Raw genomic sequence first — 142,829 nt, 5'->3', positions numbered from 1 at the left:
TTCCTGGATGAGGACTCCCATGATGATGATATAGCTTACTTTCCCTCGCTGGTAGCAATGATGAGGCACAGAAGTAGAAAGCCAGACGCTCTCTTGTCCTTGGTTGACTCCATGAATTCTCAGCCATGGTTTTGAGGATAGTGAAGGGTATTTTTTCCAGATTTTTTCGGTCTGATGATCCGGTTGGAATCATGGAGTACTGTGGCTCAAGGGCCTAATATGCTGTGCTGTTCTGATGTTCCATGTAACCTGCAATCATCATCTTGGTGTTCCGCGTCTCCACCCGAGCATGTATTAACCATGATGGGTGTGGACGTGTAATCCATTCAAGTTATCCTTTGTGGTAATTCCTCGAGGTTGAATTGATCCCAAGGTCGCAAGCTAAGTTAAGTATGGCTCTCACTAGTACTGCACACACACACACACACACACACACACACACACCGGGTCAAAGAGGACGAAGAGAGCAGAAATGATAGTAGAGGAAGGACCATGGAGACTGGCAAGGTTGTGTTCCACTGAGAGTACGTTAAGGTTGGTTTAGGTGTTATTTTTCGTAGGTAAACTTCAGTGTGTCGTCATATTTCCTGAGATACTGTCGAAGAATGAACGAGCTCTTTATGGAGTAGGTTCATTTTCTTAAGGTTAGATATGTTATGAGGAGCGAGAGGGCGTTGTAGGCGTTCATGTCATTGATCTTTTTTTTTTTCATGTTTTTGAGATCCTTTATCTTGAACCCCTGAATGGCATCGATGGCGCTGGCCCACAAAGAGGGTACAACTAGAAAATGAAGTCTTCAAGATCGAGGATAAGCTTCTGGCTGATTCATAGTGGAGGGTAAGGATCTGACGTCTGCAGGGATTAGACACCCACACGATCCTCCCAGCTCTCCCATACGAGCCAGGCATCCTTGCAGGACACGTTGCGGTGTCCATGAATTGCCACCATCCAGAAACTACAAATCCAGCTCACGTATAACAGAAGAGGGGAAGGGAAGTGAGAAAGTTTTAGGTATCACCTCGCTGAGTCCTTTCGTCTGATTGGATCTTACGATTGCCGAAAAGTAGTGTCGAAGAGGCCTTGTAGAACACAGATGGAGGAATGGAAGGGGAGAGGAAAATGCTGATAGTCGCACCTTCAGGAAGCACCATCTCCCCTTCTTTACGAGGTTATAATCTTCTTAGAGCCACATAGACCGGCTCTGTTTTATCGGCGATTTCATAAGGCATTGGCTGCCTGCCGTCTCGTATCCCAGACGAGTTGCGTCGGTCTCCACAAAGTGACTCCTTTACGGCCGCCGATGATTCTGACAGCTGACTTGGCGACCAGCCGGCGAAGGATATCGCCCGGGGCACTGGGTCTGAAACCAGCACCATTCTTTCTTAATGCACAGAGCAAATCACTGAAGAAAGATGGGCGCTGGAATTTTACCTGCGAGGCGTTGCTTTCCATATTTGGTGAACTCAGTCAGAAAGTTCTTGGCGACCGGCCCGAGAGTGGGGCTAACCAGTTCCTTAATGTGGTAGGTTTTTTTTTCCCCCCCACCTGTGATATCGCTTATCTCGAAGAATAAGAGTGCAGCATACACACTTGGTACTCAGGGTCAGGAGATGATGGGTTGAGGAGACATCTGGAGGGAGATCATTCAGCAATATGGGTGCACGGGAGGGGGTCCTCCTGTAGAGGAGCAAGATGGCTTTGGGTGCAGGAGTGAAGCCAGTGGTTAGTGTTATGGCTGTTGCTGGCTTCTGTTATTGTGGTTCAAGAACAATGTTTGTGTTAGAGTTTGTGAATCATATATATGCACACACACACACACACACACACACACACACACACACACACACACACACACACACACCTTATTTACCCCTTATCTTACCTTCCTGTCCCATACCCACGTATAAACATATGTATATACGTACAAACGCACGTATATACATATATGAAAATAGAGACTCAAAAGATAAGCACACATTACAGTCGTCCATGATAATTAAGACGAACTATTCAAACAGCCAGTTGTTTACACAAGTTGTTTGGGAAACAGGGTTAGATATTATACAAACTACTTATCTTTGGCATAATCTTTTATTCATCTTGGACTAAATTCACTATTTTGATTGCAAATTGAGTAAAGAATGACTAATAAATACTACACCATTTATCCATAACATATAGACACATATTGCAATCAATTTTATTACTAAAAATACTGATATGGATTAAAATTGACACAAACCAGATGGTGACTTCCAGCGACAACAGACCTGCAACTTGGGACCAGATCTTCTCTTGAATATCTAAATAAAAAAAAACAGTTAATGTTTAACTGGTATTTATCATTATTACATTTTTACATAACCTATTTCTTTCTGGTCTATGGATATATCGTAAATTTTGGATAGTATCACAACTTAGAGGTTCGTTATATATATGAATGAACCCACAGCAAATAGAGACGTCAAGTTCTCGTCTGTGTCCCAGTAAATCATCAGGCCAACTGAAGATGTCTTGAGAAACAGACAAAAACTTGGCATCTCTGTTTTTCTGTTTCCTGTGGGTTCATTTGGATCTAAGCAGGAGATGTGAGCGTTCACATTGCTTGCTAATCACGTGTGGTTTACAAAGGAAGGAAGAGTTAGTTTTACTTGTGTCACTTGAATTACCACAGTGGTTATCACATCATTGCAGGTCTGTTGTCTTGTCACGGAATCTGTAAGGTTAGACACGCTTTCCATACAGTATTTAAAAGAACCATATTATCCTCCATGTCTGTCATTGACGTATATTGTAGTGAAGATATTCTGGTGTGTTCTCATTGAGCTGCAGCCAGAGGAATTTATGGTTCGAATAAATACTTATTTACACATCTTGCCCCAGAAATTCGTATTTCTCACAATCCGATTGGGTAACGCAACCTTTTTGTTAGACAATATGAAGATAATAGAATTATGTAATATTCGGGACTAGGTCTATAGAACATGGATACATGCATGTATTATGCAACTGGTTGCTTTTAATAGGTTCACTTAGTTTCCTGCAGCTTTACAGTCTTGCTACAGTATAACTATGGATACTAATAGTTTTGATGATCGTTTCAACTTCTTTTTTTTTTCAGGGTAAATTTTTTTTTTTTTTTTTTTAAATCACTGTTATACATCCACGAACCCCATCAACCTGGGTAGTGCTGGGTAGTGTGGGTGTTTTGGTACCCAGACGATTATGTTGGACACTTACTCACTCGCCCGTTCTTGTGGTCTGCTACTTCCCGCATACTGTACTACAGACAGCACAACTGCTGAGTGTAATGGCCGTTCCAGAACCACGAACTTTAAAAGACGCATCGTTCTTCCCACCACTTTGTCGAGGTGGTCCTTCTCTCGTTTATATCCTCTGCACAGAGTGACACAGGAATACCTTTATTATGTTCGCCACGGCTAAGAACACAGCTGACTCGTGCCACCTCTCCCCTCCCCATCAGCCTCTCATCACCAGCAATTCCTTCACCGCCTGTCTGAGAAGGTCGGCCCGGCCCGCTCGCCTTCACCGCTGTGATCTCCAGTGCAGCACGCACGCTCTGTGGGTCTTCTGTAACTTCGAACTCCCAAGCTCCTCCGCCTCACCGACTGGTACCAGTATTTTTACCGCTCGGTTGCTGAGCCGCGTCGTTTCCCAGGAGCGAAGGCTTGCCGTAGATTTCTGCCTGGACACATTTCCTTCTCTAGGACCGAATTTCTGGAATGACACTTGTAAAGACCGCACGGAATCAGAGAAAATATGTATGTTGCTATCAACCCCATCGTCTCAGACATCAATATTCAACGAATTGAAGAAGAATGTGATCATGCTTTTAACTTGCTGTCATAAGTTGATGGAACTTAAGTCTAGCCAGGTGACATCTGCAGGCCAAGATAACTGATATTTGAAGGATGAGAGGAGTTTACGGGGTGATCGCCGAGGGAGAGGAGTTTATGAGTTAGACATTGTGGAGGGAAGGACGAGTTTATGAGTTACGTTAGACATTGTGGAGGGAAGGACGAGTTTATGAGTTACATCAGGCATTGTGGAGGAGAGAATAAGTTTATGCGTTACATTAGACGTTGTGGAGGGAGGATGAATTTATGAGTTACGTTAAACATTGTGGAGGGGAAGATGAATTCATGAGTTAACGTTGAACTTCGAGGATGAAGAAGAATGTAAGCGTAGCTGGCACTGAACGTTGATGGTGAGGGCATTTCATGAGTAACGGTGAGGAAGAATGTATGAACAACACACATTCAACGTTCGTCAGGATGCGATGCTAAAACATTTACCTTACAGTATGATTAGATCATTATGTACCTGATTTCAGGACGAGATGTTGCCTCGAAAAAGAATACAAACTGCTGTAAGTCTCCAGTGGAAAGAGAGTCGCATTTATCCAAGAATCTGAACCTAGTTATCGCATCTGTAAAATTTGAACTCATTGATATTTTTTTTAATCATTGACGGGCAGAAGGAGTCATTCATTCAGCGAGATTTATGGATGATGTCATTTGTGTGTGTGTGTGTGTGTGTGTGTGTGTGTGTGTGTGTGTGTGTACAATTAAAAGCATCAACCTGAGTGTACCACCTGTTTAATGTGTTGTCACCCCGCGTCCACCACCTGTTTGATGAGTCATCAGCCCGTGTGCACCACCTGCTTGGTGAGTCATCAACCCGTGTGCACCACCTGTTTGATGTGATGTCACCAACCTGTTTAGAGCAGCGTTTGGTGTGACGTCATCCGTCTTTGGCAACCAACGTCTGAGGTGTTATTAACCTGTTACTGAAAATACTTCTGGATGAAGCACATATGTTTCGTGTTCGCTCGTGAACATGGGTATGAGTATAACCGCTAGAGGGCTGCAAATCAAGGGCTACGAGGGGGAAGAGGTGCCGGGGTGCCGGGGGGCCTCCTCAGGAGCCGTCAATGGTCTGCGTACCAGATGAATGAGTTTGGCGGGCCGTTTGAATGAGTTTGGCGGGCTGCAGCCGGCCCGCGGGCCGTATGTTCCGACACCTGTGCTCTAAAGTAAAAAGAGGCTCCATTGTGGGTTGGCCATACCACCATCACCACCACGTAATGTACAGTGATAAGAGAGAGGGAGCACCCAAGGCATACTTCGGGGAAAGCGAGGGAGAGAGTAGGGTGTAACATGTCATCATTGGAGAGAAGTGGAAAAGAAAATAAGGTGTTACGAGGAGGCACTAAATATGTGGCTGAGCCAGCGAATGAATCAGGTGAAAGATTATATACAGTATAATGGATGCAGCAGGATAGAGTAGCTGCCGGAGGAGTGGAAAAAAAAAAAAAAGATTAAGGATGAGAAGAATGGTGTGGTGAAAGGAACTGGTCCAAAAAGGACATAGAAACAACGTTGGTGGTGTTGCATAAGGAAGGGAGTGTTACTGGACATACGTGCATAAAACATAAGTAAAACATACAGATGAATTAAGAAAGTACACGAGAAATGTGAGGAATGGTACAAGGAAAAGCGTGAATATCAGAAGGGATGGTAGAGATAGAAAATTCATACAAATAAGTTGTCACTGCACAAGGATAGACTGCGAATAGGTAGAGTAAGTGACATTGAAGTCCAAGTATAACTGTAGAAAATGGGAGCGTTTTAGTGTTGAAAATGCACGGGATGATATAGCGTCCTCATTGGGTTCGGTAGCAGACGTCCTGGAACATAGGAATGAATGGCTGATGGAGGCTGGGTACAATGGAGAAGGTGAAAGGTAGGTCGTAAGGTAGCAGCAGTTGAGGTAGGAGTGAGATACGGGTCAGGAGGATATGATTGCCAGCGTTTCCACTATCGCCTTCCCCACGAGAAAGGAAGAAGATGCCAAGCAAGGACTGACAAGAGGCGTGGTAATGGAAGGCTAGAGTTAGGAAGCAAGTGGCTGAGGCGTGTGGTGTTGCTTGACTGGAGGAGTGTCTGAGATGGGATGAAGGTGAGGTTTCCCCTGAGTGATTGCTGGTGACAGACGTCCTACTGACTGCTAGGTCTCTCTCCTGGGTGGTGGCAAACGGCCTACAGACAGACTATAGATAGAGTAAAACAGACGACTGTGAAGATATAAACAATCGTGAGACAATGATAATGACATCAAGAAAGCTACCCTTCCCTGAAACTAGGGGCACAGACAGACTTTATCTTGCGGATGGTAGGATGTATTTGCCGGCATTCAAGTGTTAATGTCTGGTAATCGAGGCGTTTGTGCAGATATTTTCCGGGAGGCCAGGCCGTACGCGGGGGCGGTTCTCCAGCATCGCTCAATACTCCCATCCTACTGAACAGAACAGCTTATAATGCTGCATTATTATACATGCACGGTGATGGCCGGGGCTCTCACCTGGCCAGCTACTGTTGTACTCGCTGCCCTTGCCTCGCTTAATTGCATGGCTTCATTCAGATTATACTCCTTCTCGGCCTCGGTGTATGATTAGACGATGCTTATTGTCTCGGGTTGATGAAAAGGTAATGACGGGGAATCTCGGTGCTTGCAAGTGGCAATGGGCGATGACCCTCCGAGACGATGGCATGATTAGCCGAAATTGCCAGCCCTTACTGGCCGGAGTTTGCTTTGTGGTGTTCATAACATAAGGTAAATTGAAGATCCTTCGATACCACAGGACCAGAGGAAAGGTCATCAGAAGTCACAAGAACGAGTAATAACAACAGGGTAAAGGGTTGTTACAGGTGAGTTACGTGGTAGACGAGAGGCACTGGTTACTTCCCCCTGCAGTTACAGTAACATCCACCCAAGGTCACAGTGATCTCGCCCTCTCTACTTGTAACACATTCTACTTCATCTGCTCTCTCTCTCTCTCTCTCTCTCTCTCTCTCTCTCTCTCTCTCTCTCTCTCTCTCTCTCTCTCTCTCTCTCTCTCTCTCTCCCTCACACACACTACCCATCTGTCTGTCTACCCATCTGTCTGTCTATCTGTCCCTCCGTTGGTCGTGTGAGGCTGGGGGGCCACAGTAGCATCATCGCACGGCAGACGACCGTGTTGCTCTCTTGCTGTGGCTGGTGGTGACCTTGCAGTTAGGACACGGTTGCTCGTCTGGTTATTCATTACCATTCGAGACAGTCAGCTCACTCCCCCACCCATTAAGGATGTCTCGCTCTCTCTCTCTCTCTCTCTCTCTCTCTCTCTCTCTCTCTCTCTCTCTCTCTCTCTCTCTCGATGGTGTGTTTTTGTTGTCGTTGTTGTCGTTGTAAACCAAATGAAAGACGACTGCTATATCTCTCCAGGATGATCTTCATTATCCTCTTCGTGTACGACTTGTTTATAGTAACCGACACACTTGGCGAGTGTGATGACGGCGAGCTGGTGCAGCGGAGGAGCTGCCCCCCTGAAGGGCATGGAGGAAGAAAAACAAAAGATCCGTCTCCGTCAGCTCGGCCACCAGCACTTCCGAACCCAGATCAAATATTTCGCTAAAGAATATGATCGGTGACTCGTAATGAGCCGCCCCTGACCGCAGCCACTTATCACCTTGATACTTGCTGGGGTAATTTTCTCGAGGGCTTCCTCACCCTCCCTGACGAGAGCGGGGAAGGTTGCTGCTTCCTCCTCCTCCTCCTCCTCTCCCTCCCTCCCGTACTATGCTATAGCCCCTCATTCCTAGCGAGTACACTGGGTTCTATTGCGCTGTATTTTCTCATTGTCGAGTCCGGTCATGTTCCAAGCTTTCCCCTGTGGTGGTGAAGAAGTCGAGGTGCGCTGCTCGTCTTTCCTGTGGATTGTGGTCATACTGCACCTTCTCTCACACTGCTCTTATCCACTGTGAGGTTGGTACTCTAACACTGCTCGTATCCACTGTAAGGTTACTACTCTCACACTGTTCTTATCCACTGTAAGGTTACTATTCTCACACTGCTCTTATCCACTGTAAGATTACTACTCTCACACTGCTCTTATCCACTGTAAGATTACTACTCTCACACTGCTCTTATCCACTGTAAGATACTCTTACATTACAATCATTCATTGTTGGAAAATGTCACACTGCCCTTATCCACTGTTGGATACTCCCACACTACCCTTATATATATTGTAAAGTTCTCTGTTACTACACATTTCCACAACTGAAAACCTTCACACTCCACATCCACTGCCGAATACTGTCACACCAAGCACTCTCACTGGTGATTACTTTCATTCTGCATACCTCTTATGTTGCGCACTGTCAAACCTCATACTGTCACAGTGGATATCACCTCAGTACACTATCTCAGCGCGTTACCACAAGACATCCTACACATACCCACTACCATTGTAGTGTACACTTTCCCATCATTATGGGGTGGTCATTCTGCACATTCCCACTACCACTGAAGTGTACACTTTCCAGCCATTATGTAGTAGTACGACGACACATCTCCCAAGCATGTAAGTGCTCATCACACCACCTCACATCCACTGCATTCTGCCAGCACGCATCACACCACACTGCTGGGAGACCTGGTGGCCACCGACATACCCTGTTTAAGGAACCGGTATACTTAGCTGTTCTGTTGGCAGCGAGTGATCATCAAGAAACATTCGCGTTTCTAAGTAACATGATACTTCATATTTCCACTGTGGAGAGCTGTGACACTTCATATTCCCACTGTTGAGAGTTGTGACACTTCATATTCCCACTGTTGAGAGCTGTGACACTTCATATTCCCACTGTTGAGAGCTGTGACACTTCATATTTCCACTGTTGAGAGCTGTGACACTTCATATTTCCACTGTTGAGAGCTGTGACACTTCATATTCCCACTGTTGAGAGCTGTGACACTTCATATTTCCACTGTTGAGAGCTGTGACACTTCATATTCCCACTGTTGAGAGAGCTGGCTCTTCATATTCCTACTCTTATCTATAATTTTACATCCCCACTGGTAAATCATATGTCACATTCCCACTGTCATGTGACACTTCCCATCACCTTTGTAATATGACGCCTTAAATCACCACCGTAAAAAAAAGATACCTCATATTCCCAGTGTTAAGTGCTATTACGTAACGATTCATGATACAACTGAAGAGTCGGATTAGCTGGTCGTGATTGCTGCCTCCCTTATGTTTTAGACATGATTGAGAGTGATGTACCATTTTTCGACGGTAACGTTTAGTCATTAAAAAGATCAAGTAAACATTTCAGCTCTGACGCGGCCATTCTTAGGTTGCCCGAACAGTTGTTAGACATCAGGGATTAATAGTTTATGGCTTTTAATGTTTATAGTAGGCTTGGTCAGTATGTTAGTTGATCGCCGGTACACAAGATTGTCAAGTGACAGGAGTGTCTTAAGGAGATATAAGCTTTTCTTTTAACGTACTCTTTTTGTCGTAGTTGCCGATCTCGCTGTTCAGCTGATAAATGCGATTGAGAGGCGAGGAGAACCCTGGTATACATCTACAGGTGGGTGATGAAATCCACGGGGCAGGTATTGCAGCGTTACTACCTAACAACAAGATATATTGTCGCGGACCCTCATGTTGTTATAGTTAGATATAACCACCAGTTTACCACGTTGTAATGATGTATTCGGTTCATGATGATGTTATAAAGATGTAACCAGTTAGTCATGCTGTTATAAAGTTGTAACAAGCTTGTCATGATGTTATAAACATGTAACCAGTTAGTCATGCTGTTATAAAGTTGTAACCAGCTCGTCATGATGTTATATAGCAGTTAGTCATGTTGATATAGCCAGATATAAACAACAGTTACTTCACGTGATGATACAGTCAGTTCGTTATGATGTTATAGCTGAATACAAACGCGAGGTCTTCATAATCAGAAGATTGGAAAGTGATATAAGTAACAAGTACCTTCAACTTATAACAGTGAAAACAAAGCCAAACTTGGACTACTTCCTCATTCAGATCTTGGTATTGCATCGTCTCATTTCATGCGGAGATAACTTCGCTTGCATATCTTCCTGGCAGTGCCAACTCGTGGGATATAGCAAAGACAGTGACCTTTTTTTTTTGATACATGTTTCAGCAACCGTTACCTAATGTGAACACAAGAAATAGTGTCTTTATATAATGTATATAGATGGACTAATGTTCCCTCTGTTACTGGGTCAGTTCATTTGAGTTAAAAGCATGATTACCACTAAACTGTCACCACTCTGAGGGACGTGATGACCAGTGTTGTGTAGTGACTATTTACAGGAACATCCCCTCTTGGCCAAAATGTTCCCACACAGGCGGCATCATCGATTTTCTTTTTTTTTTTTTGGGTTGGCCCCGAAGCATATCACTAGCGAGCCATACTGGAGGCCACGGGCAGAGGTGGAAAGGACACTGTACTGGTCTGGCAGGTGGGTGGGGTCGAGATACCCGCCGCCGGCAGGGAGGGCCTGGCTTCTCGGGGCTGCATAATGCGTCTTTTGATGCAGTACGAAGGCATTGAATACGACACTTGCTTATGTGGTATGAGGCAGCGAGAAGGGCGAGGCGACGATCTTAGACTAGGACATGGTCGGCTGTGGGAGTGGCGACGGGCGCCGGTGCGACGGCCGGAGGGTCGAGGGTCTCCCGCGGTGACCGCGTCTCCGACAGACTGCGGGCGCCGGGCTGTAGCTTCTGGGTGTCGGTCTGATTGGACGAGTCTATGCAGGGTGGTCGCCGGCGGCCACGAGGCCTCCCCCGGGTCTGTCCGCCGGGCTCGGTACCGGCGACACCACCCAGGGTGCCTGTGGTGGGCGGGGCGGTGGAAGGGCCGGGAATCTGAGCCGCGGCTCCTTGGAACATGTCCGTTCGACTCTCCCACACCCCGACACCCGCGTCGGCCACGCCGGGTGACGCGCCGTGGCCCTCCCTGGGAGGGGGCAGAATCCCCAAGGGTAAACACACCCGGTACGGGACGTAGCCCTCCGCACCGTGCGCCGTGCGGACGTATAACCAGTCCCGTGTTTTGAACACAGCGTTAACGATTATTCCTAGAGGCAAGAACGGTCGTACGGGCTGCTGGTTCTGTGGATGCGGTTCAGGCGTGCGACGCATGTTATGGAGGCGCGTGGCCGAGGCCAGGACCATGGGCAGGTTGGCCGGGCGTGAGGGAGACGCCCGGGTGAGGAGGGCCTCTAGGTCACTCACCTGGTAGCCATAGGCCACACCCTCCCCAGGCTCTCGCCCCGACTCCAAGTTATCGTAGCAGCCGGGGAGGCGAGCTAGGACGCCGCCCACTACGCCCATGCCGCCCCCGGGCTGCGAGGAGCCAGCAGAAGGGGAATAAGGCTGCTGTCCACCATGGCCGCCGCCGGCAGGAGGGAGGGAAGTAAGCGGTGGCACTGCGTTGTTGGCCGGCGGGCGGTCCCCCGGGGGAGGGCGCGGGCGGTGCTGGTGGGACCTGGTGGCTGAAGAGCAACGAACCCGGCGGTCGACGCCGTTGCCCGCAGGCCCCCGAGGTTCACTCGACACGCTCCGTACTCGTGCCCCTTCCCCTTCTGCGGGCACGCCAACGCCGCATCCTCCGCCAATGCCTACCCCTACGCCCGGAGACATCGTTGCACCTCCTGACGGGTCCATAGGAGGCTGAGACGGCCACGTGTGTTGTGGATTGTGTCGCCAGCCGCTCGTAGTCCCCCCAGCAGCGCCGCCTCCAGCCACCATGGGCGGGGAAGGGGCGGCTCCCAAGCCCTGGGGGGCAGCACCCAGCCCCTGAGGCGTAACGGGTGGTGGTGGGGGCCTGGCTTCCCGGCGGCGTGCCCGGGCCTCGCCCATGTCGAGGTAATGATGGTCACGGGTGCCTAGCATGGCAGGGTGGTGCGTGGTTGGGGCGTCGGCCAACGTAAGGTCGGCCAGCACGTCCGGCAGTGTCCCCGCCCAGTCACACTTGTCGCCTCCGCCGCCGTGGTTCCTGCCTCCCCCGCTGCTGCTGCTCACCTGCCGGGGACACAACCGATGTCAGACGACATTAGTATTACTGCTGACGGGGGTAGTAAAGTAACTGTTGTCTGTCACACGTGAGAATAACATCCCTAAAAGACTAACAATTACATTCTGTATGAATACAAGCCATGGAATAATCAGAGGAGGAATGCTTACTGGCTAATACACATAATAACAAAATACGACATGCGTAGAGTTGATATTCAGAGTAATAAGAATATATTTCTCAAAGACACCAGTGACACATCAGGAATATTTCTCACCAGCATATCTGAAAAGTACCTACCTTGTGAACTATGTGCACAGTCTTCAAAGTAGTAGCTCATTGTCTAGTTAGAAATCAGAGGAATACAGAGGGCCTAAAAGAGAAGCATCACATTTACGCCAGATGCGCTTACGAGTTGATTGTATTGATGTGTAATTGTAAATATAAAGACGGTTATTACTGAGTAGAAGGTTGATTATTGATGAATAACATCTACGTACACGGCACACGACCACTCAAGAACCTGTATGCAAGGACTGGTGGGAAGTAGAATGAGGTTATGTCATGTATAAGGAAACCAGTTCCATACCTCAAGGTTTTCTTAAGGATTAGAAGTGATTATGTTTTAGATGTAAGTGGAAAAAAAAATACTGTATTCAGTTTTTTGATAAAGAATTTAGCAGGCAATAGCTATCAGACGTTTCTGAACTAGTTGGCAGTGAAGCCAAGAGTCTTGAAGGAATGGTTCAGCATGCTATCAACCATCCTTACATACTGAACACTAATTAGCTCACCCCCGATCCTCCGTGTTCGTCTTTCCGACGTGGGTCAGGCATAATCTGTGAAACTGATCAAGTCTCAAGCGGGTTTATATGTAGGTTTACCGCACCACTGCCATCACTCAACTGCTTACCTCGGTATACCATCGTCTGACAGTACCAACTGAGTATATTTCACGGTGCATATACTTCCATGGGTGTCGTTTGTTTTTTGCATGCATATTTTGTATATGTATATTTTGAGATGGAAGGATGGAGCGAAAAAGATTTCGAGTAATCTGGGGCATGAACATGCAGGAGAGTGAAAGGCATGCTTAGGATAAAGTGAATTGGAACGTGGTGGTATACAAGGGTCGATGTGCTGTCAGTGTACTGAACCAGGGCATGTGAAGCGGCCGGGGCAAACCATGGAAAGGCCAATGGTACCTGGTTTTAGAGAGGGAGCTATGGTGTGGGTGGATTACACATGACAGCTGGAGAATGGATATGAGCGAATGAGACCTTTCTTCGTCTTCGTGGCTTACACGGGAAATGGCAATCAAGTGCGAAGATGAATTCTATTGTCAAAATATAAGAATCTTTGTCACGTTTGACAGTGATATTCATTATCAGAATTTCTAAAGGAAGGAGAATTTGTAGAAGTGTCCTGTGGTTTCTCGCACCGTAATGAATATGATACTGAGTGATAGCATGAGACGAACTGCATTCCTTGGTTTATTTACATTGTGTTGATAGGCAGTTTCTGCCTACACATCTTTCTAAATGTAATTCGTTTCGTTTTTCAGTTTGAGACCACCACTATTCAACCCAGCAAAAGCAAACAAACCTGGAAACCTTATATCAAGGAACGCAAAATCTTCTTCCTGAAAGATGGGTTGATGTATAGAAAATGTAATCATTTGTCTTGTGAGCAACTACTTCGTAAGTACAGGGTTTATACTTGTCCCACTGTGGAGCACTTCACTCATCTCTCAGTCAGCTTAGAATGGAACCAACAGCCTTCCATCCGTCTCATTAATTTCCCAGGTATCACCTCTGTCAACCCATCCCATTCTGTCCGCCGCGATGTCTCAGTTTCTCCCTGTCTTGCAGGTATTATTTTGACTTTCTGTCGCGCGTTGTCTACGTTTGTCCCTACTACTGAAGGCTATGACCCGCTGCAGGCATTTGGCTGTTGCTTCCATTACTTTTTTTGTGTGTGTAGCGACCGTCCAAACGAAGACTGACCGTTAGGACACCACCTCCTTGAGCCGAACAGCAAATCTATTTAGTTCTGTTCCTTCTTTAAGTCTTTCCGTCTTACTTCCATAAAGAGTTAGGTCTATAGACACCTTAAGAAGCCCTGATTAATTTCATTCTTCTGCACGCACCCTATTTTCTTGCCATCTGGGATGACCATGTCAGACACACACACACACACACACACACACCTTGAAAGATTAAAGAATCGATCACAGATGACGTTGTTGTGAGCGCCTCCACTTGCGAATATGACGCCGCCGGGCGCCCACGACACTGTGACCATTATCATCACTATCCCGACGATGATTACCGTCTCCTTCAGGTCACACTGTTGTTATCACCAGCGCTATCTCTCTTACCGATCATAAGTATCAGAATCCACGAGGGCCTTTTTTTTTTTTTTTTTTTTTGGTCGCCAAAACCAACACTGTTGTTCGTTCCATTGTCCGTCACACGACACAGCTTGGAGTAAAAGTATGGTCCATCACCACACCGCCGCCAGTCACCACACCACGCCACACCACACCACTGCCAATCACCATTCCCTGGGCGTCACGATCAGCAGATACAAATACATGGGGAGTGACTGTTGTCTGTGTATTATGTCTTGTGTAATAACGCCTTCACGTAGATCATATTACTGCTGATAGTCATTCTTCTTTTTTATTCTAAGCCGTAAAGGTTGTGTGCAAGGAAGGCTTTAACAAGTCTCGTCCGGGAAGGAAGGCAAAATATGCAGTCATGGTAAAAATAGAAACCAGCAGAAGACTGCGACATCCGTGCGAGTGTAGGTATGTGTCTGTACGTGTGTGTGCGTGCATGTGGCGAGAGTGCGTGCACACGAACAGACACTTGGCCACAGGAAGCTCCAGGCGTTGCCCACGCAGACAAAAAAAAGAGAGAAAAGAAAACATTACACCGTAACTTCGGTGGAAGAAGTAATGGGCCGGCTATTTTTAAGTCTGGAGGGACACAGCAGTTTACGATCCCGGTCTCCGACGACTTGAGACGGACGTAACCATTCATATTGACAGTAGTCCTGGTCGTTAGGACAGTGTCATGCGTTGCGTCACACACCAGCCATCAGGGAACAGTGACGGCTGTATGTGACGTGATATTGATCTCCACACATCCAACTGTGTAATGAAGACGCTCTTGTCTTCATCCAACTCTTGCCTTGTGCGACGCCACACCGTGCCGACGTGCCCCTGGCACTGAGGTAACATCCCTGGGTCTTTTGATTTGATATTGACTCTGATGGTGACGATGCCATGTCCAGTAGACTAACTCACTCCCTCTCATGACCCATTCTTCCTCTCAGTCATCAGTGCCGCTTGGCGTAGTAGCCTCTGTCATGCACATGCGTTTATAACAAGTTGATTCGTAATTGACACTAACTCCATTTTCCAACAAGAAGCAGAAGAGAAATTTGGTTAGTATTGTCGTGCACGACGTCATCACCATCACATATGGTCAGCATTGCCGTGCACGACGTCGTCACCATTACATATTGACCAGGTCAGCATTGTCGTCCACGAGGTTCCCTTGCACTGGGTCAAATCTTAGAACGAACGTTTCGCCTTATGCGAGCAAGCATCGCCCGTGCTAGATGTCTGTGGTGCTCGTCTAGATGGTGATGGATGAGAGAATAAGAACATGTTTCGTCTCTTGTATCACAATGTGATACAGTACAACAGACTGCGAAAACCGGGTATATATATTGGCCTTCGCGTAATGCATACAAATGTATGCATGTTGTGCCCAATGATCAGATGTGTTGGTCTGGATAAATCGACAGATTATTCCTTGCCATATATATATATATATATATATATATATATATATATATATATATATATATATATATATATATATATATATATATGTATATGTATATACGTGCGCCATAAAGCTCAAGTGTACGTTAAATTTATCTTTTACTGATTTCAGAAGTCTTCATATGTATTAGTATAATCCTATATGTCCATTCAGTTTGAGGATGGATATAGAAAGGTAATGGAGTCTTAGAAAATAGAAACTCTAGGTGGGTTATAGATGAAGCAGTGAGGGGGACTGTGAAGAATGAAGGTGCTGCTGGTGTGGCGTGGGTCTGGGAAGTGTGTATGTGAATTCCTGGACAGTAGGTCAGGTGCTTCACAGCTGGACGGAGGTGGTCGTTCTTCTTGTACATACAGGAAAGGAGAGGTAAACTGTTACCTTTCTCCCTCCCTTCATGTTCAGGCCCCTGGTCACACAAAATCTTTTTCACTCCGTCCTATGTCCAAACCATTATCAGCACATCCTCTTCAGCTCTCTCAACCATGTCCTTTTTGTTGCTAAACCTCTCTTTTACGCCTTTATCACACACACACACACACACACACACACACACACACACACACACACACACACACACACGCTACTTACAGAATGATATGTGGAAAATAAGGAAACGAGGCATAAACGCTTAGAATGAACCTTAACTGCCATGCGACTGTGTCTTCATCAAGGACCTTGTTGTTGCCCAGAGATAAGATCGCAGACGCCGTGACCAGTTGGTGAATGTTTAGGAATCGGTGACAGATAGAAAATGGAAGACCATATATAGCATGAGATGAAAATGGCAGATTCTCTCACGATAGCTGTGTGGTCATGGGGGTGGCCAGTTGTGGGAGCGTGTGACGCCATGACAGTAGGCCATGGTTTATCTTTCTTCCTTTGGGTAAAAGACCGCTGTCTTGGTGTGTGTGTGTGTGTGTGTGTGTGTGTGGTGCGCCCCGTGTTGTGGAGAGAAGTGAAGAGTAACGAGACCGTGCAGTTGTTGCCGGGCTGCCGTGTTGATAAACTAGTTTTATAATTAGTGGCAATGATGCGGGGCATGCAAAAAAAAGAAAGGGGGGGTGGTGGGCCGCCGGGAGTCATGACTCTATGCTTAGCGAGAGTTCAAGTGGTTCGTGAGGTGGTCATGCACAGCTGTCAGGCAGCGACAGGAGCAGCTCAGGTGGTCGTAGACGCCTGCACGGGAGCAGGATCTCGATAGAAACACGAGTTAGGAGGAGGTCATGCCGTTCGTGCCCACCTGCACAGCAATAGTAGTAGCGGTAATCTAGCCTGTCTGTTGGAGTGAGATCGCGAGATGGAAGTATCGGGGATGGTTAGATTCTGTGTACGACTAACGCAACTCATGGGTACGTGTGGGCGATAGACGTAACCAAAATTACGACAGAGCACTAAGACTGGAGAGGTTCCAGACGGCGGAGACTAGCAGCAGTAGCGGGATGTTTAAGGACACAGTGGGATTATATCTGAGGAAGGGGTTCGATGCACGCGTAAAATAGAATTATATTGACTGATAATTCAGGGCAGAAGTTCGGAAGAGGTGCCCATCTAGCTGGACTTAGCGGTACCGTGGTATTAGAGTGTAGTTAGTGAGGTGCATATTGTATCTGAATTGAAGAATATTTGAGTGCTGAAGTGGTAATCGGCTTGCCATGAAAGTGTGACTGCAGAACATACGAAAACATTCAAACATATATTCGATAGTGAAGAAAACTCAAGAGATTAGAATACACAAGTGTAGAACTCCGTCTTCGTGCAATATAAATAGATAATTTTACATTGTTCCTGTCCAACACTCAAGGAGATTTAGGAATAAGGACCAGCATATTGAAGTTCCTTTCCATTTATGCAAGTATATGGAATTGTTTGTGTTGTGCGTCAGTGCATGTAAAAAACACTTGCACATCTAAAGATGAATGTGTAGTAAGTGTACCAGAGTGCCGTGAGGAAAGGTTAGTACGGAAATGTTGGATAGGGGAGAGTTACAGCAATGATTCTCACAACAGACACTGGATGGGAACCACTTTCTGATCTTAAAACAGTTAGTAAGAAAGATTCAAATGAAAACAACTTTTGCAACTTACTTTTTTTGCCTTACGAACAGCTGGCTTCCACAGGTCCATCTGCTGGTTCAGTACGCTGAGGATTGGTCGTTGAGTTTACTGGAGTTGTGTAGTTACGTCAAACGATGGTCAGGGGGTTGAAGGGAGTGGTTGTTGTGCAGTTCACCACACTCTCTAGAGTCTGCGGCTCGCTTTACGTAGTCTCCGTTACGTGCGTGTTCAGTAACATCGTCTCGATCACTCTTTAATCAGCCAGTGGGGCGACCTAATGCATCAGCAACCAGTGTGCTACGGACACTGCATAGTTCCAGTGATCAAAGGCGCGGTTAACACCTGCACAGGGCGGGAGGAGTGGACGTAGTCTCAGGTAACAAAGGTACCGTAACACATGTGTACAACAAACACTGGATGAACCTCGGGCAGCACCTTTAGTAACATGGGTATAGTATCGTTCAGCAGCACCGCACGCTACCTAGTACGTCAGGCATCAACCTTGGCCTGTCCGTCATGGCAGTCTGTGAACCACACCAACCTCCTCCTCCTCCTCCTCGTTGTGTGTGTGTGTGTGTTACCACCCAGAAAGGCGTTTTCCAAGAAGACGGTGTGGGAGTGTGGACGGCTCCCGACACACACTGACACCTGTGGCTGCTCCAGGAAGCGCCGCTGCTCCTGGAAGACCCGACTGGAACCGTCCCCCTCCAGCGTCACCAGATGCACCTCACGTCACCAGGCTGGAAAAGAAGGCATCCAGTTAATGTTTCTCACCGCTCTTTTTATTGGACGTCTGCCATCAATCCAACACTGCTTTCAAGAAGAGGACATCAAACAGCACTGATGTGCAGAGATCTGTGGTAATTCACTTGACGTTTGATGCAGCTCACGTTGTTATAAAGAAGTTATCAAATTAGAAAAATTACAGGTATAGGCAACTGGTATTTATTTGTTCTGCATCTTGAGTTAAATATATATTCTACCGCTAGGAAGGGGAATTACTTGCATATTACCAATACAGTCTACAAAGGCTGAAGTATAAAAGCCTGTAAAAAGGTAGTACATCTTAATGAACGTAATACAGATTTGATTTTGAAATTTTAAACGTGCACTGAAGACATGGTTAATGAAGACGACACACAAACATTTAAGAAGATCTATGATAGCAGAGAATGTTCATGAGATGGAACCTCACAAGTGTAAAGCTCTCCGTACAGTACAAATAGTTAATTAACAGATATGTAATTACACGAGTGTGATTGTGGTCACGAACACTAGATGAAAGTGTTTCTCGATACATGAAAATGTATCGATAAACCAAGAAGTCACGTACATTTTCAGAAAAAGGAAAGGAGAACGAGAGAGAGAAACAAGTACAGTCATAATATGATGTGGATGCCAGCCTGACAGTATGGCCTTACCCAACATCACACAGCCTGCTGGATCAACTTTTTCACATCACCCATGTTATTTTTAGATTGGCAGAGTGCAATTTGTAGACCGGTTAACCAAACGCTATTTCTGATACGTAATCCAGTGGAACAGGGGCGATGAGGTTACATGAAGAACTTCAGAGATATCGAACGAGGGACTTACAGGCATCGTCTCAATAATTCGTAAAGGTTCTGCAGAACGTGTGTGCCCCGTCCATAACCATCTCAGCAAGTTCACCGGATGATGTTATACTGCAGGAGGTCCTTGTCCTCACACCTATAACGTGTTGCTCTCAATATCTGGTAAAGATTCAAAGGGATATGTATACTTCAAGTGGTGTTTCTAGGGTTGACTCAATTAAGATTTATGTGATGTGAATTTTGATGTAAGGACAGAGTGTAGTGTAGAATGTATATAATCATCTTGCCAAAGACATATCGTCATCAATGACAGACTTCACCTTCTTGTGTGAATTTACTGTGATCTTTATTGCAAGGTAGATTCTGACACCACACGAGCTACATTCCAGGTGGTAATGAACAACAAAGTATGTAGATATTGTATATATCTATCGTATAGATGTATGTATTTTTCATACGTGTCACCATTTCCCGTCACAGCGAAATGGCTTCAGAAATAGACGATGGACGCCTTCATTCGCTCACATTCATTGTCTAGCGATCACGCATACTACAACGAAACCAGAGCCCCCTATCCAAAGCAAGACCCCACTGACCTTTTCGTGGTTTACCCTGACTACTTCATGTACCTAGGTTCAGACCATTACCAGCACGTCGCTCCCTATATACCACATCGTTCCAGTTTGCTCTATCCCATGCATTCCTCATTCCTTCCTTAAAGTTCAGGCCCCGACGTCTCAAAGCATCTTTCTCTCCATCCTTCCATCTCCTATTGTGTTTTCTCTGATTTCCCTTCTCTCCTCCAGTTCCAACTTATATACCATCTTTGTCATCGTTTCTTCTCTTATCTCCCATATTTCCAGACCGCTTCTGCACATTCTCTTCAGCTCTCATACATACTCATACTACCACACCTTTCTCTTAATCTATCTTTTCGCATTCGATCAACCCTCCTTGCACCGCAAATTGTCCTCAGACATCTCATTTCCAACACATGTACAGACTCCACCTGATTTTTTTATGTAGGGTCCATGCCTCGCATCCACACAACACTGTCAGAATACCATACCATCAAACGTAACCCCATCTTTCCTGTCACTAGAGAGTAACCTCTCTTTCCAAACACTCCCCAGAGCGCCTTAGACCTTTGCCTCGGTACACTTTCCAGTACCAGATATGGACAAGAAAAATGTTCTATACGAACACTGCGTAGGAGACAGGAAGGACTCCCTAGGCACGAGGTGAGCATATATATATATATATATATATATATATATATATATATATATATATATATATATATATATATATATATATATATATATATATATATATATATATGTATGGCAGTTCATTCACACTAGTCATTGATATTTCTGACGTATGTAAATTATTTGCCAGAGGCCTGAATATGTGTGATGAAGTTGTTAAAATTAGGAATGAAGTGCTGAGTAATGTTGGTTGCATTGTGTAAGATGCAGACCAAAACGAAATTCACCGGTGTCGAGACGGATGAAACTTAACCTTGGCAAATGCCCTGAAGAAAGACCTGACTATAGCTGCCATGTAAAGAATCCTTCTACGTAGAGGACTTCGGCGGTAGAAGTGTGGCCGCCAACGCATCGCTGGAAGATCACTTGAGTAGGACCAGGAAAGTAGCAGGCAGTGTTTCCAGTCAATGTGAGAACGAAAGTAATATTGGAGGAGATATAAAGGACGTTTGTTTGACTGAGAGGGAGTATGCTTTCGCATCTTGGTCTACTGACGTAAGGAAACACACAAGACTGTTACAGAAAGTTCGGCGGATTGCAATCTGTTCACAGAAAGATCAGATTACTACTTGTACATTCCATGGGTGCAATATTAACGATGACTTACACTAATTCCTTAGAAACTGAAGTGTCCTCAGTAAGAGGACATAACGGGAAATTGCGGAAAGAAAACTGTCAAAAAAAAAAGGTCATAGGAAAACACGAAACAAATCAAGGAAAGATGCAGCGAAGAGAAATGATGTTGGACGATTCATTAGTCTGTGTTAGAAATGTAAGGGTGAGATGTTCTCTCTCTCTCTCTCTCTCTCTCTCTCTCTCTCTCTCTCTCTCTCTCTCTCTCTCTCTCTCTCTCTCTCTCTCTCTCTCACACACACACACACACACACGGGCTTCTGGGGTTAATGGTTAGTGTCGATGACCATGATTCACGAACGTCCCGCTCAGGTTCGAATCCTGGGCTCGCCAGTCGGCCTTCATCGAACCCCGGAGCCGTTAATCCTCCCTCCATGGGGCGGGTCGATCAATGGGTACCTGGCTTAGGCTGGGGGTTGCTTGAGTGTATATGCATCATCCGTTCACTACGACACGACATACACTGCTTCCACATATCCCAAGACCCGTCATCCCCACGACGCAACTACTGTAAGGAAGACATCGAACACGTGACTACTTGATTGTCGTGCATTTTCTGCACTTTGATGCAGACACATAACAACATTTTACGGCAAGGTTCCGAACTGTGGACGTGGTCAGCTGCCTGAGTGCTGCAGGAAGGGAATGTAGGTACATTATGAATATACCATTGCCTTTATCTTTCTGCCTCAGGAGATCATTCTAGATACGTTGTGGGTTTAGGATTTCGTAATTTTCACAAGCGTTTGCGAGTTTGCGCAGAAGACCATATTTTCGAAACCGTGTTCGAAGCACCTGCGTTTAAACCTGATGTATTATCACATAAGGAGACTGTTGGTTCAGAGCAGTGTCTGAGATAATCTTGTACGGTGTGTAGTTGCAGATTGGAAAGGCACTGGTGTTAGAGGTTGAAGAGCCTTTTTTTTTTTTTTACGTGGAGCTCCTCCAGTGTTGGTGTTGGCCTAAGGGTGTGACTAAGGCCTTGAGAATGTAGATAATCATGGCTCTAGGGCTGTTTCTCAAGCCTTGAGTTTGGAGACAGCCTTGGTCTAGGGTTATCGCAATGGCGTCTGGGAATACAAAATGATGTTTGGGATGTTCCCCTCGTCTGAATTACATATATTCTCTTTTATAATCATGGCATGTGCTTCAAACCACGAGTTGCATGATTACTGGGCTTGGGAGAAAGAAAATGGGAGTCGAGTACCTGGCCGGATGTGCAGAAAACGTGAAAATGTATGTATCTCATTAGCACAGGTGAGAGTAGCACCTGCCGCCCTAAACACCGTCATTACTACGGGGGATAACCGCTGCTCGAAGCTTCGCCTCTGGCCGCCTCAACCCGCCAACACCAAACCTCTCCCTCCGTCACCAGCTATACCACAGCCTCGCCACCCGGCTCGACTAACATTTCCTTTATTCTCAGTCGCACAGATTATCCTCAGCAGACTCTCTGGATCGCTGTCGGTGGCGGGGGGGGGCGAAGTGGTGGATGGGATCATCCATGGCGGGCTGGAGTTGGTGGGTGAGTGCGTCATCCAAGCGGCCGCTGTGCACCCGGGGCCTCACATGGCTACCATCACTTGTTCCTAAGTGATCTCCAGCTCCGATTTATGGTAGACTTGCAGACATACAATGGTGATAGGTTTGTTGCGTCTCCTAAAACTGCGCGAGAACAGTCTTCGGTTATGTTTTTTTTTCTTTTAACTCCTTCATATTGGTTGTCTTCAGACTTCCCACAGAGCCTGCACTGCATCTCTCTCTCTCTCTCTCTCTCTCTCTCTCTCTCTCTCTCTCTCTCTCTCTCTCTCTCTCTCTCTCTCTCGTTAACGATGCACCAGGAGAAAGTTATAATAGACCTCCCTTGTGTTCTCTGTGTATGATGATGTGTGCCTTACTGATATTTAAACCCTTCCGCACCTTCATAATGTTCATAAAATTCATCTCAAGTAATATCAAAAAAAAAAAAGAATTATTGGTGAATATAGAGAATATACTAAAAAAAAAATGTGTATCCTTGCCTGCAAAACATTTTTAGCTTTATTTACAGTTAGTTTCTGATAAACACGATGCGTATGTTTTATTTTCTGTAGATAAATGTCTGAACTTCATCATTTGTTAATAAACTGAGTTGTTCAAGCGAAAGATTCTAAATGATAAATGATGATCAGTTTGCATGACCGGGGAAGGTGAATGATAAACAGATAGTTAGGACAGGTTGAATGACACTGATCATGTACGTCATAACTCATTAATGATGTATTCATTAATTACCAACATTACTTATGATGCAACATGTCAACAACCTGCGAGATAAACTTTGTCTTGTGACTCCACAAGAAGTACCGTGATATTTGCTCATAAGGTGGGTACTTATAATTTTTTCCTATTAAGCTGATCAAGATGGATGGCGTCAGTGTAAAAACCGTTTCTCAAAGAAATAGTTTCCTTACAGTATCTACGCTCGTGTCACACTTAGCGTAACCTAACCTAACCTAACAATATCTATGTTCGTGCTACACTCACCCTAACCTAGCCTGTTGAGTGAGGCCGGTGCTGGAGCACTTCGTGCCGGGCAGTGTGGAAACAGACCCACAAGGTAAAAAGTTGGTGCAATGCTAACATTTCCAAGACTCACGAATGACTAACATTTGCGGTAAGACTGGGTTTTCCACGCTGCTGAAATGGCATTAGGCTGTACGGTGTTCACTCTCGCGGAAAGCGTCTGAAGCTGAAAGTTAGCTCTTTGTTTAAGTGAACATGAATTCAGTATGCCAGGAACGGTGAGACTAGATGTGTTCCTGCTAAATGTGCCTTGCGCTAGTGTCAACAGAACGCATGGTTCATGTTCTCACTATTATACATACGGACTAAGCTACACCGAAAGCTTCTTTTTTTTTTCAACTTATTTCTGGTCATCTTTGTTACATAACAAATTATCATCCAAATATCACTCGTTGTCACCCTTAGTTCTTACACAGTAATCAAGTATTGAACCATTTGTATACATAATCATCTAAGGTTTTGATAAAACTGTAGCACAAAAGGCAGCATTGTCTTTGCCACATTTCCACCATCCAACTCTCGACCTTTTCCTTTTCGTTCTCTCCTTTCCATCTGGTCTCTCTCTTGGCTATTAGATCTATATCATCCTTGTTACCCACTTCTTAACATTCATTCATTCCCGTGCCAATGAAACTTCACACATTGCACTGTCTTCCCTAACAATAAAGACGTCGTTTTCCTTACTGGTGAAAAACAAAATTCATCATAATCTGGCCACTTACTCCTTGCCCATGCCCTCGGGCAATCGTCGTGGAGATGACTCGCCTGAAATCATCACTCACTGACGAGTACAAGACAGGTACAAGTCACTACGGCTTACCGCTGTACTAGGTGAAGTGATTGTGAGTTAGATACACTGCAGACACTCTGGCTGTTTTCAAAATTCTTTCCTCCTCTTGCCTCAGATTTTCGTAATGTCAGGGGTACCATACGGAGGCGGTAAGAAAGGTTCATGACGTCTAATCTGTATTTGTTGTATGCACAGCTATACTTTAGAAATATAGAATAAACTCGCTCACACACACACACACACACACACACACACACACACACACACACACACACACACACACGTGTGTGTGTGTGTGTGTGTATACTACATAAATGTTGCACTGTGTCACGGTTGAGTGAGCAAACTGAAGAAAAGATTGCAGAGGTATTCTAAAATGATGGTCCTGGACGTCCTTGTAGTCGGCACATGTTATGAGAGTTGTGGACATACGTCTGGATAGCCATAGAAGAATGTCCACAGAAAGTAGGTTCTCTGTCGCCGGTCCAGAGTAATGAAGGATGTGAGAAGTGTGGAGGATTGCATCCAACTCACCAGGAGGACCTAGACAGACTCTTAAAGTTGAACTGACGAATGGTCGATGAAATTCGACCCGAGCAAATGTAATGAGGGTGGGACATAAGAAGTCCCCAGCACGATTGTTACCTCGCAGGAAATGAACTTCAGGATTCTGTGTGCAAGAGGAACTTTGGAAGTCGACATCATCCATAACCTGTCACCAGAGTTCGCCAGTAGCAGAAATGATGAGGGAGACAAATTTCCTTTTGGCAAAAATCAGAGTAGCTTTCAAGTATATAGATAAGGAAAAGTTTATCCAGCTGTTTTTATCCTACATAAGGCCGAAGCTGGAATGTGCGCCTCAAGCTTGGTAGCCAGAACTAAAGAAGCACAAAGCGTCAATAGAAAAGTACAGATGGAACTAGGATTAAGAGAGTTAAGTTACTGGGAACGGTTAAAGGATTTAAAGTCGCCCACTTTGGAAGAGAGAAGAGTGAGGGGTGACTTGATCACAGCCTTTTAAGTTCTTAAAACATATAGCTGACGAGGACAATGAACAGAGATCTTCGAGAGGCGTAGGGACAGGGCAAACCCTGGACAGAACATGAAAGTAAGCAAGAAACTTTGTAAAAAAAAAGATGTAGATGAATATTCTTATAGTGTATGTGTGGTGGACGAATGGAATAAAATGACTTAGGACACGGTTACACAAACAGTGTACAGAAGTTTATAACTTTGTGTGATAGTACAGAATGTTTCAGGAATGGGACCCCTCGAGTGTAAAGCTCCCTCCAAGATCTTTAAAAAGAATTAAGTAATTACGTTCTAGGACCCAGGATAAGCACTCTACGGAAAAGTCTCTGAAAAGTACATATTTGAGCTAAGTCTTTCGCCTAAGTTAGTATGTAGATGCCTGTTATTTAGCCAGTTCTACGAACTTGGCTTCGGACGAGAAAATTGAAAACTTGAGAGCAATATTCATTTCTCGGTTTGAGAATGTAATTTAAGGTTTATATTAGGAAATCCAGAGGCCTTCATTATATAAGCGCCCCAGAAGTAAAAACTTCCAGTCATTTCCTGTGTCCAAATTGAACATGACCGATTACATGTTCTGTGAGCTTTGTCGGTTTTGAGTTGACCTCTTAACTGCTCCTTTTTTTATATATATATTTGACGTAACGTTATATATTTAGTCATGCCTGACTAGTACATCAGGAAACGCGAAATATTATTAGATTATCTAAACTGATTCCATGACTGGTGTGTGTCTTGTACTGATGTGTACAATGCAGTTAAAACGATTCTCAGGTTTGACCAAATGGACCACTTCTGTGCATAAAGCCTTTTTTCCCCCGTTTTTCCAACGATTGGAAATATTATTTTGACCTATAACTTAGATTGGACGAGGTAATTCCTCGAGGATGAAACCTGACGGCAATCTTGGTATGAACGTTATATTCAGGTGCATCATGAACAGAGGAAGAAACTGATGGGAAAAAAACGGGCAGTAAGTGACGTCGATGTGTTTACTACTTCCTGTTGATGGCTTCTGAATAGGAACTTTCCCCAGAAAGTGACTTAGTAAGTAGCTTACTAGTGACTCGTAAGAACTGAGGATGATGGGGAAGTGAAGGAAAGATGGGAGTTGCACTCTTTCACTCACCTACTAGTTACGTATATAATGTGTTGAATTATGTGTGATTTATTCCGATGTCCTTACTGACGAGAATGAAAAATCAATACGACGAGAGAGAGACGAATAATCGTATAACATTACATGATGAATGGAAATAATGTGGTTTTCTAAGATAACATGAAGCCCAAGAATTGAATTAATCGTGGTAACCTAATAATTCCGACCCTAAAATCTTTACCAAGATTCGCTGTATTCTCTTCTTCATGTCTCGCAGATTATAAAAAATGATAAATGTTCCACCACGGTCGAGAGGTCTGTCACTGTTTCCTTTGGTCAACACTGAACATTTCCCAAAACATTTATACCCAATATTTCTATCGAAAATGTTTGGTACACTGTTAAGAATACCCAGGACGGTGTCCACTTTACCTGGTGTAATAACGTCAATGTTTAGGGTAAATTTTTGGGCAAATGTTCAATCGACCTGTAGTGAATGCGTTGGCAGTCATGACTTTAGAGAAAGAAAGTTAGATTCTATAACGTTACTGTATTGCTTACAACATGGAGTCTCTCCATGTGAAAATATTATTAAGTTTAAATTACAACAAGGAATCTTTTCATCTGAAAATTTTATCAATTCTAACTGAGAACAAGGAAAGATTTCACCTGAAAATCTTATTAAGTCTTATCTAAAACAAGGAGTCTGATCATCTGAAATACATATTAAGTTGAACTCTGATTTTGAAGGAATTTTTCAAAGTAAAAGACTAAGTTGAATTATAATCCTCCAGCTATGTCGTATTCACTCAAGCCGACACGGGCATTCATACACTTTTGTTTAATACGTATATCAGGTATATTATCATACATGTGCGCTGCAACAAATACAATATATTACAGAAAATATTAACGTTTGGGGAGAAAAAAGCTATCATAATGTTACTATTGGTGGCTTTTTCCCCCCCTTTTTTTTAGTCAGTTCAATCGAACATTTTGACGTTAATCACAAAACTTGAATAACTTTACGACCCCCCTCCCCCTGGATTTCTCTTAATAATATAACAGTTCTACAACGGTGACAGATTTAAGATTTCAAGCTTGTGTTGCTGTTTTAAACGGAGTCTGACTATACAATGGAGTAGAATGAGATGGATGATTGTGTGGCTACTCTTTGTGACAACCTACTTGTGTGTTGCGGGGAGAGAGAGTCTTACACTCGTGTTGCCTCGTCTTTAAACGATTTTTTTTGTCTTCTCTTATGTGTACACACACACACACACACACACACACTCACACACACATACACACACCACTCTTAGCCAAGTCACTTCGTAGTGCATTGATTATCAGAACAGTGTAGCGTAGGTTCGCTTGATGGAACGCTGGTGGTATTGGTGTACAGATTCCTCAAGATGCTGCTGTGTCTTGGGTTAACAGAATTGTCGGCAATTACCAGGGCAAGCATGATGCAATCACACTAACTTGCCATTGGGTAAGTTAATCCCGGTTGCACACTAGATTGCCATAGCTTAAGTTAGTCCCGGTTATACAGCTTCCCAGGGAGACTTGTCCTAGGCTGAGTTAGTCTCCGCAGCTTAACTTCCCATAGTTTGAGTTTGTCTTCGCAGCCTAACTTCCCATGACCTGAGTTAGTCTTCCCAGTCTGACTTCCCATAGTCTGACTTATAGTCTCCGCAGCCTAACTTTCCATAGTCTGCGTTAGGCTGCGGTTGCGTTCACCACATAGGCTAACTTGCCGTAGCGTAAGCTAGCCTCGGTTGCACAATCTCTGCAGCCTAACTTACAATAGCCATCCTCTAACTCTAGTTACAGTCTTTCAGTGGACTGTCCGGTGGATGATGTATGGTTTTGGGAACACTGCTTTCCTTCATCTACGTTTTTAAAATCCGAACAAATTAAGAACTAAAGCGGTGAAAACAAGCGCGTCACCACTCGATTATGTTTGTACTCAGAAAGAAGAAGCGTGATTGGGAAGAGTGGAGTGAGGGGTGAGGAGCCGCGCTCAGGGTTTGAGTGAGAGGTGTGGGTGAGAGGCGCGCCAGGGGTTGAGTGAGAGGTGTGGGTGAGCTGCACCTGGACACACTCTTCATTAGCTCGTCATGATCGCCTGCAGGTAATCCCCCACCCCACGACTCACGTCATCGCTTGTCACCGTCCATTACAGGAGTCTGGCGTTTCCTGTTGTCAGGCATTCCTGCACGAACCACCTTTTAAGCCAGGTTCTCACCGGCCCTCCTCTGACGAGTGGGACGTGACGCGGGAAGAAGGCCGGGGCCCGCACACACACACACGCACACACACACACACACACACACACACACACACACACACATCACCCAGAGAAGTATTATTAGTTAGAGTAATGGCCTTGGGGGGATGGGTTGGTGGGGGGACGTACTTGAGTCACAGAAGTACCGGTATAGAGAATTACCACCTGGGACACAAGTTGCGCCTCAGAGGGGGACCGGTTTGTACAGGTGGGAGGGGGAGGTGGGGAAGGAACGTACAGTCGAGGGACAGCATTACCGGAGTAGCAAGTAAACACTCGGGAGGGGTGAGGGGTGGGGGGGATACCATTGATCCCTGGAGGAGGGGAAGTAAGTACCGCTGCTGAGGGTGGCGACCACGGGATACGCATTTCAACCACTGGTACTGCGCTGGGTCGAGCGAGATATTGCAGGGCGTTCCTGGGACCACTTTATGTACTATACCTGGGGACACATATTTGGGACGCGAAGGTGCCGCTATACAGAGTATCAACTTCAGTGCTTCGGGGATGCTCATGTGGGGCGCGGATGTTCTATTGCATAAAGTAACTGTCGTAGGACACATACGCAAGCCAAAAAAGGCGCTCCCTTGGAGAAAGTAACTCTGAGACACTGATGTATGCTTAAGCTACAGACACAAAGACAGTCATTATTTCACATTATCATAATGAAAATTAAGATAATTAATACTATTAGTAAAGATGGGCAGCGTGGATTAATTTGGTTGCGCATGGAAAACGTTACTAAATGGCTTTAGCAATAAATGTTACCGTGTGAATGTAATGATGTAGCAATAACTAAAGGAGGGAGTGAGTCTACTTCCATACTTCTAGACATTGTTATTTGAGAGACGATGAGATACACTGTCGTTAACTGCACTACCAGACACGCGTAACACTCTAGCCTTGAATCACAGATCAAATAAATTTTCCCTCACTCAGCCACAAATCTCTCTCAGTGGACCTACGTTCGTATTATTCTGCTACACATATGTAGGAGAGCCACTGATCCCTGGCATATATTTCTTCGTAATCTGTTTATAATGAAAAACATGCGCTGAGTCCCTCCTTTCTCGAGCGTCCGTCGGCGAGAGAGGATGAGTTGCATACTTACGATGTGACGCGAAGGATACTCTCTCTCTCTCTCTCTCTCTCTCTCTCTCTCTCTCTCTCTCTCTCTCGTGTATTCCCCTAGACTTCTTCCCCGTTGTTTGGGAGACGATGAAGGCGCGTCCTGAAGCGGGAAGACCCGTAGCATCCTCCCACTTTCCGCGCTCCGTCGCGGTTCCGTGTCGAGAGCGAACCCTCGCACTTGACGCAGACGGCGGAGTTGCAAACGGAGCATCACCAGGGGTAGTAGGTACTGCTCCACCCCGGTCTTAACATGCTGGTGCATGATCTCTTACCATGACTTCTCACAGCCATCGCCTCAATGATTGGTTGAATCAGAAAAAGGTGGCTGACGTGAAGCACCACACAAAAAGCCCTCTCTCTCACACACACACACGCCTTATCGTAATACTGCGTCAGGTGTCATATTTTATCGGTGATATATTTACTCTTTCCGCGTCATTAACATTTATACATTTATGTAAAGCCTGAATATTCAAGGATCTTGTCTCTGTCAGTGCATCATGTTAGTGATCGGAACTCGCATCTCCCTAAGAAGGCTAGTCACAGGATCAGGTAGTGACATTAACAAGAGGGAAATTGGGTAAACCTATCTATCGCTCACTTTATCTTGTCCTGCAACAGTTGTTGTCAGGCTCAGGTTCAGAGAGCTTTGAGGAAGATCCTCGGTGTCCGTTTGATGGACAGAGTCCAAGACTGATTCAGTAAGCCCCCTGGGTGTCCACATGACGGAGAGGGTTCAAGACATGACGCCGTCTAGCCTCAACGTTTGGTAGGATGTGTTGGTACAACATTTCTCGACAGCAACACAATGTGTGCTGGTCAGCTCTTGGTCATAAACGACAGATAGGAACGAAAAATATCGCTAAACATTTATAAATGAGGCGTTGGTTATATGATGTTTATATAGATATAGTAAGAATGGTTTTATCGTGTGTTTTGAGAGGCTCCCTAAATTTTTGTCATGTTTCCGATATTTCTGAATAGATCACAATTCTTGCCATGTTATAAACCAGTTAGCAAGTGTCGTCTTTTACCACAAGACCTCCAGCTTGGCTCACCATTAAACCTGTAAGGTTACAGAAAGTGAAAGTCGGTCTGACGTTCGCAAATTAAATAGTTTCCAAAATTTCTAACTTGGTTGAGAAAGGATGGTGATGATGGCGTGTTTCACCATAGAGACACGAGGGTTTATCATAGGAGATTATATCATGAAGAAGATCATAATACAACTTGTCACACTTTAGGAGAAAAAACAACTTTGCTAGTTTCTCTTAGGATTATATTGTATGAATGTAAATCGGTCACTGTGTAAAAGCCTCAAAGAACGGGTTAACCAGATTATTTAAGAATTTTGCAAGGATCGTCTTGACGGAAATATCGTAATAGAAGGACTTAAGAACACGCATGTACTTAAATGTGACAAATCCAGTCATACAGAACATGGTAAGGTAAGACAATACTTGTGATCTTTACTAACGTCCCCCCAAAATTCTTTCTTCTCAGTATTGTCTGGACTTTACCTCCAGGGTCAAGATCAGCTTCTTCGGCGGTCAGAAATTCAGTCACTCCTCGTGGTAACAAGGCTCAGATTATGTTCCCATCATGAAACTGGTTTCTTGGGGGGAAAAAAGAAAGAAAAGATGAGGTAAAGTCCCTTACCGATGTCTCCCGAGGAACTGAATACGAACGTAAAAACATCTGCCTAGCAATAATGCAGAGCCCAGTCGGTCGCGTGACGTGTACAGCGACTGGAACAACCAGGTGTTGCTGCATTGTATGTCATGGGGAGCGGGAGCGTCAGTTTGAGGACGATGTTGCCAGCAGTTTAACATTGTTAGTGACTGAAATTATCCCCTACCTCTACACATGGTATTACACATCAGTAAGTTAATTTTCAAAAGGTATAACTTAAAGCAGTTGAATTTCCACTCGCTCCCCAGACATGGCGGCCGGTAGCAAGCGACCTGCTCCTCCTCCCGGCTCCACTCCAAGTTACCCTTCACGCTCTACAGGACGAGTTAAGCTAGTCGACTTGTCAACGTTGGTAGGGATGAGAGGTACTTGTTGTGGTATTGGTGGTGGCGATCTCATGACGGGTACTGGTGATGGGAGAGAAGTAGTGATGATATATTAGGACCAAGTAGAGGTGATGTGTACGATGTTGAAGTAGTGGTGTTGACGTTGTGACATCTCGGTTATGTTAACAAGGTTAGTGGTGGTGTTGACAGTGGTAGAAATGATGACGTGGTGGTGGTGGTAATGATAGTGGTAGTGATGATGACGTGGTGGTGGTTGTAATGATAGTGGTAGTGATGATGACGTGGTGTGATGGTAATGATAGTGGTAGTGATGATGACGTGGTGTGGTGGTAATGATAGTGGTAGTGATGATGACGTGGTGTGGTGGTAATGATAGTGGTAGTGATGATGACGTGGTGACCGTGATGATTGCAGTCGCGGCGGCGCTGGGGTGAGGTGCCGTGGCTGTGGTGATGACATAGTAGTGTTGGTGATGACACAGGTGCGGGAGTGGGCAGCAATCGTGCAGGTAGGCGCCACGGCCGTGATGAAAGACCAGCTTGTGCCAGTAGCAGCCAAGGCCGCCCATCAATCTTGTACCGGGAAAAAGTAGCTGTGGATTCCTGTTTTTAAAATGATTTAGCCACTTTCCTCTGGGTGGCGGTGTGAGGGGGCATTATAGCAGACGATTACTGTTATCCTCCTGGCTGGACCTGCCTACCTCCGCCATTACCCTCAACCCTGCACCATCACTACCCTCCAGCCTGCTTCTTACCCTCGCCTCCGCCCGCACCTCCACCCTGTCCCATCAGTACGATCCACAATGCCTCCACACTGTCCTGTTATTACCCTCCACATCCTCCTCCAGATCAGCGTACTCACTGCCTCCCTCTCCGCTCCACACACCTCCACATCTACACTTCACACAGCTTTCCCGCTAGTCTGCCTCTCCACTTTTCCATTACTGTCATCCATCTCACTGTTCACACTTCTCTCTCGTCACCATTTTCACTGCTTTTCAGCCACCTCCCCTTCCATCCTCAGATGCTATCCTTCCAACTGTTCCATCACAACCCTCGATCTTACTCCACCTACCACATGCCTCCACTGTTACCCTGCAATCCACTCTCTGTGTTTACCTGACACGTGAACTTTTATCTGAGCTGGAAGGTTAGCGTATGTTAATGCGCTGTGGTGGTTTGGTGTCGTCTGTCGAGATATTTTTACGAGAAAGTTGATAATGTCTTTGTTTGTGTGGATGATGACCCGGTCTCCGGGATCATTATAGAAGTCGTTGTGACTGATCATTATAAATGGTAGACAATTTGTAGCGTGATGGAAATCAATTGTAATATTGAAAAAAACTTTACAAGTCTTTTGGAACAGCACCACTGAGGAGACACTGGGACCTGCTGGCTACTATGGTAGGCATTACCACCTCACCACTGGAGGCAGAGGACACTGGAGGCATTCATTAATTCCCTACCTCAAGAACATTCATCACCTCACCACTGGAGATCAAAGACATTCACCATGAAAGCTAAAGACTATCACCTCCTCAGCAGTGGAGCCTCAGGACAGAATCACCTCACCAGTGGAGGCTACAGACTTTCATTACATCATTAAAGAGGCTAAGTATATTCATCACCTCACCAGTAGAGGCTAAGTATATTCATCACCTCACCAGTAGAGGCTAAGTATATTCATCACCTCACCCGTAGAGGCTAAGTATATTCATCACCTCACCAGTAAAGGCTAAGTATATTCATCACCTCACCAGTGGAGGCCAAGGACAAACGAATTTAAAGACAATTGGTTAACACCCAAACAATTGGTTGTTTACGACTGGTTGCAGCAGTGGAAAAAGAAAACGGAGGTGCATTAGGCGCCAAGGGGACCCCACAAATTACGTAGAATTACATGAATTTATCACATGATGATCATTTACGTTCACAAGCTAAAGGTAATTTGACAGATGGAGAGGGAGCCTCTCTGTTGTTCTTTACGATATAGAGAGATGCTGTCATACTCCTTCCTTCCTTATTAATGGTGCCCCACGAGACACTGATGATGGCTTGGTGCAGTAGCTTCAGGACTCGATAGTACTTAAGGTTCACACACTCTCCTTCTCGCCAGGAACACAACGGTTTAACCAAACTCGGAAGGTTTGTATTGATCTCTAATGGACAGTCAATCACACCCGACCGAAGTTCAAGCAAGGAGTCGCTACCAACAGTCAGTCTGGAGGAAAACAGAATAGCCTCTCGTTATTCATTTTGCGAGTGACTTTGTCTGTGTCACCTGATGATTAGAGTCTTAGTGTTTGATGACGAGTGTCTGTAGAGGTGACCAGACGGCCACATATGCTGCCACGTTTGCTGTCATGGTAGCTCAGTGTTGTAGTGCATCAACACTTCATTTATTGTCATCACGGAAGGCCAGGGAGAGAAACCCATTGAATCTCTTCCGCGATAGGCCGATGTTCGCCGCAGGTTCACCACAGGTGGTGAATGCCTGGGGTCTCGTGCACCCACAGGTGGTGAATGCCTGGGGGGGGGGGGTGCAGTGTCTCGTGCTCCACAGGTGGCCAGGCCGTCATAACCAAGGGTGTTACCGCCTTGCGACAGACCAGTTCACAGGTGTTGGCAACACGGGCCACGGATCGTGTCGGCTTGCGACTGACGTACTAATGGAGGGAGGGAGGAAAGTGAGGGACGGGCGACAGGAGGGCCAGGAGTCTCCTACTGTGCGACAGGAGGAGGAAAATAAAACGTACGCGAGCTGGGGGTCAGCACCGTCTGCCTCATGCCTCACAATCTCTCAACAGGTTTCCTGCTTGCTTCTCACTAGCGTGACTCACGACCTCATAAACTAACCACACGCCCTCGGAGTACACGCTGGCGCTAGGTATGGACGGGAATACCCGCGCCACACTGGGTACATCCTGTGCAGACAACACATCTACCCTGACCAGAACGAGGCCAGTGCTGTACACCCGGGCACAGCTGCGTCTGCTGCACTTGAGAAATAAAGGAAGAAATTAATGTAAACGAGAAGCGCCGACGTTTACGAGGGAAGGCAAATGTCACTAACTCCTCCTCCTCCTCAGCGACCATGCCGTCCTGAGCTCTCTAATTGATGCATTAAACTTTATCCTTATTACTTGGGGGAATAAACACACTTGACCTTTGACCTTGCGATTGTGATACAGGAGATCAGTTTCAGCCCGAGCGGCCTGCGAACGAGGAAGTAGATCTCAGTCCCCTGGCCCTACCGCTCACAGGTTGATCATAAGGTGCAGCATAATGTAGCCGCTGACAGTAAGACGGATCAGATCTCGCCATTGAGACGATGGTGCGGGAGGCGTGGGAGCGGGAGGGGGAGGATGGTGATCACGGCGGAGGGTTAACAAGAATCGCCTGTGCCATGGTAGCCATTCCCGCAGGGAGAAAGTTAGTACAGAGGCACAGAGTCGCAGTCAGAGGTCGAGAGAGAGAGAGAGAGAGAGAGAGAGAGAGAGAGAGAGAGAGAGAGAGAGAGAGAGAGAGAGAGAGAGAGAGAGAGAGATGGGTATCAATACGGCTCATCACAACATCAGGTAGGGGGGGGGGGTGGAGGTGCAACCCCCACGTCACACTGGGGAGGTACGCCTTATGGACGCGCCTGCGCACCACACCACCAGCACAATTCAGAGGTCATTAAGATAATCCACAGCGCACGCCCTCCGTCCCCACAGCCGGGCATGATGTGTTCATCCGCAGTGGAAGCTCTTAGAGTATATCCGAAGATCATGGTCGAGGGCTTGTGTGATCTTGGGACGAATACGCGCAATCATTAATGCCCCAGTGGGAACCGTCTGATATAATGTGGAGTAAAACGCGTAATGATAGCCCCGGCGGCGCGGTGGGCCCTGCCATGTGCTTAATATCCTGCACAATGATGAGAGATTACCGACCGACCTCGCTAGCCCGCACCGCCGCGCGCTACGCTTGCCCTACACTGTCTCTTTACACGCTCGATTTATGCTTATAATAACTCTCAGTTAGCAGGAGCAAGTGTCGGGTGACGTTATATACAGCTGGGGCAGGTTGCGGGCCGTCCCCTTCGCCGGTGTGTAGCCAGAGAGGAGCAGGAGCAATGAGGGCATCTCGCCGCTCACGAGGTCGTCCTCCACAGGAGCAGCAGCCAGAGTGGTAATGCACAGCCACACACGTACCAGAAGATACAGAAGAAATAGACGCTCTTCACGTATAGGACGGGAGGGAAGGTACAGTGTTCTGATGGGTTGTGTCAGATAAAAGAGGGACTTTGTTGTTTATAGACAAAAGCTAGAGTAAGTGATGATCAACCTCATCAAGAAGAGGTTCATTCAGAAGGAAGTACTGTAAACCAGGTACGAAGGGTACTAATGTTAAACTCTCCTCTCCCTTGCAAATGGGAACCCGGGCATCTGGTTGCCAAGCCAGTTGCTGGGCTGGTGGGATATCACGCTCCTCCTGCTGCTGGCCTCACACTCTCACGTCTCTGTCATCAAGTACAACAGACGAGAGGGAAGGACGATGCCAGCGGGACTCGCCCCACCTCCCTCCTGCAGTTGCTAGGGAATAACCTCACCGAGGTGCAGCTTCGTCTTCCAGGAGGACAACGGATCCATCTGGAGTGCATGATGTACGTTTGTACGTACGTACGGTACTCTAGCCACACAAGCACGATTGTAATGACCCTTAGGCTTATCCTGACCCTTTGATCTTATCCTTATTGGTTAGGTCAGAGGGCCAGGACCTTCGTTGCTTCGGGGTTGACCCGTCGTAGCGATCGTAACGTTCAGTTGGGAAGGGTAATTAGGTGGTTCTGTTGACCATCCCGATTGGGCTTGAGTCTAACGGGGAGTTAAGGATGGACGGTTGTGGCAGGAGGGCAGGACGCGCTTGTGACACTGGTGGTGTCACTTGAGACAGCGAGACATGTGACACTAGGAGTGAGGCTGGTGTCACATGAGACACCCAGACGTACGTACACTTTGTCTTCATCTGCCTCCCAGCAGCTGGGGCCGGCCAAGCCTCATCTGTTGCCCCAGGATCAGAGAGAGAGAGAGAGAGAGAGAGAGAGAGAGAGAGAGAGAGTCCAAAGCACAGGGGTATCCAGCCAAAGTTTGATCTTAAGCTCTTTCGTGATTGATTAACTAGCTACTTTTCTTACCCCCTGATTATGTGATTCCTTAACTGTATGTTTTCAGCACGACGGTACGACCCTCGGTGATGATCATGTGACCTCTGACCTCTCACCACTGATCTCAACCGTAAAGGTCAGGTCAGATGCCACGTCTTTATACATAGAGGATTTTACCGCCGCTCTTAGAGAGCTAATCACCTTAGAGTAGAGATCAGTGAGTTTAAGAAGGTGCAGTTTACTGAGGAAAAATGTAATTGTAAATATTGCATCACATTCTTCACCTCTTCCCTCCTAACCATCGGGTGTTTAGTGCTGTTAGTATACGTGTAGTATCCTTATACATCCACAAGACGATCTAATGTATACTTAGGTTTGGGATGTCCATGTTCATCCATGATGAATGTTTCCCTCCTGGCCAGGGGAGTGGCGGAGTGCCGCGTACACGTTGCTAAGCAGCAGCACCAGGGGGCGGGGTGGCACTAGCCCCTCCCACTGGGCCTCATCCCGGCCCCACACGACCTGCACAATACCACGACGGCAGTCCAGCACGACACAAGCAGGTGTTCGTGTACACGGAGAGTCTTGCTCTTAACACCCTGCCCCAGTTCTACCACTCTCCCTGTCTCACTTTCCCTTCCTCTCTGTCTGTCTCCCTCTTTCTGTGACTCAGACCGGCCCTGCTGAGGGATCTGATAAGCCTGCTCACACACGCATCCCCCGCCAGACGCCCGGCCTGTCAGGTCCACACCCCTGCCATGCCCGGACTGGTCTTCATCCTTCTTCCCTCATCTCTCGTCTCTCCCGTCACCTTCATCCACCAGCTGTCTTTCCTGCACTTGCTCCCCTTCCTCCGCCGTCGTCTCTCCAACCAACTACCTCCATCCCTCCCTCATCGCTATCTCTTCATATCCCCCCCCCAACCACCCCGACATTTTCCTTACATCCATCGACCTCCCTACTCCACCGTATCTTTCTTCATCCACCCCCTTCCTTCCACTGTCCTCATCCATCTCTTTCCCTCCTTCTACGGTCCTAACTTCACCTACTGGCATCACCCTCTCCCTATCTTCCTCCCAGTCCTTGCCTCCCTCACCATCTTCTATATATTTTAAGACTTCCTTTGTTTGCTCTTATTCCCTTATTGGTTAACCTTCCCATACTCATTTACCTTCTATTCGCCGTTTTCTTCTCATCCACTTCATTCACCACTTTGTCTTCATCACAGTGTTGCAAAGCTTTAAGGAACTTTTCTTTATACAAAGATACATTCATTGATCAGGCTTGTTTTCTATGTACTAAACTATCGTCATCCACAGCACTTCTCCCATCCAGCAACCTCTTTCTATTTCCCCGCATTTATTCCTTCATCCGACAGCTTTCCCTCCTCCTCCAGCATTGCTACATCGAACAGTCTCTCATCCTCAGTCTCCATCAGCATACTTCCCCAGCTTGTGCGGGTCTTCCACCCACAGTCTCCACAAGAATTCCTCTCATAGCGTCCGTTGGCAGGTCTTATCTCCACAGCTTTCATCAACCTCGCCAACCACAGTCCCTGTCCTGCCGATTCCTCACTCCCACGAGACTCCTTTCCCTCCTGATCCTTCTCCAGCCTTCATGGGTCTTCGACAGCCCTCCCAACCGAGCCTGCAACTTGTCCCTCGCCCAGGGTTCTATGCAGTCCTACATCCTTCAGCCTATCTTACTTGATCCTCCAACAGTTGTCCATCAGTACTCGCCTCCAGTTTCCCTTACTGTTTCTTCCCCCCGGCCCCCCCCCAAAAAAAAAACTTTCATTTTATACGTCTCCGCTAACACGAGCCTTCATCACCTCTTCTTCCATAACGTGCTCGTAGCCTTCCTAAATAAACCTTCCTCAGCCACTCATTCTGCGCCTCCTCAACCTTCCCTCACAGCCGCCACTAGCCTCCTCCTCCTCCTCCTCCTCCTCCCCACTGCTCCATCATCCCCCCCCTGCATTGGCCTCCCAGACCCACACATGAAATGTCCCCTCTTGTCACATGAAAGACGGAGTCACTTTAGTGTACTGTATCATTTCTCATGCCTGCGCCAAGAAGCACCAGCCTACCAAATAACGTAAACCCAACTTTTTTCCCTCGCGTTCTTGTAAACAACCAAAGAGACGTCATATTATCCATGGTACAAATGTTGTAAAAAAGAGAGAATGTTTACCGTGTCAGTTCAGTTCATTTGAAAGTTAGTGATGTGGGCGAGGAGCCATCATACATCCAGCCGTAAAGTCCACCTCAGCACTTACATGAACATAAACATCGCAGGCAGCTGGTTCATGAGCGCCTGCGTCCATGATTGGACAGCTGGTGGCGGGCGCCGTGAGCCAGGAACATAAATAGACGTGCATGACCCAGTAGAAGGTCAGACGCCCTCCATGATGCCTGAACTCGTAGGATTTTTGTTATATGTGTGACGTGCAGGATGCAGATTCTGGATTTTTTAACGAAAACCATCACCATTAGGTAAACATTACGATACGAGAGCATATATATATATATATATATATATATATATATATATATATATATATATATATATATATATATATATATAACCCCCCCGTATCTTCACCTCTGTCTTTAACCTCGCTCGCTATGCGTTAAGAAGCCTGACCCTATAAATATGACTTCCATCTTCCCGTACCATCTGCTGTGTGGTGAGAGCAGAAGTTTGCAAGGCTCGGAAAAAACAACGAGAAAATGAGGAGGTAGTACGCTGGGGCCCCTGTGTGTGTGTGTGTGTGTGTGTGTGTGTGTGTGTGTTGGGGAGGGGGGGAGGTTATTGCTGAAGCTAAGGCTGCTTCAAAATCTCTCAAACAGAACACAGACATGACTGCCGCTGCTGCTGCTGCTGCTATAGTCTCTCTCCTCAGAGAAATCACTGCTCATTCAATCTATGTTTGGAGGTGCATTCCTCGTCTTCCCCATCAAAAGACGGTGTCTGTAGATGTTCAAGGTCTTGATGCAAGACAGGGGAGAAAAACAATGAGCGTTCGAAGTTCTGCGAAAACAGCAGACGACAGAGGCGTTCTCTCATGACTCAAACGACTGAGGACGTGGAGAAAATTTATGTTTTACGGAAGTGAAGCCACGGTGGATAAGAGAGTCCTCGAGCGAAGCGACGTTGGTGGGATAGTCGAAAATCAATGAGAATTTGTATAGTTTAGTGGTCTTCGATGTAGTGAATTCATAGGGGTCATGAATTCACAGGGATAGGTAGATCATACCATACAGGAGTCATGGGTCACTCAGGTCACGGGAGGTGGTGAAATAATGGTTGCTTCGTTACAGAGGAGTAGGGGTCATGACGGAGATAATGATAAGATAGGGTCATGACAAGAGATAGTGATAAGATAATGGGTATAAGTTGAGTCATTAACAGGCAATTACTTGGGTCACAAAGTCTGAGGGAAACTGATTGAGAGAGGCATGGCTGTCAACAACAGGAGGAGTGTCACGCGGTTGTGCCTGTATGAGACACAGTTGTTAGTGTCACGTAACTGTTGGGGTGTCAGGTGACCGGCGTTGTGTCAGGCAACAGTAACGGTGGTGGCTTTATGAACAGTGTTGATGGGCAGAAGTTATGGTTTCGAGCAGCTGTGGTCATATCAGGTAACTGTGGCGATGTCAGGCAGTGGTGTTTTCAGGCAGCGTTGATGGTGTCAGAAAGTGGTGGTAAAGTCAGGCACCGTGACAGTGTCAGTCAACGATGTTGGTGTCAAACGTCAGTGTTGGCTGTACTGCCACCACTAGACTCTATCGACTCATGTCATATATATAGTCAACGATTTCACTGATTTCCTCAGCATAAATTCACTCAAAGAATAAACCAATAAAGCTTGAAGATAGACAAAAGATTATTGTAACAGAAAACATTCAGAAGATATTGAATAAACCGAATATATCTGAAATGCAGCCTTTAGTCAGCCTGGTATCGCCACTTAAGAGCTTTTACAAGGACGTCGTGACGCCTGTTCTACAGGAAAGAACCTCCTCCCAACGGTAACACGGACCCTACCGCGCCTGGCGAGTTGCACAAGGAGAGGCAGTAGCTACAGCAGCAGCAGCAACAGCAGGAACTGCACCAGTCACAGGAGCAGCAGCAGCGCCGGTGTGTGTGTGTGTGTGTGTGTGTGTGTGTGTGTGTGTGTGTGTGTGTGTGTGTGTGAGTACGGGACTAATACAGTGCTTAAGACAAACGAATCCTCCGTAATGAGCGACGGTGGGCCCCCGCCAAGCCGCACCGAGTCATTGATGGGATGTGTTTTTATTGACTCCTCTGACAGATCATCCCGCTTTTTGCCTCCACTCAGGGATAGAAGCTCCCCCACCTCCCAGGCCCTGGCCTCGACGGAACTCAAGTGTGCACAGTAATCGCTGCCTGAAACCAAGGTATTAATTTCTTGTTACTATGTGGTTGATGGTAATTACCGACTTGTGGCAGAAGGTAATTACTGATGCGCTGTTAACCAGCGAGGCGTCAGATAAAGCTTTAATGGGATGATTTAGTGGCTTCACCATCACTGTGGCTGCCTTGGGAAGAGGGGAGTGTGTGGTGGACAGGGGGGAACAGAGGGGAGTGAGTGGTGGCTGGTAGGAGGGGAGAGGAGTGTGTGGTGAACAGGGGGAAAGGAGGGGAATGTGTGGTGGCGAGCAGGAGAGGAGGGGAATGTGAGGTTGACAGGGGGAACAAAGCAGTATATGTGGTGGACAGTAGGAGGAGAGTGGAGTGTGTAGTGGCAGTGAGAGAAGAAGAGAGATGTGTGTGGTAGGCAGTGGAAGGAGATAGATAGATTGATAGAAAGATAGAGATAGATAGATAGATAGATAGATAGATAGATAGATAGAGAGAGAGAGAGAGAGAGAGAGAGAGAGAGAGAGAGAGAGAGAGAGAGAGAGAGAGAGAGAGAGAGAGAGAGAGAGAGAGAGTGTAGTGGTGGTGGTGGTGTGTTTTGTGCTGGTGTGGTGTGTCGCATGGTGGTGGTGGGCGGTTGTGGTGTGTTGTGTAGTAGTGTTGTGTGGTGGTGTGTGGTGGTGGGTGGTGGTGTGTGGTGGTGTGTGGTGGTGTGTGGTGGTGTGGTGGTGTGTGGTGGTGGTGTGTGGTGGTGGTGTGTGGTGGTGGTGTGTGGTGGTAGTGTGTGGTGGTGGTGTGTGGTGGTGGTGTGTGGTGGTGGTGTGTGGTGGTAGTGGTGGTAGTGGTGGTGGTTGGTGGTGGTGTGTGGTGGTGGTGTGTGGTGGTGTGTGGTGGTGTGTGGTGGTGGGGGCATGAGAGGTATCAAGTGCCGGCGAGGTCACCCTCCCTGCTGAACCTTCAGCTCGGCCACGCTGGACTGTGATGGCTGCCGCCGCTGCTCCAGACTAAACAGGTTCATGAAGAGCTAAGTATCACGTTACGCTGCAGGATGACAGCCGCTCCCGCTGTAAACCCCCGGCTGACGGCTCCTCACCCTCACCAGGAAACCCATGTGATACAAGTGACCCACACAGGCCCGGGTCGTAATGGCATCCATCAGGGACAAGACGGATGCTTCCGAGGACCTGCGTCCTCCCTCGTGAGGGTAGATAGCACCACAGGTCATAAGATAGTACCACAGGTCATAAGATAGTACCACAGGTCATAAGATAGTACCACAGGTCATAAGATAGTATCACAGGTCATAAGATAGTACCACAGGTCATAAGATAGTACCACAGGTCATGAGATAGTACCACAGGTCATAAGATAGTACCACAGGTCATAAGATAGTACCACAGGTCATAAGATAGTATCACAGGTCATAAGATAGTATCACAGGTCATAAGATAGTATCACAGGTCATAAGATAGTACCACAGGTCATAAGATAGTACCACAGGTCATAAGATAGTATCACAGGTCATAAGATAGTATCACAGGTCATAAGATAGTACCACAGGTCATAAGATAGTACCATATGTCATGAGATAGTATGACAGGTCATAAGATAGTACCACAGGTCATAAGATAGTACCACAGGTCATAAGATAGTACCACAGGTCATGAGATAGTGCCATATGTCATGAGATAGTATGACAGGTCATAAGATAGTGCCACAGGTCGTGAGATAGTACCACAGGTCATAAGATAGTAACACAGGTCATGAGATAGTACCACAGTTCATAAGATAGTAACACAGGTCATAAGATAGTAACACAGGTCATAAGATAGTATCACAGGTCATAAGATAGTACCACAGGCCATAAAATAGTACCACAGGTCATAAGATAGTACGACAGGTCATAAGATAGTACCACAGGTCATAAGATAGTAACACAGGCCATAAGATAGTGCCACAGGTCATAAGATAGAAATAAAGGCCGTATGATAGTGCCACAGACCATAAGATAGTACCTCAAGTCGTGAGATCGTACCTCTGTCCAAAAGATACTACTACAGGCCGTAAGATAGTACCACTGGCCAAAAAATAGTACCACAGGCCACAAGATAGTACCACAGGCTGTAAGATGGTACCACAGGCCACAAGATAATGCCACAGGTCATAAGATAGTACCAGAGGCGTTACGGCAGCACTCCTGGGGGACCAGATAGTCCTAGTGCTCGCTGGCATTCGTATGGCAAACATCATTCGATTCTACTCTTAGTTGGTCTTACGGGAGTCGAGAGTGAGGGAGTTGCGGTAAGAGTGGCGAGGTGTGTGTGTGTGTGTGTGTGTGTGTGTGTGTGTGTGTCTGTGAGTGTTGTGTGTGTGTGTGTGTGTGTGTGGCGGGTGGGCCTGGCCTGGCCTGGCTGGGCAGTGGTGGGCTGACCTCCGGCAGAGCACGAGTGAAGGAGACTCGTAATGACTCCAGAGTGACCGCCTCCCTCGCCGGCCAGTTATAACAACACAACACTCGCCCTCCTCACAACAATCCCCCTCCCCCAACCCTTGGAAAATCACAAGCTTTAACCGCTTCGCCGCGACGCTAACGACGACCACCCTGACCCTGCGAGCCTTAAACCACGCCGTTAACGACCCTGCGATCCTTAAACCACACCGTTAACGACCCTTTAGGTATGATGGTCCGACCCTTGAAGGATGACGTGAAAGGTCAGGATATCATCGTACATTCAGGTCAAGGATCACGCCATTATACCTAACGGTCGTATCGACGTGCTCAAGGGCCGTCCCGTAGTGCCCAAAGGTTGCACCAATGTGCTCATGGGTCGTACTGTTGTGCTCAAGGGTCGCACCGTCGTGCTCAGGAGTCGTACCGTCGAGCTGAAGGAGTTAAACAGCTATATTCTCTACATTCATTTAGTCTCCCTCAAGATGCGCCACATCATTGTCAGAGCAGGGCGTGTGCTCGGTAGCAGATTATGCACAAAGAAACACACTACACACAGCCAGACGCACTTCAAGGCCAGATCCTCCGTGAAGGACTTCAAAATAAGGTCAATGGTTGCTGCTTCTCCGAGCTATATATATATATATATATATATATATATATATATATATATATACTTCCCACGTATTCCCTGCGTGTCGTAGAAGGCGACTAAAAGGGGAGGGAGCGGGTAGCTGGAAATCCTCCCCTCTCGTTTTTTTTTCAATTTTCCAAAAGAAGGAACAGAGAAGGGGGCCAGGTGAGGATATTCCCTCAAAGGCCCAGTCCTCTGTTCTTAACACTACCTCGCAAACGCGGAAAATGGCGAATAGTATGAAAGAAAAAAAAAAGAATGTATATATATATATCAATTTACGTCTCATGTAAAGCGTCCACCGTCCACCTTCCCTTGGGTTGCGTCAGAGAGAAGTCTGATCCACTTGTAGGGGAGGGCCTCAACCCCATCATAGGCTAGACTTAAACATTCTTGGCGTTATACCCTTCCGTCATTGAACCCATGTGTCTCATTATTGATTGATGTTAAGTTCCACATTTCCAGCACAGTGGGTACGAATTGTCTCGGCCCTTCATTGCGTCTGCGCGCCATCCTTGGGTAAAAAGAATTCTGGTCTTTGACCTGACCTACGAGGATTAGGTAAGAGTTCAGGCCCACCATAGTAAGGATCTTACCGTCGTGCTCAAGGGTTTGTGCTCCTGCTGGACTCAAAGTGACAAGGTCTTGGAATATATTCTAACATCACACAAACTTTTCTGCACGTCATGTTTTATTGTCATGCAGATTAGCTCTCATATTGGTACAGGCTGCTGATGAAAGACCGGGACATTGTGGTCCAATGTTCAGTTTTGACTGAAATAACATGAGGTGGTAGGAGACACGCCAATCAGACGCGTTTTAAGTAATAACATGAGAGCCGTAAACATGGTGAAGGAATCTTATAAAACTAAATTCAAAGCAATCCGTCTTCTTCAGTGTGTTATCGTCTTACTCTGTGATATTTTAGTCATATTGACATCTTGTAAGATGAAAATATTCGTGAAATTCCTCGCTTCTTCAGATAGTAACCCTAGCAGAAACTTTTCGTCCATACAGATATTAATCCTTATTCAGAAATATTTTTTAGTTTGTTTCCCCAAAAGGTTTAATCTGGATGTTATAGCTTCGCATTAAATTGGCGGTAAATATCATACGAGCGACTAAAGAAAAAGTTTTGTGATAATGGCTTTACTCGACTGTGTCAAAGCCACTCTAAGACACACTCGCTAGTTGACGGTCAGTCGTCATTTGACTACAGCTGCTCGTAAGATATAAGCTAAAACATTGTTAAACTAAAGAGAGAACATAAAGTATGGGGCAGACCTTCCCTTGCGCTCTGTGTTGTACGACGATATAACAGCTCCCGTAGCAACACCCTCCCGTAGGATCTCCAACACCATCACCGTTATTCGCCGATACGCCAGTATGGGTCGGTGCGTTACCCGTTGTGCCGCCTAACATCAACTCTGTCTTCCGTTAAGCCTTACTGTTGTTACCATCCATCCATTGCTTCTTCTTGCAGTCTCTATCATCTGCCGTTACTCTACGATCGTTTGTAGACTTTTTCTTATATATCATTATCACCTGCAGCTGCACTGTACTGATTGATTCAAACAGCAACTGACCACTGGGTCCTTTCGAGTTCGTTTGTGGTACTGAAAGGAAGGTATCAGAAACTCAGATTAGTGTGGTAAGGGTAGAAGGACGTGCACATGTGTTTAGATGAAACCTGTAGACTTTTCATTTAACTAGATCGGCGCAAAATATGTTTTACGTGGATCGGAAACACAGTATTTAACAGGTCTATTCATAAACGTATCTTTGGTACTGCAGTCGCCCACGAGTTTCTATCTATTACTACAAATGAAATCTGTCGAAGCAGGCATTAAGTAGCTTGTTAGATCGAGAATATCGAAGCCTTTGATAAATTTGAATACCTGTATGAGATCACATCTTAATCATCCCTTACTAAGCTAAATAGATTTTAGTCGTTTTTTAGGCTCTAAGGATTTCTGCCTCTGTCCGGGAATAATCTTGGTACACGACGCTTTACTCTCTCCATTCTGACTCTTTTTCAAGTAGGGTGATCAAAACTGAGCATAAGATTCTAGGTGGGGACGCATCAGTGAATTATAAAGAGAAAGGATGATATTCCAAGACTTATAATTCTAAAGCCCTTGCTATGAATCCAAGAATCTTGTTCGTTCTTTTTTTTCTATTGATTCTGTGTACTGCTTACTTAGCTTTAACTTCTCAGAGATCATTACAACCATCTTTTTCTACATCTACCTTTTGTAGCTCAAAACAGTTCAAACTACATGTTCTCTTCTCTTTTGTGATACCAATATGTAAAGCTTTGCTGTACTTACAGATATTAAGATTCATTTGCCACCATTGAGCCTTGACCATCAGTTTTTATATCTTAGTTTGAAGCTGCAAGTGTTTAGTTTTAGCTGGAGATTTATTTCTCAGCCTAGTACCGTCTGCATCTTTTCGTATCTTACAGTGTAGACCAAATCATCAATATAATTAATTATCATGAGAAAGAGATCCATTTCCAAAATTGATCCCTGTGGCACACCACTTGTTACGTCCAACCAATTTTCTGATCTCGAAAGTACAACCGCATTTATACCATGTCGCTAAAACCTTGCTAGTAACCTTTGTTGCGGAACTATGTTGAATGCATTTGAAAATCTAAGTAGATGACACCATCTATTGTACTTTCATATTAAATGTTGATTATATCATAAGAGAAATCAAGCAGCTTTGTCAGACATATTACAGTCTGCTCTATCATCATACTTGCCACTTTTTCCTTACATGTCACTGTCATGACACCACTGTCTGTCACCATCATAGAGTATTAGTTTCTCTACCAGGTCACCATACCTGTCACCCTGTAGTGTATCTTACGCTAGAACAGATGCTGTCAACACCATGCTACCATGCTCATCATTATGTTCTGGGACCTGCACTACGTCATTGTATTTTACGTACCTCTCACCAGCATTGTCCCGCTACCAAACCTGACATCACTAAGACTGTTCCCATCACCATACCTCCTTCTTCCATCAGTATGCTGTTTCCATACTTGCCACACGTCATTCATCATAACTATAGCTTCTACCGCATGTGTACTTCCTACCACCACTACACCAGCCATCATTACCACACCTTCCACCTTCATAACATCGTAACACTACCCTTTCTCATCACTGTCACCATACCTTTTCCATAACCATACACTATGTGATGAAGCACTAAAATACTCACGAAATTAACAAGACACTTTCACCATTAGTGTTTATGTCATCAGCACAGGAGGCTGTCACCATAAAGTATAACTCAACCTTTACTGTAAAGTACTTAATTGTGAACCCAGTGTGCTTCTTGCCATCTCCGTTTCCCGCACCATATTTCCCACCTTAGCAATTTGTACGGTAATTCTTAATGTTCTCTCATCACCATTGCCACCATATCTGATGTCACTGCCATATCTGCTATCACTAGTACCACTGTTATCAAACCTGATAAAGGTTATATTCATTCCCTTCCTGTATGTGTCATCCCGCAACACCATTCCTCCTATCATGATACCCAACACCATTACTGCCCTAACTATTCAACAACCTTGTTAACCACTGTCACCAGTGCTTGTTGATCTTATAGTAGAGTCCAACCCGCAGTTTACATGTGACATCTGGTGTAGTGTGAGGCAAACCTGGGTCCTCTCTGACTGCCTGTGTTAAAGGTACGTACTATACTTCGTGTGTACTGCCTGCCTGCTCACCCACCGCACACTAATGTCCTTATAACACGAGCTATGACAATTACTGGCCTTAGGAAACAACCATTACCCAATCCAACCACAGTTCTACCGCCACATCACCAGCTTGCTGAGCTCACACAAAACGAGCCTCAAAATAGGGCTTTTACGTATGATGACAAGAGATATAGTTTTTGTTGTTCATATTGTTTACTCTGGACTAATGTGGTAGTGTGGAGGAGCAGGTGAGTGGCGGTGGTGTGTCTGGTCTTGGTGCTAAGTTGAGGGCACTGGGGGAAGGAGCAAGGCTTTACAGGGTCTGTCCCAGGCAGTCTAACATTTGCTGTACTTGTCTAATACAAGTGGCAGAGGTGTTCCACACTGGCCTCACCAGTATTTCACGAGCCACACTCCACACCTGGGTGTCCTCATCCAAGAATAAGACTGACGTCTCGTTGCAGTAGTGGCCCTAAGGTCTGAGGAGGCAATCCGTGTTGTACCGCGGGCGTTCCTTACAGCGAGGTTACCGCCAAACAGCCCCTTATAACGGGGTTGAGACTAGCAAGGTCTAGGCCAACGGGGCAACGCTTCACTTTTCCCTTAAACTTCGTACGTTCCGCTTGGTATCGGACGGCCCCCCACTCCCAGTACACCCGAGACACACTGCTACACTGTTTCACAAGAGAGAAATAAGGGGAGTAGATTAGCGTGGACTACAACACAGCGTTAGGTAGTTATCCGAGTACGGATGGTGGGGGCGGGAGTAGAAGCGGAAGACCTACATAACGGAGGCTCAAGGCCCTGCGTCTCCCAGACAGCGTAGGGAGACGTGTCACTCACCTTCGCTCGCACGCTCAGGTGGCCCGTGTCTGTCTGGCGAGGGTCTGAGGCTGGTGCTGTAGCGGTGGAGCTGCTCCGTCCACGAGGCCCAACACTCCCGTCAGAGCCCCACACACGCTCCCTGGACTACACCAGGCTTCCTCCGCGGTTCACTGGGTCCACAACACACCAACACACACCAGATGGTATTTCCAACTCTTCCTTTTTCTCCCCTCCCCCTCCTCCTTAACCTGCGCAAGACGCAATATATATATTGGCACTTGGTGGGGATGCGGAGGCTAGCGCAGTGCAAGGAGTGCCACAGACCCAGCAGCTGGTGGTGTGGTGGGGCAGACACCACAACTCACGTGAGGGAACACCACACTGCCGGCACGGCACTCTCCTGCCCCACGTCACCTGTCACGCACGTCCACTCGTCGTCACAAGCATCCTCTCTGGCAGCGGGAGACGAGTGTGGGGGGGCCTCGCACGCTTCACGCGAGACAGATTCAGGCCAATGATCATAAAGGAGTTGTGAGCGAGGCACGTGGTGGGTGCTGACTGTCAGGGTGAGGCGTGGTGCACGGTGGGCGTGCACCAGGTATTGCACGGTTCACAAGTGGTCAACTCAGGCATATCACGGGGCCAGTCAGTTCCAAATACAACTTTACTCACTGTACAAGTTTTCCGCCTGTGTTGTTTATGCTCGAGTCCGTCAGTGCCTCACCAGGTTTTCTTCAGGCCGTTGAGGATATTGTCAGTCTGTGGCTTATGTCTCCTGCGTCGCCACCCGCCAGGGTTTTTCCACTTCGTTCTCTGGATATCTCTCAGCACGCGACGTTCTGTGTTTCAAAATACAGTTAGCTTTGTTTCTGAGTTACCGCACAGGGGTTGTAAGGTCACGTATTTTCAGTAGTGTTTGGGCATGGGTCATACCGTCCTCGTACGTTCGAGCATAACCATCTGCTGTGTACCTGATCAACACGTCACTTCACAAATCCAGATCAGTTTCACGTGTGTGTCAGCCCAGTGGTGAGGCAGGCAGAGGAGCCTTCTGCTCCCCACTGCTGGGGGCCTGCTTGCTCCCCGGCACCCCAGCCCCTGGCTCGCCAGTGTCACCACCTCTCGCACGCCCTCACCCCTCCCACGGTCACCAGGCCTGCTGGTGAGGTGGTGGTGACGGCGTGATGGAGGTGATGGTGTCGGTGATGGTGGTGGGGTAGGTGAAGGAGCGCCTCCTGCTGGGTGAGTGGAGCGGCCGCCACCGTAAGGCTCACTCGCACAATGACAGGAAGACGATCATTTGACCCCTTCCTCCTGTGTTTACGTTAGGAGGCAGCGTAGCGCGGCGGCCGGCCTCACTCACACGCACGCACGCACGCTGCGCGGTCAGGCCGCTGCTGGTCTGCTTGTGCACGGAGACGGCCTGCTGCTGCTGCTGCTGCCGTGTGCACACCGCCACTCCACACATGCACTGCACCACCGCCCGCCTTGTTGCATGCAGCGCACCGGCCCGCGCTCAAGGCCAGCCCCGCTGGCGCGCCACGTCCCTCCCGAGTCTAGGCCCTCCAGCAGCTGCTGCAGCATCAGCAGCAGCAGTAGCAGTAGCAGGGGCCAGCAGGACCACACCGCCCCTACCAGCAGCTACCGCGCCGCCACCAGACACCCACACCTCGGCAGACACCCTGACGGTGTAGTGGCTCCTCCGGGCCGTGACACTCGGTGTCGCCGCCACCGTCTGCACCACCTCACAACCCACAGACACTCGTGCAGCCAATCACAAGCCTCGTGAGAATGCCAACCAGGATCTTACTGGCTAACTGTGTGGTGCCCCCGAGTACGGTGCGGGGATGCTCTCCTGGCCGACCCACACACAACACTCGTCTGGATGCTGACAGTGATGCAACTAGTCACTACACACCAACATACGCACACACCAACCTACATACATATGCACGCACTCAGACCTTCACAAAAAACGTGGACACAGCTCAGTCGATTTAGGCAAAAGAGTTTAGACACTTCGTGTGGGTATGTATATATGTATATGAGTAGGACACATTATATATATATATATATATATATATATATATATATATATATATATATATATATATATATATATGTATATATATATATATTCAATTATATCTACTATAACTGTATATGTAAATCTATATATGCGTTTGCTTACATAGAAGTTTATACATAATATTAATTCTATAATATATATATATATATATATATATATATATATATATATATATATATATATATATATATATATATATCCTTTTTCTTCTTTTAAGTCGTGTGTGTACATTATCGTGGCCACCAGGACTTGCTCCTTAAAGGGAACCTTGATTACGTCATCCATGCGAACATCCTGCACACACACACAGCCGAGAGGAAGACATCTGGGTTATATTTCTCTTCACCTTATGCCGGCTGGAGCAGGAGGAGGCACCGTATACAAGCAGTGATGGCGTAGTTTACACACTTGCAACGGTAAAGTTAGATAAAATGTCATCCTATTTGGTGGACATGATCGCTGACGTAAACGCAGAGGAGCCAAAAATTCCTGGTGGTGTCTGTTAGGCACAACACTCTACGGCAGGAGAACCCTCAGTACACCCCATCCACCGCCAGGTACCTTACTACCTCACTACTCCCCTCCTCACAACATCCAACATGGCCACCCTTACTTTCCGCAAACACTCCTGTCCATCTTTCCTTACGACGCTCCTTTTAGCCTAGTCTTCCACTGAAACCCGACCCTCTATGTTTGTCCTCCTTCTGCACTCACATCAGGCCATCTTCCCTCTCTACAACCTGACCTGGTCACCTTCCCTTACAACATACACCCATGTCCGCCTTCACTCACAACACACACACACGTGTCCTCCTTCCCTCAGTACATCTACGCCAGGTCACATTCCACCATTCCACTCATGAATTGACACCTTCCCTCGCTACGCCTACATTTGGCCATCCTCCCTCACAACATCCACCTTCCTTCACTGTCCTCATCCTCGCTCCGACTTCCTTTATCACACTCACGACCGATCCATCCACACCCCACCCGTCTGTAGGACCCGCTCACCCTCACAGCATTTCCTCCAACCTCAGTCAGACTGACCCTGATCCACCAACCCCAGAACAGTTGCCCCAAACTACACCCGCCCCTGGAACGTCCCTCCCACCGTACGTCCTTCACTACACCTTCCCTTCCGTGATACAACTATCTGTAGTCCACTTAATCTCTCACCAGCTGTGGTTTGTCATCCTGAACTACAGTGGTCTGCTGTCTACTCTTTTCCTTAACAGATATCCCTGGGCCACACCCTCCATCACTTCAGCCAATAATGGCCCATCCTTCATCATTTCCCGCAACTTGTCCACTTCCTCTCGTTCTGCTCATCATTGCCTTGGACCACACAGCAGACCGCACAGCAGGGGTGACCCTTCTTGGCCTCTCCTCTGCAGGGGAACCCTGACGCGCCTTCCTTCAAGGCAATCATCCATTGGCCACACACATTCACCCCGAACGCAACCTGTCCGATAAGCAAACCCCTGACCCACCTCCAGTCACAATACCCACTCGCCCCTGACCCATCTCCAGTCAAAATACCCACTCACTCCTGACTCATCTTCTGTCACAATACCCACTCGCCCCTTACCCATCTCCAGTCAAAACACCCACTCACTCCTGACTCATCTCCTGTCACAATACCCACTCACCCCTGACCCATCGCCAGTCACAATACCCACTCGCCCCTAACCCATCTCTAGTCATCATACCCACTCGCCCCTGACCCATCTCCAGTCGCAATACCCACTCGCCCCTGACCCATCTTTAGTCACAATACCCACTCGCCACAATTCACTTTCCTTCACTACACCCCCAGGTGCGCTTTTCCCAATTACATGCACCCTTGACTTACCTTCCTGCAGTACACCCACTCCTTATCCGTCCTCCTTCACTGTTTCTGCACTTGACTCATCATTCCAGACTGTATCCTACGCTGGACTATCCATACCTCACTCCGCTACGTTGGACTATCCATACCTCACTCCGCTTATCCCAGGATTATCCTCCCTAACTCTAATTATTTCCAGCCCAGCTCACAACCTGCACCCGCCACTCTTTAATCTACAACTTAGTAGCTCTCTGTTCTTTAATGAACCACTAACTGGTCCTCACCTTCCTGAACTTCTGTTAGCTCTTTTCCTACCTTGCTCCTGTTGAGCGTTCATTTGTAGGTCCTTCTTTTACCGACCCTCAGCTTACTCGCTCGTGTGTGTGTGTGTGTGTGTGTGTGTGTGTGTGTGTGTGTGTGTGTGTGTGTAATTAACTGTTAGTACTGTATGGTGAGGAAGTTCTCTATTCGTGAGGCCTCATCTCTTGAACTTTCTCTTCTACCATGTAGTCTTAAATTTCTGTATGCTGTCTACATTAACCTTGTCTTCAGTCATTCGTTCCATTCCTCCACCGCTGTTATACTAAAACAAAAAGCATTTCTGTATCCTTTTTTTTTCAACAAATTTTTTGCTTGATTTCATGTTCTCCAGTTTTTCTGTTCCTTCATGCCTCGGAGAACTGTTCATTTTCCATGGCATTGATTTGTTTAAAAAAAACAACTTGCTGTTTGTGATCAAGTCACTCGCCATTCTTCTTTTTTTCCATGTTGGGAAAATTCTAACCCTGTAGCCAATCTATGTCCCTTAGTTCTCTTAATTTTGGCACCATCTTTGTTGCCCTTCTCTGGCCCCTCTCTATTAGATCTTTGTTCTTCTCTAACTGCGGAGATAAATCTTAAGAAAGGGCATATTTTAGTTTTAGCCGTATATAGGTTTCGTACAGCTTGCTAGATATTTTCTTATCCATATTCTTGAAAGTTGTTCTAATATTTACCAGGACACAGTGTGTTTCCTTAACTAGTCGCTTAAAGTGAGACTTGGGTGAAGGTGAAGCTCAGGTTTCGAATCCCAAGTCCTTCATGTGGATTCATCCATGACTGGGGCCTTCAACATAAAAAAGCTCATTTCTGCAAGTTGATGATCATATCGAAGCCTTCTGTTGTTATGACCCGTCCTGAATACTTATACTCGGGTTGACCTTCATCAGTCATGCATCAGGACCAACTTTGGAGTCTGTCTAGGTCCCCTTGTAAGTTGATGCCATCCTCCTCGCTTTTCACCTGTCTCTATACCTTTACATCATCAGCAGACATATCTAAGTAGGGGTGTATACCCTTTGTACTCTTTGGGAAGTCAATTACATGAATAAAGAAGAGTAGCGATTCCAAGAAAGAACCCTGTAATTACCTGTATGTGATTACATATTTGTACCATACGGGGAAGACGTTTTACACTCACGAAGCCCAGTCTCTTGATATTCTCTTATATCATACAACATGTTCAATTTATGTGTAGTGTCTGCATCACTTTGTCTACCTTCATCATACTCCATCCGCCCACCACTGTAAAACTACTTCTTCACATCTTTCTCATCAAGATTCTTACCATATTTAACTTTGTTTACTCTGGTTGTTCCATCCCTACATCTCTCAAAGAACTGTTCGTTCTCCACGTTATCAGTCTCCTTCTCCTTTAAAAACTTAAAGATTGTTATCAGGTCACCACCTCACTCTTCTCTCTTCCATGGTGGGCAGATTTAAGGCATCTAGCCTTTTCTTGTAATAAAGCTTACTTAATTTGTTGTTACCTTCCTTTGGACCTTTTCCATTAGCTTTTTGTGCGTCTTTAGGTGTGGTGACCAAATCCGAGGGGCATAGTCTAGTTTTGGCCTCATGAAGATGTAAATTTTTCCTTTGCTGAATATTTCCTCATCCATAAACTTTAACATAGTTCTGATACTGGCAGATAGTTGGACTCCATAACTACTCTCACTAGGTGGTAACAGGTTAGGGACGATGTGCACACATCCTCAGGACACACGGTGAAATTACAAAAGAATTTGTGATCCTTTTTTTGTATTGTACAGGAAGGGAGTCTTACACTCGTGAGTCTCTATATCTTCAATGTTCTCAACCAGCATATAGATCATCAAATATCTGTATGTTGGACATTAAATGTTTGAGGACAATATGTGGTGTAAGGTGGTTTGATCGTGTAAATAATGAAAGGGTAAGAGAGATGTGTGGTAAAAAGAGAGTGGTTGAGAGAGCAGAAGAGGGTGTATTGAAATGGCACCAGCACCAGGAGTGTTGAGGCTCCATACACCGGCACCAGGAGTGTTGAGGCTCCATACACTGGCACCAGGAGTGTTGAGGCTCCATACACTGGCACCAGGAGTGTTGAGGCTCCATACACCAGCACCAGGAATGTTGAGGCTCCATACACTGGCACCAGAAGTGTTGAGGCTCCATACACCAGCACCAGGAATGTTGAGGCTCCATACACTGGCACCAGAAGTGTTGAGGCTCCATACACTGGCACCAGGAGTGTTGAGGCTCCATACACCAGCACCAGGAATGTTGAGGCTCCATACACTGGCACCAGGAGTGTTGAGGCTCCATACACTGGCACCAGGAGTGTTGAGGCTCCATACACCAGCACCAGGAATGTTGAGGCTCCATACACTGGCACCAGAAGTGTTGAGGCTCCATACACCAGCACCAGGAATGTTGAGGCTCCATACACTGGCACCAGAAGTGTTGAGGCTCCATACACTGGCACCAGGAATGTTGAGGCTCCATACACCGGCACCAGGAATGTTGAGGCTCCATACACTGGCACCAGAAGTGTTGAGGCTCCATACACTGGCACCAGAAGTGTTGAGGCTCCATACACTGGCACCAGAAGTGTTGAGGCTCCATACACTGGCACCAGGAGTGTTGAGGCTCCATACACTGGCACCAGGAGTGTTGAGGCTCCATACACCGGCACCAGGAGTGTTGAGGCTCCATACACCAGCACCAGGAGTGTTGAGGCTCCATACACCGGCACCAGGAGTGTTGAGGCTCCATACACTGGCACCAGGAGTGTTGAGGCTCCATACACCAGCACCAGAAGTGTTGAGGCTCCATACACTGGCACCAGGAGTGTTGAGGCTCCATACACCGGCACCAGGAGTGTTGAGGCTCCATACACTGGCACCAGGAGTGTTGAGGCTCCATACACCGGCACCAGAAGTGTTGAGGCTCCATACACCAGCACCAGGAGTGTTGAGGCTCCATACACCAGCACCAGGAGTGTTGAGGCTCCATACACCAGCACCAGGAGTGTTGAGGCTCCATACACTGGCACCAGGAGTGTTGATCTTTTTATGCGGTGTTAACACCAGTATTGTGGTTTCCTGTCTCGAGAACACGAGAGCAGAGGCTCCACGCTGGCACTACTGGTGTCCTAGGAGCACTGTTAACACCAGCGGTGAGGCTCCACTCCTCAGTATCCAGGCTCCACGCCTGCGTACTACCAAAGCTGTGGGTTCCCACAGTTGTGGTCTGACGTAGCAGCGTGTTTGGTGGCGTAAGTTAGGTTGGGTCCACAGCCATTAATCCTTCAGGTTAAGGAGGAGAGAGAGAGAGAGAGAGAGAGAGAGAGAGAGAGAGAGAGAGAGAGAGAGAGAGAGAGAGAGAGAGAGAGAGAGAGAGAGAGAGTGTGTTCGTGCTGCACGTATGGGTTCTGCCGAAGTTGAAGGTTCAGCATCACTGAGACAACAACGCCAGTGTTAAAGGTTCATGACCGATAGGTCATGACCAGTGTTGAAGTTCTCCTCACAAGGACTGACTGGTGCAGAGAGACCCCCCTGTTCACTCACATCGTTGGTGGTGAGGCTTCACCCACTCGCACCGTCAGGAGTGAGGTTCCACACACCTCATCATCAGTGCTGGTGCGCTGTACACAGGCGTTATCATCGCTGAGGCTCCACTCGCTCATACCTGCAGTGTGAGAGTTGCAGACTCCTGCACCACGCGTGAAGGCTTCACCCACCCACACACACACACACACACACACACACACACACACACACCTCCACAGCTAGTACCGAGGTCAGCAAAGCAGCATATTTACTGCTGAAGCTACAACTTTGGTGCTGAGGCCTCACCTTCAGTGTTGAGGCTTCAGCTTAAGTGTTGAGGCTTTAGCTTAAGTGTTGAGTCTTCACCTTAAGTGTTGAGGCTTCAGCTTAAGCGCAGATATACCACACAGTTTTACTGTCATCGTTAAGACTCCACACACAGACACCCTCAGACCACTAGCGATGACGCATCTCACATTGACACCACCAGTTATGAGGCTTCGTAAACCCGCCCCACCTACAGTGAGGCTTCATATACCTGCATGACCAGCTGTGAGGCTCCACACACTTACACTGACAATGTTAAGACTCTTCAGCCCATTGGTGAGGTTCCAAATGTGGACATGACAGGCACCGAGGCTTCACACATCGGTCCCGACGGTAACTGAATTCCATCTCTTTTTTTTTTGCCTTTGGAATCCGGCGCCAGGCACCAGTTACCAGTTAAGGCTCACACATGGAGAGAGAGGGAGGGAGGCTTCCTGGAAACTCTGGGGTTCTTATTTGCCACAATTCATTTACTTGTCTTTGTTTCCAAGTTTCAGTGACCTAGACAAGATAATGTGGTAGTTTGCCTCGAGAAATGTTCGTGTATCATATAGATCTACCATCTCTGGTGGTGGGGAAATGTGGTTGTATGTCACAAACTCGATGACGGTATTTGTATCTAAGAATATTCTCTCACGATAACCTTCGTATATTTTCAGTATGTCTCTGATGCAATACAGGAGAAATCTTCAGCAATTTACACCAGTTATGCGACTGAAATCACCCCTGTCTCTTTGGGAACAAGTGGATGATAAGCTGACCCCAAACAGCGACAGCCCTTGTGGAACACAGCGCCTCCCATTACCGTCACTAAGACTATTGTGTTGTATGCAGGAATCTTACAGTAGAGCAGGTAGTCGGGACTGACAGTTGTAGCATGATAAACTCTATGGGTCGGCTGAGGCGTGAAAGTTATCAGTGTTTCCTCATATTCCTCCACTACTTCAGGTTTTTACGGATATGTCTCCACCCCTGCGGAAGATGTAGTTGTATGTCCTCGTCACGAGAAATAAGATTTCCCTTTTCGATACCGTCTCCCTTGATCTCTTTCTGACGTAACTGGCACCGCGGACTGCTTCAACACCTTAGCATTATGCTCATGTTACTCGATACCGTCACCCAGTTATATTTTGATGGAAATAGACAAATAAATAGTAGGGTATCCCGTCTTTTCCTAGCTATGCTTCTGGAGCCTTCGTGTTGATATTTGTGGTGAAGAAATGAATGTGTGTGTTGTATATGATACCTCGTATGGTTGGACTTCTCGTTAGTGGAAGTTGTTGACCATTCAGAGATAATGGAGGGTGTGGTTTGGGATTCATTTCATTGAGGGTTAAGAGGGTGACAGTGGATTTCTGTTGGGATACAGACATTCTGTTTTGAAGAAACCATTATTCTAACTGCATGAAGTAGTTTTGCCCCTTTTTTTTCGCTTACAAAGTGTCAGGGTGTTGTCATGTGATTATGAAGTACATGGTATGGACTGATAACAGGAAACATGATGGCCCAGAGTGAGATTATCTGTATTAGACAGATAAATATAGTGATAGAAACAGATTAACAAAGTAAATAGCAACTCACTTGCCTTTGAGAAGAATCTTATACTATGATTTCCAGACGGTGACAAGAGGTCATGCAGGAGGAGACTAGAGTTTAACAAATCACTGCCTCCAGAACCTAATAGTAGTTTGAGTATTTTGGTGGTGAAGCTTTTGTGGGTGACTCTGGCAATGTGACCAGCTATGAGGTAGGTTAACCATTTGTTTTCAGTCTCGTTTAGGGTGATGTCAATTAACTCCTTCGTGAGGATATTTCGGTAGATGTGAAATTTTTTGTTAATGTAAAATGTAAGTAAATGTTTGGGTTGCTATTGAGCCAACCTGTTTTAATGTGGAAATTTGATATGTTGTCAGTGCCTGTTGCTGGGTAGTTATGTGGCCTGTTATTAGGTAGTTCTTGTAGTTTATAATCATGGTGTGTCAGTGAGAGTGAAGCGTGGGTATGTAGTCGTATTAAGGTTGATTTCGTATAGGCTTTTCATGATTGAGATGTTGAAGGGCATGGTTAGTTTGTGGGTGAATGTCTAAGTAGTTTTTTTTAATTGTTTATGTGCTCTCTGGGAGTAGGCATGATGGTTTGACATAGAAGTGCTTCATGTATAGGGGCCGGAGTGTGGATTTTATCATTTGTTCGCCAGCGTTGAGTGGTGGTGGTTTTGTTCGTTGTCATAAGGATGGAGCGCCAGCTTGTTGTATGCTTTTTAGCAATGTTTTTGTTTACTTTGGATTTGGTCTTATGATGATGAGTTGTTATGCCAGAGCGTGTTACTTTACCTTAACAGGTCTTTGATTTAAGACAAGTATATTATATTACATTTTGTGTTAGCGTGGTAAGCCTCTTTTTTGCTTTTATGTCTAATGATACTGTTGAAATGTGAGATGGTATGGTCTATGGATGTCAAGTTATCGAACGTGAAGTTTCTGAGTGTGGGTTCTATGTATCTTGTCTTTGTTGGTTTGTCTTCTTTCTTGTAGTTTGTGTTTGTTTTCTATGTGATTGTGTGGGTTGGGTGTGTTCTATGAAGCATAATGACAATGGGGTAGGCGGTCAGAGGAAAGTTCACGTAGTGTGTGGCAGGTGGTGTTTGTTTTCGTGGTTGGTGTGCTTCAGGTAATGTCTGGTGAGGGTCACTGATGGAGCTGTGTTAGGAATTTGGTTGGTGGGTTGGTTGCGTAGGTTGAGGGTATCGAAAGGATTCAGTTGGTTTATTATAGTTCACCCAGTTGGTTTTGGGTGTAGGTATTGAGTCTAACAGGATAGTGGGCAATGGAATCTGCTCACAGGTAAGCGTTGGGTGTTTTAGTCTGGTACAGTAGATAGGAGTTTACTTGGGGTTTATGATAAAAAGTCACTTTCGGCAGGGCTGTATCATTATCATGTGAGGAGAGTGACTGCAGTCTCGTCGAAAAACTTTCCTCGAAAGGAGGCCATCCTTTCTATGCTGCTTATTGCAGCACGGTCTTGAAATTGCAGAAGCCCCATGAAAGGGTCTTATGGTCATGATGATAATAATAGTAATAAATGATAAAAAAATAATTTTGATGTTAATATAAGCTTCTACAAAGATGGTGTCTGGCGATCATTCTGGTCCGAGCTGGTTTCTTGTAGGTTTGATAGGCTATTGTAGACGTGCCAACATAATTACACCAAAGACAGTTTGTAATAATACCTGGCTATGTGTGAAAGTCTTATATCGACATAAACATGGAATTGTTATTCCTTAGACCAGAAATAAATAATTGTTAGTTTCAAGAAAGGCTGAGTTCGATCTGTTCAGTACTCCATGTTCTTCAGCATACAAGAATAAAAGAGTTTTAATGTGCAATATTGTCAGTTCTATTAATATCTTGCAAAATGGTATGTAATTCAACCGGATTACACACAACCTTATTGTGAATATGGTATTATGGTTGTAGTTCCTTCCTTTCTAGGGAACTAACGCTTGTAAACAACTTGCTGCTTCAGTATAAACAGGTCTCGTGTGAGGGAGAGTCAGTGTCACGCATGGATCTCCTGTACACCGTGTCGGAAAAACGGTGCACTGATGAGGCACAACTATCATCGTACGTTGAAATGCCCTTTGCATATTGCCCATACTCTGTTAGATTTGGTGATAGGATATGTGAGTGATTGGGATTACTATTTAGGGACAAACTCATTATGCATGGTAAAGAGAAGTTAATGCCGGCCTCTGTAGTGGTTAATGCAGACTCCATCCAAAATTACAAGATATAATGTAAGCTTTTACTTATCTGACTCGAGAGATCTAATTGGAATATAATCAGGTGAAAATATATTCGGTAAAAGTTTAGTTTTGCTACGCATCGCTATCAGCTTGGGATATTAAGTATGTTTGTTCTCCAGGATAGTGTAGTGTTTAGTAAATTCAATAACAGTTGTAGAGCATGATTTACAACATCTTATAATGATAAATGATATTAAGTGAAACGGTAGTGATGTGGGTTAACATGTTAGTGTACCAGAAATATGTGGTTAAACTTTTTTCATGTTAGCAGGGATAACAAGCGTCAGAATGCCCAAATCAAGGTTATCTCATTTAAGCTGTATGTGTCGACCATCCCAGAGGAGAGGTTGGATGGCTGGGTGAGCTGACTGCTGTGCCCAGAATGCAAACCTAGTTGGGCCTCTGTGTGATATTGCAGCCAGCAGTGCTAAATGCTACACCAAAGAAGCCCATTATTAATTCTAATGTGTTGAATAGAGTTAGGAAAATCAACAGAACTCATGAAAACCTCTTTTAACCTCTTTATTATTCAAGATTTTTCTCATATAATGATATAGTTGGAATATATGAGTCACATTCTTGATTAAGCATCTTGCAAATGCTGCCAAATGTCAATAAGCAGACTGCAGATCAGTTGACTATATTTGATTTGGGTATTTTTCTGCTATGCATTCTGGATAAGAGGTGAAGATTTTTATAGGCTCTCACAACTTTTTTTTTTTTTTTTTTGCCGCTGTCTCCCGCGTTTGCGAGGTAGCGCAAGGAAACAGATGAAAGAAGTGGCCCAACCCACCCCCATACACAATGTATACACACACACGTCCACACATGCAAATATACATACCTACACAGCTTTCCATGGTTCACCCCAGACGCTTCACATGCCCTGATTCAATCCACTGACAGCACGTCAACCCCGGTATACCACATCGATCCAGTTCACTCTATTCCTTGCCCTCCTTTCACCCTCCTGCATGTTCAGGCCCCGATCACACAAAATCCTTTTTATTTGTAGTATCATTCTTGTTCAATACTGGACCTTTTTCATCAGTTCTGTTAATTTCTTCTTGTGGAAAGACCAAAATGGTAATCCTCTCTACCTTAGGTTGAATATATGCATATCATCTTTAGGATTATCTTATCCATGAACTTGAAGCCAGTTCTGTTTTTGACCAAGGTTTCCCCTTATGTATGGCCCTTGTAGTAGTACACCTACTAATGAGTCTCAAGTTACTATATATGTCTCTTTTGTCCAGTTTGAAGTGATATTTCTCTCATTAGTTCTTGGATCCCTTTCATTTAGGTTAGTTTTAGTGAGGCAGAAAACTTAGGATATATAGCCATTGATAATTCTTGGTTATCCAGAAACACATACTCAACCGTCATGCTTCTCTTCTGTATTTTGCTGTGTTTTTCTCTTACAAATTTCCTTGATATCAAGAATTTGTCTGGCTACTTGTGGATTATTTTTTTTTGGCATCTTGCAAACCACACTTGATGAAGAAATAGATTTGTAGTTCAGGACAACCTTCTTATCTTCTTTTCTTAAACATAAGTTCTGTGTTTGCTCTCCTCCACTCCAGTAGTATGGAATGCTCTTCACTTTAGTTCTAGATAACCTCTTTAGTAATCTGCTTAGGTTTTTTTTTACATTCTTAGAGCACAAAACACAAATCAACCTTTCATGTTCAAAACTTGTTTTCTTATCAAAGAATTTTGTGCAATAGACTTGTTATAATTGCTTTGTTATTTTGTGATCAAACTTCAAAATAAACGGTTGCAAATTTACTCACATTTTAAATAGAATTTTTATGTAGCTGGAGACAGTGCTATTGATAACAGGGAGTAATTTTTCAGATTATATAATGATGGAGGAGTCTGTACCATATCCTCAAAGAGTGTGGTTGCTTTCACACGTATGACCACAAGACAGGACAACTATAGACATCGCATTTCAGTCTGTAGTGTCTGTGTGATGGACCTAAATTGCCCCTATGAACCCCATGCGTAAGTGTAGTTATGGTTGTATTTTCATCTAACTTTAGCATCATTCAAAAGTTATCATGATAAGCCTTAGCATTTGTATATGAAGCTAATGGCTTGGGAATGCTTTTATCATTTTTTCTTTCTTCAAATACAGGTAGAAGATATCCATGCAGAATTACTTGGGACTGATTGGTCCTCAAATTGTGGATTTTTTGGATTCTGGAAACATTATTGGTCTTTTTGATGGGCCAAGATTGAGGTCTATGATTTTGTGACTAGTGTTTTTGTTTACCCCATATAGACTTTATATGCGTTTTGTATGTAATATATGTGAGGATATAATATGTAAAGGATTAAAGAAAAATTTAATATCTTTAATACCAAATTATCTCCCATGTTATGGTGGTAGGATCAGGATCAAATGAGTAACAGCCTCATTAGCACATATCTATTCTCCAGCTGTAATGCATAATCTGCTGACACCAAAGCTTATCATATACAGCCAAGTGCCACAGACTATCCCATGGTTTACCTTGACTGTTTCGTATGTTGCATTGCGATCAATTGGCATCATGTCCCCCATATATTGCATCAGTTCAGTATACTCTGTCCTTGGCATATCTCTCCCCCCTGCACATTCCTGGCTTGACACACAAATATTTCCATCTTGGTTCCCCCTCATTTACTCCCTGCAGAGACCTAATAAGGTGAGACATAAAAAGTGAAGAAAATGTCTGAGATACCAATAAGAAACATGAGTTTCAAGGAGCACACTGATACGGTAATACCAGCAAACCATATATTGAATGCCATTATCATGACATTTACATTGAGAAGCTGAAAGCAAATGATAGAAATGCTTATTGTATACATAAAAAATTAACTGCTGGTTTTTATGGTCTACAGTCATACGAATGGAAATGAATTAGTGGAAAAGAATTTAGAAACAGTGCTTAAACAGGATCAAAGAACTGGAACATGAACTACCATGATTGGGTGAAAGACCTTAAAACTCTTCAGGTTCGAAAGAAAGGAAGGATGCATTATAATCTATGGATGGGAATAGAGTGAAATATTAGTAGCTGAGGTTACAGCAGCCATATCTATTTTTTGGTGGAATAGATAATTTTTTTTATATGCTTGCTTGCTGTTTCTTGCATTAGAGAGGTAACGCTAGGCACAACCAAAGAAGCAGCTTTCCCTACATCCTCCTTTTGCTTTCATATATAATACATAGATAGAATACATAATATCAGGGTCCCTCCATCCACAGCCAAGCTGCAAAGACCTTTTTTTGGTTCCCTTAATCACTTCATAGGCACTAGTTTAGCTCTTTGACAGCATACCTTAAACCCTCATGCATGCTCATGCCCCAGTAAGTCAAGGGAAGTTTCACTCCATCCTTTCTATCTTATTCCCAATTTCCTCCTCTTCCTAATTATGTTTGATGTAAATGATGAACTATATTGGACTTAGAGATAGAGACCTAAGAGAATGGTAAACAATGGAGGACAGAGGAGGGTATTGGTGTATACCCTTCCTTTTTCAGCCCCACTGAATTGAGATTATACTGTTTATGTGAAATAGATCCATGAAATATTTGTAATTCTAATAATGAAGTACCTAAAACCTCTTTCCAATATGTGTATCAGGATCTTAGAGTCAGCCAGCACTGTGATATCCCTGGTGTTCAGTAGTGATGGGTCTCAGCTTCTTGTGGTGCTAAGTTTGGGAACAGTGCATCTCTTCACCAAGGGCCCAAGCCTTCATGAGTGGACATCCACACATACTTGTGACTGGGATGGTGAAGATATTCTTCATACAAACTTTTTCCACGGAGGAATTAGGGTTGGTATCATATGATTGCATGATCATTACAACTCTTAGTACTGCAGGTCAGTGCAAGATGAATGTTAATTTGCCATCAGAAGAAACATATTTCTTCTGTAGAAAATTTGGATATTCTGAGGTTAAATTAGATTGCAACTGGACATTAGATATATGTAATGCAATTATATGTGGCATTTGCTGATTTAAAGTTATTTATGGAAGTCCTCTGTGATGGTTTGATTATATGAATTGATGTTATCTTTCATTATGTAGATACACTGTTTAAGTCACTTCAGGCACTCAGGATGAGTTAATTTATGATGAATTTTGCACAGACAATGTAATCCTTACATAAGTAAGTTTACTTCTGAGAATCCAAGAACAATGATTGTGATGAAAGTTGTATAATCCAAACCTTAATTTGTTTGTTGATATTATAGCATTGAGGATGAAAATGTATGGAAAGAATGCACATTTACTTTGCAAGAAGAAAAATTTGGAAGAATGGTAGAAAAACATTAGATTAGAATAATTATCTTTAAAAATCATGTTGGTTGCCCTGAAAATGTTCTTAGTAATTAGTGAACTACAACACTGTGTCTATATAGAAGTTTTTGAATGAAAGTAGTGTCAATAAAGATTCCTTTTCATGGAAAAAAGCTAGTACCTTTTATATACTGTTTATGTGTGCTATTCTGAGCTGTGAAGGCATAGTGGTAAATGTAGCCATTTACATGAATATCACCGTCAAATTTTTTCCAAACAATTTGTACTGAAAATGCTGGAATAACACTCAAGTCATTTGTTGAATTCATCTGATTGATTTGGCTGTACTGAAAATACTGCCAACAACTTTGAGCGGAAGAAATAAGTTTATTTTGTTTTTGAAAAGGAGAGTTGCCTTTGCTATTGAGGAAAACTGGAAGTAAGAAAAACAAAAGCAAGAAATTGAAATCTAAACAAAATTATGTCAAGTATTGGAATCAAGAGCTTGCATTTAGATAGGGCTTAAGTGAAGATGTAGTTAAAGAAAAAACTTTAAGTGGGAGGAAGATCTTCATTTGGACAATCCTATTGAATGGTTTTACTTTTGTAGGTTACTGAGATCACCTGATGAACTATTTCGTACTTTTGATAATGTTTGTTGTTATACATAAACGTTACTGAAGTTATTAATTTTGTATTGTTTTTGCAACAATAGGCCAGTCTTCAATCAAGTGAAGTGAAAGTACCTGCTCCATATACTGAGAAATTCTCAGCTCAGCCACACAAGCCCACACTAGTAGATCATGGCCAGTGTTCACAGAATGGCTTTTTTGCAATCTCTGCTTCTGGTAAGGATTGTAAAATTATGTAAAGGAAAGGTTTTGATGTAAATCATTTAAGTAATTTTCTTGTGGGATCACATGAAGGATTCATAACCTAGTTATTGGCTGTTTCTCATGGTCTCTTTAACATAATGATCCAATATTTCATATTCTGATTGAGACAGCGCTAATATTTCTGGAAGGGCATAGACGCAAACATTCGTATAAATGAATGATGCCAAGAAGATGAAGAAATGGCATTGCACACATCCACTTTACCTGTCTTGTAATGCACCTAAATCACAGGCCCGTATCCACAACCAGGCTTCACAGACCCATGCTTGGTTTCCCCTGACTGCTTCACATGCCCTGGTTTAGTCCATTGACACCACATTCCTTCAGTTGACTTTATTCTGTGCATTCTTTACAATCCTGCATATTCAAGCCCTTAGCACTCTAAACCTTTTCCACTGCATCCTTCTGCATCCAATATGGTCTTGTTTCCTTCACTTCTGAATTGTATATTGTCTTTTTCAACTTTTCAGTCATTCTCTCTGTATGTCTGAAACCATTTCCGAACCCTTTGCAGCTTTTCACGTGAAGCGGGGGTAGCAACACTATTTTCTGTGGGGTGGGGTACCAACAAGAATGGATGAAAGCAAGCAAGTATGACTATATACATGTGTATGTATATGTTGATATGTATATGGATGTATATGTGGGTGTATGGGCATTTATGTGTATATGAGTGATTGAGCCATTCTTCGTATGTTTCGTGGCACTACATCGCTGATGCGGAAAACAGCGATTAAGTATTATAAGGATAATGATAAAATTTGTTGTTATTATTTTACTTAATCGCTGTTTCCCATGAGTGAGGTAGCGCCAGGAAACAGACAAAAAGTCCACGTTTGTTCACACTCAGTCTCAAGCTGTCATGTATTCTTCGTCTGTTTCCTTGCGCTACCTCGCTGATGTGGGAAACGGCGATCAAGTATGATAGATAAATAAATGCATATATATACATAAATTTAATTTATATTAATATATTCATGAGTTATTAAAAGATTTTGTTTCTCATAATCCTGATTTGAATATACATTTTTCTATTATGGAAACAAATGTTCCTTTTGAATGAAAAATAGTATTATGAATGATTTTTATTTTCCAATACACTTTGTCTTACACAATCTTTCAAAGTAAGTTGCAAGTTTGAGACCACTATTGGAACTCTGAGATGTCCCACTTACAGTGTAATAACTGCTGTTTCAATTATTTCAGAGGTTCAGAAGTTTTATCTTTAATATGAATGGTAGTTATCTCTTGACCAGGGTTGTTGCTTGTATGTGCATTGACTCATGAAGGCAGTGTAATGACTGAAAAGAAGATCGTCTTGGGACAAACACGAGATAATTTCACTATTGCAACAGCTGCCTTAGCACCAAGTAAGTGTTAACCATCTATGTTTACCCAGAGATAATGGGAAGAATCTGTACTGATATTTTTTTTATTTGCATTTTCTTGTTTGCTTGATTAAATTTCATGAAACTTTTATATGACGGTTTAGATGTAAGGGTGTAACATTTACATTAGCTGCTATAGTCTTATTGGTTGTCATTGTTTTCGTGATATCTTTGATGTATGATGTTGACATAATTAACTCCTGTATTGGTATTTAGTCCAGGTTTGGACTTAGGGGCAGACTATGCATGTATAATGATTGGAACAGTCTTACTATGTGGGCAGACTATGTATATATAATGGTTGGAACAGTCTTACTAGATAACACAGTGCATACCAGTTTTTCCAAATTTTTTTTTTTTTTTTTTTTTTTTATACTTTGTCGCTGTCTCCCGCGTTTGCGAGGTAGCGCAAGGAAACAGACGAAAGAAATGGCCCAACCCCCCCATACACATGTACATACACACGTCCACACACGCAAATATACATACCTACACAGCTTTCCTTGGTTTACCCCGGACGCTTCACATGCCTTGATTCAATCCACTGACAGCACGTCAACCCCTGTATACCACATCGCTCCAATTCACTCTATTCCTTGCCCTCCTTTCACCCTCCTGCATGTTCAGGCCCCGATCACACAAAATCCTTTTCACTCCATCTTTCCACCTCCAATTTGGTCTCCCTCTTCTCCTCGTTCCCTCCACCTCCGACACATATATCCTCTTGGTCAATCTTTCCTCACTCATTCTCTCCATGTGCCCAAACCATTTCAAAACACCCTCTTCTGCTCTCTCAACCACGCTCTTTTTATTTCCACACATCTCTCTTACCCTTACGTTACTTACTCGATCAAACCACCTCACACCACACATTGTCCTCAAACATCTCATTTCCAGCACATCCATCCTCCTGCGCACAACTCTATCCATAGCCCACGCCTCGCAACCATACAACATTGTTGGAACTACTATTCCTTCAAACATACCCATTTTTGCTTTCCGGGATAATGTTCTCGACTTCCACACATTTTTCAAGGCTCCCAAAATTTTCGCCCCCTCCCCCACCCTATGATCCACTTCCGCTTCCATGGTTCCATCCGCTGACAGATCCACTCCCAGATATCTAAAACACTTCACTTCCTCCAGTTTTTCTCCATTCAAACTCACCTCCCAATTGACTTGACCCTCAACCCTACTGTACCTAATAACCTTGCTCTTATTCACATTTACTCTTAACTTTCTTCTTCCACACACTTTACCAAACTCCGTCACCAGCTTCTGCAGTTTCTCACATGAATCCGCCACCAGCGCTGTATCATCAGCGAACAACAACTGACTCACTTCCCAAGCTCTCTCATCCCCAACAGACTTCATACTTGCCCCTCTTTCCAAAACTCTTGCATTTACCTCCCTAACAACCCCATCCATAAACAAATTAAACAACCATGGAGACATCACACACCCCTGCCGCAAACCTACATTCACTGAGAACCAATCACTTTCCTCTCTTCCTACACGTACACATGCCTTACATCCTCGATAAAAACTTTTCACTGCTTCTAACAACTTGCCTCCCACACCATATATTCTTAATACCTTCCACAGAGCATCTCTATCAACTCTATCATATGCCTTCTCCAGATCCATAAATGCTACATACAAATCCATTTGCTTTTCTAAGTATTTCTCACATACATTCTTCAAAGCAAACACCTGATCCACACATCCTCTACCACTTCTGAAACATAATTTTCCAAATTATGTTTGATATATGTGAAATATAGTAACTCCAAGATTCAGACATTATGGGCTTACTGATCATACATTTTGCAGTATGATATTTAAATGCCATTAACACTGCAAATTAGCTGTCATATTAGATTTTTTGGTTAGAGTTCCTTTTTTGTTAATGCTCCCATGTAGTTCCTGTGCTTTTTCATGGAGAATTAAAGTCTTAGGAAGTAGAAGGCTTCATAGGTAGTGAAATCTTGAGGAATGATGTCATTGAGATTATTAAAGTTTTTGGAATTGTACAGTCATGTGAAAGAATGAGGTCAGAGAGCAGTAATGACATATTGGGTTGTGAAGCCCTAACTGAGAGCTACTCATTTATGATTACTCCTGGACCAACTTCTATAGAAGAGTTCAGGTGTTATCCAGGACCTTCTTAAAGGTTCCTGTAGCTCAAGCCCAAGGCTGTGCTACTTTCAGTAATGGAAATGTAGACTTCTGTGAGTGAGATTCTATGATAAAGCTACTCCAAGTGATGCAGTTTCATCAGAGTTACTCTTCATTTGTGCTGCAACCCTGAGTAGGTGGAGTCCAGTAACATGAGTTAGTTATGGGGAGGATTGTAAATGGTGGGGAAATGAGTTCTTAAAAAAGTTAGTTGTTGGGATATGGTAGGGAAGTGAGTTCTTAAGGTAATGTTATGTGACCAGTAAAGTCATGGGTGTTGAAAATGTAAAATTTTTTATGTTTTAAGTTTTATTCATGGGCAAAAGTCCTCCATGAGGCCAATCCTTGAATGAAATATGAAAATGTGGCTAAGTAGTTAGAAAAGTAGAGGGAGAGGAAAAATAATCTCAGAATTTTGGAGTTTTGGAGGAAGTAGATAACTTACCTTTTAAAAAGGGGCAGGTCATAACTGGTTGTAAAAACATGGTAAGGTAAGGTACCAAAGCTTGTTGGTGTAGAGAAAGAAACACACAGAACAATGGTTCACCATTGAATTACTGATGGTCACATAGTAACCTTGTTGTGCAGTGGCTTACTGAGTATTATCTGGCATAGCTAATGTTGAGGGCATACAACCAACCAGTTCTTGGAGTCAGAAATTTAAATAATGTCAGCAAAAGAGGGAAAGAGAACCATCATTGCAGTGCAGGACAAATCAAAATAACCTTAGTAGAAGAGGGAAAGAGAATCATTATTGCAGTATAGGACAACTGGGTCAAGGTTTGAGATATTGAAGGAGTTGATAGCCTTAATTTGAACTTAACTCTGTAAAGTATGTAAAGCTAAAAACCTCCTCAGATGTGGAAGCAGTATTCTGTGCAGGGATGAGTCAGTCCTTTGTATGGTTAATAAAATCATAGCGGCTATGGTTAATAAAATCATAGCTTTGCTGTCATTAAGAGTAATGAAGTATGATGCATATGTGAGATCACTCATTGGAATAATGAAATCACAGGAATGATTAGAATATAGGGACTAATGAAGTCATGGGAGAAGTGCATTAATGAGGATTGTATTGAAGAGTAATGATAACATCAACATGGTGAAGCCAAAGGCATATCGGAGACTTGGGGTGACAAAAATTATGCATGTTAGGGAAGACATCAGGAATATTGTAGATAAAGTAGTGAAGTCAGGAGAGCAACATGACATAAGCATAATGAAGACAGGAATGTCCCATCTAGGTATCGGAGGGTTGGTGACAGCTGTGTAGTGAGCCAGCACTTCATTGGTTGTCAAGTTGTACTCCTCTGATTCAGGTAGCTTTTTGCATTCTTTCTACCTCATCCACATGTGGACTGGACTATTGGCATTCTGTTCACAAAATACATTCTGTCTTTGTCACGTGTAGCAATTGACAATGCTAAGCTCACACAACTTCTACATAACTAAATTATTGCTGTGATGAGTGCTTTGCACTCACAGAAGTCATAAGTAGGAACATTGGATGGGAAAATTAGGTAGAATTAGTAGGTAGGAACACCAGGTGGGAGCTTTAGATGGAAGTTCAGAGATGTAGATAGATAGATAGATAGCATGTTCTTGGTTTGAGGTCACTTCTGTTATTCTGTCATTTATGGGGATAGCACTATGTGAAGGTGGTTTAAGAAATCCTTATATTTTGTTGGTCTTTTTGTTTATAGGTGGGCACATCCATGTAGCTACCTGGAAGCCTGAGATGATTAAATGTTGGCGTGCTGAGCTCAAGATAGCAGATCCAGATAGTGGTGGAGGGAAGGGTGACCTAAAAGTCACTATTCAAGCTGCTCAGTCATTCTGTCCCTCACGTTCTGGCTCCACATGGCACAATTCTCAGAGTAAGTCTAGTTATGGATGTTATTTTCATTATTTACATATATTGATGTTGAATTTCTCTAGGTTTTATGATCATGCTTATTGCCACCAAGTCCTTGGCTTCTTGTGGTGCAAAGAATTTCCATTGTCCGTATTGTCTCTTCTGTCATGGCCCCTCTCAAGACTGTTGTTCCACTAATGGAAGTGATATTTTTTTCTTGCCGTCTTACTGCTAACCTCTCATAACATTGTACGTCTCTTGGAGACCCATCTTTCTTACGATGTTTCCACTGATTACATGATGGAGGAAAACAAGAAATTTGGTAGCCAATGGAAGAAACAGCAAACCTTCCCTGGAAACCCAACACAGTAGGAGATGCAATCACACCACTCTGATGGCGAATAAGAGAAATGTACGGTTTTAGTCACCATATTTGAGTGTGCCTCCCTGGTTGGCCTCACAAATTGCAAGTCATTTGTGTGATTCTTAATATTTGTTAATACTTGTTTACCTTTTTATGTGATAGAAGTAGCACCAAGAACAGATGAAGAATAGCCACCTTCACTCTCATCTCTTTTGCTCTCACTTGTACTTTGCAAAATATGTAACCTATTCCTTCACTGTCCTTTGACAAATGTTCTGGATAATTTGCTTTCTTATGTAAAGTCTTCATTTCAGGTTAGAGTAATTTTTAACATTTCATAGTTATTTCTGCCAGCCTGATTTTGATTGTCTGTAATCATTAGAATAATTTTTTGTTAATATTGTTATTGATGTGCTAGGCATTGGTCACTTGCAGAAATGACAGTCAGTTGGGATTGTACAAAGAATAAGTTATTCTGGAGCAGGAACCACTGTCCACTTTTATGAATGGTGGGATGTTTTTTGAAGCAGTTGTAATTATTATTATTATTATTATTATTATTATTATAATTATATAAAACAAAGCTTCTCTTGTATTTCCATTTTCTGTGTTTGTATTGTATACTGATCTGAGTGAAGCAGTCCAACCCTAAGTCAATATTTGTACCAGATTTCTTCCTTTTGATGTGGTCTCTGGACCAGATATTATACCTTATGGAGCAACATTAAAAGATTATTGGCTGTGTTGCATCATTATAGATATTATTTCTCATGTAAAGAGTTGTTATTTTTTAATTCTGGTGGTAAACTTTAGAATAAGATGATCATCCTGAATGTGATATTTACTTTTCAGAGAATGAGGGGCTAGTGCAGGTTACCTGTCTACGTTACACTGAAGTAGAAGACCCAAGTAGCTTATTAGTGGCTCTCAGTATAGAGAATCCCTCTGAAACATCTCCCACACAGCAGGTTTGAAATGAAGTGAAATTTTTGTTAGTGCTGCACCATGTGCTGTGTGGTTTCTTTTTTCAAATTTCACATATATTTGTAGTTTTATCCTCCTTGTTCATTCTTTCAACATGTCATAACACTTTGATACTCCATTCTCTGTCAAGCACTTCCTTCAGAATACCATATCTTCCAATAATTCCCTTTTTTCCCCATATCATATTTGGACTTCAACACCAATTTTTTTTATAAACCATCATGGCTGCTTCCTTTTTATTAGACAGTAGAAAGTTACCAACTCTTGCATACTGTGATAGACAGAGCTTATACCATTCTCACGGGGTTATACATTAGTAATTATAAGTCAGCTAACCTCCAAGATATGTAATTTAGGGGCCTGGAACCAAAATCAGGGACTAGTGCACAGTTACCATTAATTGTATGGTCTGGAGCACTGTAATTACTGATGAACTCTAACATGAAATGATTTCTCCTGTCGCTAGGGATAGGGGAGAAAGAATACTACATATGCTTTCCTGTGAATCATAGAAGGTGAATACAAGTTGAGGAGCTAGGGGTGAGAAACCTTCCCCTTTTTGTATTTCAGTTTTTAAAATTTGGAACAAAAGAAAACCCAAGCAAGGGATGCTTGTCCCACTCCCACTAAACAGAACTTTAACCACACTTGACATTCACTTCCCACATCACAAACATGAATGTAAAGGCCATAAGCAAACTAAGCTCCAGGAGAACATTCACTGGTACCAGATTTGGACAAGAAAGAGTCCCTTAGTATCCTCTACAAAGAAATCAGCTGCCATACCCCAAACTGTGCTTCATTTGTCTGATGGTCCACTGTGTTAAAAGCAAATATAATAAAACCAAAGCTCACAAAAGGGAGCACTCAGAACAATTATTGGATATTTAGTAACCACAAATGTTCATCATATGCATAATAAGATAAAGATCTTTCTGATAGAATCCAACCTCAATGTGCTTGGTACTCATTGCTTTATAATCAAATCCAAATCACTGCTGCCACAAACCTCAAAATAGGAATGAAAAACTTACTCTTTCTTTGCATTTCAGCAACCTGTATTTACAAATTTCTCTTCCCTAATAAACACAACAGTGATGAAACATATCCACACCTCTGAAATTATCTGGGAAGCAGTAAACAACAGCCCTCTGACCTAACCTTAAACACCTTGTATAACTCAAGATGCATTGTGACCAAGATGCATATTCCACACTGAGGGCACTGAACACTGTCTTTATTTGCCCTGTGCTTAACCTCATGTAGACATGCACACAACATCACATGTTGTGACGTGGTCCCATTTGGTGGATGTGGCCAGGATCCTGAGTGTTGCAGGAGCCCCATAAATGGGACTCCTATAACAGGAAGATTAGGTAAAGTATTATAGAACACTAGATGTTACCAGGCTCTGCTTGCTGAACCATTATTTTAAAAATCTTCTGTGATCCTTTATCATCATCACTGAATGGGTGGTATTTTTGCATACATAATTCAGAAAATTTTATTTACTTCTTATTATTGAAACATAATTGTAAATCTCAGTTTAGTGATGTTGCTCTATTACAGCCAAGTAGTGCATCGAACACAGGCACAGTCTTTCATCTTGTTCAAAGGTACCAGCTGCAGGACCAGCTTCGCCCACTGCTCACACTCTTCAAGCCAAAGTCTGATTCATCTGGGATTACTACAAAGGTATTGAGGATATTGAATTTGTATATGTACTGTATATGTACTGTATATTTGCCTTTTCCTTGACAGGAAGATGCACACAGAGTCTTTCTCAAGGATTTCAGTTGATGACCATATCTATGGTGTCATTTGTCATAGGTCCATCATTTTCCTTTTCATAAGATCTCTTCATATTCATTTAGACACATACCCCTCAAAATGTGTATTGAAGTACAGTATGATATGCCAGAATGGGGTAATATATTTTAAAATTTCATTACATTTGAGACGAAGTTATTTACATAATTTAATTTTGTAATGATTGATTTATGTTCCCTCCACCTCTGACACATATGTCCTCTTTGTCAATCTTTCCTCACTCATTCTCTCCATGTGACCAAACCATTTCAAAACACCCTCTTCTGCACTCTCAACCACGCTCTTTTTATTACCATACACTTCTCTTACCCTTTCATTACTTACTCAATCAAACCACCTCACACCACATATTGTCTTCAAACATCTCATTTCCAGCACATGTGGACGTGGGTGGGTTGGGCTATTCTGTCGTCTGTTTCTTTGCACTACCTCGCTAGTGGGGGAGACAGCAACAAAGTATAATAAGTAGATAAAAGTATATATATATATTTTTTTTTTTTCATACTATTCCCGCGATAGCGAGGTAGCGTTAAGAACAGAGGACTGGGCCTTTGAGGAATATCCTCACCTGGCCCCCTTCTCTGTTCCTTCTTTTGGAAAATTAAAAAAAAAATGAGAGGGGAGGATTTCCAGCCCCCCGCTCCCTTCCCTTTTAGTCGCCTTCTACGACACGCAGGGAATACGTGGGAAGTATTCTTTCTCCCCTATCCCCAGGGATATGGTTGTATGGTTGCGAGGCGTGGGCTATGGATAGAGTTGTGCGCAGGAGGATGGATGTGCTGGAAATGAGATGTTTGAGACAATGTGTGGTGTGAGGTGGTTTGATCGAGTGAGTAACGTAAGGGTAAGAGAGATGTGTGGAAATAAAAAGAGCGTGGTTGAGAGAGCAGAAGAGGGTGTTTTGAAGTGGTTTGGGCACATGGAGAGGATGAGTGAGGAAAGATTGACCAAGAGGATATATGTGTCGGAGGTGGAGGGAACAAGGAGAAGAGGGAGACCAAATTGGAGGTGGAAAGATGGAGTGAAAAAGATTTTGTGTGATCGGGGCCTGAACATGCAGGAGGGTGAAAGGAAGGCAAGGAATAGAGTGAATTGGAGCGATGTGGTATACCGGGGTTGACGTGCTGTCAGTGGATTGAATCAAGGCATGTGAAGCGTCTGGGGTAAGCCATGGAAAGCTGTGTAGGTATGTATATTTGCGTGTGTGGACGTATGTATATACATGTGTATGGGGGGGTTGGGCCATTTCATTTCGTCTGTTTCCTTGCGCTACCTCGCAAATGCGGGAGACAGCGACAAAGTATAATAAATAAAAAAAATAATATATATATATATATATATATATGAGACAAAGAAGAAAAGACTGCAGTCTAGGCAAATGCGGGGAAATGTGACAGTCACTGAGGTACTGGTTCAATTTGCTGCTTTCAGAACAACTCCTGACACCCTGGCAGTAGTACATTCCTGGTTGTTACCAGCCTACCATTATTGAAAAAGTGTATATTTTACTTTTTAATTTCTCTTTAGCTCTTTTTACTTCTTATATTTGTGTTTAGCTATTTTCAAGTTTTCTAGATCATTCTGCACTTAAAATACATATTATGTGATTCTTGATGCTGTGTCAACTGTTTTTTGTCGCTGGAGTTGAAAAGCATGTCAACACATGATTTTCATTCTCTCCGTGCATCGAATATGCACTACTGAGATAAAAATTGTGAATTGTTCTCCTTCACAGTCTTTTTTTCCACATGTCCATAACGTTTTTCACTTTTTATACTTTGTCAGCCACCATGTACATTATACTATTTCCCTGTTTTTTTCATTCTTCACTGTGTCCATTTTCCTAGTCATATATTAACTTCTTGGAAACCTGTCACTTGAATTTTGCAAGCATTTTTTTTTTTTTTCAATGCAGACCTTCCTTTTTTTCTCATATCAAGTAAGATGCTCTGCTAAACCCTCTCACATGCACTGTTACCTCCAAAGGCCTACCATTTTGTCTGTTAATTCCACATTGCAGCTCTAGTTCATTTCTATCTTTCTGTGATCTCATAAATGAATTAGCTTCTTTCAGTATTAGGTGTAATTTTTCATATGCCTCAGTTGTTGCTAAAACCTCACAGGTAGTTTGCCCCCCTTTGCCTATTAGGAAATAACATGATATGTGACGGTTTAGTGTAAACTATTTAGCTGTGGATATTACTGTGAAAATTTCCTCACCCATAATTTTCTTTTGGAATTATTTTTTTTCTTATATTGTTTCAGGAGTGGGTGTGCATCGGCGAATGGATTTCAAACAGCTCTGTGACAACGTTAGGTACCTCTCCTCGACATCTGTTATCTGGTCCACCAGGTGCTCAACTTCCATTCATTATCACTGCTGCCACGACTGATGCCTGCATTTATTCAATTAACCGAGATAACATGCAACAGGTGATTTTCTATTTAGATCAGTTTAATAGAATAGTGCAAGGGTAGGTCAACTGTTGTGCATAAGGTTGTTTGTGACTTGCCCAGTTAGAAGGTGGCCTGGAGAATAAGGTGAGTTAGAGGTAGGTGTTGGGTAAGCCAACCAATGATGAAAGTGTTGTAACACAATGACTTTTTTTGGTAATACCCATTAAGGCTGCAGTACCTTCTTACTTTTTCAAGAAATATTTTTCTAAATTACATTAATCATATGCACTATGATTGCAAATGTCTGCACTAATAAGTAACCTGCCTTGGCAAGGAAATCAGAAGGTTCATGGCTTTTATTAATTAAGTTCTCCCAAGCCACACAGATGTAAGTAAAAACTTTAGCTAAATTGTACATTTTCGAAAGTGACACACACCACCTGTAATTAAAATGTTATATCTAAAATGTTTATTAGAATAGCAAGAATTGATGTAGATTTTACAGCAAAAGGAATATGATGTTTATTAAGTGTGAAATATACAGTACATAGATTGCAGTGAAGATTGTGGATCTGATTGTTGATGGTTACAAACTAAATAGGAAGATTGATGAGAGACAGGAAATGTTTTAAAGTCGTGATAAGTTATAGAATGGAAATATATATGCGGTCAGTTATTGATTATCTAAGAAACAAATCTTCAGTCTCTATCTTTCATTGTTGCGTACCCAGCTTGAATGTTGTTTACACTTGTGGTAATACTACTTGATTAAAAGAAAGATGGTAAAAAGAAAGCACTCTGGTAAGGTACCTGGACTGAGCTTAACTGAGCAATGTCCTGTGAGAACCAGTTAGATGACTTGAGTTTATTTAGTTTAGAAAAAAGTAGGTTAAAATATGAGTTGATACAGGTATTCAAAACTGTCAAAAGGTTTGACAGTCTCAATCGGAGCAGTCAAAAAGCTATGTTTATTTATTTCGTTCAAAGTAATGTATACAAACTCTTGAGGAAATATTTTACTTTCAGTGAATCAAGGCACTTTGCCATCAGGCTTGTTTATATACAGAATAAATAACTAAGGAGATTTGTAGAAAGCAACACCATGATTTATTTTCATACTTGATCACATTTTCCTGCATAAGCAAGATAGCACCAGGAACGTATGAAGAAAGGCCATATCCACTACCATTCTCAAGCTGTCTGATGCAATGCCCTAAACCTCTGCTCTCCCTGATTTATCCCAGATGCTTCACATGCTTTGGTTCAGCCCATTGACAGCATGTCAACCTCTGTATACCACATCTTTCCTGCATGTTCAGGCTCCTATCGCTCAATATCTTTTTTACTCCATTGATATGTGTGATAATAGACTGGACTTTTACTTTGCTTCAAGTCCATGACACATTACTTGCACCTCCATAGTACTTATGTAGTTTACAAGTATTTCTCCTTCAGTCATTTGTTTGCTTTTCTACTCATACCCCACAAATACTGTTTTTGATCTTTTCCATTATCACATATATCCTTGAAGGATGCAGTGGTCTGTTGCTGTTAGTAATTCTTTGTAAGCAGAACCTTTTTATTCCTTTGCTAATGTTGCCCTCTGCCAGTGGCCCTTCAAGGGTGAGTTACTAAAGGCTAAGAGGCAGCAGTGGATTTTACCAGTTGTGGAGACTCTCCCATTGGCCTGAACTGCTGACTTCGTTAACAGTATAGCAAGTAAGATTTAGTGAACTTTGGCCAAGTGATGTGTGTGTGATGTGTGTCAGTATCAGCTTTTGCACCAAGGCCTGCACATTTACTTTCCTTGCTTCCCTCTCTGAAATACTTACTGAATATTTGTTTCAAACTTTTTTATTTGAGAGTGATATATCATCTTTGTTGTATTTACAGATAAGCAGTCATAATTTATTGAATGTTCGAGGCAGTAATGATGATGCTCCAGTCAGCAAGCGTGTATCCATAGACCGGCGTGTGGTATCCCTTGCCCATACATGGAGTGGCTTCTCTGTCCTCGCCATGGATTCCTTAGGCAGTTTACACTTTATCACCCTTATGCGACCTGCTGATGTTGGTGGGTAGAAGTGTTTGTTTATTTAAGTAAATAACTACATGCATATGATCTCTGTTGTTTGATTATGAAAAATTTAAATCCTAACCATAATTTTTGCCCCAGGAGTCCTTTCTTTGGGATTCCCACTGTCCTCAGGAATCTTAATGTTCCTGGAAGACATTTTGGTAGTGATTTATTTGTGTTTTTATATTGATTATTAACTTTATTTATTTTTCACTAACAGGTCCACAGTGGGCAATATCAGTGATATTGTTACTTGAGTTTGCTCTGGTTAGTGGTAATGACTGGTGGGATTTGCTGGTGTCCACTCCACCAACATCTATTCACACGCTAACAGACAGACTTTCTGACACCTTCCACCAGCATTCAGCTCCCATCACGCAGCATCTTCACATACGATTTCTTATTATGAAAACATCAATGTTAAGGTAAGTTTTTGATTTATTCATTGACCTGCTGTGTTGCACGGCAAGTTAAAGATATACTCCACAGATTTTAGAATCTGCATCTTAAAGATTTTTTCCATCATATCATCTCTTCATAAGTATACTCCTTCACTTTCTTTTGCCATTCAGCTTACTTCTGTATCTCTCAGAGCTTATTAATTAGTCTTTTCACATAAATTCTTTCCACCAATTCTTGTTGAATTACATCAGGGCAGGTTGCTTGATTTGTTGTTGGGTCACTGTTTATGAGTGCCAGTCAGCCTTATAAATATTATGGTAGACAAAGAGGATAAATTGTAATGGATACGCCCTGCATTTAGGTTGAAACTGTTTTGACCTCCTACGAGGTTAGTGTTCCAATAGATGCTTTTAGGTCCCTATCAACCATATAGAAGTGGCTTTTTATAATTCAGAAACCATTACCCATTGTCATGTGGAATGTCTATTCTGTGTAAAGTTATCATGTTGAATGATGAATGAAGATTTTATGAGAATTTATGAGCCCACAAGGAGTGTAAGATCCTCCAGATTTGAGAATGTATTAAGAAAAGCTGGTTAGTTTCATGAGAATGAATGTATTGTGTACCTTTTCAAAGTAGTTCATATCTTCTTGGCCCCAGTTTGTTTTGCAGTAGCTCATAACTGCTTGCCTTTGTTTGTTTTCTAGCAGTTCATAACTGCTTGTCCTTGGACTGATTTCAGTTGACAATTTATGATCACTTTTCTGGACAAAAGTAAGTGAGTCACCGCTGCTTTCCTCTTGTTGTGAACCTATAGAGAGCCCATGTCTTATGGCTGACCATGCTCTGGTTGATGTACTTTCTTGTTCAAGAGTGATAAGTTGTTGCATAACCTTTTTCGTTTTAGGAGCTTATTATTTTATGGTATTACTTAGTTACCTTTTCTGCCATTGTTTTATGGTTAGTTTTCCTCTATTAGCTATTATATAGCTATTACATTTCATTCCCTTTTTCACTATTAAAAGTGTTTATAGATAACTTATTTGAATTGCATAGCTGCTAATTTATGACATAGTACATTGAAGAGAGATTTATTACAACTTTTTTTCTTGGCAGACTGCTGGGAAGTCAACAGCAAAGAGCAATAGAATCACGTCTACAAGCTCAGCTGACTGCAATACAACAGCTATTTAGATCCCTCCGCCCTATCACATGTGATGTTGCAACTGCTGATAAGAATATTAGTGCGTCTGTACAGGGTGAGTGTACTTTTGTATGTTTTCAAATATACATTAATGTATTTGTATAATGTTAACATTCTAGTATGCAGTATTAAGAGAGTTTTCAGTTAAAATTAAGAGAGTTTTCACTTAAACTTTCCATTTTCTTTTCCAACTGTTCCAATAATTGAAGATTAAATTCTTCAGAGTTAGAGGAAATGGCTGCTTCTGTTTGAGGGAAAAAGGACTATTGTTGCATGTTCTTAGGGTAAGCATTGTAGGTTTCAGGTAGGAATTTAGGATTTTTACACATCAGCAGAGAACTGATGTTTTTTTTTTAAAATAGTCAGCAGAAAACCTATGATTCTATCATGTTTAACCATTCTTTACCTGGGAGGGACTTCCTTGAGAAAATTTGAATTAACTTCTAGAATATTATTTTTTTTCATAAATCTCATTTAATCTTCCAATCTCTCTTCAGCTTACTTGGATAGTCGCACCTCACTTGAAACTTTCGACATTGAGAAGTCACTGGATCACTTGTGCAGTTCAGTAAACATCAAAGACTGTCAGGTCGACCCGGGACAGTTGCAGAATCTTCAGCCGCTGTTACAGTTTGCAGCAGATCTTGCTCTTTTTATTCTCTTTATGTTAGCCCAAAACAGTAAGGTAAGCATTTTAAACTGTAGAAAAAAATTTCTGATTATTTTGTTTTTATTTTCATATATGTTTGCTATTTCCTGCTTAGTGATGTAGTGCCACGAACAGATGAAGAATGATCTTATTTGCTTCCATTTACTCTCCAGCTGCTATTTTTGATGTTCTGAAACCAGGTGAAGTTAAGATGCCATTGGTAAACAACTTATTGCTTATGTTCACTCTCCAGCTGTTATTTTTAATGTTCCAAAATCAGGCAAAACTAAGATGCCATTACTAAACAAGTGTTTCCAAAACACTTGTTTACCAATGGCATCTTAGCTTTGCCTCTTCTTTGTATATCAGCTAGCTGTTCTAAGTCTTCAACCTCATTTTAGTATCTACCCAAACGATGTGATTGTTTCACGAAAGTGCACTTGGAAACTTACCATGTTTCATTTTCCTCATTGTTATCAGCAAATGCTATATCACATGCACCAAGTGAGGATATTCCCTCAAAGGCTCAGGCCTCTGTTCTTAACACTACCTTGCTAATGCGGGAAGTGGCAAATATGTATGAAAGAAAGAAAAAGAAATATATTTATTTATTTATACTTGATCACCATCTCCTGCATCAGCTAGGTAGCACCAGGAAACAGACGAAGAATGGCCCATCCATTCATATACACGCACGGGGATTCTCCTAAAGAAGGAGCAAAGAAGGACACCAAGCGAGGATTTTTCCCTCTAAGGCTCAGCCATCTCTTCTTAACGCTACCTCGCTAAGGGGGGAAATGGCAAATACTATGAAAAAAAGAAAGCTGTACATGTATGGGTGTTTATGTATTTATGCGTATAGGAATGGATGGGTCTTTCTTCATCTGTTTCGTAGCACTACCTGGCTGACATAGGAAACAGCGATCAAGTATGATAATAATGATAATAATGATGATAATGATAGTAATAATAATGATAATATAGATCATACTTATTCACCATTTCTCTCATTAGTCAGGTAGTGTCAAGAACAGATGGCTGAGCTTTAGAGGGAAAAATCCTCGCTTGGTGTCCTTCTTTCTCCTTCTTTAGGAGAATCCCCGTGCTCCCACCCCTAATAGTTGCCTTCTACGACATGCAGTGAATAAGTGGGATGTATTTTTTCTCCCCATCCCCAGTGATATAATTAAGATATTCAATTTATATATTTCTTTTATGTTTATGGTGCTGTTAACTTTGATAAGAGAGCATTCAACAATATACATCTCTATGAGTGACACACAAGAGTGAATAATTTTTGATTCCCCTAATTAGATGAAAGTCCTACCCAGCTTTGTAATTCAGGAAAAGATAGAAACTATAATGAAAATAAGTAAATGTAAAAGATTTTAAGAATTGAGAAAGAAAAATGATTTTCTGTCTTTGTATTTATCTCTCTCATGCCTGTTCCCTCTAAAAACTCCCATCAAGAGGTGGCCACAGCAGAAGAGTCTCCAATCATCCCTGTTCTTACATGCCCCCCTCACATACACAGTTCCATGCATTCTTCCACCATTTCTTTCCCTCCTGTACTCTTCCACTGTTTCCCCATGTCACAGGTGGTCTTCCTTTCACACACCTCTTTAATGGTACTGTCATACATTTTCCTTGTAAATTCCCCATCTTCCATTTTTTCCACATGCCCAGACCTCCTCAGAGTATTATGTATCACGCTTTTCCGCTCCACAATTTATTCCCTTTTCGTTGGATTATGTTTTAGGATGTGTAGGTGCTCTATATTATTCTGTATTCAAAAAGGAAGATATGGTTCAAAATTCAGCTTCAGTGAACTTTGCAGTTTGAACTGGCAAGAGATCCCAAAATAGTTCAGAGCCTACGGGAGCTGACTTTTGTGGCACGATTGTGGCATCGTCAGAATAAGCTAGTTTTACCACAGATGTTCCACAAGACTCAGTCTGTTGATGTCTGGGCACAGATCTACAAACTTCTGACCAGATTAGCACAGATTCTTCCTGCAGAGCCAGACTCCAGTTTGATTGGTGAGTCAGGATTGAACAACTCTGAATCTAATTTACAAGCAAAATTATATGTGAGAGATGAATAATTGCTTGCACTCACATCTTGCTTGCTCAAGATGGTATTATTTTCTCTTTCTATCTAAATTACCATATATCCCTCTGGATAAAACAGATGAGAACCAGTATTATTTTCTCTTTCTATCCAAACTACCATGTACTCCTTTGGATAGAAGAGGTGAGGTTCAGTATCTCAAGTAAGCTTTTTCTTCACCACAACAACAATATTAGGTGCATTTACCTTAACATGATCCTTTAATTCTAGCTCCTTAGCATTTATTACTGGTCCATCTTCATAGTTATACATTACTTTCAGTCTGACATTTTCTCTTTCTATCCAAACTACCATGTACTCCTTTGGATAGAAGAGGTGAGATTCAGTATCTCAAGTAAGCTTTTTCTTCACCACAACAACAATATTAGGTGCATTTACCTTAACATGATCCTTTAATTCTAGCTCCTTAGCATTTATTACTGGTCCATCTTCATAGTTATACATTACTTTCAGTCTGACATTTCCATACTTAGAATTCTGATCTCTTTGTGACAAGGCTGTTTCATCCTCTTGACTCTCTTTGCTTTTCTCCCTTTCTTCCCATGGTCTATCACCTCTTATGAATACCCCATTGGATTCCACTTTTTTTTATTTTGTTTGTAATTACCTGTTTGTGCCGTATGAGGAAGGAGTTTTACATTTGTGGGACCACATCTCATGAACATTTCCCAATGTCATACTGCTTAGGTTTATGTATGCTGTCTGCATTAACCATGCATTTATAGTATAAAAGTACTTCTTTATACCTTTTTTTTAACAAGTTTTGTGCTTAATTTCATGCTTTGTCCTCTAGTTGCCCTGTTCTTACATCTCTTGAAGAACTGTTCACTGTCTGCATCATTGATCTATTTTAGAAACTTAAAACTTTTTCTTCCAAAGTGGGCAAATCTAAAGCCATTAGCTTTTCCCTGTAACTCAGCTTGCTTGATTCTGGTACCATCTTTGATGCCCTTCTCTAGACTTCCTCTGTTAGCTTTGCAGTGAGCAGACTTGGGAAGCATACTCTAGTTTTGGTCTTATGTAAGCTTGCTAAATAATTCCTTATTCATTCACTTGAATGCAATCTATTTGCTAACAGATGGTTTGTTCCCTTTACTCTTCACTCCATCCTTCCACATCCAGTTTGGTCTCCCTCTTCTTGTTCCCTCCTCCTCTGACACATATGTCCTCTCCTCTTCATCAACCTATCATCACTTATTCTGTCCATATGTTTAGACCATTTCAGCACACTTACTCCAGCTCGCTCTACCACATATGTATGTATATATGTGTGATATATATATTCTTTGTAAAATGTGCTAATGCTGATTGATTAAAAGAAATTTGGAAGCTTTTACTTCATTTTCTTGGAAGATAGCAAATCATGTAATTTTCTTGTCAAATCATCTGTGACAGACACTTCTCACTCTACTAAACATGTATAACAATGATTTTTTTTGCTATAGATATTTTCTGGCATTATGCATAATGAATATGCTTGTTATATATTGTTTTATAAGGAACAATGATCAGTTGCTTAACTTTTCCTTTTTCAAGCATTTGTATTTGTGAATGATGCAGTAATAAAGAGTCTACAAGTCTTTTTTTACTTTTTACTGGTAGTGTGGTGTAGTGAGATGGTATACAGGATGCACTTGGGTATCCCACATCCAGCTGTTTATCATCATTATCAACATCATGTCCTGTGTTCTGAGAGTTGCCATCAGTGAATGGGGTTAGATATTTGTATGTAAAGAAATAATGTGTAAACAACAATGCTTTTATGATATGAAGGTTTCAGTTCATGATTTGATTACATTAGTTTGTAATTTGATACAAAAAATGTTATGCCAGATATACAAAACAGATTTTTCTTGTGAATGGCACCTCATAACATCCTTTGCTCTGTACTGGAAAATCTTGAAGAGTTACCAGTGGTAGTGTGAAATATTTTGTTATAAGGTGAAAGAATTGATCTGAAATGTCATATAGACGCATAACTGCCATTGAGATTCTTTCCCTGACTGTGCCATTTGTAGTTACATTATGTATTCTGATTGTCATGTTTATGGTCTTACCAAATTCAAGCAGAGAACAATTTAGACTAGACAGTGTTGACTCTAGGACAACATTCCAGTTGATGAGTAATAACAAGACAAGGGATGAGGAGCAGGTGCCCATTACTTCATCAACGAGAAGCAGCAGTGTACTGTTCATCTTAGGACTCATCTTCGCCTGTGGACTATTTGTGGTTTTGATTGTGATAGTTGTTGCGGTATGTATATGGGCAAGACAGGCCCATGGCTATGTAGTTGGAGATGAACCAGACTGCAGAAGTTCTGCATCAGTCGCTAGAAATGAGCAGTGCCAACTAACATGCCACAGTAATCATGAAAATAAATTGTCTGCAAAAAGGCTTCATATAGAACCAATTAGAAATACCTCAAAGAGACACTCTGTAGAACATTCCACTTTTGTACCTTTACCATCTCCACCTGTAAAAACTGTGGCCTTATCAGCTCAGCTTAGTTGTACAGACTTGAGAGATGACACCATAAATAATGATAGATTTGATGAGCCAGAAAGTATTCAAGAAGCACAACCCAAGAACTATGGTACACTGAGCCGTACTCATCTCTTGAGCTCTGTTGATGAAGATGGTTATCATATAGACAACCTTGGTTTTGAGTGTGATCAGGTAACAGATACAGATTTCCTACCATCTTTTGATCAGACTGAATCTTTAGGTGCAAGTGCTTTAGATTCCAGCACTCAAGCAGACTTAAACAAGCTTGAGAGGGAACTTGCAGAATCACTGACTGAGTGTCAGTCAACCCCATCATCAGCTCCTAACCTTGAAACAGAATCTTTTGATCAAAAGGATTCTCAAAAGGGGCAGTTACCTAAACAGGATTCATTTCAGGGTCTCCCTCCTTTTAAATCTTTTGACAAATACTTAACTCTTGTGAGATTAGATTCCACGAACAGTCTTGAATCATTTACTCTAGAAGAAATAAAAAAGCATTGGGAGAGTATTGAAGAAGGGGATGAAGAAAGAACTAACATAGATTCAGTTGAAGAGAAACAGCTTCAAGAGTAAATCTCCAGTGACTAAGTGTAACATTAGTAAAAGTAAGTGAGTGATATATACTGAGAACTGTTTAGTAGATAAACATTTAAAAGCAAGTAAACATTAAGAGCTATTTTAGAAGATAATTTTTTGATTTACTATGGCTGAATCGGTAAGTGCATCTCAGAGTGTAGCAGAAAGTTCAAAGAGAACATCCGTTGAGAGCATAAGTAAACCTTCAGTTGAAAGTCCCAAAAGCACTTTAGTAGGCAGTGACAAAATATTTAGCATCCCAAAGCAAGAGGAGGTCACACCTAAGCACACTGCAGATAAATCAGAAGAACAAGGGGAACTTCCTGATTCTTATATCAAGAGTAAATTTAACAGGCAGGGTTCAGTTCAGTATCGCAATGCTGGCTGGAAATCATCTCAAAAAAAAGTTGAAAGGAATGATTCATCTTCATCTATAAAGAGTAATGTCTCAGATAAGGCACAGATGGAAAATAAATCAGATTCCTATAACCTGTCTCAGATGTCACAAGCACAGCGGCAGGCATATGTTCAACAGAAATTTGCAGATATCACTAACATTCTCAAGGATTCAGGAATAGAAGAACATCTGCTTCAAAACCTCAAGAATTGAATGTAGACCATATTTCTAACATTGCTAATGACTGTAACACTACATCGATATTTTCTTGATTTGGTGATTGTTTTTGATGAACTTGAAAGTTGACAGTACAACAAAGAATTTTAGAAACCTTCACAAATCTTTTGATTGATATAGAAACTTATGTCTCCAATTGATGAATTTTTACAAAAATGATTGTATTTTATTACATTTTCCACATAAGGGTTAAATTTAATATTTCATTATTGCTAAACAAACATAAGGTTGTATATTAATCCACATATGTACTAAGCTTGTCATGTAAAGTGTGGTCACATTGCTTATCACAGTAACATCCTGTACAGGTCTGTTAGTTCAACACTGCTATAGCTGAACAGGATGCATCACCAGTGGCCGTTGGATTTTACTCTTAGCAGGTTGTATTACCACAGAGTTTAGCACTTGTTAATGTCAAATGCAGCTGAAGCCCAAAGACTACTTGACACTCATCAGTAAATGAAGTGGAAAAAAAGATACATTTATATATATTGATCAAATATTATATGCTAAGAATTTCTGTAAACAAATTTTGGAAATTTTTTTTGAGATTAGTTGGCTGTGTCATACAAGCAAGCTTAGATTTGAATTTGAATATATTTTTGAGATAAGTGCAATAATTTCCAAGTTTTTCAGTTTGAACTAGACTACCATGGCAAAACCAATTGTAAATCCTAAGAAGTGGACCAGGGATGACTATCGTCTCTTGGTGGTGTTGTTCCTTGTAGTTATCTACCCAATATTTGCAGCTTCATTCTTTGCCTTGTATGTCTTCATTTTGCTGCCTGTGATGGTGGATGGTAATCATACCATACATCAAGCACACCAAGATGGTTGGTACCAATATTATTGGCTATTTGCTGCTCTACTTTGGTTGTTGCTGTGTGCACTGATATTGCCTTGCTTTTGGGATAAGACAAAGAAGCCTCATCATGAGATTGCTATGGATAATTGTGAAAGTCCTTCATACACCACAAAGCCTGTTGCTGTTCAGCCATTTGTACGGGTTGAGGAAGGTAAGGAAAAGCAGCGTTGCAGCATCATGACTGATAAATCTCAGAATTCATGTGAAAGTATTGAAAATGAAACTTGTGAGGAAAAAGCTGAAAAGGAAAGCTTTGAAAAATCTAAAGAGAGCCTTCAGAAGTCCTGTCCATCATTTGATGAGAGAGAGAAACTAACCCAATCAGGGGAATTTCTAAATGACTTTATAGATTCATTGGAATCAGAGGAATTAAAGAAAAAGGAGGCAGAATGTGAAGTTCATGCTGAAGAGAATAAGGATAATCCTAACAGTGGTATTGAAAATAAGAAGGGTGTAGATAGTGATGATGACCACAGTGCAAATGAGGACAGTGTCACACAGGATGAAAGTAGTGAGTCTAGTGACAAGGAAGATGAAAATATACCTCAGAGATACACAGGCAAAAATCATGATAAGGTAACCCAAGAAAACTTGGAAAAGAAAAAAATGGATATGTCATGTGAGGACTTACCAGAAGCTATAGATGTTGAACCTATTGTTGTAGAAAAGAAGAAGGAAAATCAACAAGAGGCAGTACCCTTACGTGTTAATGAAGAAAAAACCACGGAAAGCAAATTAACAGGAGGCCAGGAAGAAACACAAGAGTTTGATGAAGTTGTTCCTCCCTTACGACAGAAGGCGCGACCCACTATTGACACATCTCGAGCAAGTGGCTACTATGAGTGCAGTATGCCCACTCCAAAATCTGCTGATCTTAAACGGCCAGAGAGTAACATGGTGTTCCTCTTTGTGAACCCAGAGACTCTGTCAGCAGAAGAGGGTGTCCTCGTAGAACATGCAGGAGAAGTTCATCTCGAAAAACAAGAATAGAATAAATGTGTTCATGTTTTCATTTATTTAGTTTTTCTACAAGACACTTTTGTACTCATAGTGAAAAATACTTAGAAATAAGTCTGTAAGAATTTAAAGAAGCATTTTCCATTTTGTGGAAAAGACTATGCACCTTTTGATGACTTGCTTAAAAACATTTTTGAAACCAGTTGCAGTGTTGACTGGATACCAGAACTTTATTTGTAAATATGAATTCCATGTGAATTGAAGATCAGTGGTTATATTTGAACGGTGGATCTCTGAAACATCAGAAAAGTTCCAAATGTAAGTCCCAAATATGAGCAGTATTTACATTTTTTAAACTATTGCTTTTCATACTTTTTGTTTTGGCAGTTGAGGATTTCATGACTTAAGGAGAACCAAACTACTGATTAGAATTCCTTTGGTGTGTGAACCTTTTCAGACCTGTGCACTTTGATATGCATGGTTGTATAATATCTCCAGTATTTGGAGAATGTTTGTTGAAATGTATTATTTTTTATTATACATAATTGCTGTTTCCTGCATCAGTGAGGTAGTGCCAGGAAACAGACATATACATATACATATACATATCAACATATACATAGACATGTGCAGACATTACGTACATACACATGTATATAGTCATACTTGCTTGCCTTCAATCCATTCCCGTCGCTACCTCACCCCACAGGAAACCAGCATTACCATCCACTGCTTCAGCAAGGCAGCGCCAGGAATACAGACAAAAAGGTCACATTCGTTCACACTCAGTCTCCAGCTGTCATATGCAGTGCACCAAAACCACAGCTCCCCACCCACATCCAGACCTCACAGACCCCATGGAGGGGTCTGTGGGGCATAAATGATTGCTTCATTTGACAGCCATATGTACAACTTATGTTTGGTAGATGTGTTGCTGTTAGATTTTTGTTATTTAATTGGCAGAGGTATACAATAGCTGTATTTCTGGTGTTTCTCTTAGACTCTGATATTATTTTTTTTTTGTAGATGAGTGTGTGTTACTAGAGACCCAGGTTGTGTGTCGTGAGTTACCTCTACATGTGCCCTCACGAGGTGTGCTTGCAGATATGTCCTCATCAGTACCAACGCCACTTCAGGTAATGTAGGAAATAAAAAGTTTATAATCCTCTTGTTATTTAGTTCCTCTAAAGACTCAAACAACTACAAAAGTAAAAGTAATCAGCTGTTTGTCCATATGCATTTTAGGGTATTGGGGCAGTAAAGAGGCATCTTGCTATTAGAATCTTCAATGTGATGATGTAAAGAATTATCACTGCTGCACCATTATCTAATTTCTTCAATATTTCCATTTTTTATATTATTAGAGGAATATGCTTGTAATTTGATACTTTGTCTTCCCTGTCACTTGGCAATCATACTCTTTCTTTTCAACCAGGATGGACTTAATTGGGGATATTTTACTCGTACCATGTCAGCCACTCTGAAAAAAAAAGTAAATGGATGAAGGGCAGAAAAGACTTAGAATACAAATAGTTAGGTGGAAGAATTGAATGAGAAAACTTGTAGCAAGAGAAACATCAGCACAGAGGAATATATGGAGATGCTAAATGATTTATATAGGAAACTTTACTTCTCATTGTCTTATCCAATACAAAAGTTACTTTTTTGATCATTCAGATACCTGAAAAAGGGTCTTCATCTATTCTAGCAGGGCCTGCCATATTTCATTATGACCAATTAATGCCTAATAGAATTAACATCTTTTGCAGTATGAGTTTGGTCAGGGAGATACAAGTAGCACAAGTAATGCTGGTGTACAGCCACGTATCCTAGAGGGGGCATTACCACCATTACAGATGCTAGACCCTCTCCACTATCATTACATTGCACTACAGGAACCAAAGTTTAATTGTACACGGTGAGATATTGATGGTATTACATCTGTTAACTTAAATGTTTTTTGATCTTGCAAAAAAAATCTTGCTTTGACAAATAATGGATCAAGAAGTGTTGGAATGTGTGTGTCTGTTTGTTTATAATGCACTAAAAGATCTCAGAATATATCATAAAAGGCTCCCCTTCCAGATATCATAGCTGAATAGCATATGCAAAATCTTATTTTCATTTCACTTGTAGACCACATCCACATCTGTAAGTACTATTTCTCAAACATAAGGATTGGGGATATCCTTCATACATAAGTAATGTGTAATAAGGATTGCTTTAGCATGTACATTTAGTAAGCAATTAGAGTCCCAGGAAGAGAGCGGTTATAAAGGAAATGGTAAGAAAAAGAAAGGCAAGGAAAGTAGTAACTTTTGGATAGTGTTGAATTTGAGAATAACAGCACTACTTGGTGCTGTAGTGTGAATGGGGCCATAGAGAAGTAATCATCAATGGTAAAATTGCAGTTACTTCATTTTTTAACATCTCCATATGGAATCAAGGCCACCTGGTCTTCTGTTTTTTGATATGTTTGCATAAATTTAATTCTCTTACCATTTGTCATTCTACAGATGTTGTAGTGTGCGGGCCACTTGGTGGGGAGACTCAGACAGTACATGGGACCAACAGTGGGCATCCAACTGTATCTGTTCTGGCCACTGGGCACACCCACCTGTTGATTCATCCAAAGCTGCATGAAAAAATAAACCATATAATGTTAATTATATATCAAGGTGTGATATATTTTTTAAGATATAGTAATAGCATTTTTGCACATGAGGGTTGAGCCCACCTTGTACTCCCGGGATGAATGAGGCACATAAAGCCAGTAGCCAGCCATGTGTAAGTTTTCAAAATAATTATTAATTTGTAGTGCTGCTTTTAGTTGTACTTTCTATTTTGATTTTTTTCTTTTTTTTTGTAAATGGTAGGTCAGTAACATACACCAAACAGTTAATTTTTTTCACCAACATCACCATTACAGTAAGTTTGTAGAGATGCATTCTACTGCTAGCATGTACAATTTTACAATATTAATTTTTGACCCTTTTTGTCTTCCATGTTTTTACTTGCATTTATTTGTAAATGATGCTCTACAAGATTATGTATTTTAAATAGTAAGTCTGATACAGACATCACAGTAACATTAGTAAAATGTGTACTACTGCTAGCATGTAAATGTATATTATTATTAATTTTGATGCTGTTTTTATCTGATATTGTTTTCTAAATGCCTGTGTTTGGAACTGATGCTCTGTAGTATTAAATGCACCAAATTGTATATCTTTTTCCAGCATCACCATTAATTGTGTTGTTTGCTTTTATCAATAAACTGCCTATTTTTTTCACTTTTTGGAAATATAGAATATTTCTATTTATCAGTCTATTCACAGCATAAGGTTGATGTGCAGTTCAAATAATAAAATGTACATATGGACCAAAAAATAAAATTTTCATAAACTTTTGAAGATTTGCATCCATATCCAGTGTAAATGTTCATGAGGATGCATTTCGTTCATCTATTTGTGAGAGTGTTAAGAACACTGCTTGGTATTATAATGAACTACGGCTGAAATCCCTACTTTTTTGTATATTCATAAAATAGAATACTTGTCAGTTTCCTGTTCTTTCACTTCTGTTGCTGAGAGGATAGTTTTAGCTGTGTATACTGATGTTCAAACTATGGTGCGAGAAATACTAAATCTGGTGTTTCTCTTGCATTATGAACTGCATTAAGGCTTGTATTTACACAGAAAAAATTTAGATTGTTTTGTTTAGTGCTATTTATTAATATTTAAATAAAATTAACTTTTCAAAATAAGGATAATGGTTAGCATCTACATTTTTGCACCTATGTGAGAATGTTTGCTTGACCTTTTTTCTTTTTCATAATATTCGCCATTTCCCAAGTTAGCGAGGTAGCGTTAAGAACAGAGGACTGAGCCTTTGAGGGAATATCCTTACTTGGCCCCCTTCTCTGTTCCTTCTTTTGGAAAATTAAAAATGAGAGGGGAGGATTTCCAGCCCCCTGCTCCCTCTCCCTTTAGTCACCTTTTATGACATGCAGGAAATATTTTTTTAAGTAAGTCAGTAAACAGATACATAAGGGTCAATACTTAAGCCAAAAATGGGAGTGCACTTCAGTTGATGTGTCCTAATGAAATAGTGGCCAACATAACCTGATGTTTTAACTCTTCCTAACTTTTTCTGCCAGTTTAAGTATCCACCTGTTTTATTGTATTATTAGTATCCCACAAAGGTCTTTTCTGTCCCCAGAAAGCCATGGGAGAAAAATTATGCCTTCTTTAACACCCCTACAACCACCATTATAAGTGCACTGCCAGCAGTGCCGACATCTCTACACATTGCACGTAAAAGGTGATCTTGTGTATAAAAAGCTTGCTAGGTGATATAAGTTATTAGAAGAAACACTTTTGATATGTACCTGTTTGCGAGGAAAGAGAAGAATAATAAGAAGAGAAAAATGAAGAAATGAGATAGAGTTATTCAACTAGTATTTCATGAGTAGGGTAGCCTGCACATGAGGCATTCCTACTGACCCCACACTTGTGGAAGAAATTATATAACAGTGCTGTTTTACTTTTGGTTAATCATGGGTTGATAGAGTACTTTGGTAACAAATGATAGGTAAAGAACTTGATTATTTCCAAGGAAAAACTCTTCCATTGTCTTTTCCGTGCATGTGAGCCACTTGATGTCCTATCCTCAATTATTTGTAGTATGAATAGTGTAATACTTCTAAATTTATTCATGTTGCTCACTGCTAATGCAATTGAAATCTTACTCTGTATGAAATACAAATTCATTGAGAAAATAGTTTATGGAAAAAATCTATGTCCTTATGTCTTTGTGGATGCTCTCAGATGAGTCATCCTTACCTTCCTGAACCAGGCCAACACAAATATATTAAAAAAAACTTCCAGTGTATTTGCTATTACTTTTGAACAGTAATCTATCTTTTCATGATTTTCTTCTTATACTGTGATGTATTTTCAGGACTATGCCCATTCTTTAATGGTTACTGATAAAAACTTATAATTCCTGTTTATAAGCAAAGAGTAGGACTTAAAAAATTCTAAATTTTAATTCTTTTTAATGGTTTTTAGCTGAAGTGAAAGCAGTTTAGTATTATTTCAATAAAAATCAAATTTTATTTTCACATTTGTGTCATAGTCAAGAGTTAAAGGTGCAAATACCCTCTCCGCCCTAAAAAAGGAAAAGTGTAGCTGCTGTTGACGTTGATTAATTAATCACTAAAGTCTCCATTACGTATGGACAGGGATAAGTGGAGACTTTTGCCACCCCTTTATGGGAGTTCCTGGGAGGAAAGGGCTTCAGAAATATATGTAGATGGATAGATGCACAATGCCCTCTCTATCCCTACATCTCTCAAAAATCTCAAAGTTGTGATCAGGTTACCCCTCACTCCTTTCTTCTAAAGTAGGCAGATTTAAAGCCTTGCCATATAATTCAGTTCTCAAAAGTTTGACGCCATCTTTGTTTTTTCACACATGGACTTCTCTTTCATCTCTTTGTACTTCTTTAGAAGCAGTTACCAAACTTGAGAAGCATAATCTTTGTTTTGGCATTTTGTGTGATGTTAACAGCTTGACGAATAATTCCTTATCACAAAAATTAATGTTGTGTCACTGCTGCTTCATATGTCATATGATGTTTTATTAGTTTCAGCCTTTATTAAGAACCTTGCTGTTACGGATAATCCTTCCTGATGTTTGCCTTGACCAATCACCCAATAGATGCCGTTAGCAGCCTACTGCCAAAACCATATATCATTCATCTTGGTCATCCGCAAATTGTCAAAAAGAGTGCACCTTCATCATCTTGGCATGATATGAGATTTTCATACCTACTTTTGTAGTCTTTTTCTTTAGAGTAAAAGAGACATATGTGTTTACAATTTTGATAAAAATATGATTATTTGTTCATTTGGTTTTGTAAATATAGTTCTACATGTGTAAATGTTTTGTTAATACATAAAGTATAAAAATGACAAAAAACCAATAATGATCTGTATGTTAAGTGTGGAATCACACCAGAAAAAAGTGTATAATTATTATATTTTTCATACATGATTGCCATTTCTTATGTATATGAAGGTAGTGCCAGGAACAGATGAGGAGTGGCTTCATGTATAGTGCACCAAAACCAGAGCCCTCCATCCATGATCAGGCCCCACTAATCACTATGTGGTTTCCCTTAGCTGTTTCATATGCTGTGGGTCAGCCCATTGGCAGCAAGATGTCCCGTGTAAACCACATTGCTTCAGTTTGCTCTGTGCCTTGCACCCCCCTGCATGTTCAAAACTCAAGCCCTTAAAGCATCTGTGACTCTATCCTTCCACCTCCTCCTTAATTTCCCTTTTCTCTTTCTTCTTTCCACTTTTAACCCTCTTAGTTACCCTTTCATCACTGGTTCTCCCCATATGTACTGTATATTTATATTATATATTTACATTGTTTACATAGAAGCCCAGATGCTGAGCTATAACAAACACTCAACACCTACACAATGAAACAAAGGTCTCCAGAATCCCACCTCAACATGCTTGACACTAAATCCAACAGCACTAGACCCCTTTCACCCGAACAACTAAATCAACCACCACCCCAAGTAGAAATAAAATGCTTGCCCCAGCCTCACACTTCACCATCCTCTACTCACACATCTCCCCAACCCCCCCAACAAATGTAACACCAACAAAACAGATTCACACTGAAATAACCCAACAAACGCTAAACAACCAACCTTCCAATTCAAGTCTTAAACTCCAAACCAACAGACATACTCCCATCAGAGACCACACTTCCCAGACAAACATGAGTCACACATGACTATGACGCTTCAAACACCATTTCAGTGTATTCCAAGACCCTTCAAACCCGTGAAGTGCTGCAACACCGAGCACTTGCAACTCATATTGCCCTGCACTCTTTGCACAGGGATGCACATACATCACAACACTTCATGATCTGTGATCCTGACAGGTGGATGTAGTCAGCTTCCTGTGTGCTGCAGGAGTCTCATAAGGATAGATGGGAATCCTCAGACTGGAAGTAAATAGTAAGTTTATAATTTTTTCCATGTATGCTGTTTCCCCTCGCCTAAGCTAGGCACCCCTTTTCCAACCAGCCTCAATAGAAAGGACGAACAGCTGGGTTGGCTTTAAGCCAAATGCTGTATCCGGGATTTGAATCAGAGCAGGCCTGTGCGTGATATCACAATCAGCATTGCTAACCACTATACAGCAGAACATTCATGCTACCAGCCTAGGACCTTTCTCCACCCACCACTCTCCCAATCAAACACTGAGGAAACTATGTACTATATCCAGTGATATACAACAGACATATTATGTAAGAATTTTTTTCTAGAATATTTAAAAATTTTACATGCTCTGGGAAGGATAAATTCTGAGGAACTGCAAAATGAAAGGGTTAAATACTTATGTTTAAAACTTTTTATTTTACTGTACTCTAGTTTCACAAATTTTGTTATAATCATGGATACAATCAGTAAGTTGTCTTAAAAAAAAAGAGAGAGGGACAAGCAGTCCTGTCAAATTCTCTCTGACATGTCTTAAAAAGTTCTGGTTTAAAGAAAAATTTCATATATTTGATCTAACTCCACTTAGGTGCTTTTTAGCTGAATGAGCTAAGCCTTCCATCATCAGTGTAATAACCAGTATGTGGAAGCTCTCTCCTCTTGCCCACTACAGAAACACCCTGTAGGCACAGAAATTATGCTAATTTTTGTAAAATATGTGTAATAGAAGAAAACAAATGTATTTTGTACAGTTGTTGTTGCTTCAATAAAATTATATTATTTTAATGGACTGTTACTAAACAACTTTGAATGAAAGCAGCACATGATCATACTTATTGCTGTGGTGGAAAGGCTGGAAGAGTACTGGAGCGAGAGAAATTGGGGAAATGATATATGCGAGGGAGGCATGTGATTAAGTCTAGACTTTTGCCTTGGACACCCTCTTAATATGCATTTCTGGAGGAAACAGGCATCAGAGATTTTACTGTAATACTTAATTCTATTTTGCAGTACTATACTAAATTAAAAATGAACAGTGAAACTGTTAAAAAGAGCTAGAGATGGTGAAGGTAAGAATGAAAGCAAGCAATGAGGAGTGACTGCTTCTGCAAGTTGATAACAAGAAAAGTGAAGGAAGGAATGCATTTTGGGTGGAGTTAATTATGAGCTATGGAAGCCCTGATGCAAGGGAATGAATCTCGGCACTAAGAAATCTGGATGTGAGTGGCTGATGTGAAGTATAATTGTGGGACATGTGGTCTGTAGTATATATGAAAATGAGGAAAAGCCTATCAAGTTGAGTAATGATGAAGGAGGAATGATGAGTAAGAATACAAAAGTCAGAAATAAAGGGGAGTATCCTTAAGCATACATGGGTGAGAGAAGTATAGGGTCAACAAGGCTTCATGGATTGTGTTTTAACTGACAGGTTTGCTGAGGACAATTTTTAATGTGAATGTTCAAAAAAAAATGTCAAAACACCATAGTCTTTAAAGGTGATTATTTCAATTAAATAACAATTACATTAATGAATATGCAATTATAATTTACCTTGTGTGTTAATGCACTGATAGTAGCTGGCACTATGATTTACTTATACCATCCGACAACTATCCACAAAATATTTTCAGAGTTGCAGTTGTTCCCAAAACTGAGCAAGCCTTGAGCACCAAATATTCCAATAATGTTCACATTGTTCCTTCTTCAAAATGTGAATATGGGCTGGTAAGCCAGTATCATAAGCTACAACTAGCATAGCTGATTCCACCTGGAAAATGAGACATCATGAAAAGTTTAAAAGATAATCTGCATTATCTACAAGATTAATGAAAATGTATGACAAACAGTTTCCACAAATAATGGTGCCTACCCATCACAATTAAACTGATTTTCTTGTCAAAAATGGGTGCAGGCATACCTCTTTAATCTGAGGTCACATTCACCTTTTGTGGAGATTATTTGCAAAACTGGAGTCCCCACCCCTCAACCCTGAAGCCAACAATAAGGAAAATATCTAAATCCCTGAGGTAAACTTGTAATCTGGTTACTCATGACATGAATAAACCATAAGAGAAAATACTTGTGGGGGTTATTTGCAGAACTGGGTTCCCTAAGCTAAAATCCTGAAGGCTAGCAAAAAGGAATGAGATGTCCTAATTCAAAGGTAAACATACAACACTGCTACTTATCACATGAAAAAAATTGCACTTACATGATGTGGGAGCTTATAACTACTATCAAAATTCAGAGCTCCCAGGTAAGCTACAACCTGAAGAGGATCATCAAACATAGACTTCAAGGAGAGTTTTGGTTTGCTAGAAGTCTTCCATTCTATAAGCATTGGCATCCCTCTGCAAAGCATAAGATATTGAAATATGCAAGAAAATACTGAGTTTCAAATCTAACAGGTTCATTTCCAAGCCCCAAGAGCATAAACTGTTGGCAAGTCAGTTTAGTGTAGGTTTCAACTATATTAACATATTTGGAAACATTTCTACATTATCAAAGTATAGATGCAACAAGATGTCAATATTCAGAAGCTGAAAAATAAAAAAAATATTCTACTATGCTGCTACACATGATAACATCCCACCCAAAACCTCTCTGCCTATCAAACACCTAACAAACAACATATGGCAAGTCTCAAGAAAGCGTATCGTGGGGCACAAGATAGGAGGTATGTATACAGACAGCTATGAATTGAGTATCATTTTATAGGCAGCAACTGGCCTGGGAAGTACGATAATACTGTGTCAGATGTATCTAAGTGGTGCCTGGAACCATATAACACTCTTTATTTCAAGAGTGCAGATCTTCCTTTCCATCTTAATAAAACTAAACTCAGTAACTTTTTCCAGAACCCACCATACTCCTATCCTCTCCTTATTTCCAATCTTCACAATCTTTCTCTTACCCTCCCCTCCTCATTTTTGTCATCAAGTAATTACCGATTTGAATTGTATGAGGAGGGAGTTTAGCTCTCATCGGGCCCTATCTCAACACGTTCTGCTATAATATTTTATCTATCATACTTAATTGCTGTATCCTGTGTCAGCGAGGTAGCGCCAGGAAACAGACGAAGAATGGTCCATCTACTCATATAGACATATTATTATTATACTTTGTCGCTGTCTCCCGCGTTTGCGAGGTAGCGCAAGGAAACAGACGAAAGAAATGGCCCAACCCCCCCATACACATGTATATACATACGTCCACACATGCAAATATACATACCTACACAGCTTTCCATGCCTTGATTCAATCCACTGACAGCACGTCAACCCCGGTATACCACATCGCTCCAATTCACTCTATTCCTTGCCCTCCTTTCACCCTCCTGCATGTTCAGGCCCCGATCACACAAAATCTTTTTCACTCCATCTTTCCACCTCCAATTTGGTCTCCCTCTTCTCCTTGTTCCCTCCACCTCCGACACATATATCCTCTTGGTCAATCTTTCCTCACTCATCCTCTCCATGTGCCCAAACCACTTCAAAACACCCTCTTCTGCTCTCTCAACCACGCTCTTTTTATTTCCACACATCTCTCTTACCCTTACGTTACTCACTCGATCAAACCACCTCACACCACACATTGTCCTCAAACATCTCATTTCCAGCACATCCATCCTCCTGCGCACAACTCTATCCATAGCCCACGCCTCGCAACCATACAACATTGTTGGAACCACTATTCCTTCAAACATACCCATTTTTGCTTTCCGAGATAATGTTCTCGACTTCCACACATTCTTCAAGGCCCCCAGAATTTTCGCCCCCACCCCCACCCTATGATCCACTTCCGCTTCCATGGTTCCATCCGCTGCCAGATCCACTCCCAGATATCTAAAACACTTCACAGACATATATATACATATACATATCAACATATACATGCATATACATACACAGACATATACATATATACACGTGTACATATCCATACTTGCTTGCCGTCATCCATTCCTGTTGCTACCCTGCTACACAGGAAATAGCATTCCCCACCTTCAGTGATGCATCACCAGGAAACATATGAAGAATGGCCCATCCATTCTTTACACGTATATATACATAAACGCCCATATATACACATACAAAGACGTACACATATATACATGTACCTATTCATGCTTACCTTCATCCATTCCTGTTGCTACCCTGCCCCACAGGAAACAGCATCGCTACCCCCTGCTTCAGCAATGCAGCGCCAGGAAAACAGACAAAAAAAGGCCACATTCATTCACACTCAGTCTCTAGCTGTTATGTGTAATGCACCAAAACCACAGCTCCCTATTCACATCCAGGCCCCACAGACCTTTCCATGGTTTACCCCAGGTGCTTCACATGCCCTTGTTCAGTCCACTGAAAGCATGTCAACCCCGGTATGCCACATCATTCCAATTCACTCTATTCCTTGCATGCCTTTCACCCTTCTGTATGTTCAGGCCATGATTGCTCAAAATCTCTTTCACTTCAACTTTCCACCTCTAATTTGGTCTCCTGCTTCTCCTTGTTCCTCCACCTCAGACACATATATCCTCATTGTCAATCTTTCCTCACTCATTCCCTCCATATGCCCATATGTAAACACAAAAACACACATACCCCAGCTGAGGCCATTTATTGATCAGCCCTGAGGCTTGGGTGTAGGCAGACTACCATACCTAGGATTAAACACATGTAGGTTGACGCTAGAGTGCTGATTCAGAGTCAGTAACACTACCCACTGCACACTTCAGTGTGTGTGTGTGTGTTATAAAGTTGTTCCATACACTGAGGACATTTCTGTAGGATTAACATGCATGATGGAAGCCACTTGCACATCCTGTCTGGATTTAAAAAGTCCTTTAACACTAGGAAGACAACTGAATAAGACAGACACCTAACTTGAACCTTAATAAACATGATGTGATTATAGGAAAAATCTACATATTATAATGTAGATAATAACTGGTAATAAATTTTTTAGTGTACTTAAAATAAACGATGAAATGTGCTACACTTGCAACCTATATTACAATCTGGCCTTACTCTTACAATCTTCTGTATGTTGTAGAGAAATATCCACAAAATGTCTGTATATTATTGCAGTAAGTAATGAATGAAATATTCTTGTGAAATTAGTATTTTTCTTTTTTTTTAGTTTTATATCAATATCTTTGAAAATATAAAGTTAAACACATTTTTCAAACAACTTTAAAAAGATAAAATTTGTGGGCTGAAAAGGAAAACTTAAAGAGATGTAAATTAGTTAATATTCAGCCTTTTCAAAGGAAATTAGCTGCTTTCCTAAGAAAAAAAAAAGGATAGAAACAACGGAACCTTTCATTAGCAATACCACCAATCTCCTATAAGTTGCAAATAAAAAGGGATTATCATGGCAGATAAAACAGGATATACATTAACTGGCAAAGAAGAGAAAAAGGCTGCCATCAAGCACCTTCCACTAACTAGTCTTCCCATCTTTCCCACATCAGTATGACCTCAACCAATATCAGTATGACCTCAAGCAATCTCAAGTACAGAACAGCCAGTTACTCTGTGCTCAAAAGTAGTCTAAAGTAGACAGATTGCTATTACCAAATGTGACTGGGTGATTGACTGAGGTGGTCATTCCTTAAATACAAGTTACAAGGGAATAGAAAGGTATATCTAATAGATGGTTTTTCACTCGCATGTCATTCACTCAAAACATCAACATCCTTTTCTACCTCCTTCACCTGCTGCAATGTCTATGGTTGACATAAGGATCTCAAAATATGGAAGGTAAAACTCTCATCAAGGATACCTGGACATGAATTATCCATATTTTTCCTTTCAATTTTTCTTTGAGATTTAGTCTATTCAGAACACTAATGAGGACAAGGGGAATGAAATATAAGCACACTAACTTTATCCCTCCCACTGAATATACTTTCAGCTGCTATACCTTTATATCTGTATATAATGTATATGATCATGACTTTTTAAATACTGCACTTTTCATCTACATCATCAATCAAAATGCTAAACCAACAATCAGTACTGCTGCTTTATCCATACCTGTAGAAGCCAACACAATCCAAAGCTCCTTTATAATAGAGGTATGGGTGGATCAGACGACTCTCCAACACACTCACATTTGACACATCTGGTAAAACTTGTTTTATGCTTGTCCAAAGGCCTCCCAAAGTTGGCATGCTTTCAATGGATGGAGTCACACCACTGAGTTGTGAATGTATACAACTATGGAGCAACAACCCACGGTCTAACAAACCTATGGAAAAAGTAAATTCGTTTCTGTGGGCTTACAGTAAACATATTTCAGTAAACTTCAAGACAGGTTTTAAACTTTCTCAGAAATTTGTAAATAATTTCCCTTGTCTTTTCTTTTTCCATTTAACAATTCTCTCTATATTTCAATTAGGGCCTGCCCTTGATGTGGAATTTTGTCAGTGACTTGAGTCTTAAAAAAAAAAAGTGCAGGCTTTCGTTTTGGTACACTGCAAATAACAGCTGTGAACTGGATGAGTCCAAATGTGGCAATTTGTCCATTAGCTGCAGACATTACAAAGGCAGAAGCAAATAAGTATCTAAAAAGGATATATACTCTTTTCAAATGGATATGTCTGAAGGAATAGTAGTTCCGACAATATCTTATGACTGCAAGGCATGGGCTATATAAAGGGATGTACAGAGAAGGGTGGATGTGCTGGAAATGAAATGTTTGAAGACAATATGTGGTGTGAAATGGTTTGATTGAGTAAGTAATGAAAGGGTAAGAGAGATGTGTAGAAATAAAAAAAGTGGTTGAGAGAGCAGAAGAGGGTGTGTTAAAATGGTTTAGATGTATAGAGAGGATGAGCGAGGTAAGGTTGACAAAGAGGATATACGTGTCAGAGATGGGGAGAACAAGGAGAAGCAGGAGACCAAACTAGAGGTGGAATGATGCAGTAAAAAAGGTTTTGAGCGATCAGGGCCTGAACATGCTGGAGGGTGAGAGGCAAGCAATGAATAGAGTGAATTGGAACGATGTGGTATACTGAGGTCGATGTACTGTCAATGGACTGAACCAGGGAATGTGAAACATCTGGGGTAAACCATGGAAAGGTTTGTGGGACCTAGATGTGCATTACACATGACAGCTACAGACTGAGTGTGAATGAATGTGGCCCTTTTTGTCTGTTTTCCTGGTGATACCTCGCTGCAGCAGGGGGTAACAATGCTGTTTCCTGTTGGGCGGGGCAGGGCCAGGAATGAATGAAGGCAAGCAAATATGAATATTCCAAAAAAGGCCCAGTCCTCTGTTCTTAACGCTACCTTGCTAACGCGGGAAATGGCGAATAGTATGAAAAAAAAAAAAAAAAAATATATATATATATATATATATATATATATATATATATATATATATATATATATATATATTATCCCTGGGGATAGGGGAGAAAGAATACTTCCCACGTATTTCCTGCGTGTCGTAGAAGGCGACTAAAAGGGGAGGGAGCGGGGGGCTGGAAATCTTCCCCTCTCGTTTTTTTTTTAATTTTCCAAAACAAGGAACAGAGAAGGGGGCCAGGTGAGGATATTCCCTCCAAGGCCCAGTCCTCTGTTCTTAACGCTACCTCGCTAACGCGGGAAATGGCGAATAGTTTGAAAGAAAAGAAATATGTTTTAATGAACAATAACATTTACCCCTTTTCCTTGCTTCCATAAATCATTATACTGCTGACTTAGTACACTTACCTTTCCTATATTGCTGAAATCCTTCTTCTCCCAATTCCTTGATCATCTTTGCCTTCCACCTCTCCAGTGCTATCTTATTGGCAGGTGGCATAGTTTCATCCAGTATTTTCCTAACACTGGGAAGTTTCTGATAACCATCATCAAATGCTCCAATAGACACAATTTCTTCTTTTACAGGGGACTGGTCAAATAATGATGGATAAGAAACTGGTGTTATATGACTGAATAAGGGAAAGTTCCTTATCATATTCAAATCAAATGAAGTTGGAACATCTGGAAATTTTGAATTATCTACAGATATAAACAATGTATCATTTTCTTTTGGATTACTAATGGATGATTCACTAGCTGGGTCGACATTACAAATGCCATCATTCTTTTCAGATTCTTCAAAGGCACTTTCTGTTATACTTTCCAAAGTGTTTAATAATTCATTTTTACTATGTTCTTCCCGGTAGGAACTTTTCCTAAAATTACTTGAAACACTGAAGTTCTGTTGTTCTTCAGTGTTTACCCAAGAAGTAACTATTATCTTTTGAGGCTTAGGACTAACATATACAATTGTCTTATCAGTGGTCCTTTCACTCGTGACATACTTTGTTTGCTTTTTAAACTTTACAGTTTTCTTTTTAGCGATATGAGAAACCATATGTGTATCAACATTCTGGGACAAATCACAGCTATCAGGATGTAATTCTATTTTGACTTTAGGTACACCTGCTGACAAAGTAGAGGTCTTATCACCAGGAAAGATACCAACAAAATGTGAGTTTTCTTTGTTATAAACAAGTGGCTGCAATTTCATCATGGGATTCTTCTCTCTCTTGGTCCTATGCCTTTTCTTTCTTCTGTAGTCATCTTCTTCAATTCCTTCCACTTCTTTTTTTAATCGATCTTTCTTTTCCGCAGATGTTTCCAAAAGTGGGCCAAAAAGTATTTTATTTGTGTGTGCTAAAGTCTGTTTTACTGATACAGGTTTTTTCCTACAACCAGATTGCTCTCTTCCTTCGAATTCTGATGACTCACCCAAAAAATATAACATTTCTGACTCGTCAGATATATTTTCTTGACTGACATTGTCTTCAGCATTGGAAATTGGATATCCAAGTTCTTCATCAGGGGTTTCTGAACTATACCACAACTCATGTTGCATTAAAAGCGGGTTATACACTTTACACCTTGATAGGTTTAATTTTGGATGGCACAGAGACTGCAGAGTGTGTAAAAAGTTCTTCAGCAACATGACCTAGAAATACAGAAAAATGAATTATGAATGCTAAGTCATACATCATCTCTTACGATACAAGCATCTGAGTTTATCATCACCACTGAGAATGATTTCCTTTAGCTCTTAATTACACAAACCTGCCTGGTCGTCAAAATCTTAATCTCGTAACCATCTTCACAAATCTGGACACCCATGGGAGAGATAATGACCATTTTTTCCATGCTCACTCACTAAAACTTGACCTAAATGTAAATTGCTAAATTTTGCATGAGCTCAGTTCTGATTCCCAAGCCTGCTTAAACTGGAAATGCTAACTGGTTTTGGAGACACTTCCATACATATATCAGGCTCTCATTTTCCCTTTATCTTCATAATCCTCCCCACTAAGAACTTAGTTATTCCTGTAAAATATAAAATTTCCCAAATCATACTCTGCCAATCTTATTACATTATCTATATAGTACACTAACACTGCAAATCAAAGTGAATGATATCCCAAACTTTGTTTCATTGTGCCCCCACAAAGGAATTTTATTACAATTAGACATCAGCAATAGCTTTTATAAGATAATACTGACAATGAGTAATCTGTCATCCCAAAACATTACTGAGACATACTATGGACATTGGGTACGAGCTCTTCTTTGACAACACCTACTTGACTTGTTGGTGGCAGTTGGATGGCAGCTAACAACCAGAGTGGTATATTACCAGTACTACCCACCTGGGTATTGGGAGGATTAGTGATGGCTGAGTAAAGAGCCAAAACTTCAGTGGTGGTCAAATTGCACTCCTCTGACTAAGGCGGCTGTATTTCTGTCTGCCTCACCCACACGAGGACTACCAGAATTCTGTCAACAAATATACAAACAATCTCTTTCACACATAACACTTGACAACACTTACTTCATACAGCTCATTCTTTGTAACTCTAGATTTTCCAGTGGTAAGCTCTGTGCACCAGCCCTGCCTTTTGGGAAAATGGTAGGAGCAATAGACAGAAGTAGGCTGGGACATTTTGGCAGGAACATTGGTTAGGAGCATTAGGCAGAGGCATTAGTCAGAAGCAGTCAGTTGGAACATTAGGTAGGAGCCCTTACAAATACTGTATTAAAACTGCCCTCTGCAAGTGGCCTTGTAAGGGTGAGGAGCTAAAGGATGAGAAGTGGCGCTGGAGTTGGCAAGTTACGGAGACTATTACTGTGGCCTTCCCGTTAAGGGAGTTCCAGGTGGAATTAGGCATCAGAGATACATAGATAGATAGATAGATAGATAGACAGAGAGAGAGATAGATATATAGATAGTATAAACAATGCCCAACAATAACTTATAAATGGCAACCCTAATCATCACACAATTTTCACATTACTTACAGTACATAAAAAATTAAGTGAACATCCACTGCATAAAGAAGTTGGGTGACATTTTCATAAGGTCAGTTGATTTTTCTTAATTTCATATTTCAGTTCATGCAATTAACCACACACTTTCCCTAATATTCACTGTCCTATTCAATATAATGTGGTTATATTTCTGCGTATTGCAACTAAAATTTTCTTCTATAAATGTTTAAATTAAGGTTAGGTTAGGATAAATTAGTATATATCTCAATCATACTATTCGTCCTTATTGCTGACTGGTGCCACACAAAATACACCACATATCTATTGTAGAACAAAATACATTGCTGTAATCCGTGTTAAACAGCTTTTATTTCTATCTCTTAAATCTACTCTCCCGTTGCAAAACAAAATCACTTAATATCCAAAGCTTGTTTTTGGGTATGACTAAACGGATATATTACCTGGTAATCTAAAGGATAATTCTGGGCAACAGCTGTGTACAAATACATATAACATTTATTACATAAAACAATGAACGGGTACAACTTTACTGACATAGCACCTCTATGATCTATATTCAGAAAAATCATACAAATGGCTTCAACAAGCTAACTAACCTCAATCCGCCAACAGATCACATTACAAAATAGTTGATTACCTTTGGCTTGAATTAATTAGGGTTGGTATTAACTTTTACATATCTACACATGGTTTGGTAAAAGGCTTGTCTAGTTCCTCACGGCTATTAATTTTGGATATTCTGTGATACTGTTTTGCAAGGCCAGTGTAGTGTTTAAAGACTATACTAATAGCTGAAGTGCACAATTCCTAACATTGTATTTTAGTAAATGATACCTGAGAGAGAGAGAGAGAGAGAGAGAGAGAGAGAGAGAGAGAGAGAGAGAGAGAGTAGTGAGGGTTATGAATATTGGGGAAAAATCGGGATGATTAAATGTACACGTTATTAGTACAGGAAAAATCAACAGAACATATATAAAATATATAGTCGAAATTTATCATATTCAATATTTCTGGGGAAAACTGCAGCCAAAGGTAAACAAACAACAGTCCAAACCTGAATGCTAACCCCAGCAGATCACACCATGCTGACCCTAGCAACAATATTACAATATGTCTACATCTCAGATACTGAGGTTTTCATCGGTCATATCAGTTTCACATGTATTCAACCTATTTTTACATTGATTAACTTCACATTTTCCCCTTATAAAGATAAACCCTAAACTCTATGACCATATTTTATGTCCATTGCAATGCAACGCTCCAAATCGTACTCCTCTATATATTGTAATCTCTCAACAAAAATAGAAAATAGCAATGCCAAATCTACACTTTTGCAAAAAAAATATATAGCATTAACACACGCCACTTCTCACTCACAAAGCTGACACAGACACCTAAGGGAGACATGTAAATATGTAAGAATAGCTAGAAACCCACGTGTTCTTCATGAAACCATTAGAAAATCGCGATGACAAATCAATGTAATTTGGAGAACATTGTAGATAATATAATTGTTCAAAATACATTAAGTTATACCCTAAACTGGCTGGTGGCTCCGTCCAACGGTACGAGACGCAACTAAAACAAAAACGCTAAGTTTAATCTTTTTAATTGTCATATTTTGTACTGGACATCACACGAAGAAACTTGTGAGCTATTTCTAGTCTATTTCTCTTGACAAAGACCTAACACCTGCCCTAAGGTATGACTTGCCCATTAACGAGGCTAGGTAACTAAATAACATTGCCTTATGGTAGAATTATAACAAGTTGAATTTCCCACATTTGCATTATTTGAGCTTCATGATTCAGATATCAGTCTATTACTGCTTTTGTGTTATCCTATTAAATTTTGAAAGTGACTATTTTATGATGTAAAACAGAAATCTTTGGAATCTGACAAAACTCTGCGTCCATGGTATTCTGTGATCGGTATTAGTGCTGATTAATTCAGCGATTAAAATAATAGTTAACTTTTAATCAGTATCAACTTGATAGTGGATTCGTTTGATTAGATCCAAACTGATTTTCTTTCCCACACTTCTATGACTGGTCTCTGATGTCACTTGTGCCCTATCTTTATAATTTCTAATTTTTGCGTCTTGCATGACTCCTGTCTGCAGACATATACATATCTTTAAATGTCTTCGTTTACTCATCATAAAACAGGAGAAATTATCATCTACGTATCTCGCCTTAAGGTACTGCCAGATCATTTAATATGTACTCTACATGCGGACCAAATCCGGTTAGGGTTACTACTGGATTCATGGGTCGTGACCTCTGACCTGTTGCCTTATTTCACCAGTAGAGAGGAACGCCTGCAGGTGGCTGGCAGGGACAAAAACGAAACAAACTTCAGTCGTGCTACTGATGATTCATCAACCTCTACTACAGGTTTAAGATCATTCTGACCAGGAATTTCAGGTGTTAACGAAACTGTCCTTGATAATGGTGAACAGCGACACAGCGAATAACTTCATGGAAGTGAGAGAGTTAGTAGAAATAAATCAAGAACACGAGAGATGAGAGCTTATTGCAAGTTTTGCTGTGCATGAAGAGCCATACCGCTGAGAAACCTGTCGACTGCCATGTTTATTAAGGACATCAGCTTCATGATATTGCCATCATTGGAAATAACCTGAACATCTTCAGTCTTGAGAGTGAGTCTCTTTATTGTTTATATCTCGTAAAATTACAGATAGAAGAATAATGTATTATGCTCATTACATAAGAAGCAGATAGCCTTCCGGAAGTTTCAAAACCTTGAATAACTACTGAAGTAAAAAAAAAAATTGATAAGGTTGATAAAATGAAGGAAGCTGTGAAACTCTTAAGCTTTCTGTTCTTACGAAAACATATGTTTCTTATATACTAAACTTAATAATCTATATTTACCCTGTTATCAATTCGTGATTTTCGCCTTAGTATTTCCATAATGGTAACTTAGGAACAGACAGGCTTTGGACAAATCTGTATGTAATATTTTGTAGGATTGTTTACATATGAAACTATATTAGATCACCCCTTTTCCATAAATTTCCAAGTTTATGTAAGATCTAGTAACCATAATTTTAAATGGATACACGTAGGTAATAAAAGAAGAAATGGCAAAATGTTGGCATTAACTCAGTTGACAAGAAAACTAGGATCTTCGGAAACACTCTCAAGGTTTAGAATTGTTTCGTCAGTCTTCAGTCGGTATCTTGACACTGCTGTCGTAAGAATGTTAAGGTTAAGTAACAGATTACTTTTGGCATTTCGTATGAGTTTCCCTTGTTAGAGGGTAAAGAAACAATCCAGGTGATGGAGCGTTGCTTGGAGGCTGACGGCAGGCAGCTAGAGGATTGGTGTGTGAGCAACCTGTTCAGTAGGGGTCCCGGAGGCTCAGTACAGTACAGTGGCAGCTTCCCAGGTGACGGGGCAGAAGGTCTTGGCTGCTACATCATAAATACTGCCTGAACCCTTGACGATGGGCTGCTGGTAGCTGTACTTGTTCCACATGTGGATCAAGTATGATTTTGAGAAAGTCTGTCAAATGGAAATAGGAGGATGTTGAACATTTGTACAGGTCTAAAAATTGTGCTATGGGTTTGATCATATTCTAAATGGCTCATGTACTTATGACTTCAGTGAAGTCACCACAAAATAAACGTTAAGACTGATTTAGAATACTATGAAGAATTTAATACTAGTGACTGACACAGAGTAGTTTATCGCTAATCTCTCAGCATATTAACGTTACGGATACACATGTATCTTACATAAACATAAGTAGTATCACCTTGGGTTTGATGTGAACACGTTCCTTATCACAAACGATTCTATCAATACACCCTTTATAACCCAGGGCTCGATCTTGACACCCTGCATCACCAAGACTCATAAATGAACGTTTTTGGTTACATATGCCATGCTAAAGGTGCAGAATAACGACTAGGTTATCACGCTTTACAAAACCAACTCAGTCTCAAGGCTCGTTATATTTCCCAGGGTTCGCACTAATTTATAAGATCATGTTAAGTGAACACATACCCTGTTTATGTTAAATATGGGCAAGGGGCGGAAAACACTGTCCCACATAGGAAGAGACAGTGGATAGAAAGCCTGCTTGTTGAGGATGCGTACTCCCATACACTCGTTTTCTGTGGCTACCTGGTCCGCCCCACAGGCGGACGTCAACACGTTGGTTAAGGCCTTGGGTCCGTTCACACCCCAGATGTCCGGCTGCCGAGGAGAAGGAAGAATTAACTGAATCTTACAGAAAAAAAAAAAGAAAATGGGGGGAGAAACTTTTAACTGTCAATGGCTCCAGTCATGGTCAAACGTTCTATGTGATCCTAAGCCTAAAATCAAACTTTTTAAAGTTTAATTTTAGGCTTAGAATCACATAGAACTTTTGTCCGTGACTGGAATTAAACAAATAAAAAGGTAGAGAGAAGCTTAGAATTTTAAGTGGAAAAACATGTCTTTTGAAAAGGGAAAGGTCATAGCATAGCGGTAGGGAAGGGAACATCACATCGACCCACCCCCTCAATTGCTGGGTCCCACAATATCCAAGTGGCGCGGTGGCTTGTAAAGTGTTACTTGGACCAGCGAACATTGGGAGGACACGGTGGAAACCACTTTGGTGGAGTAGAAACCAAAGTATTATCTCTTGAAGAGAGAGAAGAAACTATAGCAAGTGGATCAAGTATTGCGATTAGATTAGGAGAGTTGATCAGCCAGATTGCTGTAATTACACTCTCACAGTATATGAAGGTAGAACCTCTCCCAGATGTGAGAGCAGTATCCTATACAAGGTAGAATAAATCGTTTATACAATCGTAGCAACTGCTCTTAGAAATTTATTTGACTTCAGTGTGGAAAGAAATATTTCAGCTCTTGGTAAGTTAATATCCCTAAATACATGCAAACTCTCTAAACAGCGAGTTACTTTGTTAACTCGAAGATACTAAGGGATGGATCGTGGTGAGTCTTATTTCTCAAGTAAAAGTGGTGTTGCGAAGATAATAGCTTCCAAATTATAGGGTGTAAATGTTTCGTTCTAACGAATATAAAGTGTATAAAAGCAGGTTTTATACTGCAGGACAGTGGAGGAAGAAAGTAGTTCTCAGCTCTGGGAAGAGACGAATGAATGAAGGTTTTAGTTCTCCGTTGATCGAAGACTGGCTCAGTTCCCGAGAGTGAGAGGGGAGAAGACAGGACGGGAGTGGAAAAAAGAGGCCTCAGCTCTTGCAGTTCAATACCATGTTTTTTCCTCGTTAAAAACGTCACAAACATTCTTACGCGAAAGTTCACGCTGATGTAGGTCATAGCTGCATGAAGGAAGGACTTGTGGCGGTCGAAGTGGAAGGCAGCATTGTTGACGTGAGCGTCATCGTATAGACCTACAACGTTGCGTAGCGCTGTGACCGGTGCGATGCACACCACGTCAGTGTCGCTGTAGAAGCCGCCGACGTGCCACACCAACGCCAGCCGAGCCATGTTGCTCAAGCTCACTGCTGGCCATGCTAACCAGAGCAACACAACAGGAAATGTAAAGTTTACAGTAAGAGAAACAACATCTTGTGTCATTAAGTCACACTTCTCTTTGTTAAGTGTTAACTATACCAGATATTCTCATCTCAAAATCATTAGTACTTAATGTTTACTTACCAACGTTTGAGCTTGAATTATTGATACTTACTGGTGTTCCTGTTCCACTCCCTGGAGGTGTAGAGGTTCATGAGTGGGGTGCCGGAGAAGACCTGCTGGAGGTTGGCGGTGACTGGTCGCAGGTTAGGGTATCGTTCGACCAGGCGAACAGCCAGACCGTTCCGGAGGCTTAATACACGTGACGTCATCACGTACCACACCCGTGCCATGGGGTTTTGCCTCGCCAGGCTGGGGAACCCACCGGAACAGAGATAACATGACCTATTCTATTTTATATGACAGCCTCGTTGCCTTTCTTTATGTTACAGGACAGCATCGTGTGCCTTTCTTACTTCTTAACTGCGCTTATTTCCCGGTAAAATGATACACTACAGAAGTTATAGTTTGCTCTCCTTACCTCTCCACTGCGCACCACTCCCGATAAGTGGGATTGTTCTTGCACGAAGTCTCCGCCAGCAAGATGTTGCTTGCGTCCTTCCTCCACTCACTCTCCTCACTGTTGACCATTTGAGGACATGGAATGTTTTCAAGAGATACACTTTGTAATTCAAGTTTTATTTTCTAAAATATCAGAAATGCCCTTCACTAAATTACGGGATGAGCTCTTTTGAAACATTTTCGTTTGTCGGATTAGATTCCATGCTCCATCCAAAGAACGTACCTGAAGAAGTCTGTGAGCCTGAGGTACGATAACGGATCCGCTTCAACGAGAGATGGACAGTAAAGTGTTCCCTTCCACACGGCCCCGTTCTTCATGTAGTAGTTGGAATTGCCTCTGAGGGTGAGGGAGGAGGTGTTGGTGGGTGTTAGAGGGATGGTCAAGCCTGACCTGAAGCGTGAGCACCACCTACTGCTTCCCTCTCGACAGTGAAGTGGCTCCCATCCTGAAGAATTTCAGATTACGTTTCTAAATTTTTCGGTTTGAATATATAGAGACGGAGTGGGTATATCAAAGGATTGCTAAATGTGGTACTCTAAAAGGAGGCGGATGTGGTGTATCTGGTATGTGATGACATGGATATTGGTGAAAAGAGATGAGGTCGTACAAGCCACACATAAGAGAAAGTGTGGCAAAGCGGCAGGAGTGGATGGGAATGCAACCGAGTTCCTAAAAACCCGGGATGAGGATGTTAGTAATTGGTTAAGCACAGCGTTCAGTGTTTTATATGACCTGACTCGAGGTGCCAAAATGACGAGCAAAATGTATGCATAGTGCCCAAGTTATAAGCGTGAAAGAGACAAAATATTAATGTTCCAACTACAGGAGTAAGTCTGTTGAATATTGGTGTATGAGGTTTGGTGACCGAGAGGGTAGTAGCATGCACACAGCATCTGATTAGGGGAGTAATGTGACCTAGGGGGGTGGCACTGGATGTGTTGATCAGGTGTTTACTGGTAAAAAAAAATTATGGGAGATAGAGAGGGATTTGTGTGGGATTTATGGATCTGGAGAAAGAGTATAATACAGATGACAGAGATGCCGTGTGAAGGGTGTTCCAAATATATGGTGGGACAAAGAAAGCTACTAAACACAGTAAGATTTTTTTTTTTTCTACCGGCAGAGTAAGTCGTGTGTTCGAGTAAGAGGCGAGATGGAGGCCAGTTGCTGTTTGCAGATGACACTGTCCTTGTGGTAGTTCCGGAAACTCCAAAATCCGTGTCAGTGTTTTGAGGAGTGTGAAGGGAGGAAATTAAGAATTACTATGGACAAAAGTAACGTAATGAGGAGCAGCAGAAGGGATGGACAGAGAGATTTTGTTACTTTGAATGGGGAAGACGTAAGGGAAATGAAGTCTTAAGATAACTGGAAGTGAGCGTGGTAGTGGATGGAACCATGGGAGCTGGAGAGAGTCACACTGTAGCTGCTAAGATCTTGGATGCACTACGGAGTGTGTGGAAGGAGAGCTCAGCGTATTTAAAGGGCAAAGATGTTTATCTGAGGGTCTAGTAGTCTCGAAAGCGTTTTATGGATATGTCTTGGGTCTTGAAATCAAAGGAAAGTAGGTAGGTGTTGGAATTAAATGCCTAAGGACTTTATTTAGTGCGAAACTGATTGACATTTAAGGAATGACAATGTCGGAGAGAGATATGGCAGTAAGTGCAGTATGACCAAGATGACATGGGTGTGCTGATCTGGTTCGGACATATGGAGACGTTGAGTAAAGAAAGATGGACAGGGAGGCTTCATGTAACAGATGATGGAAGGATGGAGTGAAGAAAGCTTTAAAGTATCGGGGCCCGAATATTTAATATGATGAAAGACGTGCAATGGATAAAATAAATTGGGCCCCATGTTAGGTGTAGATACGGGTTATGTTTCAGGAACTATGGGAGTAGGTGTTTGCAAACGTGAAGGGTGTAAACAACTCACCTTGCCAGTTGGAGTTATAGAGAAGACACACCAGTACGATCCCAGCAGTCGCACGCAACACCAACGTCCTTTTGGTCACTTTCATCGCCGCTCCTCCCCCCCGCTGACGCCAAGAGCTGACGGAAAGGTATGAATCTTACACTAGAGATGTTTGTCTTCACCTGTATCCCGAATCTTAACACATTATTGTCTTTCCATTCGGACGAGAGGCGCGTAAACTGTTTTAAAGAATGGTCAGCTCTTCCTGATTGCACTTCACACCTCCATCAGCAGCTTGTGAATGACCATGGTTATATCCAGCCAGAACACTTATTCTCGTACAAAAATCACAACGGTATAAACTCCACCGTCTCATTATGGGTACTTTTTTTTTTGACAGTTACGTATGGTTATGGTCCAAGTAGCCTCACGCACGCTTCGTAATTTGGCAAGACCAACATGGTCGAACGCATCCTCCCTTCTCACCTGTTCTTCATTTATTCCTTTCATCCTTCATGCTTCTCTCCTTATGACTGTCTGGGACAAGTTTACCACTCAATATGCTCTTGGTGCTGCTTCCAGTGGCTTTAAAACGTCAACAAAATCGTGTAAAGGCTTATATAAGGTTCCCGGAGGAGCGAGGTACACGGACCCCACGACTCCCTCACCAGCAGATGTTATGACCATGACAACAGGGACATAAGAACGATATTTGTGTACTACACTAAAGTATTCGATTTTTTTTTTTTTTTGCATTGCTTTCTGAGACACTGCAGGTATTTCAGGTTTGTTATGGGGCGTTAGAGAAAAGTCATACCTCAGTTCATGAATGTTTCTAGGTATTATACAGTGAAGATTGACAAGCACTGAGCACCCTGACTGGCAAGATATAGTTGGAACGGCTCCACATTTACATAACGTGACTGATACTTCCACACCTGACCTCACATCAGATATTTCGGCCAGACAAAACAGCAGAAAAATCCTCTACACCATTTAAACAAATATTTAGCATGCGACTCGCGCTGTCAATTCATGCTGAGCGATTACGAATCCCTCCTTCTCTCGCGTGCGCTGATTTATTCTCGATTTACCTGGCTCGACATCCCACACATACCGAGGTGATCAAGGTGATCATCAGCGATTCACCATCAATTTTCCGAAGACTTACGTAAGTTTTCTCTTTCCATGGAACTCCTCGGCTTTTATCGCCTACGGATAACACTACAAAGCTTAGCCTTCCGGTGCTTATATGTCAAATTCACTTTTCAAAACCAAATTAGAATTTGTCTCAATATCTCCGGCCGGTATGACTAGTCTGCACAATTCACTCGGTGAAATAGGATCACTACAAGGCGGTACAAAGTTCATATTTACATGATGATGGCAATTTCAGTGACCTTAATCTATATTTAATGACACCTTACACTTCGCTCATCTTAACAACAGACAGAACCCGCAGGAAGGTTGTAAACACGTACCTGTTGCTAGCTCGCGAAGTGGCGTCCAGCTGTCGCCTAATAGTACGTCTTCCTTCCGTTACGGCGAATCGTCGCCACACCAAGTCGGCGTTGCCGGTGACTGATCTACGCTATCGTACAGGACCAGAGAAAATATTGCTCTCTACTTGAGTAGGAGGCATCACTGTCAAAAAAGATAAGAATATGTAAATGTTTTAGATGATGATGTTTATTCATGGTGTCTCTGAACAGGATGAAATTAGCTCAAGATGACCTTACAAGATCAATCTGTGTAGAATCTAGACGTTTATAATAAATATAAGAAGCTTTCCCATTTTTTCCCTTGCTTTGGATCAAGGTCGTCTTTCTGTAGGTTGGTATAGAAAAGGTTGTCATGGATTATTTTGTTATGAACTAAATTGTACTCTTCTTTGGTGGTATAGAGGAGAGGTAAGCTGTGTGTAGCATATGTAAATGTATGTCTTTCATGTTCCTGTGCAACATTGTGTATGCTTACATACGAGTTTTACCTTCCTTTTATGGTAGCTGAGACGGAACGGGGAGAGAATACTGCCCTGGTATCTTCTGCGTGTTGTAGAAGGCAACTAAGAGGAAGAGGAGCATGAGGCTGAAAATCCTCCCCTCCTGTATTTCTTTCCAATGTGAGGATTGTTTTTCCTCTAAGGCTCTGCCATCTGTTCTTGACGCTACCTCGCGCACGCGGAAAATGGGAAGGAAGGACAGATGGGTTCACTGAGGATCCACTGCCTTGAACAAGATTCGATCCTGGGAGTCTCGTGAATACGATGAGATACGCCAACCGATACACCAGGGAGATCTATATGTATGGCCTTGGAAATGCTTCCGAGCACTACTTTAGAAGCTTTGAGATTATTTAAGTGGCACAGTGTGGGTGCCCAGCACTTGGAAGAAAGCATAACTTTCGCACCCGCCTCTCTCTCTTTCAAAAGAAAAAAAAGAGTGGGGGGGGGGGGATAATCCAAACATTACCTACCCTACGCAGGTCAAATGTAAACAATTCCCATTTGTTTATGGGAGCAGCTGCGTAGATCCTGGACGAACTAGGTTTTAATACGACGGTCGGAACCCCTGCTTCTGGGATCAAATTGTCTCTTCCTGCACCCAACCCTTACTACGCTACTGAATTGCCTTATGTACACTGCTTGTTCTCACCGCGGTGCTGCCTGAAGTGTCTGGGGTGAGTTGGTTTCCATGGCTCGCCCGCTGGAGGGATTTTCTGGCGCAGCTCCGGCCAACCAGTCTCGTAGGTCTGACGGAGGCAGTAGTTGTGTTTCATCTTTCGCGCGGCTAACTGTGCAGCGATGGGGCAGACGAGAACCTTGCCGTGATAAACTGCTGTTGGGTGTATGACCAACAAATGTTGACTGTTTCGATGATTTTTTTTCTTCATGATGAAACCATCTTAAGACTCTGACCATTAGGAAATGATGATATTTAGTGACGAGACTGCGCAGTCAGCGGAGCCCAGAGGATGAGAATCTCGACTAACGTTGAAACGCTACGTGCAGTAGCGGCTGGCATCGTCCTGGTGTGTTTCCTGTGTATCTCCAGCACTGACGGTAAGTTGTTGACCCTCTCCACACCTGCCACACAAATGGGAAGGCCGCCTTGTGAGACCTTGATGATACCTCATTTCATTTTGACGTTTTCCCTACGCTTGATGACAAATGTTTCTTCTCCATCTGACTCTACCCTATACCTACCGACACTTGCCCTAGATATTCAAAACACCTGTTTTCACCTAGCCACACCTATCATCCATCTGCACACATATACCCTAAGTACGTTCAGCACCTGTTGACACGTACTCCTCATCCTACCAACATCTGTCTTGAATCTTATGTCTCCATACGTGCCTCATCCAGATGGACCGCGTCTTTAACGGATGGGTAAGTCACCCACACCACGACATGGATGAACTGTATCCTGAACGCGGAGGTCAATCACCCGCTAATCATGTGTCTCCTTGAGCTACCCCGGGGTAGATCGAGTGACTCAGCGTAAGATCATTCGGCCAACATTCCCTTAAGCCATAGATTGTAATCATTAGTCGACAAGTCGAATCCTACCCTGAGTTCGCCTCTCTAGTGGATATGATGTCAGTTGTTAACCTTTTTCTTCTTTTCCCCGGGAGCAGATTTATTTTAGAAAACTGTTTCATGTTCGCGCCGTATTATTACTGTAGACATCTTAAAGCGAGAAATTAAGTGAAGTTTTGCGTATGAAGATAGGGAAGTGATTGCATGTGGCACGGCAGCGTCATTCGGATATACTGGTTCACTTGAATCTTTTATTAGACATTTCAGGACGTCGGCGACGAACGGCAGTGACCTCTAACAGCAGCAAAGAGAGGCTGGAGGGAAAGGAGGTTCACCACATCTCGGCTTGCCCCCCAGTCACAGGATCCCCGTCATCAACACCTCCAACTCAACGACATATTCAGGTGAGTTCCCCCAGTGTGATGTTGGTGACGTGTGTTATAACCCATCACCTGTACGACCAACCTGAGGGGCTCAGGCTTCGGCTGTTGACCCGGGAGGTACGTGCTACCCTCCTGTGTACTGGGAGGGCTACTGACGGCGGCGCAGTGATCCAACGCTACGGTAAGCTGTCAAGTTCCCCTCCCTGGCCCAGGTTGTCTTCTATTCTTCCTCTCTCAGACCTCATGGGTTGCTGCCACTCAATCCATAAACGCACGCCTTCTTCCTACCACACGTAGCGCCCAGTACATAAGAGATGGCTTTTTAAATTCTTCACTCGGAATCTTCTTGCGCTACGCGCTACCCCTACTTAATGTGCCAGATCTCGTAGTAGGTAGAAAGGTAGTCTCTCTCTCTCTCTCTCTCTCTCTCTCTCTCTCTCTCTCTCTCTCTCTCTCTCTCTCTGGAGTGTAAGTGACGCGGTTGCGCAGTCAGCCAACCCATAAGTAGCTGTAAAAGTGTCGCCGTTTTGGTCCAGTTGATCATCTTATCTCTCTGCCTTACCCACACGTGGGCTGCTGGCTTCTAGTCCATAAATATACAATCTCTCGTCGTAAAACAACAACAACAACAACAACAAAAAAGACACGTAACTCATAAAACTTACCCGACGTAACGCTACGTTTCCCTGCGCTACGAGCTAATCCTTCCCTGACTTTTGGCATGATTTCATCAAGAGCGCCATTGTTAACAAAGTCACACATCATCAAGTCGTGGAAAATTTCAGCGACTGTGTGTTAAGCAGAGAGCCATTACATGCAGCGAGCGCACACGCTGATCATAACGGGATTTTGCATGAATGAACCACATGTGTGGATTGTTGGTTCACGACTGGTGGTAGAGATATGCATACACATACATACAAGCAACTGTACTTACATTAATATATCTTTACACACACACACACACACACACACACACACACACACACACACATACATCCTTTATATAATTCCTGTAGGGTCATTGCCTTTAACCGCAGAACTATAGAGTTAGTTGGTTCACTGATTCTGCCACTAGATGGCATCGCCCTCAACATTGACTATTTCTCATTATCTCCCCATTTTTTTTTTGGGGGGGGGTGTTTATCTACCCCAGATCAAGATTATCATCACCCACTTTTTAAGTTGACAGTATCATTATGCTTCACCCCATTTTTGAGGGTTGTATTTCTCTCCTGTGTTGATGATGTAGCTGTGTTTATCTTCTGCAGTGAAGAGATGATGACTCGGACGAGCGGGTTGAATGTGTTCCTGGTGGAGAGTTCTTGCTCGATCACGCCCTCTTACAGGGCCTGGTGCGCCGTCGAGAGGTAAGCGACAATCATCCATTGACTCAGTGGATCGTTAAATCAATTGAGTCATTTGGTTGACCGATTAATCAGTCACATATGCCCGAAGACAATTAATCAGTGTTTGGTTATCAGTCAGTCGTTGATTTAGTAAGTCGGTTGAATTATATAACCTTGAAGACAAGCAAGATATTGATCAATAAAGTTTATAATCATTTAGTGAGTCATTCTGTGACTCTGTCGATTAATCCTGAAAGCAATCAGTCCATTTGGTTATCAGTCACTTGATAAATGTGACTTGCAATTACTTAGTCTGTTGATCGTGATATGAAGCCATGAATCAATTAGGCTGTGAAATACTTTTGTCTCAAGTGTTTCTTTAAAGTATGTGCAGAGTGTAAGTGCAGAATAAGTGACACGTATAACCCAAACAGATGGTCCGGAGTTATAGAAATCATACAGCTGATCCAGTTCCATATTGAATAAGTATTCCCTGTTAGCTGACAGTGTCTGGCGTACAGCTTATTTGACTGCTGACAGTTTCTGGTCTGCTGTTTATAGTGAACTTACTATTTGTTGTTATCTTTAATATCAAAATTACATTCCTTATCATCTCCGAATGCTCACCATTTCATTATTCCTTAAGGAACATTATTGAAGCTTCTCATCTCATTCCGTTTAACGTATCATATATATATATATATATATATATATATATGTGTGTGTGTGTGTGTGTGTGTGTTACGGTAGCTCGGTCCCCCGCCTCCCTGCCTCTGGCCCGGGGTACTCGCACAGAACCGCGCCAGGAGGAAGTCACATAATCCTGTGAACTCCAAGCCTCACCTGAGGCACAGAGCGTTACGTCGGAGTCTAACAGTATATGAGATTTTTTACGGGTCTCAGGCCATAGTAAACATCCATTACGAAGTCCATTTTCAGTTTTCCTGGGGGTAAATGAGCTACCGCATATACACGGTGTGATCATTAACAGTAAAATTACGTCTCAATGGGGGGGGATTGGTCTCGTGAATCTTAACGTTCACATTTTGGACTTGAGATTAAGTTGAAAAAGATTTTCTTTATAAGCAGTGTAGTTCATTACTGTGGTTTTGACTCTGCGTAGTTCTTGAACTTTCCTTTTCATTGAAAAAATAAAAGACAAACATGTACTGTAGCGTGACAAATATTTTAGCACACCACAGGTGAACACGACTCTTAAAAGTAACATCTAAACCATTCACTAGAGAAGCATGACAATGGAAAACCAGAAATTAAGACATCAAGGATGTATAAGTTCCTAGAGTAGCTTACGTTATCAAACCATAATCGAAGTCGTGAAACTATGCTTTTAGAAGCGTAAGAAGGGAATATATATATATATATATATATATATATATATATATATATATATATATATATATATATATATATATATATATGATTGAGGATAACATATAAAAGAAATATTAGATCAAGAGAAAGTTGACAAACCCATATTTGTAAGGTTTCATACAACTGTTTTCCGTTACCTGTATTCCACAGCTCTCTGTTCCTCTTAGGCTTGGACCCTGGGAGACCATCCTTTCCGCCTAAACTGGAGACTACAACAGTGGGAGGTGGTGACATGACGAGGATGTGCAGATAATAAAGTGTGGATTAAGACATAAGTAGAAAAAAAGAACCGAATATTTTTTTTTTTTCCTTTCTAGGAATTACAGCTATATAATGCAATAAATGGAAGAGGTTGACTCGGTGCGCTAGAGTAATCCTCAGTAATGAGCTGGGAGTCGACGCCTACCGGATGGTTCAGTAAGCTCACACGAAATTGCCCCTCCGACGTTCCCTACTTCCTCGAACCTCGATTCAAAGCGACTTTCGTTCATGGTGTTGGAGAGGCGGAGGTAACAACACTTCATGTGCCGTTAAACGCCCAAGGCGTTCCCTAAAGTTAAGATGGTCTTATTCACAGCTGACGGGCTCGGGAGTACAGTGGGCGGTTGGTGGAACGGTGATGATAGTCCAGGGAACGCTTGGCCTCAGGCGTTCCGTACAGTGAACGGGAATAAATGACTGAAGAACGCAGCGAACTTTCCCATGGAGTGATTTGAGAGGAATACAGCGCACTTCGTGTTGTACCAGCCATAATGATTAGTAAATACCAACCATGATTAATAAGTTATTGTTATCGTTAATATGACTTATTGTACGATTATCCAGATTATTATTACTGATATCATTAACGCGTAGTTATTCTAATTATTGCAATACTTCTTCTTCTTCTTCTTCTTCTTCTTCTTCTTCTTCTTATTATTATTATTATTATTATTATTATTATTAATATTATTATTGAAAATAGTATTACAAGTGAAGCAATCGAGGTCTCGTAAAGTTAATGAATATCTTTTCCCATTGCTAAAGTGATTTGAAGGATGTTTTAAAGGATGGATACCGCTGGTATGTAAACACACACACACACACACGTGATCTTGAACTGACGTGACTATCAAGTTTGGTTGTTATGTTTCACTGTAAAAAAAAAACAATAGAGAAGGATACCACTGCGTTATACACGTAACAAAAGTTGACCGGGAAGATAATCTTTTATAGAACTGGACTCAACGTTATAAAATCCAACGTCATCTAACCAAACCATCGGGTGTGACCATATATCTACGAAGCTCTTGGAATTCTGGTGTGTTTGTCAGCGAAGCTGATTTGCTGTGTCTTATTCTCATAGCCATATGAACAAATGTATCTCTATAACAAAAGTTTAAGGCAATTTTGGCAGAGAATGCAACTCCAGAGATTGGTTTGGTTTGATTGGATTGGATTCATATTACCTGGAACTCCGACACCTGGTGTGACAAGGTGATTTTCTCTCCATATCTCAAACTGACTCGGTCATGTTTTAAGCTGATTTTCTCTTGTCACTCTTTCCCTGATCCTGTGGGTTCCCCAGTCTGGCGCAGCAGAACCCCCTGGCACAGGTGTGGTACGTGATGACGTCAGGCATGCTAAACCTACGGAATGGTCTGGCTGTTCGCCTGGTCGAACGGTACCCTAACCTGCGACCAGTCACCGCCAACCTCCAGCAGGTCTTTTCCGGCACCCCACTCATGAACCTCTACACCTCCAGGGAGTGGAGCAGGAATACCGGTGAGTGAAATGACTACAGACAGATATACTGAGATGTTATGGCTCCATGTTCTATCTGATCCACTGTGGTGAAGGACATAGACTGTGATCATGTTTCTGAATCGGCTTCATACGCTGAAAAAAAAAAAAAAAAGAAATCGCCCAGTACATTCAGATGTGACAAATGACTACATAACATTGAAAATAAGGAATAAGAATGAATGAAAAAGACAAATGTTTTGATTTGTTGTGGGATAAATGGACACGGTAATTCCCATTTATGTTCTGCATGAATCATTTATCTGTACGAGTCAGATTGGCCGGAGATAAACCTGGCTGACCTAGTGCGACTTGGACTAGTGTGGCACCTGGGAGGGTTCTACCTGGATAGTGACGTGGTGTGCATCAGGCCCTTGACTAACCTGACCAACGCCATCGGCTGGCAGGAGAGATCCACCCTCGGCTCAGGAGTCTTTCATTTCACCCGCAACCACCCTGTCCTGCTCGAAGTCATGAAGTACGCGGCCGAGACTTTCCAGGTATGCACTTCCAGTGTTCACCAATGTTGTCTCCGCAGTGTATAGAAATACGAAGAGATCTCGGAACGTTTCTGTATTGTTGTTCTGAACTGATGAGGAGGCTAACAGAAGCCCTTCCATGGGTTACCCCAGCACAGACTGTCCGTTCTGTTGCTCCAGTCTTTCTCATACTTGGGTGTCCCATTTGGCGTTTTTATGACTGTTCTTCCCTGTCAACATAACTGGTGTCTGTATATCACGAAACTTTGCTCTTCGCCAGTCAGGTGTGTGGGGTTCCAGCGGTCCTCAAGCCTTCACGGCTGTGCTGAAGCACAAGTGTGGCAACAAGATACAGGTGTTAGACGGAACCCCACAGTGTCAGGGCGTCACGGTCCTTCCCATCAAGGCCTTCTACCCGGTTCCAGCCACCATCTGGAAGACATTGTTTACTCCCCAGGCTTACAGGAAAATTACCCAGGTTAGTTGCTTCGAATGAACATTACTATGTACATTTTTTTTTTCACACTTTAAAGGAATGCAATCGATTGTCACTTTTATAATCATCGTTAAAGGTGGTTATCACGTGTCCTCTTACCCTTCTGTTCTCACATCTCAGTTCCTCTTCAGTCTGGTTCAGGCCTGGACGCTCTCCTCTGTACTCTCTCCAGCAACTCTTTGAGTCCACTCACGCAAGGAGACCAAAAAATACCTGATGTGTATACAGGTTTAGGTTTCTTCAGCGTGATTTTCTTTACATTGATCTTTCCAAGAAACATTCCAGTCCTCAATATCCTTAAAGTTTCCGGACAAACGGACGGTGATGTACGTTATGTTCTTTCCTGTCCTACAGAGGTACCCGTTCTCTTATGTGATCCACACCTGGAACCAGAAGAGTTCCAGCCAGCCAATTCTCAAAGACTCGGGCAGCATCTATGACGAGGCAGCTCGGGTCTTCTGTCCCGTTACGCGCTCCTTCGCCACCGCTCACTCCAGCACCTACTGAGCCTCGGGCAAGTACTACCTCCCTCTTTCACGAGATTGTAGCTGCCAACACTGAAGAATATCTCGCAAATAAACCTTCACGTACACGAATTATTTTTTCCCTGTCAAACGAAATGAATGATAGTCTTGAACTATGATGAACGTTCATGATGGGTTGGTCCCTTAAGGATGAACATCTATTATGTTTAACATAAGGATGGACCTCTACCAACTCGCCGAAATTAAACGCAGGAAAAACATGTTCTGAATAGACAACAAAAGATAAAGATAAGAAAGACCGAACATACATAATGTAAAGTGAAAAACAAGTTATAGACGTACCTACGAGAGAGAGAGAAAGCAAAACAGAACAGGTTCATAGATTCAGTCACGTTCTCACTTAGGCAATGGGACCTTCACGTGTATATCTACAAGACCTTAAGGATTGAAAAGACATCGACCGAAAACTCATAGTAAATTATATATAATCTATGATAACAGGGCGAATGTAATGGCTATATTAGATATAAAAATAGAGGTTGTATAACACCTTCTGCCTCTCAAACGACAGGTGCTGAACAGATATCGTGTCACTTGTTTGAGCGGCGGATACAGACCACTTATCATATGTAGCTCATCAGTGTACTTTGATGTGTATACATTTCGTCAGAGATGTGCATAGAATTTGTCAACTAAGTGGAAAAATAATTAAATTCCTGGAGGGCGGTGTAAAGGTAGGAAAAAACATTCTACGTGGAAAGAGCATCACAAGAATCCCTGGAATCTCCTCAGTAAACAAGAGAGGCGTTAACTTCCCAGTACGTGAGGTAGCCTGGACGCAGACTGGCTCACAAAAAACGTAGATCAGACGTTCTAAGACTTGATCTTCACACACTGGTGGCTATTCATACGAATTAGTATAAAGTTCCTCATCTCCATGTGCCGTAAACAAACCACGATTCTACACTCGTCCTTCACATCTGGGGAAGATGGCAGATGCCTCTGTGGTCTCTCTTACGTAATGGTACCAACCAGGGCCTTGGGTGGCTCCTTGACCTTTGCCAGAGGCGGGCGTTCCAGACCCTGTGTGTTTTACGTCCTGTTCAGCGTGGCTCATGGTCATCACCCACACTTGATCCTCCCTCTAGCATCACCACGAACGCATCTTTACCTAACGCCTCACCTTCACACTGTTCACCAAGGCGGAGACATCAACCGTGGAAACCCGCTCTAAACGAACCATTTTCTCATACAGCCGGGAAGAGTTATTTGGCCGGGATGGAGAGTTTGGGTACTGCCACAATATAGCATATAGCATAGAAAAAGAGGATGCTGCTGATGATTTCCTTTCCTACAAATGGTTTGGCAGACGGGAGGAGGTTGTCTTTGTAACTGTGATACCATTACCATTATCAGCTTCCATAACATCTTTCATGGATTCCAGTGGTGGGGACTGGTTAGTTTGCCTCGGTAATCCAAGGGATCACAGGGGATTTTACACATTAAAAAGACCATATTTTTTCAGAAATGTTTGTGATAGTACAGGGATCATAGAGTTACAGCGGTCCAGTTATCATGGTGTCCTTCATTCCATTGTTTGGACAGGTAGCTCTGTCTTGTTGTGCAGACGGCTTGCTTCAGTCCGGGGATCCTGTCTCGCTGTACAGAAGGGTTTAAGTTGTACAAGCCTGACCATCTGTAGGTTGCTGATCCGTCGTAAAACCGTTTAGACACAACTCTTGTCCTTCAGGAGAGACATATATGGATGCGGACCATCATTTGGGCCAGAGCTAAACTCTTCTTTTTTTTTTCTCTCTCTTTAACCTTCGTTCCTGTGTGTCATTTACATGGTGATTGTATATGTGGGTCTAGAATTATCCTTAACACCTGAAGAAGGCGTTAATGATCTTACGGGTGGTGGTCATAACATGACCTTTACGGCCTTAATGACCAACCAACCAACCAACCCTGGTCCATCTTACAAAAAATTAGTGTGAGTAGAACGGTATAACATACAACATCGACGATTAACAACATTTCTCGTGATGTAGTCACTGACACGGTAAGTTACACTGATCATGTGTACCTGGTGATACATTCTTAAATACCTTAACCAAAATGCGGTATAAGTGGCCATTTAAGGAATGTTTTTGTGGACTGAAAGGAACTAATTTGTCATAAGAGAATTGGTAGAAGTTTAGCATGTTCAGATAAAAAATGGAATTACGGTCGTTATGTAAAAGGTTCAGATACCACCAAAACTCTGCTGAAATATATATGGAATTCGGTCGGAATATGAGGGGACTGGAACCATATTACGATGAAAGGTTATGTAAGTCCAGATAGGTTATAGTATCAGCACGTGTTACAACAGTGACTTCAAGAGAGCTCGGTTGACTCATTCCTGTTTTCAAACATCAGTTTTAAGCCAAAACATATCCTGGGATATAGAAGTCAGGTATTCAGGGTCATTCAGAAATGCAATTATAGCTATAGGCTATAGCTATAGGCGAGGTGGTCTGAATCAGGTGAGAGGATCAACACTAGCTATAAAGTCTCTGGTTTGGTTATACATCATCACTTTATTCACACGTTTGATATATAAAAGTATAAATATTTCATAACAATTGCAGACAACTGGCTGTGTAGAAAAGGCAATAAATCACTCATATAAGCATTGGTGATATATGTGTACCATAACTATATATATATATATATATATATATATATATATATATATATATATATATATATATATATATATGTATATATATATATATATAGGTAGATATGTTGAATATGGACATTGTAACTAACTATCGTCCACTATGAACAAAAACATCTCAACAAACACATCATAAGTGTAACACTCAAGACATCAGCGTACTCAGGTCCTTCAGACGACGAGGCTTATCATAAGCTCATATCTGAATCACACTTAGTAATACCGACAGAAAGTAGCCCTTCGCTTACCTGGCACACGGTGCAGTATATGGATCATCCCCGTCTGGCTGGGAGATCATAGATACAGCAGTAATGGTACATGAGGTGGATCACTCTCACGATAAATACAGTTAACAATAATCAAAAGCACAAAAGCAAGATACAACAATAATAACGAGTAGACAGCCTAATGTACTAACGTTGCATATATATATATATATATATATATATATATATATATATATATATATATATATATATATACCGGACTTGGCCTATATGTGGCACACCGCGAGCGAGAAGTCACCTTCGACTAGGCCATATCATCGTCGGTGGACGTACACAGAAGCCTAGCTTGCTCTGCTTCGGTGAGGAGCACATCCTCGAAACTACAGAAGCTGTATAAGAGGGATAATATGATCATAATGATGATATGGTATGTGGGGGGCGACGTGCTGTTGCTAGTCTACACGAGGGTAGATGTAGGCGGTCAGGGGTAGTCTGGAGTAGTCTGTGAGGGGGGGGGGGGGGGCTAGGCTGTGGATGGTTGGCTCTGGTTCCGGTACATCATACAGACTAGTTGTCTGTTGTAGACACCGTTGTTCGTCTGCTCGACGTTGCCCGTCGAAGGTGCGAAACGCAATCAGGTGTGGATGATATGTATATCTCTCTATATATACAGGCTGAATCAGGTGTGGATATATGTATATCTTTATACAGGCTGTGTAACGAAAGCTGTCGAGGAGTGAACCAATGTCCCACTTTTAGCGAGAGAGCAGATGCTGCGCAGACAAGCCCGATTCTGATAGGAGGGTTGTAAAAAAAAACCATCCGACAGTTATTGACAGCTTGGAACAGGCGGCTGAAGGAGGCTGGAAAACCAGCAGAGAGCTGGGGCGGGACTACACGACTTAACCTTGCTTTCTGAACAGTCCTGAGGAAAGAGACAAAGATAGACATTAGTTAGTATATCACTGATATGTTAACGCCTCGAGTTGTCCTTGATATAGTTATGCGTAGGGACAATTGTGAATTGATATAGCTATGCGTAGGGACAATTTGTGAATTGATATAGCTATGCGTAAGGACAATTGTGAATTCATTCATGTATGGCGGTTGCATTTCTTACTTGCGACAGGTCGGCTGTTGTATCCCTTCTTGCCGAAGCTGTGGGTGCCATAGTTTGTGGATCCACGGCGCCTCTGGCCCGGGAAATCCCTGGGACCACGGATGATAAGAGGCCAGGCCAACGTCACCGTCCCGAGCAACGCCACCAACACCAGCAACACCTGCGGGTTATCCGTATAAGGGTTAGGCAAGAAATGGGCGATTAAAAGGTGATAGAGTATTGTATGAGAGAGGGAGATACTTTGATCGATCCTAATGGACATAATGAGCTATTCTTTTTTAAATGTATCGCCCGCGTTGCATTGGTAATCACTCAGTATTGGCTTGTCCTTCAATCGCCCTGATTTGATTACATATGTGTAGAACCTGCAACTTGGCGCTGCTCGCAACACACACAGTCTGTATGAAATAATCAATAAACCTTACAGAATCGTTTCCCAGCGTCCGAGGAGAGAGAGAGAGAGAGAGAGAGAGAGAGAGAGAGAGAGAGAGAGAGAGAGAGAGAGAGAGAGAGAGAGAGAGAGAGCATAGCCTTATACTCATAATTCTATGTTGGATTTGATTATAGTTTAGCCCATTACAAGAGGGTGTCACATGAAACATATTCTGGCTCTTTCCACGACCAAAATTCGTCCTTAAGTCGTATGATTTAATGAAAGATGTCCTTGGTATATTCCAGACAACATTTCCACCCATTTTTAGTTAACTATGATGCACTGTGGGTGACAAGTGTTCCATAGAAAACCCTTTTGTTATTCTTATATTCTTATAAGTACTCGTGTGCACAAACACCCATCCCTTGCCCTTATATAGTTTACGTACTGACTTTATGACCAATTTACTTACAAGTTTGATGTTCATCTTGTATCTTTCAAGAGCCGACAGCAACTTCACTAATCCTGCAGGAAAGATAAAACAATTTGTAATGAAAAAATCTTTTAGGAATTAACATGAATTTAATGTTCAGAGACTTGGGAATGAAAATATGTTACTGTGTATGTATATGTATATGTTGATGTGCGTATGTGTATTTGTATATACGTGTGTGTAAATGTAGGTGTACAGTTGTTTGTTAATATGCAAATGCATGTATGTGATTGTGATCACGTTGCATTGCAAGTGAGTTGCAGTATTTACTATATTTCATTCGTGCTGATGCATCATGTCTTCATCAAATGAAAGATGAAGCTGATGACGTAATCAAACATTCCTTTACGGTTGAATATAAAGATTCGAGAATAAAGAAACAAACTGTTGAAAAGAAAATTTATTCCTGGCCGAGGCACTTCAGTTGCTGCGTCAAGCGGTCATCAAATGTTTACTCCGCGTTGGAATCAACGATTACCGTGGCTCAGAGCCAACATCAGGTTCATATTCTGTTCTTGTGTTTATAAGTTTATAAAATGAAGTATAAAGTAACAGAATCTCTGCATCATCAGGCCAGTATAATGCTATTCTATTCCCCATATATTGTTTATCAACTTCCTTTTTTTTTTTGTTCACATACTTTGGATTAAGAACATATACGACTTTGCTGTTCTTCGTTCGTGTCTCAGTTTTTACAGAGCTTTGATCCGTAAACCAATTGCCACGGACTGGTAAGGGACAAGGACGGAAAACAGTGAAATTCAGATGTACTGAAGAAATATTTATGTGTATGATATTTCGAGGGAGAACTAGCTAATCATACTAATTCTGAAACAAATAGATTTACCTCTGGATATCTAAGGTTTATACTCATTACCATCCATTATCTGTTAGTTGATTAATCAATTGATCTGATGTGTCATTAATCTCTGAGCAAAACTGTTTATCAGCTGCAGTCACCTAAAAGGAAAAAGATATCATCCATACGACCTGAGCAGAGTATTCATATATTCGTATTTCTGGTCGTTAATCAAAAGTGCTCTTTCGTGGATGAATGTTGGAGTGATACTAAAAATGATCGAGGTTCCTTATGTGATGACGCCTGTGGCTTATTTGGAAGCCTATCATCGTAACTGAAATGTTGTAGAGCGAGAATGTCACACGAATAAAAAAAACAGCCTCAGGCTTAGGTTGTGATGCGTACCGTATATGTGGATGTTTACAAACAGGAGTAAAGACATGGTTCTTACGTACAAGGTTAAGTGACGGAGCAGCACTGAGTGTAAAGCCATCGTCTGTATGTCAACAAATAAAGCACCATCAACCTTTGTGGCGAACTATAAATACCTCAAGTAGTTCTGGTTCTATCCAGTGGGGTCTGTGTTATATTTGCTTGGCTCAGGTGAATCCTTCCACTGCAGATGACCTTCGTCAACTGTTCCTCCCAGCTCCAGCTCTTATATATATATTGAGTTAAACACCAAAGGTGTCAGTAAGGAATTTTACAACTGTATTCGAGATCTTGGAGCAGAAGAACCTAACCGTAAGGGTAGAACAGTGAGTGTGTTGGCTCGGGATTATCTCCTTTATAGACTCCAAGCTTAAGGCCGATAATTACAAGATTTGGAATATGAAAATAATCAGAACTTGGACTTTATGAAGTTCTTGGACACTTCGGTACCCGAGATTGTAACTGGAAACTTTGCTTGTTCCTCGAAACACGATTCGAAGCAAACGAATCTTCAAGAAACGATCGGCATTCTGTTGCGCTGCTATACAGCGAAGTGACGTAATACAATTACAGCATATTACGAGGCGGGATAACCAGCCCATCCAAGTCACCAATGACTAACAGGATGATCATGCTTTGTTATATGTTGTGACGAAGGTGACAACTGATGACACGTTTGTTAATATGTCAAAGTTCTTCACCGTTTTCAAGTCTCTTCCTTCCATTTTTCTTACCTTTTTTTATTTTTTTTTTTTCTTTCTTTCATGTTGGGTGACATTACATGATCGAGGGGGTTTATCGGCTTCTTTTATGATCGGTTCAGCAGGTGGCGACCTTCGCAACTCTGGCCATAAGTCATTCATGCAGCATATGTCTTACAGGGTCATCATACAAATGGATCATCATGAAAGCAGTCCAGAATAATGCACTACAAGCACCGGCCAGTGTGCTTGTAGCCGACATGTCTTGGTTAACGTTGGATTAATCTTCGTCACTGTGGACTTTATAATTCAACTCTGACAAGCCGGACATCATGTTCCTGTCTTAGTGTAACTACACACACACACACACACACACACACACACACATATATCCCAGGACTCCTTTTTCAAGGGGCTCCTACATCTTCTACGGCTGCGTTACGCTCAGTAGCAGTGACAGATGGGACTCCTTCGAAGCGAGAGGTTCGTTCTTTAACGACGCTCTGTCCTCTCGTCACAGATGAAGATGATGCAGCCTCGCTGAAGGTGACTGTTGAGAGAGAGAGAGAGAGAGAGAGAGAGAGAGAGAGAGAGAGAGAGAGAGAGAGAGAGAGAGAGAGAGGTGCTAACTATCAGCACATTTTTCCACGATCGTTGTTCGCCTGGCCTTCCCTCACAAGGTCACGAACCCCGACACGTAAATATCGTCTTTAGAACAAGTGGATCGAGCGTCCATCTCGCCGAGCAGACGCCACCCCCTCACTCGGGCCAGACTAAGAGAGCGTTTTTCTAACTCGTAAACTTGAATCCGGTACGTGTCCGCTGAGATCCGTTGCTCCTGGGTATCAACAAGATACATTTGGTACACTTTGCCGGCAGATTGTTAGGGAGTGAGGGAGGGTAGGAGGGCACCTGTGTTTGTTGCGTTTGCGTCGTAAGTCAAATGTTGGTTTGTTTATCTGTTTTTTGTTTGCTTGCTTTTGTTTGTTATTTGGTTTATTGATATGTGTGTTGCAGGGAGAGTCTTGTTGCCTGGTCTCTAAACCATGACTTTACTCCTAGATGTATACATACACACACACACACACACACACACACATACACTTTTGAGAGGGGCTTGAGAGCCTACATTGTACCCCAACCTGTCGGCAGAGCAGCACCTCAGGGGAATTGTGATGGAGACAAGCTGTCTGCCGGCAAATATTAAAACAGCATTCAAGTTCATGGAGAAGGAAGTATTCAGTAAACTTTTTACATCCTACATTACGCTGGAACTTCAGTTAGTTTATCAGCTTTGGTCACCGCACTTGAAGATGCACAAGGAACTGATAGAGAAGGCCTAGAGGAGGACAACAAAAATGGGACCAGAATCAAGGAAACTGGGTTCGAGTTAGAGGTCAAGTGCCATATGTTTGTCGACTGTGGAAGAGAGAAGGATAAGGGGAGATTTGATCATAACATTTACATCTTTACACCAGTTCGGTAATGTCAACAGTGAAGTTTTTATTTTGGGAAAAATAGGAAGAGAACAATCCAGAGGACACAACATGGAATCAAACAAGAGACTTGTTAGAAATACTTGTATGGTATAATGGTAGCGTATGAAAGGAATACACTGACCGATGAAACTCTGAATACAGAAAGAATACAGAATTTTAAGGATAGGAATGACAGAAGAGAATGTTGGGACCCCGCGAACGTGGAACTCCCTCCTCCTACCGTACAAACAGGGAATTACAGATAATTACACACACACACACACACACACACAAACCTTGGTTACGATGTGTGTGTGTGTGTGTGTGTGTGTGTGTGTGTGTGTGTGTGTGTAAGTTGGAATACATACATACATATCCATTTCAGAATGCTTTGCATCAGCGTGGCGCAGCAGAGACGAGATGAAGAACAGCCTTGAGCCAGTCATGTATCACTCCCTTTAGCCTCAGTGTTGTGGTTCTTCAAGTCATCCCCATAGTCCCCATCCCCTCTACCATCACCCCCTCATCCATCCAGTCCCCATCCCCACTACCATCACCCCCTCATCCTTCCAGTCCCCATCCCCTCTACCATCACCCCCTCATCCCTATAGCCCCCATCCCCTCTACCATCACCCCCTCATCCCTATAGCCCCCATCCCCTCTAGCAACACCCCCTCATCCTTCCAGCCCCCATCCCCTCTACCAACACCCCCTCATCCTTCCAGTCCCCATCCCCACTACCATCACCCCCTCATCCCCATAGCCCCCATCCCCTCTACCATCACCCCCTCATCCCTATAGACCCCATCCCCTCTAGCAAACCCCCTCATCCTTCCAGTCCCCATCCCCTCTACGAACACCCCCTCATCCTTCCAACCCCCGTCTGTCCGTCAGTAGGGAGTGAGTGAGCTACTAGAGAGAGAGGATGTGTACACGATGACATGTTTGATAGTCTAACCCGCTTCTTTCGGTGTAGTGAGCGGGTCATCGGGTGGTTCGTAATGCCCTTAATATGTACATAAAATATCTCGTCGTGTGTCCTCAATGAACCTGATGGGTAACTGGGTTGAATACGTCACACCGCTAGACTTTAGGGTGAAGAGAAAATGTTATGGGTTCACTCCTTCTTCATCAGGCCATCCCTGAGGCGAGCGAAGGCAGCAAGCGACTCTGTGTTACGTCAAAGGATCAGTTTGGGAGATAAGATGAAAAATAACCTGTACCCCATAAAAGGCCTTACACCGTGTTTGTTTTTCTAAGTAGGAACCAGTCATAGTCTACAAAGATATATATATATATATATATATATATATATATTTTTTTTTTTCTTTCAAACTATTCGCCATTTCCCGCATTAGCGAGGTAGCGTTAAGAACAGAGGACTGGGTCTGTGAGGGAATATCCTCACCTGGCCTCGTTCTCTGTTCCTTTTTTTGGAAAATTAAAAAAAAACGAGAGGGGAGGATTTCCAGCCCCCGCTCCCTTCCCTTTTAGTCGCCTTCTACGACACGGAGGGAATACGTGGGAAGTATCCTTTCTCCCCTATCTCCAGGGATAATTTCTCCAAAGATATATTATATATATATATATATATATATATATATACATATATGAATGGGATTCAAGGTCTATCCTTGGAGGCTGGGTGGGCCAGCCCCTCGTCTGATGTGGGATAAGAACATACGGCCGACCAGCCTTGGTGGGAGGAGGGAGGGAGGTATAGGTGTGAGGGGTCGGTGTGCGCGTGCGTCGCTAAGAGCAGTGATCACCGGGTGCAGTGGGTAACCCACACGCCAGGAGTGCCCCGGGCGCTACGCAAACCCGGCTATACTGATGACGCACACCATTCCGGCCATCCGTCAAGGTCAACAGTACTTCATGGAGATTATCAGAGTGATTCGTTGTATACATGAAATTCAGTTTTACTCGAAATGATCATGATTCATCATTATACATCAGGACACAACTGGTTCATTACAGAGACTAAACACATTCCTCAAAGTATCCATTTCAATCAACTAATGACAATTGCTTCCAAAGTCTGCGTACTGCGTTGGATCATATCTATCGCCACAATATATGAAGACTTTCCTTCTATGATACAGATTTCCAGTTAATATCACCTACATATACATGAAGGTCACAGCAATACATAAAAAACAAAACCATATTTCTCGGTATTTGCCTTATCCTTCACACCTAACCTTCGTTTTTTCTTTATATATTTTTTTCCCACTGTATCCAACTGTTTGTGAGACGTTTATAAACGTGCATGTTCAGTCTGGGGTGTTGAACACCTGAACTTTAGATGATTGGCTGAGAGTGAACATGATATAGGAGAAGTCATACTTTTTTGTAAGGATAAGAAAATGTCATCGTCAAATTAGACATAGTCAAGTCGGACGGGCTACAATTTCATATGTGGGGCACACACACACACACAGACACACACACACACACACACACACACACACACACACACACACACACACACAAAGTACGTGAGTGTGGGAATATGCTTTCCAGGTTAGGTCACCGTAAAATACTGAAGCACAAGGAGCTAATAGAGAAGGTCCATCGTAGGACAAAGAAGATGGTACCAGAATTAAGTGAGCTTACAAGCAAAAAGTCGAAAGGTCTCAAATTTGCCCATATGGAAGAGAGAAGAGTGAGGGGTGACTGAACCTTGACATTCTAGTTTTTAAACGAGACTGATGACGTAGGTAGTGATCAGTTCGTCGAAAGACTTAGAACAACCAGAGTACATGACGTGGGATGAAGAGAGAGAGAGAGAGAGAGAGAGAGAGAGAGAGAGAGAGAGAGAGAGAGAGAGAGAGAGAGAGAGAGAGAGCTGCATCCCCAACAGTACTAACTACCTGTTACAGGCAGTTTACTGCGGCTTTTCCAGTCCTACCTGACCGTGCTTGGTCATCTCTGACCGGGAGAGCGACCCCATGTCATCCGTGGCTGCCACGTGAAGATATTAGAAAACGGGAGACACGGCAATAGACACTCGCTAGCCTTGCCTGGATTCATAATATCCTTTGCTTACAGATAACTACAGCGTCTCAGAAACGCTTTTTAGCGAGTTACCGCGCGTAGAACTTCTCTTTACGCAACGCTCTTGCGCAACATGTTCACGTGTCGGAAGTACGTGCTTATTTACTTCCAGTTCTTTCATCGTGTGACGCCAGACAGTGTATACGTGTGGTGTATTGAAGACAGATGATGGGTCAGTACACTAAATGCTGCTCCTCCGGTGGTGAACCTTGACCTCTGCTGACCTTGACAATGACCAAGAACTGTACGATGAACCAACTAGCCTTTCATCATCCTGGATCTTGTATCTCTTCCTGGCTGGTTCGTTCACGGGCGAGTGACTACAGCATTCCGACCACCTCACCTCTTTCTCCCCGCCACTATCACCCCCCCCTTCTCCCCCTCCCCACCGCTCCAGTACCCTCCCCTGGCACTTTAGGTCTCCCAACACCTGGGGGGCGGGGTGGAGATGATACGTTCCTCGATCAGTGCGTCATAACATTACGACAAAGAATGTCTCAACTGATGAGGCAAGATACACTACGCAGGATCCTACATAGAATCAAGATAAGATTCCTTTTTTTTTCATACTTATTCGCCGTTTCCCGCGTTAGTGAGGTAGCTTCAGGAACAGATGAAGTAAGGCCGCATTCGCCCACATCCATTCTCCAACTGTTGTGTGTAAATGCAACGAAACCAGAGCCCTCTATCCACACCCAGGCCCCACAAACCTTTCCAATGTTTACCCTGGACGCTTCACATACAAGCACCTGATCCACACAACTTCTGCCACATCTGCAGCTACACTGTTCCTCTTTAACCTGATGCCCTGTACATGCCTTTCATCCTCTCAGTCACCACTCTCCCTACAACCTACCACATATACTCGACAAACTTATACAGTGTCGTATGATGGTAGGGAAAGTTCAGGAGATGGGGGACCCACGAGAGTAGAACTCCCTCCTCGTATAGTACACACACACACACACACACACAGGCTTACGGGCTTTCCAAGTATAATGGTTATTGTTACTGGTCGATCAGTAGGCACCTGGCTTAGGCCGGGATGTATATGTGTTTATCAACACAAATGTAAGGACATGGTACATATATTCAAGTTGAAGAGACGGGACAACACTAGTGTAAAACTCTCTGTGCCCATAAAACATTTTAAAGGGCAAAACTTGCTACAGGTTAACGTCAAATATACCTGTTGTAAACACACCTGCTGTAAACACACTTGCTGTGTACAAAGAAAATCATGTGAACTCTCATACAAACAGTCCTGTAATATTTCATGAGTTTCCTGGTTACGTTTCTATGTCGTGATTGATGTGTTCGCTGCTAACGTCACTCTGACGTTCTGCCTGCCAGCGACCTTCAAGAACACAATTGGTGGAGGAGGAAGACGGATCCAGTTTATACGAACGACACCATTAACAGGGTGCCAATCAAGGGTTTCCATCACTAATATATATATATATATATATATATATATCATGGTAAGGTTACGACGATATGTTATCTTCCAATGTATAACTCGTTGCAGAAATGTTATCTTCCAGTGAATCACTTGTAAGGTGTTACCTCACGTGAGGCTGAAGAAAGATTATATATGGATCATGGTTAGGTTAGGAGGACATCACTGTAGTAAGTGATGTTCCTTTGCCACCGCGAGTCTAGAGAAAGAGAATCGGTCTCAAGACTGAACCTTGCGGCACTCCACTTGGTAAGTCTAAACATTCTGAGACTTGGCTCAACTCTTTCTTGACTGCCAGTCAACCGATTTCCTATCCATCCACCGAAGTACAACCCCATTAATACCAAGTGACTTGATTCCTATTCTAGTAACTGATGAAGAACCTTTTCGAATACTTTCTGGGAGTCAAGATAGATGACATCAAATGCTTTACTTTGGCCTTACATGTTGATTATATCATAAAAGAAACCATGAATATTTGTCAGATGTAAGCCATTTCGTCGAAAGCAATGATGAGAATCGTTTATTAAGTGGTGGTTCTCTTAATGGTTCACAGTCTGTCTCGAATGATGGTTTCCATGATCATCTCTAGAGACGTTAAGCTAATTGCACAATTTCCGACAGTGAGTCTTCACTTTTTGAATGTTGGTGTTACATTGACAAACTTCCATTCACTTTTTTTTTCAGTAAACTTGATTTTAGTTTGAAGATGAAATGGTAACAGTCCTCTCCACAGCGAGGAGGGGGAGACAGCTGTCATAGTTGGTCCATTTCCATAACAGGTAATGATCAGAGGTCGAGTGTGGTTGGGATGAGTGGGTGGCATCTGGAGGTACTATGTTAATGGTGTCGCTCAAGCTTCGTCTGTGGCAGTCAGTAGCTACGTGAATGTGTGTGTGTGTGTGTGTGTGTGTGTGTGTGTGTGTGGAGCGAGAGAGAGAGAGAGAGAGAGAGAGAGAGAGAGAGAGAGAGAGAGAGAGAGAGAGAGAGAGAGAGAGAGAGAGAGCTATCGTTATGTCTGCGACGGTCCTCTCGTTGTTGTAACTCTCACACGTATTGGTTCTGACGACGTCGAGTGCTGCTCGCCATGATAATTCTGGGTACGTTACGTCGGGGGGCGCACGTACACGTCATGCGGTAAGCGGGGCACGTACCCAGGTGTTCTTGGTCGAATTCAGATACGCAGAAGTAAACAATGTTGGTAATGAACTTGATCCCTCCTTCAGCTGAAGGTTTGGCTTGATCAATATTCGTCTGTAATCATCTTATATCTGGCGGCCTCTCTTGACTTAATTGGCTTCATTTATCTGGTTATTTACAGCGGTTGATGGATATGATTGAATCACTGTGCTCATCCGTTAAGGCCAGTTTGTAAACGTATTTACATTAGAGAGGAATTACACACACACACACACACACACACACACACACACACACACACACACACACACACACACACACCTCATCCAACGAGTACCGGGAAAATTGTCCTAAAGCAACCAATGACAAAACGTCTACGATAAGCGCAAGCAATCATTGCTAGATGGTCTTGACCTTTGATCTAAGATACATGAGACCTGATCATATGAACACGAAGATATGTTCATCCGGGTGGTCCTGGTATAGACATATAGGGTTTACCGACAAGTGCAGAACAGTGAAAAAGTATATATATATATATATATATATATATATATATATATATATATATATATATATATATATATATATATATATATATATATATATGTATAAACAGGAGTGTATACCTGGTGCTGGTTTAACACACTGTGTTGACAAACACCAAGAGTGCACAGTGGTAATGTGTTTTCGTCTAGTGTAATCCACACCAACCATGAAGGAGGATATAGAAAACGAGACTAGGTAGAAGTTAGGGCCTATTGATTATGTGAAGCAGATACCCACACGTTCCGCCTCACATACCAAGTATTAAATGGCTTCCCTTTAGGCACAAGTGGGTCTTGCAACCTCGTTTTCTGTATCCCAAAGTACACAGGATGGCCTAACATGGGGAAGAAGATTCCCAATACACGACGCAATTTTTTCCTCCTGCTTCTTCCAGTTACCCACATTGTACGTGCTGTCGTCTGACGTATGTTGGAATGGCGACGTATCTTTTAATCATCACCACATCCGGAAATGCTGTCTTACTGGCCATGGATAATTCCGACGCGAGGATGCGCTCCGCTCTGCGCTCGCGGAAGCAGGGTAAGGTGTGCTTCCTCCGGCTCGAGATGAAGTGTCCTCCCCGACGACGATGTGTTCTTTTCCATCCGAGTGTGTGTGTGTGTGTGTGTGTGTGTGTGTGTGTGTGTGTGTGTGTGAAAATGAAGCAAGATAAAGAACAGTCCAACATAATGGTTGCCATACACATAACTGTGGGAAAGGTAAGTTATTTGTGGGCATAGCTTTGCTCTTGCTCATTGATTGCTTAAGACGTTCGCTGTCGTCTTCAGTCACGGAAAATAGTCCATATCAAGGCCTGACCTTGATTTGAATATAGAAGTCAATTGAAGGGAAAAAGAAGAGACAAGGAAAAGCACTTTACGAAAATTGGGGAAGTGAAAGAACCTGTCTTTTAGAATGTGCTAGGTCATAGTTACTGAGAAAGAAATGAGAAGGTAGAGAGTTCCAAAGCTACGAGGTGTAGGGAAAGAAACAGTTATCAAAACGGCCCACGCTTGAGATGCCACGGCCGCACAGCAACCATGTGACGCAGCAGCTTGCCGAGTATTGCTTGGTCTTGCTTGTGGTTGGGGCACACAAGCACCCAGCTCTCGGGTAATGCCGATAAAAGAGAGAAAATGAAGCAACATTGCGGCGTAGGGCAAGCTCGTCAACTTTGTAAGTTAACCTGGGACAATTTATAAGTCGGACCACCTTCGACTCTGTCAAGTAAGGATGCAGAGTTGAAACCACCCTAAATGTAAGAGAAATACTCCATACAAGGACGAATGAATCCTTTGCATGAATGGGAGATGGCGAATAGTATGTTCGCTCAGAGGCCCAGTCCTCTGTTCTTAACGCTACCTTGCTGATGCGGGAAATGGCGAATAGTTTGAAAAAAAAAAAAATATATATATATATATATACATATATATATATATATATATATATATATATATATATATATATATATATATATATATATATATATATATATATATATATATATATACACATATATATATAGGAGAGAGAGAGAGAGAGAGAGAGAGAGAGAGAGAGAGAGAGAGAGAGAGAGAGAGACCTGAAGCCAACTATTTCCCAACATCACGTTCAAAAGCAATCGATTAATCTCAAGCAAACGTTGATTGCCTCAGATTAATGTCGTAATTGATGAAGGACTTTTTTTGTTTGCTGAGACGACATGTGCAAATGAACACGTAAGTGAGAGCCATCTCATTTGACGCTATATATATATATATATATATATATATATATATATATATATATATATATATATATATATATATATATATATATATATATAGACTTCAGGTTTATTATGAAGGAATGGGATCAAGCTGGTAGTTCCATGCAGTGTCATGCATCACTGGAACAAGGCAGGAGCGAGACAAGAGCTGGTATGCTTCAAATCGCAAACCAAGATGTGGTAACTTTCATAATCATGAGTATCTTTGTAACTACTTTAACTGACGGTCTGTTGTTAAGGCTCTGGTCGGTCACCTGCGGGAGAAAGAATCCACAGTCCTTTGTTTACTTAGGAAATCTGACATTCTAGCATTGTTATGTAGCCCAGGTAGGCAGAGAGACACAGGGAAATGTTCTTAGAATCATGGTTCAAGTCACAGCATCAAGATTTGAATATATGTACAGCTGACTTGGAACTGGTATACTTCTGGCCTCTCAAGACTCAGTGTTGTGTCACCATCAGACTGACCAGTGCGGGGATGAGAGAACATTATACTGCTACAGTATACCCCTCTCAACACTGCCAGTATACTGCCACAGTATACCCCTCTCAGCACTGTCAGTATACTGCTACAGTATACCCCTCTCAACACTGACAGTATACTGCCACAGTATACCCCTCTCAACACTGTCAGCATACTGCCACAGTATACCCCTCTCAACACTGTCAGCATACTGCCACAGTATACCCCTCTCAACACTGCCAGTATACTGCCACATTATACCCCTCTCAACACTGTCAGCATACTGCCACAGTATACCCCTCTCAACACTGTCAGTATACTGCCACAGTATACCCCTCTCAACACTGTCAGCATACTGCCACAGTATACCCCTCTCAATGACTACTGCATACTGCCACAGTATACCCTCTCAACACTGTCAGTACAAAGTGCAGTATGTCAGTATCTCTTAGATTTTGTGTTGGTTTAAGATCTGTGTTCAATAGTGATGGATCTTAGTGTCAAGACAAGATTGCCTTCAGCTTTTTCCTTTAGCACCTTACATCCTGATGTGTATATTATCTATATTTAATACACAATGAAGCAAAAATATGCTGACGTCTGAGTACTGGGTGTGGTAGAGTGGTTCCCCTCCACACACACACACACACACACACACACACAAACCCAAACGAAGAGTGTTCTGTTGGTAGATCTGACCAGCGTGATGCACATGCAGGGCCAGAACAACCTGGTGGAACAAGCACAGCTAACGTACCAGGCATCTCCCTCATGGTGGGGAGAGATGGTGGAGATTACCCTCCCTGCACACTAGGGTGGACACCTGCTCATACGGGTGTGTGTGTGTGTGTGTGTGTGTGTGTGTGTGTAAGGAAGTGCATAGTTCAGTAATTGGTGATTTTGGCGAACTGACGGAGGATTATGTAGGTGAGGGACGAGAAACAAAAAGATATAAATATATGTATATTAGAAAGGATCGAATGGCAGAGGTATATGTGGCAAACGCCAGCCATGAACTAGATAGACTGGGCGATAGATGATGTTGACGAAGATAGACATGCGAGGCTACAGGATCAGTTGGCATTATTATTATCACTTGGTGTTTTGTCTTCACCAGCGGTTAAGTTGCCATTAGTGAACCATGGTAGCGAGTGAGAGGGTTGTACTATGGAGACATCTTGTTGATACATCATGATATGATTAGGTCAGTGTATGACGGAGGTTGTTTGTTATATGATGAGGTCTCTTTATAATGAGGTCAGA

At 42.5% G+C, this 142,829-nt stretch overlaps 5 protein-coding genes across 11 annotated transcripts; 2 read left to right on the top strand and 3 right to left on the bottom strand.

Moving 5' to 3' along the window:
• Positions 1 to 2,072: 2,072 nt before the first annotated feature.
• On the bottom strand, positions 2,073 to 51,414 carry LOC139763429 (uncharacterized). Its single transcript, XM_071689464.1, has 3 exons — positions 49,444 to 51,414; positions 17,860 to 18,569; positions 2,073 to 11,923 (listed from the first exon to the last, which is right to left on the bottom strand). The coding sequence occupies exons 2-3, from the start codon at positions 17,896 to 17,898 to the stop codon at positions 10,502 to 10,504; spliced, it is 1,461 nt and encodes a 486-aa protein (XP_071545565.1). The 5' UTR covers positions 17,899 to 18,569; positions 49,444 to 51,414; the 3' UTR covers positions 2,073 to 10,501.
• A 9,594-nt stretch (positions 51,415 to 61,008) lies between these two features.
• Positions 61,009 to 97,332, top strand: MED16 (mediator complex subunit 16). The gene is made up of 17 exons (XM_071689446.1): positions 61,009 to 61,140; positions 63,180 to 63,329; positions 64,961 to 65,156; positions 66,340 to 66,472; positions 67,777 to 67,890; positions 71,790 to 71,963; positions 73,158 to 73,273; positions 74,859 to 74,984; positions 77,385 to 77,552; positions 79,410 to 79,590; positions 79,814 to 80,018; positions 81,113 to 81,255; positions 81,698 to 81,885; positions 83,687 to 83,888; positions 90,544 to 90,653; positions 91,287 to 91,435; positions 92,034 to 97,332. The coding sequence occupies exons 1-17, from the start codon at positions 61,082 to 61,084 to the stop codon at positions 92,158 to 92,160; spliced, it is 2,541 nt and encodes an 846-aa protein (XP_071545547.1). The 5' UTR covers positions 61,009 to 61,081; the 3' UTR covers positions 92,161 to 97,332.
• Positions 96,944 to 108,454, bottom strand: LOC139763423 (uncharacterized). 6 transcript variants are annotated; one of them, XM_071689449.1, is made up of 7 exons: positions 108,402 to 108,454; positions 106,157 to 106,349; positions 104,271 to 105,516; positions 102,588 to 102,801; positions 98,759 to 98,897; positions 98,098 to 98,314; positions 96,944 to 97,226 (listed from the first exon to the last, which is right to left on the bottom strand). In XM_071689449.1, exons 3-6 carry the CDS (start codon positions 105,511 to 105,513, stop codon positions 98,174 to 98,176), a joined length of 1,737 nt encoding a protein of 578 aa, XP_071545550.1. In that variant the 5' UTR covers positions 105,514 to 105,516; positions 106,157 to 106,349; positions 108,402 to 108,454; the 3' UTR covers positions 96,944 to 97,226; positions 98,098 to 98,173. The 6 variants fall into 6 exon arrangements, with proteins under 6 accessions (XP_071545550.1, XP_071545549.1, XP_071545551.1 ...); XM_071689448.1 differs by having other exon boundaries at positions 106,223 to 106,349; XM_071689450.1 differs by having other exon boundaries at positions 108,303 to 108,421.
• A 138-nt stretch (positions 108,455 to 108,592) lies between these two features.
• On the top strand, positions 108,593 to 124,890 carry LOC139763426 (lactosylceramide 4-alpha-galactosyltransferase-like). Of its 2 annotated transcripts, none has more exons than XM_071689455.1 (7): positions 108,593 to 109,527; positions 118,672 to 118,817; positions 120,068 to 120,166; positions 123,105 to 123,301; positions 123,596 to 123,819; positions 124,079 to 124,276; positions 124,649 to 124,890. In XM_071689455.1, exons 3-7 carry the CDS (start codon positions 120,075 to 120,077, stop codon positions 124,799 to 124,801), a joined length of 864 nt encoding a protein of 287 aa, XP_071545556.1. In that variant the 5' UTR covers positions 108,593 to 109,527; positions 118,672 to 118,817; positions 120,068 to 120,074; the 3' UTR covers positions 124,802 to 124,890. The 2 variants fall into 2 exon arrangements, with proteins under 2 accessions (XP_071545556.1, XP_071545555.1); XM_071689454.1 differs by lacking the exon at positions 108,593 to 109,527 and adding an exon at positions 117,630 to 117,933.
• On the bottom strand, positions 109,515 to 116,497 carry LOC139763425 (lactosylceramide 4-alpha-galactosyltransferase-like). Its single transcript, XM_071689453.1, has 8 exons — positions 116,354 to 116,497; positions 114,894 to 115,009; positions 113,184 to 113,406; positions 112,920 to 113,018; positions 112,554 to 112,750; positions 112,154 to 112,377; positions 110,900 to 111,091; positions 109,515 to 110,395 (listed from the first exon to the last, which is right to left on the bottom strand). The coding sequence occupies exons 2-8, from the start codon at positions 114,976 to 114,978 to the stop codon at positions 110,252 to 110,254; spliced, it is 1,164 nt and encodes a 387-aa protein (XP_071545554.1). The 5' UTR covers positions 114,979 to 115,009; positions 116,354 to 116,497; the 3' UTR covers positions 109,515 to 110,251.
• Positions 124,891 to 142,829: the final 17,939 nt, after the last annotated feature.

Source organism: Panulirus ornatus, chromosome 47 (genome assembly GCF_036320965.1).
Source record: "Panulirus ornatus isolate Po-2019 chromosome 47, ASM3632096v1, whole genome shotgun sequence".
NCBI classification, from domain to species: Eukaryota; Metazoa; Arthropoda; class Malacostraca; order Decapoda; family Palinuridae; genus Panulirus; species Panulirus ornatus.
Note: the sequence above shows the minus strand (reverse complement) of the source record. Positions and strands in the feature narration are given on the sequence as shown.

Bases quoted from the DNA above. Each gene is read 5' to 3' on its own strand.
- LOC139763425 (XM_071689453.1), bottom strand. From the start codon at position 114,978: ATGAAAGTGACCAAAAGGACGTTGGTGTTGCGTGCGACTGCTGGGATC. The intron at 113,407-114,893 runs GTGAGTTGTTTA...GAAATTCTTCAG, and splicing joins CTATAACTCCAACTGGCAAG to GATGGGAGCCACTTCACTGT. The intron at 112,751-112,919 runs GTAAGGAGAGCA...TGGGTTCCCCAG, and splicing joins GAGTGGTGCGCAGTGGAGAG to CCTGGCGAGGCAAAACCCCA.
- MED16 (XM_071689446.1), top strand. From the start codon at position 61,082: ATGGATCTCCTGTACACCGTGTCGGAAAAACGGTGCACTGATGAGGCA. The intron at 65,157-66,339 runs GTTGGTATCATA...TTGCAACAATAG, and splicing joins TTTTCCACGGAGGAATTAGG to GCCAGTCTTCAATCAAGTGA. The intron at 66,473-67,776 runs GTAAGGATTGTA...TCTCTTGACCAG, and splicing joins TTTTGCAATCTCTGCTTCTG to GGTTGTTGCTTGTATGTGCA.
- LOC139763426 (XM_071689455.1), top strand. From the start codon at position 120,075: ATGATGACTCGGACGAGCGGGTTGAATGTGTTCCTGGTGGAGAGTTCT. The intron at 120,167-123,104 runs GTAAGCGACAAT...TGGGTTCCCCAG, and splicing joins GCCTGGTGCGCCGTCGAGAG to TCTGGCGCAGCAGAACCCCC. The intron at 124,277-124,648 runs GTTAGTTGCTTC...CCTGTCCTACAG, and splicing joins CTTACAGGAAAATTACCCAG to AGGTACCCGTTCTCTTATGT.
- LOC139763429 (XM_071689464.1), bottom strand. From the start codon at position 17,898: ATGGACCTGTGGAAGCCAGCTGTTCGTAAGGCAAAAAAA. The intron at 11,924-17,859 runs GTAAGTTGCAAA...TGTCCCCGGCAG, and splicing joins CTGTTCGTAAGGCAAAAAAA to GTGAGCAGCAGCAGCGGGGG.
- LOC139763423 (XM_071689449.1), bottom strand. From the start codon at position 105,513: ATGTTGCTGAAGAACTTTTTACACACTCTGCAGTCTCTGTGCCATCCA. The intron at 102,802-104,270 runs GTAAGTGTACTA...CTTTTTCCATAG, and splicing joins ATTTCAGCAATATAGGAAAG to GTTTGTTAGACCGTGGGTTG. The intron at 98,898-102,587 runs GTATGGATAAAG...TATGCTTTGCAG, and splicing joins GATTGTGTTGGCTTCTACAG to AGGGATGCCAATGCTTATAG.